This window comes from Callospermophilus lateralis, chromosome 7, assembly GCF_048772815.1.
Source record: "Callospermophilus lateralis isolate mCalLat2 chromosome 7, mCalLat2.hap1, whole genome shotgun sequence".
Classification (NCBI taxonomy): Eukaryota; Metazoa; Chordata; class Mammalia; order Rodentia; family Sciuridae; genus Callospermophilus; species Callospermophilus lateralis.
This window is the reverse complement of record NC_135311.1, coordinates 88,902,614-89,046,792: the sequence shown is the minus strand read 5'-3', so window position 1 is coordinate 89,046,792 and position 144,179 is coordinate 88,902,614.

Below are 144,179 nucleotides of genomic sequence, written 5' to 3'. Positions count from 1 at the left end.
TATGGCCCATATTCTTCCTTAAATGTGTTGCCTATTCCTCATTTTTTTGAATAAATCTTTGTGCCTCTAACTGAAACATCCCTAGTTTCCTTTCTGCCACATTGCTAAGAATCCCACTCATCCTGAGTTGAGGCTCCCTCTCTCAGAAGACTCTTTGGATCTCCTCCAAGGACATATTGATAGGATGGTCAAAGGTGTTGTTCATTCCTGTCACTGCTCTTTACATTTCAAGCATTTCTATTTAACTCTTTCTCATAGTTGTCATAGCTGCTGAAATTTCTCATCTGATCTTCCATGCTGTCTTCCTTTTCATTAGAACTTTTAACATATTAACTTGGGTATTTCCAGCGTCTGTGTCATATCTGAATCAGATATTGATATTTGCTTTGTTCCTTGGGAGTATTTTTCTTCCCTTTCCTTGTGTCTCTTATTTTTTGATTCAAAGCCAAACATATTGTATAGGACAATAGACAATGAGGTAAATACCTATATTTTAAATTTGGAAATGGGCACACCCTTTCCCAGGACTTGTGTGAGGTTTTAATATAGTCAGGAAGTAGCCTGTATTTGATGTCTGTTGTTTCTATGGTTACCTACAGGGCACCACTGGCTTCAAATTTCTCTATTGGCAGTTTTGTGTTTAGAGTGAGATTTATTTATCAAAGTAAAGTGCATTAAACCTTTAGCTGTAGGTTACCTTTTTATTTGTGTCATCAAAGGATTTCTCTGCCTGCTTTTGTTTCTATCTTCTCTCCCAGAAGCATTCTACTGCTGTTAGTCAAAGCTCATTAGCTAGGCTGAGGAGGCAATGGGAGGGAACACTCTAACTAAGCCTCATTTTAAGTGAGGTACTCTGTTCTTAGTTCTTAGGATTATGAACTTCCTAACTCTACTGGCTATTTCCCCCCATTTCTTCCTGCAGCAACAATCAGGTTCAGCATTGTCAGCCCACCACTCACAGATTAGAGACTTTTATTTCATAAAGGATATTAGGAAGAGGAGCCTGTGCAGAGTTTTATCTTTGGCATGGCTTTTGTTCCCCTTTGCCAGGTCTGAGCCAGGATAGCCAGCTTGTAGGGACCTGTTTGATTTATTCCATGAGTATCCCATGAAATTCATTGAGAAAGATTCTGCAAGATGATCCAGACTCCCTCAATTTTGGCAGTCTCTGTGGGCTTTAGACTTTCCACTAGCGTGCAAATCTCCTTTATGTAGACAGCAATGATTCTTGGTAAACCACTCTTATAGTTGTCTGGTTGCATTTACCTAAATGACTACTCACATTTTGCCTCTTATTGCAGGTGCCTGTGTCTCTACAGATTTTTTTCAGTTGGTTGTTTTGAAAACTTATCTCCCTTGGATGGAAAATTTTTTACATTTGAAATTAGATTAATTTTTTAAAAACTGAACAAGGGAGTAACATTCTCTCCAATTCTTTATACCCCACAGCAGAAGTCAGAATTCTTTTTATAACTGATATTTTTTGTATTGCCAGTCCCATGCAAAGTACTTGTTACATATCAGACATTCAATAATTAAAATATTTAATGCATATAACATATACACACATGAATGTACAACTTTTCCCAAGATGGACTAGGATAACAGGAACACCACAGAGCAGCAGAGTGAGTCAGTGTTTAATACAATTCTATATCATCTCCATTATTAACCCATCAAGTCTCAAGTTTTCAATTTTGTTTAGGACTATGGGACATAATGGGTTAAGGCTGTGTTAATAAATTCTGTTTTTCTCTACAATCTACAGAAAGATTCTGGATTAAATTTAAGGATATCATGTACTTTTAAATTTTGGGATAAATCAAAAACATTTATTATCAAAACAGATTATTTAAAGCAAAGCATTTTTTTCTTGTATGTTGTGCATTACTTTGTGATATAAACTAAGAATTTTTTTTCCTACACAAGATATTCTTGAATTCTACAGATCTTTACCCAGACAGTTAAAGGATTCTGCTCTACACTGTAGATAAGAAAGAATTAAGTATTTGTCTAAAACTTTGGCTTTTGGGGGAAGAAAATTATTTGGAAGAGTAGGTTATCATTGAGAATCATTATTTCTCCCACCTGGAGAGTAGAAAACTTTTCTTAGGTTGAGTGGCACAATAAACTTAGATGCTGATGCAAGTTTGTGAAGTGACCTTAGGCCCGCCACTCTTCAAACTTGGACTGAGATCTGGAATTTGGGCTGATTTAACAGGCACCTAGGAGAGGCTTCATTTCCAGAGGCAGCACAAGAGTGAGTGAAATCTCATCACACCCTTTATCTAGCAGGTAGAGGGAACAGTATAGCTGAATGGCTGCTTGGTGGTTGACAGAAGAGTTTTAGACAGCTTCTCTGAATTCCTTATTACTCCAGAAAAGTGAATAAGCAGTTTGGGATTATCTATGGTGGAAAGCTGATGAGATCCATGTGTGTTGCTGACTGAAAATGAGGAAGGCATGTCACACAGATGCCATGTGCATTTTTTGATGACATTCAGAGATCACACATACCTTTTCATTAGTCTCTTCCAAGGCAGCTACACTATAGAAGTGACAAGGAATGTAGGTATAGCTTTGAAAATGGAGGACCCCAAATTATTTGGAAAGAAAAAGATGCTTACGCCTGATAGAATGGGGGCTTACACTATAATTGAAGGCAAGTTATATAACAAATAGCACTGTATAGTTTCCACATTTCAATGTTTGAATGAAAATATGTAGTTACTGTGCATTAAAATAATTAATTTCTTAAAATCATCTTTGCGGGCTGGGGATGTGGCTCAAGCGGTAGTGCGCTCGCCTGGCATGCGCAGGGCACTGTGTTTGATCCTCAGCACCACATAAAATAAAGATGTTGTGTCCACTGAAAACTAAAAAAATAAATATTAAAAAATTCTCTTTCTCTCTCTTTCTTTTAAAAAAATCATCTTTGCATACAATACAAAAAGTGAACAACCACCACAAATAGGCTTTTAAATGTAATACCATGTGAAGAAATTCTCATTTGTAGATAATTATATAAGTATGTTTTAATTTGAAAGCAAAAATGACTTCTCTTATGAAGCATATTTTAATTGACACTCTGGCTCTAGGCACCCCAATTATTCTAAAACCCTTGATCATGACAGTCTTGTATCAACCTGAATTGAAATATAAGCCAGTACAAATATGCAGATGAGTCATATGTGCTATATACTGTACCATGTGATCTCTCTTCCTCTGTTGTCCAACATACCTGGCTTTAAATTTGGCACTGATATTTGTACAGAGATAAGAGTTTGGGGAAGTGACTTGTCTCTGAGCTTCATTTCTTCATCCATGGATAGTAATTATACCAATCTCATGGGGCTCTTACAAGGACCTAGTGTCGTAATGTAAAGTCCCCAGCATACAAATGAGAAATGTTCTATAAATACTAGCCACAACTGTGTTCCCCAAAGGGATCCAACTTATCAAGTGTCCTAAATTATTGTTCATCCAAAATGAGTTTTCCATGATGTATTTCAGATTGTTAGAATATATATATTTTTTTCTTTTACTCTACTTTCTTTTTTTCCATTTCCATTCACTGTTGCTTTCTTTCTTGCTTTTTCATTTTTCCTTCCCATCTTCCCTTCCTCCCTCTTTTCCTCTACCCTTTCCTTCCTTTCTTTACAAATTTTTTATTATATAAAATTTATACACAAAAATAAAAAGTAGATAGAACATTTACAATTTCGATGATACAATGACCCTCATGTATTTGTGACCTGTTTTCCATAATTGCCAGCCTTTTGTGACCTCTAGCCCTCTTCAACCTCCTCCTGTGCTAGGGTTGGCCCTAGCGCATGCTAAGCATACACTTCACTATACCCACTCCAGTCCCTTCTAACTTCTTTCTTCATCTTCAGGTTTACTTCCCTCAGTTAGAACATGTCCTTTTGGTGAGCTTCACTGATAAATAAGTACTTTTGATAAATCTTCTCTATTTCTTTTGCCTCTTTTACCACAATGATTCCCTATAGACAGTTGCTGTAATGGGTTTAGATAAAATTCCAAACATAAATGATCCATAAAAAATCAACATATTCATATTGTTATTGCAAAAAAAGAACTTAGCTTTCTAACTTCTCAATCTACTCACAAACAATGCTGGTTCCATTTAGCCTCATCATGCTTACAAATACCAAAAGGTGAACTTCTGTGATCCTTAAAATTTATGTTAATGATAAGACAAAACAATTTTACTGTATATTTGTTTTTTCCTGAGAACTGATCATTTAAAATTTAACTTCAGCTTTTAATTGCTATTTTAGTTCCATTTCCATGTAACATAAATTTTAAAACTCCTGCAAATTAGTACTTCATGTACAATTAAGACTATGACAGCTGTACCTGTAATTTATGCAAACAACTATGATAAGAAGTCAGAAGATGAAATTTAAAAAGACAGTTATAAACATCTCCTTAAAGTAATAAATTATTAATACTTAAAAATTGAAATAACAGTATCAAAAGTACATTTAATTTAAAATTTAAACATCTATCAAAATGTTAAAATGAAATAATTTTAATATCTTAAGGTATTTTATTAGTTGAATATGCATTTATTGAGGAGAACTATGTGCTAGTCATAAAAAATAATAATGAGTAAGATACTCTCTATAGTCAAGGAGCTCACAGGTTAGGGGACAAACAACTGAAGAATAAGGTGGAGTTTGTTAGATGAAAATTAAAGAAGGGCATTACAGGTAGTAGGCATGTTATGTGCAAAGGTTTGAAGATATAAATGCTGTAATTCTTGGAAACTATAAATAAATACTTGAGGACAGGAATCATGTATCTTTACTCACTATCCTTACTCACTATTCTTAGTATAAAACATGGTAGCTATTTAATAAATATTTCCTGAAATTTTTAGTAAATGCCCTTGCAAATAAAATTGAAATTTTCTTATGACTGACTTTACAGGTCATAATGATGAGTTGAAAGTATGAAGTATATTCTGAAGCATTTACTTAAATATGTTCTACAGAAGACTGCCTGTATGGAAAATTAAGAAATACTAAATTATTTTTACTGAGAGACTTCTCAGTGTTTGGTATGTTCGTGTTGATTGTGATTCCTAAGAGAGTTTTTGGTTGTGTTACCAAGCTTCTAAAACTGAGATACTCACACCTACCTGCCCTAATCCTGCCCATAGAAACATGCATTGGGTTGTACACTTGAGAAGAACAGGGACCCATTACTACTTGGAAGAAAAATTACCTTGATGCAGAGATTATTGCATGAAGGCAGGTCTGGAGGTGGGAAGCTCCGTTGGAGTTTGTTGTCATCAAACACATGAGAGGTGCTCAGGTATGAATGTAGACATTACCAGTTAGGGTAGAAGGAGAGAACATGTCAAGGGAGTAGACTGGAGGTGATTTACTAACCAAAGTGATGTGAATACTTGAGAGTAAGAGTAAGTACCTTGAATGATTTCCAAGTTGTTGTCTAGGTTTCTAAGATGGAGATGCAATTCAAAAAGGACAAGGATTATAAGATGAGAAGAAATTTAGAAGGGAAATGTGATGAAATTGTTTGGGGGGCAATTGTGTTTAAAGTTCAAATGGACAGTCTAGATTAACTGTGGAGGTTACAGTTACATATATTGGTTTGGATCTCAGAAGAGATCTTAGACCGATCTCTAGATCAGTGTCTAAGCTGTGGGAATGTCATTTCTAAAGCTGCCCAGAATTCATTGTCTCCTGTCCAAAAGTCATGTAGGTATGTGGATTCAGCTATTGTCCTCCTCAGTTCAGACTGCTGTAACAAAGTACCAAGACCAGTGGCTTATAAACTACAGTAACATATTTCTCACTGTTCTGAAGGCTGGAATTCTGAGATCAGTGCCAGCATGGTTGGGATCTGGTGAGGGCCCTTTTCCCAGTTGCAGACTCTTGTTTTCTTCTTGTATGCTCATACTGCAAAAGGAGGGCAAGAGCAATTCACTAGTGTCTCTTTTATAATAAAGTACCCCATTCACAAATGTTCCCCTCTTATGACTGAATTACTACTAAAGACCTTACTTTCTAAGGCCATCACATTGTTAGAATTTTAACTTATAAATTTTGGGGAGTCACTTTTAGTTCATTGCATCTATCATGTCACTCCTAAGCCTTCTCTTCTCCAGGATAACTATGCTCAGTTGCCTCCAGTATTCTCAGTGTGGACATCTCTGGACTATTCACTCATGCAATTCTTTCCTCCGAATGCACTGTGAATCACCAGAGGTCCTCCTAAGGAATGATACCTCACTGAACCTAGAAACATACATATAAAATTTCACATTATTTTTTTAAATATTCCCCTTCTTCAAACTAATGATACAACATTACTGTTTCCTTCTACCCAACCTTTAAGCTGCCATGCTCCTTGAATTATGACCCCTTTTATCACATGAGATTTCTCCAGGGTTTGCCTCAGGAATTCTGAGTCTTGCTTGCTTGGCTTTAGAATTATACCTAGCTATTCCAACTATTCTTGGTTCTACAACTATCTTCTAGCACATGATGTTTCAGACTATTCCTTGCTTTCAGCAGTCTCAATCAAGACTTTGACATTGCTTTATATAATCCTGGATTTGCAGCTAACATCCCATTCCTTGTGCCCCTACATCTGATCTCAGTCTCTGTGTGTCCTTCCACAATCCTCGGATTCATATAGAAAAAGTGGTTTAGAAATGATTTTATGCCAGTTTCCTTAAGAGCAGGAGCCATACAGTGTTCTTTGTATTTTCAGTGTCTAGCACAATGCCTGATACCTGAAATGATCTTGAGTAAGTGGATGGACAGGTGGGTGGGTGGTTGAAAGATACAGCTCTGCTTATGACTATCTAACATATAATATTTTATTATTCCATAAAATTTTACTCAAAAAAGAGTTCTAAAACCATTGGAACACTAATACCTGTAGGGAATGCCTTCATTAACTGAATCCCAGCCCCCCCCCCAACTTTGGGGAGAAGTAGTAACAGCAGGAACTATTTATTTATTTATTCATTTTTTTTAATTTTGGAAAGGCCTCCTATATGAGAGCATAGGACTTTTCATTTTACATCTAGAAGTTACATATCATCATCCTAATTTTACTGATGAAGAAAAAATGAGTTGCAAGAGCTTAAGTGGCTCAAACTACAGAGTGGTGGAAGTGGGACTGAATCCCAGTCTTTTAACTCTGATTCAGTTTTTCTTCCTTATACTCTGGAGCATGGTCTCAGTATCTTTAATGAGCACTACATCCCATACTAATTATTTCCTTTTGTTTTTAAGTTTTCCTAACTTGAAAGGCAGAAAATGAAGGTCTATAAAACATCTGAGAATTTGTTTTATAGGAACATTGATTATTTCTTGGGAATTAGATGCTCTAATTATTTTTCTGGAGGGAAACTTTCAAGATAAATCATGTCTTTGGTTCAATGATAATATACTAATAAGGTACAATGCCAGAGTGACTCAGGGACAAAATTGGCTTATTGCTATCAGTTGGTAATTTAGACACTGCTGATACTCCTAGGTAGAAGAGGAAGCATTAAAGTACATTATATTAAAGGGAAAGAGAAGAGTTATTGAATAAGTAAATATATTACAGTACAGTGGTCAAATGTTGCCTTAGATAGTTACTGGGACCAGTAGAGGTGGTCCCAGTAAGCTTCTACCTGGCTAAATTTGACTTTTATTCTAGCAGTGAATTTTAAAGTAATTGCTCATGGTTTATTCTAATACTTAAAATCCTCGTCTAGGTCTAGGTGCAAAGAACAGTTACTACTTTCCATTTCTTCAACCCCAGTGTACTTTATAAAGAAATTTCTACCACTTATTATCTATTATTTATTGAGTGACCTATGAAAGCTATTATTATTTTTATCCCAGCAATGTTGGGAGGGAAGTTTACATTTTGTTGGAAAGAAAAATGGAGGCTCAGAGAGATTAATTTGCCTTGGGTTCCCCACTTGAAGTTGGGATTTGAACCAAGATCTGACTGAATGTACACCTTTGATCTCCAATCTGTACTGCCTTGGGACATTAATGTCTCTTTGAACAGGGAACTCTACTTCTTTCAAATTCCTTTCTTCAAGATTTTAATGGTCATGTTATTGACAAAAAGGAAATTTCGAGAAAGACCAGAAAATAATTACAAATTTCCTTTAATTAAATGTTTAAACTTTGTACTTTATGCCTATAGGTCTCTGTACAATAGATTTTGTTAGTATTATATGCTGTGATTTCAATAACTAGTGCCTATAGAGAATGCCTTCATTAACTGACCCCCCAACATTTGGGGAGAAGTAGTAACAGCAAGAACTATTTATTTATTTATTCATTTATTTATTTTGGAAAGGCCTCCTATATTAGAGCATATTTTTGTATGTATGTGTGTAGAAAAACCAAAGTAGTTGAGGAGATTTTCCTCTAGAATTCTCTTTGGATTTTTCTGAAAACAACAACAACAACAACAACAACAACAACAACAACAACAACAAAACCCTTATTTTGCTTCCACATATCAGAGAAAACATTTGACCTTTGGCTTTTGGGGACTGGATTATTTCAGTTGTCATGGTAGTCTCCAGATCCATTTATTTACTGGCAAATGCCATAAAGTCATTCTTCTTTATGGCCAAGAAGCACTCCATTGTGTATATATACCACATTTTTTTTTTTTTATCTACTCATCTGTTGAAAGACACCTAGGTCGGTTCCCTAGCTTAGCTATTGTGAATTGAGTTACTATAAACATTGATGTGGCTGTGTCATTGTAGCATGCTGATTTTAAATCCTTTGGCTATATACTGAAGAGTAGAATAAAAGGGTCATAAAAAATAAAAGTTTTTTGAGGAATCTCCTTACTTTTTTTTCAGAGTGGTTGCACCAATTTTCAGTCCCACCAGCAATGTATGAGTGTACTTTACTAGACTGTGAGTTTAATCATAAGGGATTTGTTGAAATTATCAGAGGTAAAATACAGAGAAATAGGGGTTTATATTATATCAGGCATACATTGTTCTATTGGACTGAGTGGAGAAACAGAATTTGCAGATCTATTGAAAGCATCAAGGATGGAGTTAAAAAAAATTTAAAAAGGTTTGCCAGTAGAATACTTTAAATCTCAAAGCTGTTTGCTTACAGGCAAAAGGAAAACAATAATCAGTATGATAAAAGACTCAGAAGTTGTGATAAGAATTAAAAACTACTGTTTAAGATTTGGAGGGAGAATATAAAACTTCAGCATAGAAAATAGCTTTTTTTTTTCCCCCACAAAATAAGAAATGGGTAGAGGACTTAAAGAGGGAAGGAAGATAGAATACAATAAATAATGCTAATTCTTAGAAAATACCCGTTTCCTGTATTTATTTGTTGCTTTTTGGGAATTACCTCAACCCAAATTATATGATTCTAGCTAGAAGACAGTCTCAGGGGCCTCACCTTCTCTGGGCTGAAGCCTTGGGGTTGGGGCAGGAGGTTGGAGGTGGTTTTAGGAGATATGGGCTTGTTAATAGATGTTCTTCTCTCCCCAGACAGTGATTGACATGTACCTACAGTAGACACCTGCCTTAGGCAAAGGCAACTGGCATCCTTTTCTGTAAACTGATAAGGGTACTAATAAAAAAAAATCCCTCTCTTTCTAAAATCACAGGTGCTAAGGACCACATATGTTTATACATGGAGAGAATTTGTTTAAAGATGAGGTCAATCCAGGGTACAGGTGAGCTGAAAAATTAAAGAAGAAAAGATGAGGGTGAGGGAGAGGAGAAGGGAGGAGACAAGGAAAGAGGGAGGGAGAGAGAGAGAGGAGAGACAGAGACCGAGAGAGAGAGAGAGAGAGAGAGAGAGAGAGAGAGAGAGAGAGAGAGAGAGAAGCTTCCCAATTGCGTGGATTGCTTTTACTTGTGAGAGTTTGAGTTCAACTTTTGTCATTGGCAAAAATTAAAAAAAGCTCAAACAAGATGAAGAAAGAAGCCTCAAAAACATACTGGAGATTTTGAAAGCCAGCTGAACATGCATAAAAGAAATGGTGGCTGGGGGATATGATTTGCAGCAACTCACATAGAGAAAAAAAAACAGTGGTCTACAACAAAGGAATTTGTGTAGCTCAGTCCAATTCTTCAGGGTAGGATAAAGTTCACTGAGCTGGAGCAGTAGCCCTAGCTTTCAGTAATACCCATGGATTTGCAAGGTGTGAAGATCTGCTTCCTGCTGGAGTGTCAGAAATCTCAGCAGGCAGCTGATGTGGATGTGGAGACTGAGACCCTGTCACTCTATTTCTGCTTTTATTGGTGGCTAACAAGGAAGGACCTGCAAAGACCCATTAAAAACATGACTGATCATTTCTCCTTTTGATAGGGCTTCTCTCAGTGATGGTGCACACTGTCTTTTTTCTCAAACCAATATGACCCCCCCCCTCCATAGAGAGATGTTCCAGATGTCTCTTCATCTCACAAGTTTCAGCCTGAGTAACCCCTCTTCTCGGAAGCCTCCCAGGTCTTTTTCTATCACTCCTCAGACTAGTAGCATCTTCTTTCATACTATTGTGCAATTGTTTCTTTGTTTCCTGCCATTAAATTATAAACTCTGTACTGGGAAGAGTCTAAATTATTCATCTCTATTATTTCTGGTTCTTGACATAGAACATATTTTATGATAGCTTTTATAAATGATTTTTATATTTTATAAAACACAAAAATACATTTTTACAAATTAATACATGCCAATGACAAAGGAGATGTGTAAGAAGTTAAGAAAAAGGGAATTGCTAAAATACTTTATAATTTACCCAGTTTTGAGAATTTACTCTCATTTGACATTAATACAGAATCCTAAGGAAATTGAATAGTCTGTTCCTTCAGATTGGTGATAATAGCATCTAATGATTGTGACCTCTATATAGACACAAAAGCCTGAAGTCCTAGCCAAGTCATGGGTTCCCAATTTGTAGACTTTTAAAATTGAAACAAATTGTCAAAATTGCATGCTGGCATCTGTATCTTGTTCATCGGTAGCTGGTATATTTATTTCGAAATGCTTATTACTGAGTTTTGTATTTTTCTGCTTCTTTGTTTATTGCTACTGGTTGTTCTATTTTACTGCACATTCTTGTAGGATAGAAGTTGTCACTTTATGTAGCTCCTTACGGTATCTAGCCCTGGGTGAGAGGCCTTGCTGATTGACAAAGTGGGTTCCCAGCACCATATTTGTGATAGTAAAGTTTATTGAGGCTTTAGTTGCAAGCATCCTAGTACTTGGATCTTTAAATTTTATATTTACATAAAGACTTTCAGGGGTGCATGTGTACATATGCAGGCGTCCACTCCCACGCACACATGTACACCTCCATCTCAACCATCACACCTAGACTTACACATCAGGGCAGTGTAGTTTCCTTTTTATGTATATCTGAGAATAGAACTAACCAAGCAATTCAATGGCCATACTGAGAGCAGTAGAACATTCTGCAATTAGAAGCAGCTCTCCTTAAGTGCTATAACAGCACAGCCATAATTTATGGGAAATAATTAATGCCTAAGTGACATCTGTGACAGTGCTGTTCCTAACTTAGATGGGTGAAGCTTTAGCCAGCATAAGAACGGAGAAATGTTTGAATGCAGCTTGGGGGTGGATACAAAATCAACCTAAATATAATGAATTAGGGTGACTGACCTGTGTCCCATATCTTCAGGGATCTTTTGGATTGGAAGTACAGTCAATTGTGAAATCAAGAAGTGGCCCTTTGCTTATAACACATTAATTTCTCCAACCATTACCAGGTCTATAGAAGTGGCACCTATATACATTTGTTAAAACCACATTCTACATACAGTAAAATAAAAAAGTGATCATTAGAAAAAGAATTAGAAGAGAACAGAGGTAAACATTTATTGATTTGGGGTTAAGAAAATATTTCTATATGTAATGGCTCAGGAAAGAAGCAATAAAAGAAATGCACTTTAACAATGGAAAAATTTAAAATATCTGAATGCTAAAATATAAAACAAGGCAGACAAAAGTGGAAAAATGTTTTCTAAACATGGAAAAATATTGTCTTCAAAAAATAAAGAATACTTAGAAGTAAATATAAAAATATAACAGAGAAACAGACAATAGACTATATAATCAAAACTCCTTTAAGTATTAAGTTTTATTAGAAAAAAAAGTGATTTTCTAAGTCACTTGTCTCAGGAGAACATGTAGAGTTCATAAAGGCAATATGGGTAGCAAGATAGGAGGGTCAGAAAAAGACTGTAATGTATTTGCTTTCTTATGGCCACAAGATTGCACTGAGCTAAGAATATAGTTGGAGTTTGAATAAATGCAGCAGAGAGCTGGGACTGAGAAGTGCCTAGCTCCATCTGAGAACACGAAGGCTGGGTCTCCATGTCCTGAGGGACCCATTAACATGGGTCTGAGCTTAGGATTTCTAAGGATGAGCAGCACTACAGCTCTAGATGACCCTCTGAAAGGCCCCCCTTTCTCAAACGGGCTATGTTAATAAAGTGAATAATAACCAGAGGCAGCTTTTAGACTTAGAGGGGGAAAAATATCTGAAAAGGGTTTTGGAAGAGTTTTGTGCTGTACAAAGGATGCTATGTAAGAAAATTGTTTGGACTGCAAAGAAAAGAGATTGGTCTAAGTCTGTGTTTAGCAACTTCTTGGCTATTTCAGCCCTGTTAAAACTCCTGCTGATTGTTGTATCAAATGCAAATCCCCCCCGCCCCCCAAAAAACCTGTGGCTCTGTGTGGAGTCACTAGTTCTTCCTGAGTCTACTCTTCCAATAAAGAAACCCTCATGGAAAGAAAGTTCTCAGGAATAGATTACACAACAAAAACAACTAACTGTCTCTACCTCCATTATCTCTAATCTGTATTTATATTGTTATAAAAAAATTACTAAGAATTTCTGTGTAGATTTGCTTATGAAGTGTTTGATGAAGGAGTTTCAAGGTTGTGTGCACTTTTTGTTTCTGAATCTCTTGGTTCTTCTTCCCCTTGTGTGGGACTTAGTGGTTTTCAATGCAAATGAACTCCTGGAAAATATGGTCACAAACAGTTTGCACTCCTCAGTTTTACCACTCGTGAACTTTGGGGAAGATGGCCCCTGCCATCTCCCTATATCCAAAACTTAAAATCTCAGGGAGACTCTGATTATTGAAGATCTACTCCTTCAGATTATTATGGTAGTGAGGGAATGGGACCTCACCTAGATTAAGACTAGGTTAGTATAGTTGGGAATAGTTAAAGGCAACTTGGGTGTCAGTCTCTTCAGATCCATATGGGAAAGGAGAGGGCTGGTTTCTCCTTAGAAAGGGAGATAAAGGGAAGACCAATAGGAAGCTGGCCTCCACAGAGGTACAGAAGAATATTATAATGTCACATTTACATGAAAACAAATATGTAGCCTAACTGGTAATCTAAAAGATGTGAAATAAAGAAGGGAGAATGTTTTTCACCTACCAAATTGAAAAATGATAGGCATGATAATACTAAATGACAAAGGGAATTAAGAATTATTATCTCCTTTATAGGGATTTTTATAGAAAATAATCATTTATAAAATAATGTTTAATGTATAGGAAACTTTTAATTATTATGTGAAAGAAAGCAGAATATAGATGGCACGTGCCCAATTTTAATTACTTATGAAAATAATATGTGTACATACATACATGCATGTATATATATTCACAGAGTTAATATATTTTGTTTCTTCATGGTGGGATTATGAGTGGTTTCAATTTTCTTCATGCTTTTATACATACTCCAATTATATTCAGTGAATGTTTATAATTGTTTGCTTTTTATTTTAATTTTGAGATTTTAAAAATATACTGTACCACAGAGAATAATGTAACATATACTCATGTACTCATAACACAAATTAACAATTATTGTTGTTATATTTGCTTCTTTTTTTAATAGAAAGAAATATTACTTTTTATCCACTATCCTCAGCACTATTCCTTTTATTTCTCTACAGCTAACCACTGTGATTAACTGGATGTATAAACTGCCAATCCGTTCCTATACATTTGTATAATTTTTTGTGTGTTCATTTCAAAATTAGAAAAACAGCATATCAATAAGCTGCTGGAACAAGCAAAGCCCCCAAATTTTAGTGGCTTACAAAAATAAAGGTTTATTTCCTGACACTGTTACTGACTTCCATCATTGGTGCAAATATTTTTTTTCCTAATTTTTGTGTTTCTTTGGACCTTTAAAAGAGAATGCAGGTAGGTGAGTGTGAACCACATAGGCTCAAATGATTATACCATCAGCTAATTATTTGAGCACACTGCTTTTTAAAAATAGAGTGATTTATTACCACATTCCAAGCTCCTTCACACAGCACCAATAAATCCATATGCATGTGCCAGGAACAGGTAAAAACCCTTCAATGAGCATTAACAACTGCACACCAAGTTGTTTAGATAGCTTTTGTTCAAGGTCTCTTTGCAACTGCTTCACTTGCATCTCAGTTTCCGATATTGTCTCTTGTTTGACTACTTGTTTTGGATGAGCTTATGGTTTAGCCTTAGAAATCATCGTCATTCACCATATTCCATATCCAGCCTCCAGCCAGCCTCATTCCCTTTGAGAAGGGTCACAGAAAATGCCCTGTTACTATTTGTTGAGAGCAATTGCTGGAAGGCACCCTGCTCTTTCTCCATGCCAACTGTCCAAGACTGACTGGCCAGGCCTAATTCCCCCTTGGCCTCCCAGTCAAGAGAGGAAGGGAATGGCAAAACTCAGTCCTGAGATTGCTTTTAATCTTAAATCATATATTGCTATTTAAAATTATATGTGCAACACCCTATAATTTAACAAAGATCTCATTTTATATGGGAAAATAGCAGGCATGCAGAGAGCACAGTTATTAGTACAGTGAAATTGGTGAACTCTTGCTTATCCTCTGGTTATAGTAAAATCAAAATAACTTCTATTCTTATGAGTCACTTGGTTTGATGTGTTTCAAGAGGTGAGCTCTATGCCCAGGTGTGGGTGGGGCTTGTCCATATTTTCCTCGGAAGAGAATTTGGTTCAGGACATTCTACCCATCCTTCCAGAACACAGAAGCAACCATCTGTGCTGCTGAATCTAAAGTCCTCAGAGGACGATCCCCCCACACACACACCTGCAAGTCCACCTCTAGAAGATGTGGTTCTAAGTCCTGCTGAATTTTGAGTATATTTTTCACTTCTTTCAGATCTGAATCATAAGCACAGTATTTCTGTTTAGCCGGCTACTCTATTTCTCTTTTCCCACCTTACTCTCCTTTTTCTCATTCTGTATTATTGCCAACCAAGACTACTTTCCTGCTCCAGTTCAACAAGTAAAATAATATCGTTCCTGACTTTTCATCAAGGGAAAGGCATGCTGCAATGGAACACTTTGAACTCTAATTAAAAATTATTCAAGAGAGTAGTTTCTAAAATTCGTTTGAGAATATTTTTTAAACGTTATTTTATGCCATTTAGCATTTCAGCCTTAGGTTTGAGAAATGCTTCTCTCCAGCCCACGGTGGATGGATTTTCAGGGGAAAACAAGCTAATGAAGTCTATCTCCACTGAGAAAGTGACAGCGATCATGCATTCAGTTCTGCACAATACCGGGAAGGCACCGCCAAGCCCTGCAGCTGCATGCCCATGCAGTTTGTTTTTCTTAATTAGCAGCTTCTTTTGTATTCTCCACAGAACACATGGGACGCTCATGCACTTTTCTGTTTTCTGATTCTTTGAGTTGTGAGATTTACAGGTACATGCAAAGTTATTTTTTACTGTGGCTCAGCTCTGGATAAATTAACACACATTTAAAAAGAGTGGTAGGAACAAAATGGATGCGTCTTGTAGGATCCATGTTTAGCTTCTGCCTTGCCCCACTTAGAAACCTCAATCAAAACCGTAATAGGCTTTTGAGTATTTTGCACACGAACATATGCCTGAGACAAAAGAAAAAAAAGTGCAAAAGAACCTGTGATTTGTTTGCTGAGCTTGGATGTTGGATCTAGAAAGCAGTTTGTGTGTCATTTCCTTCACTACTCATGGGGGCTGCATGTGGCCATGAAGGCTGGGAGGCTTACCATATGGACTGGCCATGTTCCACGCTGAGACTGCTCAGAGAAGGTTGTGTGAGGTTCTTTCTGTCAGTGGTTCTTCAGCTGCAAATCTCACCCATCAGTTGGAGCTAAAGAATATAAACCTCAGGAGTTACATAACACAAAATTTCTTCTAAAAGGACGTTCAAAACTTAAAAGTACAGTTGTACTTGACAGACTTAATTGTTGCAAATTCAGACTTGGACTCCATTGTTTCAAATGCTGATTCTGTCCCCAGGGTGAATCAGTAGGTCCTACTTTGTAGATCTCTGACATCAATTTGTGGATACGAAGTTAGCATTCCCTTACCGAGGAAGGTGATGATTGTCAAGTTTACTTTGGAGGGATGAATTTTATGAAATCCTAATTTACAAAGTTCACTGAAAAATTCAACTATCTCTCTGCCTTCCAAATACAAATCTCATTATCATATATATAACTGATAGTCTCAAGTCAGAATTAGGTAATTTGATTTGGAGACAAAGAGATATGAATTTCTTGACGTCCTATTGGCTTAGCTCTTTCTTTTCTTTCTTTATTCATTTTTTTTTCCCACAAAGAAAGAGATAAAGAGATAGTATCTCTTTCAGTGGTTCAGAACTAGGCTCTGGTGCCAAATAGAGGGACATGAATTTGAGTCCCGGCCTTGCAATCTATCAGCTATCTGACTTAGGGCAAATAATTAAATATTTTTAGGACTTTTTTTTTTAATTTTACCAAGTGGGGCTACTGATATGATAAAGTAATGGTAAGGATGAGATGATGTAAATAATGTGAACTCTGAGGCAGAGAGCTTGGTCCAAATGTTTATTCTTTTCCTCATCCCTTTGCCTTTTTGCCCTCATTGTGGGGGTGGGGGTAGGTGGGGGTGAGGTTGACAGAACTTGGGGATAAGAGTGATGGGTGGTGACAGGGGGTAAATATCTATATCTATATTTATCTATCTCTCTATATATGTAGTTTTGGTACTGTGGATTGAATTCAGGGGCACTCAATCACTGAGCTACCTCCCTAGTCCTGTTTTGTATTTTATTTACAGACAGGGTCTCACTGAGTTGCTTAGCACCTTGGCTTTGCTGAGGCTGGCTTTGAACTCACGATCTTCCTGCCTCAGCCTTCCAAGCCACTGGGATACAGGCGTGTGCCACCACTCCTAGCTAAATATATTTTGCACAAATTTTTGTTTAACTTTCAGAGACAGATACACCCCACCTTCTTTCTCTACTTGTTCAAGCCAGACTTGTCTACAGAACTAAATCAAGTGTGGATCTGCCATCTCTCTCCATGGTGCAGCCACCTGGGAGGATCCTGGCTCTACTGTCTTGCCCACTGGTTAGATGTAGGAGTAAGTAGACGTCAGCAGAACTGCAACATAAAGCTTTCTCTGAGACTCTGAGTGTGATCATTATGCCTCTCCTCCTCTTCTCTTACTGGTCCAGTACTCTCTACTTGCTTCCCAACTCTTCTTTTCATTTTCATCTCTTAGCAATTTTGGATCAGAGAGGATTCTAAGTAAACTTTAGATCTTGCCCTTTTTTGCTGGAATCAAGGGAAAATAGAATTCCAATCTGGATATTGTTGAAAAAAGTGTGGGTTATCTAATATATTACTTTGACAAAATTGAATTTTTTGGTATGTTTTCAGTTCTAGCATTGTTTGAGTGGAAAATGATATTATTTTATCTTGACCACATTTACATTTTTTTTTTAACTCATGAAAGTTTTCTAATTGGCTCTTCTGGATCACAACATGAGTGAATTTTAATTGCATAAGACTGATAACTCCAGGTTTGAAGTTCTGAATAGGTTTCATATTACTTATTTCTTGAATAATTATGGGATATATTACAGTGTTTGTTTTCTAAACTGATGTTGCAAGATGAAACAATTAGCTGGAACATTTTTTTTTTCACTAACTGAAGAAGGGCAGTAATGGTTAGTAATTAATTACGATGATGAGACACCATTTAAGACTCCTTTAATTGGGGTACTCCAATTTCTTATCTCAGTTTGAAAATGTAAAAATGATGAGACATTTAGTACATTTTTTGTTGGGTCAATATGTTTATAAATGTTGCTGCCGTAACTAAGTACCACAAATGGAGTGGCTTAAAACAACACATTTATTATCTTATATTCTGGAGGTCAGAAGTCTAAAATGAATTCCCAGGGCTGTGTCTTTCTGGAAACTCCATTTCTTGGCCTTTTTGATGTCTCAAGGCTGTCTGCATTCCTTGTCTCTGGCCTTCTTCCTCTGTCTTCAAGTGCGGCCTTGCAGTATATTTTTTCCTGCTCTGATCTCTGCATCAGCTATCTTCTCTCATTGTCTTCTGCCTCTCTTTTGGGGTTACAATTTCAGCTAGGAAATCCAGGAGAATTTCCCGGTCTTAGGATCCTGAACTTGGTCACAATGGCCCATGCCTTTTTACCACATGAAATAGCACATTCACAGGTTTGGGAGTTAGGACATGCACATCTTTGATAAACTATTCTTCAGCTTACCATGGCCATTATCGGAATTCTGAACTCCTTGTGGTAAAGAGGGGAAGAACAAGTTAGTTAAAGTTTCTAGAAATCAAGGTCATAAAAGGCAATCAAACATTGAAAAATGGCCATGATGTGAACTGACAGATGAATAACAGCAATAAATAACATGTCACAATGCAGCAGCAAATGTTTCAGATGTATAACAAGATGGACACCCAGATATATATTTTTCCTATAGCTTACCAACAGCATACAAAAGGAATAGGTAATAGAGCGAGAGATGAATGGGGTCAAGAAAGATCTGTCAAGAAGGTGATGAGTTAGAGAATGAATTGCCATTACTGTGAGAAGAACAGAGTGACACTTTCCCATTCCCAATTTTCACTGGTGATCATATGGTTGACCTCAATGAGACAAAGAGAACTTAGCTATTATTGGAAGCAATATAGCATTGGGATTCATTTATTTTCTTAGGCAAATACTCTTTTTTTGTTTTCTGAACTGGATATGTAAAAAAAAAACTTGTTTGCTATTTAAATATGCTATTTAAATATGCTATGATGTGAACTGACAGATGAATAACAGCAATAAATAACATGTCACAATGTTATTTACAATAAATAACATGTCACAAATAGCTATTTAAATAGCTATTTAAATGTGCTATTTAACTGTACCTAATATCAGAAAGCTATGATTTTTTCCCATAGCTAATAAACCAGAAAGATGAGTTTCTTACTTCTTTTTCTTCTCTGTCCTCACTCCTTCCCTATGTTAGTCAGCTTGTCATTGTTGTGGCCAAAATACCTGACAAGAACCACTTAGAGAAAGAAAAGATTACTTTGGGTTCACTTCCAGGTTCAGAGCTTTAGTCCATTGTCTGTTGACTCTATCACTCTGGGCCTGGGGTGAGGCAGAATATCATAGTAGAGAAGAGCAGTCAGCTCATGGTAGCCTGGAAGAGGAGGGAGGGAGGGAGGGAGGGAGGGAGGGAGGGAGGGAGAGAGAGAGAGAGAGAGAGAGAGAGAGAGAGAGAGATTGAGATTGAATGGGGCAGGGAAGAGGGGGTGAGAAGAAAAGAGGAGGCAGGGATAAAATATAATTCCTAAGAGCACACCCACATGACCTACTTCCTCCAGCCATGCCATATCCCATGTGCCTGCAGTATCACCCAGTAATCCATTCAAATAACTCATTCCATCCAATGGATTAATCCACGGATAAAGTTGCAACTCTCATAATTATTTCACCTCTGAACATTCCAACTAACTCATGACTTTTTGGGGGACACCTTGGATCCAATCCCTAACATTTCCACTTTTTATAAAAGAGTATACTCTCTATATATATGCTACTGACTTTAGTTCAGGTCTTTGTTTCCTGTCCCTTCCACTGTTCTGTTAGCTTAACCTGTCTCTAGACATTTATTCTCCCTTTGTCATCCACTTATTATTATGTGGTTGTATTAGCTGTTTGTGACACTCCAGGCTTAAAAACCTTTAATTTATTTCTGGAGAATACATTTTATACCCTTTGGCTTGACATTCAAACCCCTTTACTTTTGAGTGGTCTGGTCTGAACAAGTAGCGTGGGTGCTGCAGAAAGAGGTGAGGAGTTGTTAGACCTTGGCTCCTGCCCAACACCAATGCTTGCAGAATTGTGAACTTGGGCAAAGCAATTAACTTCCATAAGCTGTAGCTACTTCATCTTTAGATTGGAGAGTATCATAATGCCTGGATTAAAAGGTTAGAGAATTGTATTTTTAAAACAATGAATATGAAACCACTTTAAGCAGAAAGAAAAATGTTATCATTATTCTTATTTGTTATAATCCTTCCTGTGTTTTCCTCCACTGAATTTCCCTATGCACAATCTATTCTGAAGTATTTAATATTCTTCAGAAACAGCACACATTCCCCCATTTGCCTTTGGGGGAATTAATTTCCTATTGCTATTGTAACAAATAACTGCCAATTTAGTGTCTTAAAAGAACACTAATTTGCCCTCTTTTAATTCTAGAGGTCAAATGTCTGAAATGGGTCTGAAATCAAGGTGTTGGTGGAGCTTTTTCCCCTCTGAAGCCTCTAGGGAAGTCTGTTTCCCTGTTTTTCCAGCTTCTCAAAGCTGCCCACATCCCTGCAATTGTGTCACTCTGACCTCTGCTTCTTTGTTTCCATCTCCTCTGACTCACACTCCTGCCTTGCTCCTGTGAGGACTTATGATGAATATTTAGGGCCCACTTTCCCCTTCTCAAACTTCTTATCCTCCTTTGCAAATTCTCTTTTGCCCACTAAATTAACTTAGTAGATAACCATAGGTTCTGGGGATTAGAATGTGGATAGTTTGGGGGACCCTTTTCCTGTCCTAGTCTCTCTTTCTGCCTTGGGCTGTGCCCCCCCTGACAAGCACACATGTGCATGGTCCGTTCTCTTTTCTCTGCCATAAGTCTTTTTCAGTTGCTCCCAAATGGAAATAATCTCTTCCCTCAGTAAATTTCCCTGTAACAAGAGAAATATTTTTAATGGGTTCACATCTTTTTACCACTAGTATTCAACTGAGTATTTTGAGTATTGTCTTCTCAGCTACTCCTGACTTCTCAGCTTTCAGAAGAGAGAAAGAGTAAATTCAGTGTGTTCAGATTCTCAAGAAAACACAGTTGAGTCAGAAGATGAGCTGAGCTTCTTTGGTTTGTGCTCATAGCTGGTCTGGGAGTGACACGTCAGAGCCCACCTGAAGGAGGTTTGGTGTGAGGAGAGACCAACAGAGTGGGGAAACTGGTAGAGGCCAAATGATGGAGTGAAAGGCTTTGTTTTCTTTCTAGTTTGGAGATGGATAAGCCTCCCATTGGATATTATGGTGCTATCATAGGACAAGCATTGTAAAGAGTTGGCTATAAATAGTTCTTCCATGTCTTGAGTGTTTTTGAGAAGGACAAGCAAAAAAAGAATGTAGCTAACAGTTAAGCTCTGCCTAGATATGTGGATTCTTGGCTTCCATTATAAACTTAACTTATAGGGGCCAAACGAATTTTAGGATAATACTTGTGGAGTCCACTGGTCCAGAGGTTTTAAGCTTAGAAAAATGATAAATGCTTTTTGCTGTCCTTTTATTGGGCTAGAAGGGTGGAAGCAAAATATATTTCTCTCAGACCTAAGTGATACACAATACACCTTATTTATGTATATATTTTTAAGATCATGAATAATTTTTTTTCTAGCTAAATGCCAATATCTTTTAGCATAAGAATTTAAGGCTAACATAATCGTGACTAAAATTATAGCTTAGCAAGAGAAAGACGTTAGCAGAATTCTTTCTTCTTCTTTAGAGAAAACTTTTTCTAAAACTGATTTTAATCATAATTCACAGGTTTCTTTTTAAAAAGAGAGAGAGGGGGAGAAAATTTTTAACCTAAAAAAAGCTACATACCTTTTTCTATTTGATGATAATTATATAGAAAACAGAATATTTGTGGACATTGAAGTTTCAAAAAAATGATTATGTACAGGACAGATATTGCAATGCTTAAAAAATAAAACTAAAACCAAAACTGCAACTAATAGAATAAAATAGGTTATAAGCTGATCAGAATTCATCAGCAATGGAATTTAATTCCATGGTACTGTACTGTTATCTGTCAAACATTCTTACAATTAGGAGAAAATATCTCCCAGCGTTTCCATGGTACTAGAGCATTCCAGTAGAACAGCCAGCCCACACAGGGCCAAGGAGCTATAAAATATTAATTCAGTACAAGTATGCATCCAACAATCTTAATGTTTATTACAGGTTATGGCAATTTTGCCCTAACAAGTGACTCAGTTAAAATGAACACTGCCAAATACTGCAGAAAAAAGGCATGCTTCCCACTTTCTTTAAAGGTGCTTTTTAAAGCTTAATAAGGACCATTTGCATGACAGAGAGCTTTCCACAGTCACCACTTCTATATCCTGGGAAGTAAAGAAGGATGCAGGCTGAGCAGCACCCTGTAGGAAGGGTAACTATGGCATACAGCAAGCATGGGGCGGGAGAGAAACAAGTTATTTTCCCTTAGGATCCATCTGTTCAGCAATCAGAGAACTGATAAATTTTGAAGTGGAAGAAAGATAATCTTTGTCCCAGCCAATGTCAGAGGAAGAAAACATTTGAAAGGGAAGAAGGGAGTCTCAATTCTATTTGGCCAGTCCTGGCAATGGCTCATCAGGATGCCAGAAAAAAAAAAAAATGCCATTCAGACAAGAATCACAACTGTCCTCTGAATTAGCTGAACAATGTCATTTCTATTACCAGTTAGAGGAATGGCTACCTATAAGGTTTTTGTAAATTAAACTATTGCTCCTTTATTGGGACAGGTGTATTTATAACTTATGAATGAAAGACTTCTTTATCTCACCCCCAAACATCCCTGTTGTTAAAAATCTTAAAAAGGGGCTGAGATTTACAGTTAGCTATTTGTAGAAATTATTTTTTAAAAGTCTTAACAAAGAACATTTATCACATATGACTCCAGTTGTGCGTGTGAAGTGTCTCATTTTGACATCAGTCATTTCATTAAGTGCTATTGCTGGCATTTTGGCCTGAAATGCTATAATGAGGAAAGCTTTGTTTTCTATAGGTTCCAGGGAGCTCCCATATTAACACTGATGCCTTATATGGAAAGTACCTTGAAGGTGGGGAGAAATTTCTTGTTCAAAAATATTTAAGGTGAAATTTTCTCATCCCTCCTTCTCACTGATCTTTCCATTCTTTCCAAAGACTCTTTTTTTTTCCTTTTTGTTTTTCCAGACCCTTATTGCCCAGTGTCTGTAGGCATTGTCTCTTAACTAATGAGAAATATGGATATCGAAGGACACAAGTCTTGACTAAGAAAACTCATATTTCACACAAAATAAAATTTCCTTTTTACTGTTAAAAATAATTTCTCCCAGTGGAAAAATAAGCACAAGGTATGAATAGGAAATACACAATTTAATTATGAAAATAATAAGTTAAGGCTGTACTATGATTCTTCTTGTTTGAGGGAAATTCCCAAACTTGCCTAAGATTAAACAGCTTCACCCAGTGAAGTTTTTAAAGCCTAAGCTTCCACCACTAGGAAGGAAAGAAGGAAGGAAGGAAGGAAGGAAGGAGAGACGGAGGGAAGGAAGGAAGGAGGGAGAGAGGGAGGGAATGAAGGAGGGAGAGAGGGAGGGGAGGGAGAAGAAGAAGAGAAAGGAAGGGAAAGAAGAAAGGAAGGGAGAAGGGAGGGAAGAAGGAAAGGAGACAAGAAAGAATGAAAGAATATGGGTTACTCTTTTCATCTGTCAAGTTAGTTGCTTTTGGTTTTATTGTGGTTTTTAAAGGCCAGTTCTCAATTTATTGAATACTAGAGGAAATTTGAGCTCACACTGTTTTGGGACCATAGACTGATAATATTATTTACCTCCCTTCCAAAACAGTTGGCTCAGTAATGGGCACATGGCCCAAATTCATCTGAATTAAAACTTAGACTTTTGCTTAAGGGTTGTGTTCCTTTTCCTGATCCTCAGAAATAAAAATGTAATACCAGCAGTTGTTGGCAGTCATTTTGCATCTGCTAGAGAATGAGGTTCATGTCATAGCAGGCAGAGTGGGAGACCAGAAGGAGCAGAATCTTGGTGTTACTGGTGAACTGCTGGAGCAAACCAAATTATATCTGAACTCTACTTATGAAGCCATTAAAAGGCCTTTATTATTTCAGTCATTCTGTTGATTAGGCTTTTCTTTTTCTTTTTTTGCTAATGGCTGAAGGCATCATAACTGATTCACAATATTGAAAGCTTTAGCATTTTGAATTTGATTTGATCAAGCAATTCCAACACAAGGATTTTGTAATGATGATATAATCAGAAATATGTGCATTGATGTAGCTATAAAAATGTAGCACTTGGTTTTATATAACATGAGTATGAAAGAAAAACAAAACCAAATTACTTTGTTATAAATAGGAAGACATTGGAAGAAAAAGTAAACTAAACTTCCAACAATGGATGGATTGATTGGTAAATTATGGTACACCCATAAAATTAAATAGCATGATGTTAAAATGTCATATTGCTGAAGACAGTTTCATAATATGAAAATATTTACAACATACTTAAGTGAAAAAATAAGGCTAAATATATATTCATATATAAGCTTTGGTATATATAAATTAAAACATATATGTCATAATGAGCTGTTAAAATAGCCTAAAATATCAGTATTAAACATATTCAACTTATTTAATTAGATATAGTAAGTACACATCATATTAACCATACATAGACATATGTATGTGCAGGTATTGTATCAAATGGGTTTAAAACTTTCAAAAATGTTATTCCTGAATGATGAAATATTACAGGAGATTCTAAATTCTTTTTTTTTCAACCTGCATTTTTTCAATTTTTAAAACAATGTATTTTTTCTTAAAGAATAATAAAGCCTATCTCTAATGACTGGAATTAATCTCAACTGGAAATGTAGGATATTGGAGCTTTAATAAGAATTTATAACATTTCTGAGCACAAGTGCCCTTTCAGGGCTTTCTGTTTGTAGAGGCAGACTAGGTCTCACAACATCTAGAATCAAGGCGGCTGTCACAGCTCATCTCTACCCTACCCTTAGCTCCTCTGATGTTTGTCATTCCCTCCACCTTCCTTGGTGTATAGCTCAACAATTTTTTTTTAATTATCCATCCACTCCCCTGATTCTGTCACTTTGATTACATCTTTAAGGTGTGATTTCTTTTTATTTCCTTCCCATCTTTATCACTTTTGACTTTACAAACATTCAATGAGCACTTTCGTGTTTTTATCCAGCTTTAACTAATTGTTTTTTTCTTCATTTATATTTTTATTTTGTTACTCGCTTACCTTTTCATTTATTAAGCCATGTTCCCAGACAAATATCTATCTATCCCTCCGTTACTCCATCCCTCCCTTCCTCTCTCCATCCATCCACCCATCCACCCCTCTACTAATGGGTCTTCCATCCTTTCTACCTTAATAGTATCCAGCACAGGTCCGGTGCTGAAGGCACAACAGTACCCATAAAGAGTAAATGTATGACATTCCTCTTCCTTTCTTGCACCATTGACTGGACTTATCTGAAAGAATTGTCATCATGGAGGAGCAGGAAATAGAAGATATAGTAATTAGGTGAGGTTCATGATAGAAAGGTAGAAGGGAGCACCAAAGGAATTTCTGCTTAGACTTGACAACAGATTTGCCCTTTCTCTTTTTCCCTAGGGTCTTCGGCTTTTCTCTTAGCTGAATATACCAGTTTTAGATTTTTTATTGCTGTGACAAAAATATCTGAGAAAATCTACTTATAAAGAGGAAAGATTTAATTTGGCTCATGGTTTTAGAGGTTTCAGTTATGGACCCATTACTTTTGGCCTATAGTGAGACAGAACATTATGGCAGAGAGTACATGGTGGAACAGAACTGCCTACTTCATTGTGGTCCACAAGCCAAGAGAAAGAACAAAGGGCCAGAGTCCCAATAGCCCTTTATAGAGCATACTCCCAATAACCTAACTTCCTTGCACTAGGACCCACCTCCTGAAGTTCCACCACTTTTCAATAGCTCCACAGGCTGAACAACAAGCCTTCACCATATGGACTTCAGGGGACATTTAAGATCCAAATAGTCTTCCTAAATATTAAAACAGAGGGGAAAAGAAGCTTGTTGACTCTTTGTATATATTCCTGTATATATTTCATAATGACTAGGAATTTTATTCATTTAATGCATTCCATATGCTGAACAAACACTAGGTAGATTTTGAATAAATTAATGCATTGAATTTTGTTCTCAGTCCTATCTTACAGAATTTTGTATCTCTGCCCTTGCTATCCTCTCTCCTTTTCTTCACTGGCTGCAGTGATTTTGGCCCATGGTATCTGAAGAAAAGGGTTCATTCTACACAATAGAGCTAGGCTCAGCTATGTGCAGTCTGCACATCCATGTGGAATCTTCACACATCATCCAGGGCCATATATAGTTAAACCTTGCAGTTTTCTTTTAAGTGATGCATATGTATTTTCTGTGTTGCCTATCTAACGTACATCAATAAATGAAACCAACCAATGTGTTAGATTTTAACTGACTTTTAAAATATTAATTTCATTGGGCATCATGGCACATGCCTGTAATCCCAGTGGCTCGGGAGTCTGAGGTAGGAAGATTGCGAGTTCAAAGCCATCTTCAGCAAAGCCGAGATGCTAAGCAACTCAGTGAGACTCTGTCTCTAAATAAAATACAAAATAGGGCTGGAGATGTGGCTTAATCATTGAGTGCCTCTGAGTTCAATCCCTGGTACCCCGCTCCACATACACACAAAACAACACTATCTCAAAATGGAGGTGATTAGTTCTCTTGCTCAGAGTTCACATATTCAAGTAGGCCAGACCAACTTTTGCTCTTTGGATCAACTACATGGAAGTCAAAGCTACACACAGTGCAGCTGGAGCTACACATAGGGCAATTTGCGGCTGTTAGCCATCACTTGCTTAGATATGTAAATATGAGTATTTGTGCTTATTCTCAAAGGGTAGATCCCAGGGATTTGGAAAGTCCTCTTGGGAAATTTGCTATTTCTTTGGTTACCCAAAGTCCTTTCCCAGAGGGTAGAAAACTCATTATGGATAAAGCTGACACCTTGGGACTCAAGGGGGCTAATGCTGCTTGACTAAAGGTTGGTGTGAATGCTGATGCTCCTCCAGGGATGGCAGGAGTTACCTATAGTTCCCATTACTAAAGCTCTGTGTCCGTGAGCTTCCTCTCAACTTGCAATTGATGACTTGTGGAAGTCTTCATCAACACATTCTTTTTTAAAAAATATTTTTTTTTATTGTCAATGGATTTTTTAATTAATTAATTTATGTATTTATATGTGGTGCTGAGGATTGAACTCAGGGCCTCACACATTCCAGACAAGTGCTCTACCACTGAGCCACAACTCTAGCCCAACACATTCTTAAAGTCAGTCTCTACTAAGTTATTTTAAAATTTGGGGTTTTATATTTCTTTGAAATTAAACATGAATTTCTTTATTATTAGAATTTTCATAAGCTTGAAGAAAATTAACAAAATCTGACAAAATACATGTGACTTCCTAGTCATAAAAAGAAATAAAAATTACTCATAATTTCTCTATTTAGAGATAATGTGTATATTTTGATAAATAAGACTTTTAAATGACTTCATGTCTATTTATTATTTTTATGAAAATAGGATAATCTCATATAACCTGGTTTTAATGACTTAACATATCTTGAATACTTTTGTGCCAAGTTTTTCTTCAATATTTTTTCGGGTTAGAGGGTACCAAGAATTTAATTCAGGGGCACTCAACCACTGAGCCACATCCCCAACCCTATTTTGTATTTTATTTAGAGACAAAGTCTTACTGAGTTGCTTATTATCTCACTTTCACTGAGGCTGGCTTTGAACTCACCATCCTCCTGTCTCAGTCTCCTGAACCACTGGAATTACAGGTGTAAGTCATGGCACCCAGCTGTTCTATATATTATTTAAAAACTGCATAATATACTATTAATATGCTCATATGTCTTAATTTATTAAACCAGGATTTCATTGTTGGAGACTGATTTTTGGCTAACCCTAAATTATCTTAATAAAGAGATATCTTTGACATGAGTCATGATTATTCCTTTAGTATAAATTTCAAGATCTGGTATTTTGGGGGAAAAATGTAATGCATATATTTTCAAAGCTTTGATATTTATAGTCCAATTTTTCCATTCATTTCAAACAAATTACAGTTTCAGCCACAATACCTAACAATGCAGCTTTCAATCTCTTTCCAATATACATAATTTCTATAACTTAAAAACAATTTACCTTGGTGTCAAGGATGGGTCCTAAATGCTTTAAGTCACTTATTGAATGGGTTACTTTCCTTACAGAGTGGTTTGTTCTCAAGTATAAGCCTTTAAGACAGGCCTAATCCAAGGAGAAGGTGTCATTCTACAGGCTGTAGTGATTAGTTAAGGACTTGCCATCTGACCTGAATTTATCCAGTAGTAGTAAATGTCAAGAGATGGTGCTGGTTGAGAGGAGACCTCTTTTTTTTCTGAATGTGAGGCAGGAACACTTCACTCAGCATTACTGCAGTCACACTCTTTCACAAGGGCAGCCAGCTTTAGCACAAGGCTGAGAAATAGGAAAAGAGATAATTGATGCTGGATCATTGATTAGGTCATGCCTGAAGACAGACCTACCTCTGAAACTTAAAAATTTGAGAGTACACCAATTTTTCATGAAGTTATATAAAATCAGTTTTGTTATTGGCAAACAAAAGCATTTGAACTAACATCTTTGTTAATATGCAGGCAAAAAAGCTAGTTTATATTTATTTAATTATATATAAGGCTTACATTTTTTTCACATACTTAATGGCCACTTGTATTCTTTCTTATGAATACCCTCATATTCTATGCTCAGGTTTTAATTGTATCTTCCTGTGTTGAATAAAAAGCAAGAGACTTGCAGTCACATCTATCAAAATATTTTCCATGTTGGTTGCTAATTCTTTAAAAAATTTTTTAAATATTCTGTTATAAGATATTCAGAAATTTTGAAATTTTATATGTTCAAATCTGTCACTTTGTCTTTCATAGATTCTGTTTATTCATAAAGAATCTTTTTCTACTCTAAAATCAGAGAGCTATTTTCTTATATTTTCTGCTAGTTCCACATATTTGTGTTTATCTTTCCATTTGAATGTTTCATTGATTTGAAAATTATTTTGGTGTATAGTATATGGTAGAGCTCAATATTATTTTCTTCGAAATAATAGTAACTAAATATTTGAGGCAAATCATCTTCAAATACAAAAGTGCCAATGAAATATTTGTTGTTTTATTTTCTTATATTTATCCCCTGAAAGGTAGGAAATTTTTTTCCCTATTGGTTTGTTATTCAAGGTGTGATTTTTTAAAAATTCAATTTTTATAAGCAACTTTTACTTTAAATTGTATTTTTGGCCTATCTGGGGGTGTTGGTGCTATGACTAAGATTAGATGTTTCTATGGCTGCAGATTCCTTTTTTTTTTTTTTTTTTTTTTTGAGAAAGGAGCTTGCCTTTATCTTTCAAGTCCTATACAAAAGACCTAGCAACTGGCTCACTGGGTCCTATAAATACATTTCACCTACACTTTGTAGTGTATATTCAAACAGGAAGTAGAGAACCAGGAACTGAAAAAAAAATAGTCGCCCTAAATCTGCTGTTCAGAGATTAACACCAACAAAAAGGACCATGACAGTTCTTTACTTTTTCTTTGAATTGCAATCTTTTATGTTCCGGCCACATAGAGAAGGGAAAAGAAGTTTCAGGCCTTATGGAGACTTTTCAGATGAAAAGTTTTTAGAGGACTTTGGTGTAGAGCAGCTTAATGAGGTGAAAAGATTTAGGCCATCTCTGAAGACCTGCAGTGAAAACAGGGAGCATGACAATAATTTAGAGGTTGGGAGAATTTTAGCAGATTTATATAAGGGCCCTCGGGGCTGATACTGTCTCTTTACTGAAGGACTTTTTTCTAAGTGGATCAAATGAGGTATGGGTTCTACTTTGGATCTAGAAGCTTGTGTGGTGAGTAGACTCCACTGTGTTTTCTTCACAGTGTAAGGATCTTCATGGAAATGATAGTTCAGTTTAAGTGTGACGGAGTAGATAGAAGTTGTTAAAGATGCCTTGGAAAACTTTTTTGTACCTATTTAAAATGTTGATCTCCAATGTGTACACGGCAACCACACATAAAAGTAGGGGAAATGGTGTTGTTTCCTAATGTCATTTCCATCCATCTTATCTATTCATTTATATGATTACTTTTCAGTTTGTCCGGGAGTTGGCAGACCTTTCTGTAAAGGTCAGACACTAAATGCTTTAGACTTTGTAGGCCATATGGTCTCTGTTGCACCTTGACTGTGCTGTTATATTATGGTTCTGACCATAGTAAACAAATTGTAGTGGCTGTGTACCAATAACTCTTGATTTGAAAAAGCAGGTAGGGTCCTAGGTGAAGCCTGTGAGCTATTTTTTCTATCTCCCAATTGAGACCTTTAACATCCTTCACAGAATTGTTGTAATGGTTTCTCTTATGATAGGTTCACTTCATTTCATAGCCATTTATTGCTTAGGCATTCACAAAGATCAATAAGGCAAGGTTCTCGTCCTTGAAGAGCTGAGAGTCCAGAGCAAACACAGCTGCAAGAGCTCATAACATTAACACAGCGAGGCAGAATTGCTTCCTGCATTGCTGCCAGACTGGGCTTTCTAAAAGAGACCATCGTGTCCCTCTTCTGCCAAAATACACTTAGTGGTACCTGTGACATCATTGCAACTCTTTAGAGAGGCATGTGGTTTATCTCTGAATCCTGATTGTCTTCCTGGACTCATCATTTTCACTTTCTACTTCCATAACTTAGCTCTAACTACAATAAATCATAGTACAATGTACAATACTAGCTACAGCAACGACACATACCATCATGCTCACTTCCACTCTGACTTTGCATATGCTGCCCAGGAATGAGTTCCTTTCAATCTCTCACATCTAAAAATTGGGAGACTTTTCTATGCAAGCTGTCCAAGGATTGTAATGGGATGCCTTGTTAGGTGGAAGAGGGAGTTTTTTTTTTTTTTTCTTTCTCACTTGGAGATAGTCAAGCAGGGATTGGCTAAATACTTGGCAGATGTGTCAGATGCTGTTGGAGCCCTGCCCAGATCCCCTCTAGCAGACCTTGTATCAGTCTCTGGCTGTCACAGGTGTGGGCTGCTAATGGCATGCACCTGCATCTTTTTTTCTGAAGCTCTCTACGTTTATGAGGAACACTGTGCATGGAGATGTCAGGAAGGTTAAAACTTCACTTACTCCCTTCACCTTTCCTCTAAACCCCAGCTTGCAGACCTAAGATCCCAGTACCCTTGCTGTAGAGACCAACTCTGTGATCTAAGAACTCCCCAGAGCTTTAGGCTGAGACTGGAATACTCTTGAAATCACATCTATACCTTGTTTCTTCATCTGTTCTCTCCTTTATCCTCTGACATTCTTATAGGTTTCTTCTAGCCCATTTCTTCAATAAAGGACTTGTAAAAGACTCCTTGGGTGAGCAGTAGGATTATGACTCTTAAGATTTCTTATTATTCCATATGATTGTAAGAATGAAATCATTAGTCTCATCATAAAGTTCACACCATCATGATCTAATTGCTTTCCAAAAGCCCAATCTCCAAATACCATCACATTTAGGGTTAGGGCTTAAACACGAATTTTGAGGGAATGTAAACATTCATTCTCCAACACATAGTCTAAACAAGGGAGAATTTTGACTCCATCTTTCCCCTATTACATAATAGGTGATATTCTACCACTTTTGGAGTATTTTATTGATTACAAGGAAGTTTCAAATTCTATTCTCAAGGTAGGCATTAACAGAGTGTGTCTCATTGGGATCATCTTGGAGTTTGTCTTCTTGAGTTACGTTGACATAATATCCCATCAAGAGACGTCCCAATTGTGTGTCTTCCCCTTGAGAGAGTCCTCTGTGACTAGCTTTCATTCTGTGGAATATGGGACAAGTGATACTGAGAACTACTGAAGGGAGGTCAAGAAGGTGATCTCTTTTTCTTTTTTCACCTCTCCTGACTATCTCTTTTTATCACTCCTTATCTCTTTCTCAGGACACGTGCCTTTGGAATCAGGAACTGCTGTGAAGGAGGTCTAGGCCTTGTAGCACCATGTTGAAGAAACTTCATGGAATGGCCCATTGGGAGAGAAGAGGCTACTAACCAATGGCAGGATCTATTGCCTTACATGCAAATGCTCTTTTAGAAGATTTCAGTTCCTTATCTTTTTGTCTTCCATCTGAGATCCCAGACATCAGTAAGTAGGAACAAACCACTGATGTTTATCATGTGAGAATTCTAAACCCACAAAACTCAAAAGCAAAATATAGTTTCTTGATACCACTAACTTTTGGGTCAATATGTTATATAGTCATAATAACTGGAGCAACATTGAAGAAAACTAATTTAAAACTACTCCACTATAAATAGTACTTCACAGGCTCAAGTATATATCAAAACTCTCCACAAGAAGTTTCCTACTGCCATCTGGTAGAGACTGACCTACGTCTCAAGTGAAGTGTCTTGAAGTGGTCCTGCCACTTCCTGCTTGAACTACAGGCCCAATTTTTCAGGCTCTTAAGGAAAAAAAGGCATCCTAAAGAAGAAATAAGTTCTGGATATTTGTAATGTCGTGTGTAATGAATACATAACTTCTGACATCCCATAGGGAGCACTTGTCATGTCTCCATGACATTATGGATTCTTTATTTTATCAAACAAAATTATCTGTTTAATTGTCTTATTCTGAAGCAAAGATGCAGGTTTTTCCTTAGAGATGGAAGACTATGTAGAGAAAAACTTCTACAACTTTAAAAATTGGCATTTCTTATTTTCACTTCTCAAAAACATGAAGGTCAAGGCTGAAACAGGACTGATAATTTCTATTCTCTCTAATAGGGTGAGTTTGGAAAAGGTCACTTTAAGGAAAGTTGTCCTTCATTTCTGCTGTCAGTCTGAGGGCCTGGACAGGAAAGGTGAAATATATTCAGAAAAGATTTACCATATTCTCTTTTTAAAAATATTTTATTTGTGAATTATAATCATACACAATAGTGGTATCCATTGTGATATATTCGTATGTGTACATCATAAATTGATCTATTCATTCCCTTATACCTCTACTTTCCCTTCTTCCTTCCCCATTTCCATTCTTTACTGGTCTCAGTTCTATTTTCAGGAGGTCTCCTTTCTTTGCCCTTTTTCCTCTCCATCTTCTGTATATAAGAAAAAGCATAGGACCCTTGATGATCTAAGTCTGATTTATCACCTAGCATAATATTTTCCAGTTCCATCAATTTTCCAACAAATTCCGTGATTTTGTTCTACTTTACGACTAAGTGAAACTCCCCTGTGCATATATACCACATTCTCTTTATCCATTCACTTGTTGACAGACACCTAGGTTAGTTTCATAACTTGGCTATTGTGAATTGTGCTGCTATAAACTTGAGTCTTACCATTTTCTATATTATAGAAAATTAATATCCAAATGGACCACTGTCCCCCAAATTAAGGGTACATTGTGATTTTCATTGTAATAAAAGAAGAATAATGAAATTTAGTAAACAACACCTATTCCTCAACTAAATTATTCCTGAAGGGCATTTTCCATTTAAAGCTTTAAAGTTAAAATATAGTTTCCTGGGAATTTTTCTTCATTTTTTAAAGTAATGGATGTCACCTTGTCATCTGTCTCTCAGACCTCTCTTCTTGAGTAGCTTGTGAAACCACAGAAAGTATTGCTTAAATTGTTTGTCCTTGTTTATCTTATTCTGCTAAGCAGGACTCTGGGGGCAGTTAGGAAGAAAAAGAGAAAAAAAGCAACTATATATCTTATGTGCTATTAAATCACTGGGTCATTTGCTTTTGGCAACAGTAACACCATATGGTCAGTTAGAAATGGGCTTAATAAATATGCTATGTGACATCAACTGCCCAGACAGATTTGCTCCAGGGAGTAATGCTCAGAGTTTGAGAACATTTGTAGGACTCATTAATATATGTTTGATGGAAGAATACCCGATGCATTCATGGTGCCCCCCAGGGGATCTGCACATCATGTAGCTGAGGGGTTAACCGCAGGGAATTGCAGTCTTGTCCTTTCCTCAATATTTGCTGCTTTCTGGGGTCACTTGCCCTCCTCCTTTGCTTTTGAAGAGTTTGAGTCATTTTGATTAAGCATGCAGGTCTCTGCTTCAGAAAGACCTCTGCATTCCCTTGTTAGGAAATCTACAATCCTGAGGGTTGTTGTCCTCATTGATCACAAAAATGAGTTTCTGACTGGCCCAAACACAGTAGTCCTTGCAGTGAGGATAAGGTTGTGACTTGCATCACAATAAAACAGCATTAAACATACTTGTGGCAGAGAATTTCTAGCAAAGATTCAGTACTTTAAAATTGTTAAGTTTTCCAAATATCAACCCATCTGTGGATTTTACCAATAGCATTTTAATCTTTTTCATTTTTTTTTTGCAGACTAGATTTTTGACTAATATGAAGATTCTTGAGAGGTGGATACATGATTTTGCTAATGCAGAGCTGTTTCAACCTATTAGCCAGAATTTATCTGCCCTTACAGGAAACACTTTTCTTCTCAAAGAGAAAAATCTCACCTGTTTTGTTCACTTATCCTGTAATCAAATTCTCTCTTTTTGATGAGAAAAGTCTGATGTGATTCTGGAGTCTAATTTCCTTGCCTTCTTCCTTTTCATACAGTCATTTTCCACTGAAGCATCAATATGGCCTGCTGTCACGTCTTCATTTATGTCTTCCCCAGTTTCTCCAGAGGGTTATTTGCTTCCCACTAATTCCACATGTTTCCATACGAGAAACTGGTCTCTATTATAATGCTTAGAATAAGATATTGCAATTATCTCTTTATGTGTTTATTTTTTCAATGAATGTGAACCTGTCAAGGAATATGTCTTATTTTTTCACATTTCTATGCACCTAGCATAATGGCAGTTGCTTCTTGAACATTTATGACATGGGAAAAAAAAAGTCTTTTGGCACAAAAAACTGGCAGATTATTTGCCTTCCAAGAGAGAAGTTTCTTCTATAAGCTTTCCCCCCTTTATAGTGGGTTTCCATGTCCAGGTGTGATTTTGTTTGTCTCAGTATCATTTGAATTTTTTTCTACATACATTGTTGTTTTATTATACAAATAAATTTATCTGGCAGCACAATTAATACTAACAACAAAATGAGTAATTAATGTAATGCTTGCTAATAGTGTTCAGTGTTCTCCACCCTGCCTTTATTTTTGTTCTTAATAGATCTTGTATTTATCAAGATAAATAAACTCCCAAAGAGAAAGAGAAGGCATATACTTCTATATTCTTTTCCTCAGAGGGAAGGAATAGACTGAGTTTTCATGTTTTTTTGGGGGGGGCATGTAGTATATTATATTTTCGTCACTATTGTAGACATAAAGTACTGATCGTTTCCAGAAATAATGCGATATTTAATAATGTTTTATATAGGAATTATTTAGGAATTAATATTTCATTAAATTCTTTAGTAATCAGATGTTTAAAAGAATTTGTGTCCATGTAAAAGACATTAGACATATTTAACCTCTTATTTTTTCTTTGTTGATCCAAATATTGATATGCAATATAAAGTGACACACTTTCCAAATTAACCAAATTATGCAATGTAAATGTATGAACACATCACAATAAATTCCACCTTTGTGTATAACTATAAAGCACCAATTTAAAAAAAATGGTAAATAGAAGGAAGATCAGTAGAGAATAAGAAGGGGTGCAGAGAAGGGAGGAGGGAAGGGAAAGGGGGAAGTGCTGGGAAATGAAATGTAGCAAATTATATTATATGCATTTATAATACATCAAAATGTACTTATGACTATAATGCACAAATAAAAAAGATTGATGAGAGTCAGGGTAAGTCTATTGCCAAATCATGCTTTTTGCATTTTCCGTGAAGAATGTTATTTTCCCTCAAAACTAACTTTTTCTTCATTTTATTTAAGCTGCACTGGGAGCTAGGTGTTCCATACATACGGTTTGTTTTGTTTGGGTTTTGCATTCACATCTTAGCAGTTTTCTATAGTATGTATGTATTACATTGATGTATTCTATATTCATGTTGTTTGTTTAAATTTTTCTGAAGTTTACTTCTTTGTATGTGTAGATCTATTCTCCTTAGCTGGGCTATGAACTCCTTCTGAGAACAATGGATACAGCCAATATTTGACTATATTCCCAATAGTGCTTGTCATGCCTGCCCAAAGACACGCTAAATAAATATTTACGTACTTATTGAATCACCCTACCTTGTGAATGGTGTTTCAAGCCATAAATTATTTTAAACTTTGTGTTTTCATTTTTTAAAATAATATCATTTGGGGTTGACATTTTCCTGTGAAGCCATATATGTAATGGTAAAGAACATGGCCTCTGGAAGCAATATACTTGAGTTGGAATCCTAGCCCAACCTCATCTACAAATGGAGGTAGTACTACTAACCTACAGAATTGTGAGGATTGAATGAGTTAAAATAGTGTCTGGGGTGTAGCTCAGTGCTAGAGGACTGGCCTAGTATGTAAGAGGACCCAGAGTCAATCTCCAGCATCAGGAGGAAAAAAAAAGCAGTTAAAATATATGTAAAGCACATACAAAAAAGCTTGTTATTGAATTGACTATAGAAGCTATATCTCTAATTATATGTGGAAAAGGTTCTGCAATTTCATAGGATTAGAGAACAATAGAATTAAAAGGAACTGTTGAAACCAGAATGGAAACAATTGAGAACATGGTCAGAAAGCCTGGTTTGAACTCAGATGTACTACTTCCCAAGCGACTTCATTTGTAAAGCAGGCTAATGACTTATACTGGGTTCAAGGATATTTTGAGGCTGAAAACCCATTTTGTGCAATCTTAGATGTGGAATACCTATAAAAACTTAAATCCAGTATATAATACATAGTATAATTACACAACATATAATTTAATTATATAGCTGTGATACAACTGTAATATCATAATTTAGTGTAGTGATATATATATACGCACATATATATGTATGTATGTGCGTATACATACATATATATATATATGTATACGCACACACACACACACTCGCACACTCTGGATTATGATTTCCAACCTATTATTTGTTTTTTCATTTATTAGTACCAGGGATTGAACCCAGGAGCGCTTAACCACTGAGCCACATCCTGAGCAATTTTTTATTTTTAATTTTGAGTTAGGGTCTTGCTAAGTTTCTCAGGCTGGCTTTGAACTTGTGATCCTTCTGCCTGAGCCTCCCAAGTGGCTAGGATACAGGCAGGTGCCACTGTGCCCAGCTGATTTTCAACCCCTATTTTAATGCACCTATGTCAATCAACATATGGAAATCAATAGATGTAATTCACCACATCAATAGACTTAAAGAACCATATGATCATCTCGATAGATGCAGAAAAAGCATTTGAAAAAATACAGCATCCCTTTATGTATAAAACACTAGAAAAACTAGGGATAACAGGAACTTACCTCAACATTGTAAAAGCTATCTACGCTAAGCCTCAGGCTAGCATCATTCTAAACGGAGAAAAATTGAAGACATTCCCTCTAAAATCTGGAACAAAACAGGGATGCCCTCTCTCACAACTTCTATTCAACATAGTTCTTGAAACACTAGCCAGAACAATTAGACAGATGAAAGAAATTAAAAGCATAAATATAGGAAAAGAACTTAAACTAGCACTATTTGCTGATGATATGATCCTATACTTAGCAGACCCAAAAAGTTCTACCAAGAAACTTCTAGAACTAGTAAATGAATTCATCAAAGTGGCAGGATATAAAATCAACACCCACAAATCAAGGCATTCTTGTATATCAATGACAAATCCTCTGAAATGGAAATGAGGAAAACTACCCCATTCACAATATCCTCAAAAAAATAAAATAAAATACTTGGGAATCAATAAAAGAGATGAAAGATCTATACAATGAAAACTATAGAACCCTAAAGAGAGAAATAGAAGAAGACCTGAGAATATGAAAAGATATACCTTGTTTATGGATAGGCAGAATTAATATTATTAAAACGGCCATATTACCAAAAGCACTCTACAGATTCAACGCGATTCCAATCAAAATCCCAATGGCATCCCTCACATAAATAGAAAAAGCAATTATGAAATTCATCTGGAAAAATAAGAGACCCAGAATAGCTAAAGAAATTCTAAGCAGGAAGAGTGAAACAGGTGGTATCGCTATACCAGATCTTAAACTATACTACAGAGCAATAGTGAAAAAAAACAGCATGGTACTGGCACTAAAACAGGCAGGTAGACCAATGGTACAGAATAGAAGACACAGAGACCAACCCATAAAATTACAACTACCTTATATTAGACAAAGGTGCTAAAAGCATGCAATGGAGAAAGAATAGCATCTTCAACAAGTGGTGCTGGGAGAACTGGAAATCCATATGCAACAAAATGAAATTGAATCCCTATCTCTCACCATGCACAAAAGTTAACTCAAAATGGATCAAGGATCTAGGAATCAAACCAGAGACTCGGCATCTAATAGAAGGAAAAGTAGGCCCTAATCTCCATCACGTGGGGTTAGGCCCCAAGTTTCTTAATAAGATGCCTATAGCACAAAGAATTAAAACCAAGAATCAACAAATGGGACTAATTCAAACTAAAAAGTTTTATTTTTTCTCAGCAAGAGAAATAATATGTGAAGTGAATAGGGAGTCTACATCCTGGGAACAAATTTTTACCTCTCACACATCAGATAGAGCTCTAATCTCTAGGGTATACAAAGAACTCAAAACATTAAACAACAAAAAAACAAATAACCCAATCAACAAATGGGCCAAGGACCTGAACAGACATTTCTCAGAAGAGGATATATAATCAGATAACAAATACATGAAAAAATGCTCATCATCTCTAGCAATCTGAGAAATGCAAATAAAACTACTCTAAGATACCATCTCACTCCAGTAAGAATGGCAGCCAAACAACAACAAGTGCTGGTGTGGATTTGGGGAAAAATGTCCACTCATACATTACTGGTGGGACTTCAAATTGTTGCAGCCAATTTGGAAAGCAGTATGGAGATTCCTTGGAAAACTGGGAATGGAACCATCATTTGATCCAGCTATTCCTCTTCTCGGACTAGTCCCAAAAGACCTAAAAATGGCATACTACAGGGACACAGCCACATCAATGTTTATAGCAGTACAATTCACAATAGCTAGACTGTGGAACCAAACTAGATGCCCTTCAATGAATGAATGGATAAAAAAATATGGCATTTATACACAATGGAATATTACTCAGCACTAAAAAATAACAAGATCATGGCATTTTCAGGGAAATGGATGGCATTAGAACAGATTATGCAAAGTGAAGTTAGCCAATCCCCAAAAAACAAATGCCGAATGTCTTCTCTGATATAAGAGAGGTGACTCAAAATGGAGTAGGGAGGAAGAGCAAGAGAAGAAAATTACCTCTAGATAGGGAAGAGAGGTGGAAGGGAAAGGGAGGGAGTAGGGAAATTGCATGGAAGATGGAAGGAGACCCTCATCGTTATACAGTATACAGGTATGACAATGTGAGGAAAAAAAAAGAAGTGTGTCATATTAGATTGGGTAGAGAGAAGTGATGGGAGGGGAGGGCAGGGGAAAGGGGGAATGGAAGGACAGCAGAATAAAATAGACATTATTATTGCTGTGGGTATATACGTGACTGCATGACCAATGTAATTCTGCAACCTGTACACTCAGAAAAATTGAGAAATTATATCCCATCTGATTCAAATGTCATCTTGATATGTCAAGATCATGTACTGTCATGTGTAACTAATTAAAACAAATAAAAAATATTTTCCATAAACATAAAACAAAAAATGCAATACATGTTTCTAATCACATTATTCCCCCCATGATGAATGACTACCTTCTGTATAAATTGACAGCAATATATGTCTATAATAAATATTTCCATAGCAAACATAAAAAAAAAGAAATATACTCAGAATTGAAAACTTGGGAGGTAGTGAGTGAAGACAGAAAAACACACTCAAGACTACATTTGTAAATGTCAAACACCATTAGTATGCTTGTTATCATTATTACCTACAAATGAAGAAATTGAAGTCCAATTTACTGTCTTGGGAACAGTACTTACTCCTTCTATGTCTGTTTCGCACCTGCAAAGTGTGGCTAATAATAGAGCGTGGCTCACAGAACAATGGCAGGAATTAAATAAGCTAATACATACAAAAGGTGGAGCAAAGTGCCTCTAGCTAACATGTGGTATTAAGGTTAGGTATTTATTTTTATGCTCATTTCATAAACACTCATGACACAGTAACAGTCTGTGTCTATTTGTGAGGATACCTGGGGGTATGAAAAAATACTGAAACTTTTGCCAAAGATTTTTCTCAATGGTTTTAGGATAGTCTGATGGGGTGGATAAGCAAAATATATGTCAGAAGATATCTGAGTTCTTTCTGATATTGATATAACATCCCACTTTAATATTTCTTTTTTTAAAGAGAGAGAAAGAGAGAAAGAGAGAGAGAGAGAGAGAGAGAGAGAGAGAGAGAGAGAGAGAGAATTTTAATGTTTTTTTTTCTTAGTTTTTGGTGGACACGACATCTTTGTTTGTATGTGGTGCTGAGGATCGAACCCGGGCCGGCCGCACGCATGCCAGGCAAGCGCGCTACCGCTTGAGCCACATCCCCAGCCCAGTGTTTCTTATATATGTGCTGAGGCCTAGTATAGGTTTGGTTTGTTTTCTTGTGTTTGTCTTGTGTTCTATGTGCCTTTCCAGTGATGTTGTATAAATGAAAACAGAGAACAGAGAACATCCTCCATGCAGAATAAAGACATAAATATAGGTTTAGCATCTCTCACACTTGGGTTTTGTTTTGCTTTCCACTAAGGGAGAATCTTTTAGTTCTTCACATTAACATTTGTTTCTACGGGAAAAACCATGCCGCATGGAGGCACTTAAGGCAATCATATTTTTTACTTCAAGGTGGTTTCCTGTTCTTTGCTCAAATACATCTTCCCAAGGACTAGTCTTGCTTGAACAGTCTAAACTCTAAACCAATAATTTTCCAGGTGCTAGAAGCTACCAGTCGTGAAAGATTTCTTTATGAGTGGCAGGAGAGATTGCTTTATACTTTTAATAAGAACAATGAGACTAATTCTTCTCCTTGAAAAGGTCTAATTTAAGGCTGTTCTTTCACTTGCCCTTTCAACATCAAATCATCCTTATTCTCAACAGTTGAGAAATTTGGCAGAATTCATAATTAGCTTACAAGTCATGAAATCCTGAATGCAGATGTTATTTTTGCTCTAAACATTGTCTTGGAAAAATTATTGGCAGATGATTTAGCAGTCCAATGTTCTTTGATGCATTTATGTATGCTTTAAGCTTAGAGTCAGTGGTGCCTATTAAATCCCCAATAAATATTTGACAAAGAATAATAATAGCTTATATTGTGTTGTGCATTATGTTGTTTTATTTGTATTATCTCATCTAATCTTTACCTGATGAGGTAGACACTGTTATTATCTTCATTTTACATGGGGAGAAACTAAAAAATAGAAAGCTCAAGTAATTTTCTCAAATCCAAGAATTTTTAGAGGTGAAATTATTAGATTATGAGAGGTTTGACTCAGTCACTGGATTAATACACACACACACACACACACACATACACACTGGATTATGATTTCCAACCTATTATTTATTTTTTCATTTATTGGTTCCAGGGATTGAATCCAGGAATGCTTAACCACTGAGCCACATCCTGAGCAATTTTTTATCTTACATAAATAAAATATAAAATAAAAAATTGATATAGATTAACTGGATATAAACTGTTGGCAGGTAAGATGTGGCTGAAGGACTTAGGTCACTGGGGGTGTGACTTGGGGGTATATTTTGTTCCCAGGGAGCAGAGCTCTCTCTCTGCTTTTTTGTTGCCAGTGTCATGAGCCGTTTTCTTCTGCCACATCCTTCTGTCATGATGTTCTGCCTCACCTCAAGCCCAGGGGTCAGTAAAGTTGGCTCTCTATGAATTGAGATCTCTAAAGCTATGAGCCAAAATAAACTTTTCCTACATTAAATTGTTCTTATCAGATCTTTTGGTCTCAGCATCACAAAAGCTGACTCTGACAGTTGCCTCCTCTTGTTTGCAGGTCTTCAGACTTGGACTAGAACTGTACCACTGACTTTTTGGGCATCCCACTTTCAAATAGCTGATTATGGGCCTTCTCAGCCTCCATAATTACATCAGCCAATCAGTCCCTCATAATAAACCTACTTATATACATTAATACATCTCATATTGGTTCTATTTTTCTGGAGAAAAACTGTATTACTCAGGACTCTTTAGTTCTACTTGTTTCACTGCTGTAACGGCCCCAAGTCTGTTTTGGGGGTGAGAGCATGAACTTTGGAGTGAGACTGACCTGGGGTTGTCACATACAAGTTAGGTGCTTTGGGGTAAGTTCCTTGCCAGCTAATATCCACGTAACTTTCTTCTTGCTACTATTTTTTTTACCTGAAAAATGACTTATATTTAGGTCAGTTTGCGCACCAAAATTAACTCCTGTGAAACTATCATGCCTAGTTCTCTGTCCCCAAGTAGGGTTCACTATTCCCTCCTCGGAGCACCATTTATGACACTTCTGTCTCTTGGCTCTTCTACATGATTCATGTAATTCCTTTAGTATGGCATGTTCTCTTATCTCTGGGCCTCTATACATGTTGCTTTTCTGACTTATGATATGATCCTTTGCCCCTTACTATACCATCTCCTCATTTTTAAAAATTTCTTAGTCATGTTTCTTCCTTGGGAAGCAGCCTGCCTTAATCCTATTGTAACACCTGATCCCAATTACTTTTTTATTTTTTGATGTTTTTCTGATGGACTGTAAGTTCCATAAAGGCAAGGATGTATTTTTATTGTTTACTGATATATCTTACATGCCCATCAAAATTTTGGACACACTCTTGTTACCAAAATATTTGCTAGAGGAGTTAATGTATTCTACTTAACTGAGTCTTTTGAACAAATTGTTCTGACTTATGAAATCCATTTCATGCTTGCGGGGCTATAAGAATATGTATGTGTGTATATATAAATATATATGTGAGTAACTGTTTGCCTATCTACCTCTCTATCTGTCTGTCTTTCTGTCTGTCTTGATATGGCAATGTCCCATTACCCAAAAGAGTGAAAGTAAGCAGTAAGGCTCCTGAAATGTGCTGTATAGCATACAGGGAAGGCTCAGGGAATAAGCTTGTTTGGAAATATGCTAATATTATTTGCTAAAAACATGATTTTTTCCAAAATGGATTGAACAATAAGATAAAGGAAAGTTTATGTTTCATGATCAGTTTTATTTTTGTATCAATATAGCTGCAAAAACTGAAAAAAAAAGATGCTGTCCCTTTCTTAAAAAAAGTGGTGAGAAGAGATTAATTGGGGAGTAATCATTGGTTTGCTGGTGACCATCTTACACCCTTAAAATGCTTTGAGAATATCTTCTTCAAAACTCAGCAAGACAGTAACACAGAATAGGGGAAAGATGAACTAGCAGACTTTCCAAACACAGGGTTTCTTTGCAGTATATGCTCTTCTGAAATAGATATTGCAGAATTATATTTCTTTGAAGATGAGAAAACTCCACAGAAGTTACATTAACAGGAAAAAGTTTCGGTCTGAGCATAGATATTTGAGGATACTGAAACGGTGTCCCCAAGTGGTTATGTAAGCGCTAATGTCAGGCATTCTCCTCCCACGAGTCCACCAAATAACAAATTCAAGATTATTGTATTTGCTCACCTACTACCTGATCCTAAAACTCTGATGCTGTAGAAAACTGACATAGGTCACAGCCAAATCCTCTTACAACATTTTTAGTATAAAATTGTGGGGAAAAGTTTAACAGATACAGAACGAAATGGTATATTTTATGTACTTACATAATAAAAAATTGAATCTGGAGATTACCCGTAAGTAGCAAAGATTTCAAAAAATTCCTGTTCTCATATAGTGTTTATCCAATTAACTGAGGAATTGGAAGGAAAAATCTAAGGGAGAGAACCATAGTTTTCAGCCAGAGATCTGAGTCTTTAACATTTGGGTTATCCTATGTGCCTTCTTCATTATTCAGTTCTGATGGATACTTTCATTACTTTTTATTTAATGGTCTGTCTTCTCCCCAATTATGATGGGCTTTCCATTATGATCTCAATTCGTGTTCTTCCCTCTTCTGTGATACGAATTATTGGCCCATGTCCAAAGCCTTATGTACTTTTTCTAGATTTATGAAAAGAAATTCATTTTAAGATGCTGGAGATAAGATAACAAGTGAGTAATTAGTCTTCGACAATATTTGTATTCTTCTCTCCTTCTAGTATCCATCTACTACATTCCCAGCCTCTTACAACTAGGTGATAGTTCTGGCCACTGAAATACAAGCAGAGTGATGAGTACCATCTCCAGGCTGATTCCTAAAATCTTTGATGAAGATCCTTCTCTATCATTTTTACCTCTGTGGTCTGGTGGCTGGCTCCAGAGCAAAGTTTTCCAGTAAGAAAATAAAATGAGCACATTTATACTTTTGAATCATCCCCTAACTACCATTAAAAATAATAAAAAGAAGCAGGTAAAACTAATTCCAATGATGTATTTATCGAACATAATATATTATCATTTCAAAATGTAGTAAATCTTAAATTATTTGTAGTATAGTTTATAATCTTTTCAACAAAATGCTTTACAATCTAATGTTTATTTTATACTTAGTATCTATGAATCAGATTTCTTTCGCTATAACAAATACTCAAGATAATCAACTTATAAAGAAGAAAGATTCATTTTGGCTTAAAAAAAAAAAAGAAGAAGAAGAAGAAGGGACTGTGCCTCCACAGTTCCCTTCAGGGGCACACCGTCAATGACCTACACGTTTCCCACTGGACTCCACCTCTCATTAGCATCACGCTGGGGACTAAGCTTTTTCCACATGGACTTTGGGGGGCCATTTAAAATCAAAACTAGCATAGTGGTTACATATGGTCAATGGCTATTCTACTGGTTAGTGCATTTCTGTAGAATGAAGTTGAGATATTGGATCAATTCTCTACTGGAAAGCCATGGTTCAATGAAGGACTGGGGGGAAAAGACCTAAACCTGAACTGCGATGTGAGTCAGAGTAAGACATTGAGGTTCCTGGGTTTGTTTATTATCAGCTCATGCACTATTGAAGATTAGGTTACTGAGTAGCAAATACTCACAACCTTTCTCCCACCTTCTCTTTACTTCCACAATAGGAGTATATACTTCCCTGCATCACTGAACTTGAGCTTGGTCATTTGATTTGCTTCACAGAAAAAAACAATGTGCTGGTGTTAAGTCTAGGCCTTAAGAGTATTGTATGATTATGATATACATTTTTTGAGCTTTTACTCTCTTTCCAAAAAAAAAAACCTGAATTAGATGATCCACTGGTCCCATAATTATTAAGTATTGTTTGCAACTCCATTTTGGGGTAAATTTTTATGCAGTGTTATATTGAGAGTAGTTGACCGACACAACCATTCAAATAGAGATTCATTTCCCAAAGAATGTCCATCCCACTACCAATCCACAGTCGTCTTTTCCAGTGGAATTTCCCATGTTATAGCTTCTTTTCTAGTCTTTCTTCCCTTTCATAAGCCCCTAACTCAATCTTTCTGTGTTAGCAGTTAGCAGTGGTGTGCTGTTTTATAATTATTTACGTGTGCAATTTCAAAGTTCAGTCGTTGTCTTTTTAAAGCTTAAGATTTCAGTCTACAATTGTTCCTTCAGTAATTCAATACTTCATTTTTTCAGCAATTGATTCCAGTAGCCATTCCAGTAGCTTTAATATGTTCCAGGTACTGTTATGGTCTACACAATGCAATAGTAAATAAGAACTGTTGTCATGGTATATAACACAAAAATATAATAAAAAGAGATGTAGTGTTGCTTTAAAGAAAAATGAAAATGATTGGAGATGGTGATTATTATTTTGAAGTGATTTCACAACCCTATATTCTATACCCTGCAGAAATATAAACCCTTTCTAAAATTTGCACCTATTGCTAGGAGCTTGTATTCTTATACTTCTTTGTGGCTTCCAACTGTTTCCACTGATTTAGTTCAGCTTAGGGTTATTTTTGCTTTCCTACTTGTCTTTTCTTTGTCCCATCCTGCATCAACTAAGTTAATTAAGCTAATATCACAGAAAGTATTCACACAAAGGCATTTATATGTAAGACTTTCCTTAAGGTGTTAAGAATATGGAAGGATTTTCATTATGGTAACACAATTTAAAATTCAGTATTAGTTATTCCTGATTCTAAAAGTCTCAGAGTGAGACCTGAGCCTCTTACCACAAAATTTCATTGTTTACATTTTTCATCTTCATTCTTTTGTTCTAATTTCTAAATTCTGATTCTTATTTTCCTTTAGAAAAGCAATTGTGTTAGCTGTTTCCTTTCCCTGGCTCTGCCCATCCAGGATACTAGTCTAATTTTTCTACTAAATAGCTTCCAAAGTTATTTTTCCATATATGGAAACACAGGGTTAGAAGTACCGCATTAAAGTTACACAGTTAGAACATGTAGAGCTGAAATTTTAATCTCAGATTTCTGACTTTAATATTTGCAAAGTGAAAACAAATTTTATAATCATCTCACTTAAGTTAGAAAACACATAACTTCTGATAAGTTTATTTGCTTTCCAGAATATGTTTAGTGGAAAATAACTTTATGTGATCACTTCCATATAAGATGAGTCATTTCACAATATAAACTCAAATAAGAATTTATACATAGACATAACAATGAGATCTTAATTCTGGGGTGGGTGAGCTAGACATTATTAGGTGTCAAGGGAAGGCGGTTTTACCTGTGGCTCTCCTCTGTCCATTGATGACATCCATTGAACTATAAGTCATTTACACTGGACATCACACAATGGCCTCTTGCTTTGACATATCAATTGCCTATGTCTGTTGTCTTTCCATGGTCTTTGACCATGTACCATATGCACTGAGCTGGCTCTTCATCATTTTCTTGAGCCTCTTCCAGTCACCTTACTTTCTCTCAGTCACTTTAAATCCCCTTTGGGAAGAATTAGTAAATCTCATATGCTTTTGCCCAAACCAGACTAATAAGTGGAAAACTTGGAGACTCTGTTCAGGCCTATTGACACACGTTTCCTTTAAGCCTTGCCCCTCCAAAGACTTGATGCAGCATGTGGTATTAATGACCTGTAAAAGACGCTCACACCCTAATCCCCAGAACCTGTAAATTACCTTACTTCTGTGGCACTAAGAACTTCAACAAAGTGGTGAAGTTAAGGATTTTAGAGATGGGAAGATTCTAAATTACCCAGGTTGACCCAATATAATCACACAGGCTGTTAAAATCTTTTTATATGTCGGAGCTGGAGAGGAAATTCTTCTACACCATTTTAACTTTTACCTTCACAGAGGTGGCTTCTCAGAGGAATAACTCCTGAATTTTTCATCAGTTGAAATTTCTCCTCCTCAGCAATTAATTCCAGTAGCCATTTTAATTCTCTGCCATGGTTGCTGACCTAGTCCCCCACCTAGCTCTTTTCCTACCTCCTTTCCAATTATGGACCATATGTGAAATGCTCTCAGTAACTCTATTCTAACCATCTCTTATTGACATCTATTTCATATTTTTCAGATTGTTCATTCTATATTATTATACCCATCAAATTCTTGCTCTCTTCTGGTAAAACATAACCCAGACTAATTTTGCCTCTCCTTTCTCACCTTCAGTTCTCAAGCTGATTTACATTGATGCATATTTATGCTCACTCAAGCTGAGTCTTTAGCATAACTTTCAACCCCTTGTCTTTGGTTCACTCCATCTCCCACTGCCTCACTGAGTTTTGCAAATATGCATCTCTTTTCTTAATCCCTCTTTTTCTCAATTTTAAAAAGATATCACATCACTCATTTAAAAAAGAATTGAGACTGTCAGTCAAAAGGTTCCTCAACTTTTTTCCCCTCTATCACTGGTTTAGGACTGTCATAGGAATTATACAAAATGGGGGGGGGGCGAAAATAAAGTATTGTTCTTGCATTTGAAGAGCTCAGAGAATTTACATTATCAAGTACAAAACAATTTCTATGACAGTTCTCAGTGTAATTCAAGCTGCAAAGGCATTGTGTTGAACTTTATTCAAATCATTAATAATCTGAAAGTCCTGAATTCCTAATTTCTAGGATTTCTCTCCAAGCAGCAAAGTGAGACTAGCTCAGGTGAAACAACATATAATCAGTAATTATTTGATTTATTATTAATCCTGTCTCTGACCAGTGGTAGGAGAAACAAAATGTCAGCAGTGGCCGGAAGCATTCTCAAGCAGTCAGGCTAAAATTCATTTCTTTTCTTTTTCTTACATGTCATATTATTTCTTTCAATGGCTGCTTTCTTTAACAGGAATACAAACTTTTTGCCATACTTTTTTCACGGTTGGTGTCTACTTGGCCTTGTAAGGTCCTTCCACATTTTATTTCTAATTTTAATTGCATTCATTTAAAAAAAATCAGACTTTGATGGACATTTATATTATTCATTTATTTATATGCGGTGCTGAGAATTGAACCCAGTGCCTCACACATGCAAGGCAAGCGCTGAGCCACAATCCCAGCTCCAACTGTGTACATATTTCAAATGTTGTTCCTATAAAGTGACTGTCTCCTTTCACAGATGTCTGAAAAAGAACTATGCTCAATGCAGCTAACTTGTTGACTTCCTTTCTTTTCCCATAGATTACCTCTTTGATCAATACTTCCCTCTTTGCATTCCTAGCCAAGCATAGTTTGAATATATAAACCGTCCTCTAATTGAAAGTTATATCCTTATGAGAGCTACAACCCTTCTTCTAGAACTGACAGCTTAATATTTCATGTGAAGTTTTTTTTCAACCCAGTCAGTAGCAGAGGCCTGAAAGTTTGTGAGCTGTTTTGGAAGTACTTAACTTTCAACCAGGGACTAGTGTATGTAAAAGGACGAGGTACTGTCGGTTTCAATGTGCTATTCAAATACACATCCACTTCGGCCACCTGAAGGGTAGAGATGTTACTCATTCAATCTCAAATGTATTTCTCTGAGCACATCAGAATTGTCTTTTGAAAAGAGTAGCATGGTTCCCTGAATTATTATAAACATAATCTTAAATTTAGAAAAAAATATGATATGCTTATTGGGCTTGTAAATGTTGTAGTGAAAAAGATCTAGAAAGATATTATTTAAATTCTTAGTGCGTTTCTCTCTCCTGTATGTATGTAATAGTTACCTACAAGCTCTTTGGGGCATATTGTGTCACCTGTGAAACCTCCCAAATCAAACAGCATTTTCAAATATGAAAATTATCCAGTTTGTTGTCTTGTATCTTGCTAAAATAAATTGTCATTCTAAAACTGCAAGACTGTTCTGTCTCTTTGCTTTCCATTTTAACCAAAATGTATTCTGAGCAGCATCTGCCTAAAATAGTATCTATGGAATGAGCACCATAGAAAAATAATTTTGGAGAAATCAAGGAAGCACGACCTTACACAAATCCCTTGAGTCTCCAAAGCAACATTTAAAAATCACAGTTTTTAATCAGAGGAACCCTGTCTGCTCAGAGTTCTTGAATGTGTAGTTGTCAATTGTTGTTAAGATTAGTTTTTTTCCCCTATGCCAAATTATCTCCCATTTGAAATTATATGATTGTTTTGAAACATGTGATATAACAAAGAACATGAGGCAATTCCTCAGGGTGCCCCACATGCAAGTTTTGCTTCAGACTGTCTTGTTAGGAGGTACAGTCCAAACTTTCTCCTGTTTCAATTCTAGCAGCCTCTGAGCAGAGAACAACCACATTTTGCTCTGTCTTGTTTGTACATCGTGTGTGCGAGTGTGCGTACATTCCATTTTTACTCTTCATGATTTGTGAGGCTTGGTGAAACGTGACACAAAAAGACTTAAAACACACAATGATTGTGGTTTCCAAGATCTTATCCTTGCTTAGACCAAAGCAGAAGCTGAATTTGGTACTTCTCTCTTGAAAAGATGGATTCATCCTCAATGTACAATTTTCCTTATGTGGTTGACTGTGTTTTATGGGAATACTTGGCTTGGTGTTTCTTCACGTAACAGTCATCTTTCATGAAAGTTGGGCACAGGAGTAAATAAAGAGGTTCAGCGTGTACGGTGTGGAATTAAATGATTCAAATTAATCAGGGATAAGTTCAAACAGAAAGGAGGGGCTAATATTCTTCAAGGGCATATAGCATTCTTGAGGCTTACCCAAACTAGCCCATAATTTGCCTAATTCACATTCATGAATTAGCAGACAAGATTTGGAAGAACACAGGATTTGGGACCAGAAAAGCCTGAGTGAGAATACAAATTCTTCTATTTATCAGTAAAAAGATTTTGAACTAAGTAAGCAAACTTTCTGAGGATCATCATCCTTATTTGTGGAAAGAGAACTATTGATGAATATTTCCTCAAGTTTTTGTAAGGAATTTTATAGTGCATGCAGAATTCCAAGTACCTTTGTTACAATAGGCATTTAAAAATATTATTTACATTTTTATTATTTTGCCAGAAAAATAGGATTATGTGTGCTATTGATTTGTTTTAGTAGGGCTAAGGGATCTTAAAACTATGCCCGGTTTAGGGAAATTAAATTCTTAAAGTTCAATTTTCTAGGAGTATATCTGAATGATCCATTTAATGGCGTACACCTAAATTTGAATTTTTAACACATCTTTCAAAAACATTGAGACCATTCTTTTTTTCCTGTAAAGAGACAGATTGAATTTTAGGATTGTAAGCCATAGAATCTCGATTACAACTAATTAACATGGTTATAATATTGTTAAATAAGTTCTACAAAATACATAAAACACTAAGCATGACTGTGTTCCAATAAAAACTTTATTCCAAAAACAGGCAATGAGAGCTACAGTAATAAAAATGGCATGGTATTAACACCAAAATAAACATGCAGAACAGTAGTACAGAGTAGAAGACACAGAGACAAACCGACATAAATACTGTTATCTTGTACTAGACAAAGGCTCTGAAAACATACTTTGGAGAAAAATAGCTTCTTCAACAAATGGAGCTAGGAAAACTGGAAATCCATATGCAGCAAAATGAAATTAAATCACTGTCTCTCACCATGCACAAAACTCAACTCAAAGTGCACCAAGGACCTAGGAATTAGATCACAGAACTGAGCCTAGAAGAAAAAGTAGGTTTAAATCTTTGTCATGTTGGCTTAGGATCTTACTTCCTTAACCAGACTCCTATAGTGCAAGAAATAAAATCAAGAATCAATAAATGAGATGGATTCAAACTAAAAAGCTTCTTCTCAGCAAAGGAAATGATCAACATGAAAAGAGGGCCCCCAGAGTGGGAGAACATCTTTACTACATGCATATCAGATAGAGAACTAATTTCCAGGGTATATAAAGAACTCAAAAAACTTAACACCAAAAAAACTAAACAACCCAATCAACAAATGGGCTAAAGAATTGAACAGATACTTCTCAGAAGAATATATATAATCAATCAACAAATATATGAAGCATCTATAGTAATTACAGAAATGCAAATCAAAATTACTCTAAGTTTTCACCTCACTCCAGACAGAATGGCAATTATCAAGAATGCAAATAACAATAAGTGTTGGTGAGGATGTGGAGAAAAAGGTACACTCATGCATTGCTGGTGGCCACTGCAAATTGGTGCAACCCGTCTGGAGAGCAGTATGGAGATTCCTTAGAAAACTTGGAATGGAACCACCATTTGACCTAGTTATCCCACTCCTCAGTTTACATCCAAAGGACTTAAAATCAGTATACTGTAGTAATGCAGCCACATTAATGTTTATAGCAGCTCAATTCACAATACCTAAACTATGGAAGCAACCTAGATACTCTTCAATAGATAAATGGATAAAGAAACTGTGGTATATATACACAATGGAATATTATTCAGCATTAAAAAAGAATAAAATTATGGCATTTGCAGGTAAATGGATGGAGTTAGAGAATATCATGCTAAGTGTAGTAAGCCAATCCCCAAAATCCAAAGGCCGAATGTTCTCTCTGACATGATCCATAATGGGGGGAGGAGGCATGGGAAGAATGGAGAAACTTTGGATTGGGCAAAGGAAAGGGAGGGGAGGGAGTGGGCATGAGGGTAGGCAAGATGGTGGAACAACAACAACCAAAAAAAAAAAAAAAACCCATCATTACCCTAGGTACACATATGATTGCACAAATGGTGCAACACTACATTGTGTACAACCAAAGAAATGAAAAGTTGTGCTCCATTTGTGTACAATTCTGCTGTCATGTATAGCTGATTAGAACCACCACCACAACAAAAAAACAAACAAAAACAAGCAATGAGCCAGGTTTGGCCTGGCAATCATAGTTTGCTGATCCCTAAAGTATGAGAACAAATATAAATACATAGATCTCATTCATTTAGTGCAATGATAAGTTAGAGAATTTACATGCTTCAAAATATTTATTAAGTGGAAAAAAACCCCATCAATTTTCAGAGGACCTAATTTTCAAATATTTAACATAAGCTTTGCAAAGTGGGTCCAGAAAACCTTTGGGAGAGGAAAGGGACATGAAGGACCTACAATGAAATAAAATCAACTGTGGAAAGAGAAAGTCAATTTATGTGAGGAAATACAGAAAAAAAAATGTTCTGATAATTTTGAGCATTGACTACAAGAAAGGCAAAAGTGTGGGGGACCTGTAGGGGGCAGTATTGGGAAGGCAGCTCTGGGAAGAAGAGAGCAAGAGAGAAAGAGGCTCCTTTTGGAAACCACATGCTGAAGAAAAGAAGAGCAAGGGAGAAATTTATGATCCTGTAAGACAAAAGAGAATTTAAAATAACTGAAGGATATAACCCTTCATCTCCCTTCCCTTAAAAGAGCCATCCATTAAGTAGACTGCATGTTTCAACACTGACATAAAAGTGGCATCTTTAACACTGCCCAAACTGCCAATCTGCTCACAGAAATGTGGGAATACAGGCAGCTTTGTATATAAAAGCTAGCATAAGAGAAAAAAAATGGGACATACAAACACATGTATTTTAGATAAAGACAATTCTACATCCTCCATTCTGAATGAACCAGAAGAAACAATATAATTCTAACACATGATTCCACATTGACACAGGCTTTATCAAACACAGAAGGAAACATCAGATAGTTAAAAACTAAGTATAGAAGTTAACACATATAAAAAGAAGTAGTAAATTGAAAATAAAATGAATTCAGGAAAAAGTAGGGGAAAATGACAACATCCTATCAGAAATGAAAACTAAATTACAATATCTGCCCAGAAAGAACTGGTCCATTTAAAAACTAAATAAGGTCCTCTAAATAAATCCAGAAAACAGGGTTTCAAAAAAAAGGATCTGAGAAAAATTTTTAAAATTAATGCATTCAGGGAAGATCCAACATAATTATAATTGGAATCTCTCAAGATGAATATTCAGCATTGAAAAACAACTAATGTTTAAAATACTGAAATAAAATGAGATTCATATCTACATGTTAATAGGACCAACCAGGTAACAGGTAAGATTGTCCTAGAAGTATCAATTCTGATATATATTTGTCTAACTATTAGTTCCAGATATAGAAAAAAATTCTCAGGGCCTTTGGAAAATCACAATGTAGATCAACACGTGAAAGAAGCATCATTTTTAGGGAAAGAAAAATGTGAGGCAAATATTTTATATATATCCAAATTGTTCTTTAAGTATCATGACTTTGTAAAAATAATTTAAAATGAGTAATTATTAAAGGAATATTGTACTCTTGAGTCTTTTCTGGGCAACTTCAAGAGAATGTACATCATCCAGTCAAGAAACAACGAGAAATCTTAACAAAGGCATTGTTTAATTACACACACACACACACACACACACACACACACATATATCTGAAAAATACTATGTAAACATTATATATTCTCAATATAAAAAAGTGACTAATATTTAGAGAAGGAAGTGATTATGAGAGAGTAGAATAAGCTCACTGATTATTTTTTGAGCAATATATAGAAGTCAGAGTACCATTAAAAGCAAACTAATATACTAGGTAGTAAAAGATTAATGAAAGGAGAGTGTAAGGTTATCTAACAATTATATGGGTGTGAAGATAGCCATGGAATCAAAGCAAAGCATAAACCTTTCTAAAGGTCCAAAATAAATAAAACTAAAGCCAAAAAATGACAGATAAAACATGGAAAATAAACAGTACAGATATTATTTATACAGTTAAGATTTTTCAGTCAATAAATGTAAATGTGCTTAAAAAACCACCAAGAGATTTTAAATTTTGCTTAGAAAGCAGACCCAATTATGTGCTTTAAAGAGACAACTTACAGTAAAACGACTCTTTGAGCAGCAAGCAAGTCAGAAGGATTGAGGATGTCCAGAAGCAATGAAAACAACCAGATTGTAATTTTATTGTCAATAAAATTAAATTCAAAGGAAGAAAAGTATTGAAAATAAAAAAGAAGGATAGTTATTAATTCCAAAACCCACACATCATAATAAAGATACAATAGTTGTGGACATATGTGTAGAAAGAACGCAGCAACTACTTTTCTAAAAAGAAGAATAATCAGACATAGATAAACATGCATTAATGGGTCAGATTTTAAGACACCAAATTGTAGCCAGAGACAGAGGAAAAACAAAAATAAATAATATGTAGAAGAGCTAAGTAATCAATTGGTAAACAATTAGTTAGATCTTAGGGAAATGTATGTATTGGTACTGATAACAGAGAAGGCAACTTCTTAAATGCACGTTGGGTATTTACAAATATCAGCTCTGCATTAAATTAATATGACAAATAACACTCACTGGTAATGAAATGAATTAAAAATCAATAACTAAATAAAAATATCCTTTCATCTAAATATTTAAAAAGTTCTTACAAACTTTCTCTTAGGGAAGAAGGGAAATGAAAGCAAATTATAATACTTTAAAAATTGTATAATGAAAATGCTACATATGAAAACTGGGTTAAATAAAAAAGGGCAAGCTAAGAAAAATCTTAAAGTCTTGAATATTTATAAAAATTAATGAATGAAGCCTGTAGTCCCAGCTATTAGGAAAACTGAAGTAGGAGGATCACATTTTGCATGACAGTGTATCAAGACACTCCTTCAAAGTAAATAAATAAATAAATAAAAGCTTTAATTCTCAACACAAAAAACCATATTCAAAATAACATAATAAAACAAATTGAAGTTTAAAAGCTTGAGACAGAAAATAATAATGACAAAAACAAATTAATAATATAGAGATTTGAAAGTCAGTCTATTTAATTAACAAATTGAATACTGACATTTTAGGCAAAGCCAACAGAGCAAACTGCTAGCTAACTTCATGAATAGGCAAAATAAGAAATGACAAGGAAATTTTGGAAAAATAAGAAATGACAAGGAAATCAAAATTTTTGAGCTGGGTGTTGGCACGTGCCTGTAATCTCAGTGGCTCTGAGAGGCTGAGACAAGGAGGATTTCAAGTTCAAAGCCAGCCTCAGCAACTTAGGGGGCTACTTAGCAACGTAGCAAGACCCTGTCTCTAAATAAATTATATTAAAAAAAGGGCTCGGGATGTGGCTCAGTAGTTAAGTATCTCTGGGTTCCAACAAAACAAAACAAAACAAGCAAACAAACAAAAAACTTTAGAAACAAAAGAGACTGTACTGTTAACCTCTATGAAAATGTCTATGAAGACCTAGTTGAAATGTGTGATTTTCTGAAGGAATACAGTTTACTTTTTGATGAACCCATTAAAGATAGAAAGTTTAAACAAACTAATTTTTACATAAAACACCAGAAGTTACGAAGAAACAATCTCACAAAGCAAGTCTAGCAAATGTTTCAAGTCTACAGGGTCCCAATGTTCCATAAATTGTTTTCGAGCATAGAGAAATGTTCAAATCTCTTTATGAAGCAAATATACCATTACTACCTAAATCTGGTGAAAATAGTAAAAAAATAAAATTGCTGATCAATGTAATATGTAAACATTAATGCAGAAATGATAAATAAAATATTAATAATAAGAATAGAACACTGTAAAACAAAAATAAAATTTCATGACCTGTAGGATTTATTTCAGGAATGCATGGTTCGTTTAATAGTTAAAGGGTTAGGGTTAGAGTTAGGGTTAGGGTTAGGGTTATACCTCAAATTCCATATTTAATAAAACAATTACTACATTCAACTATATACAAATAAAAAGTTAGTATGACAAATTAAACTGAAATAATGGAATGAAAAATAATGTGTTTGCAACATGTATCTCAGGTAAAAGGGAACAATTCCTAATTTATACAGAACTCTCCCAAATCAAGAAGAAAAAGACCTTATAGAAAGAAGACATGAATAGTCAAGTAACAATATATTGAAATGGTCCTTAAATTTGGCAAATGATGTTTAATCCCACCCACAAGAAAGAAAATAGAAATTATAATCACAATTCTCAGCTATCAAATTGATAAGAATTTATAAACTCCGCTGGGGTTAACCTTCCTGAGTTACAGCCTGGAAATTCCTCCAGTACAGTAATTGTAGATGTTGTCTCATCCATCTCACATCTCTCAGCGATTGTGGTTCTTTGTTGCCCAAAATACAATCTCCTGAAAGCCCTTTTCTTATTTTTTTTTCTGTTTATATCAAAGGGAAGGGCAACAAAATCATGTTACCTTCTCCGTTATGTTACCTTATCTCTAGAAGTAAAAATCTCTGGTTTGAGCCATAGCTTATTTTGACCGGTAGATGTTTACAAATCTGCAAATGTCACTTCAGAAGAAATTGGTTGGAGAGGGTGCCAAGCTCACTTTTATTGAGATTCTTCTTTGCTTCAGGACCTTGGCATAATGTCCTAGATGCGTTGGTTGCTTGCTAATGGTTTTAAACAGCTGTTTTGTTTAACCAGTGCTTTAGCTCTTCTTAGCAGGGGATTGGTATGAGAAAATCTTTTTTATTATAGGCAGAGGAAAAGCCCTCGCCAATACTTTTTCTAATATAATCCCTTCCTCATCCTATCTGATATCTTCTTTCTAGAACTCCAATTATAGATAATCGAACACTCTCAATTTGTCCTCTGTATCTTAACATTGTTATTATACGTATCAAATTGTTAACTCTCTGTGTTGAAGTCTACTGTTTAAAATCATAATTTATTTCATGCATTATGTCTTTAACTGCTTCGTTTATCTATTGAGTATTTACTTTCAATCAAGACATACATTCCAATCAATATAATTGTTAATTTTCAGGGTTTTTAGTCCTTTTTACAATATGTCTGGGTCATGTTTGACAAGTCTTTCTTTTTTTCATACTTTTAGTAGTCTCTTATTTTTTGAAACATATTTTATGTTTTGCGTCTGATGATTCTGTCTTTAGATTTTTTAGATATGATTCTTTAGTTTCTTGTTCTGAATAATTCTTTTCTAAATTAATTCTTGGGGAAGTTTTTATTTTCACTTTTATTTCAAAATTTCCTTGAAATTCCATTTGTGGTAATTCCTTGAGCTTGGTTTTAAAAGTGAATTAAGTCTGGCTGGGCATGGTGGTGCACACCTGTAATCCCAGTGGCTCAGGAGGCAGGAGGATCACAGGTTTGAGGTCAGCCTCAGCAACTTAGCATTGCTCTAAGCATCTTGGCCAGACCCTTTCTCAAAATAAAAAATAAAAAGGATTGGGAATGTGGCTTAGTGGGTAAGTGCCCTTTGGTTCAATCCCTGGTATCCAAAAAAAAAAAAAAGTGCATTATGTCATAGGTGCCTGTGTACATATACACAAATATATCTATTTGGCCTGGTAATGGTTGCATGACAAACAAGGGCCACTGCAGAACTATGCTTTTTGCCTTTTGGAGATAGGAGTACCTCAGGCAATATGAGTTCAAGCAAAAAAACTCTGAATTTTAGGGCAGAATTTTTCCTTCTCTTTATTCAAAGGCTAACAATTTACTTAGTTTTTAATCTCTGTTTTTCAGTTGGCCTGGTCATGCCTCCCTTTGGGGAGGAGGCATGTTTTGTTTCATTGGGGGTTGCTGGTCTATCTCCTGCCCTAATTGGGCAGCAATTCTTTTCTGTTGTGCTGGATAGGTGTGAGGGGCTCCTAAGCACTCAGGATTGGAAAATGCCCCAAGTCTCAGAAAACAATTGCCAAGAAGCTCACTTATATTTTGGCACCTTGCTCTTTTGACTTTTTAGGCCTCATTTTCTCTTATTGCCAATCCACTCATTGTTTAAAACAAGTTTCAATAGTAATTGTTGAAAATGTAACACAATAAGTTTACTTTGGACCAAAAGGATTTATTTGTACTGTACATTTAGTCTACCACACTGCTAGAAACAGAAGTCTCTCCAAATTACCTGTCATACTGAAATCCAAGGTACATATTTAATTCAAGTTATGTTAACAAGTCATCACATGTTCAAAACATTTGGTTATTCTCAAATGTTTTCAAGATAAAAGGCATATTCCTTAAGGGGCCACCTACTCTCCATCTTGATTAGACCTTGGCTTAATGCTGTAGCTTAAACTCATAAAACTCTTTCTTCTATTCTTTGTTCTTTTTAACTCTAGAATTTTTTCCCTATGTAACATGGTGTATGTTGACTTTCTTCTTTTGCCTGGTACACTCTTAGTGAGAGGTTTAGCTATGGCTTTTGTTGATTTGCCTAACCCCCTTATGCTCATTCTCAGGACTGGGGTGAGGTTTTGAATAATGTCCAGTAGGAAGTATTCTTTGACCTGTCACTCCCTTTCTTCATATTCATCATCTTCCAGGAGCCCTCTAACTGCACCCTGTCTTTAAGTTGTAGCATTTACCATATTGAGGTTGAACATTTCCTCATTTATCTCCTCATCTGCCAAGCCTGTGATGATGCTTTCCATATTAAAAGTCTAATAAATGTTGAATGAATAAACATAATTATTATGAATCTCATTACATAATCCAGCACCTTTAACTGTTCATTTTAGCTTTTCAGAAATAACTAAATGATATTATTTTATATGTTAGGTTTTTTTTAAATGGTCATAGAACCCTTTCACATACATGACCTCATATGTTACAGGTAACATAGGCCAAATTTAGCTCTGCCCTAGACCTGCCAGACCACGAGAGTGATGTAATCCTTAGTGGATGTTAAAGCCTAAATGCTAACAGTGGAATAACTCTGCTGTGTTCTATTGTGATAAATACTTCTAAATTTTTCCAATTGTCTTTATTGTACACTTTTATCTTACTTACAGCTGTAAAAAGTTTTGGTCAAATCAAAATTAAGTTTTCTTGGTTTTTCCCGTGGTATAGTTTGGATGCTAACAAAATCAATTTGATATTGATATTTGTCTCCTCGAGATTGGTCATTTTCTCAGTGCTCTGATGAAATCAAAAAAGATTTGATTAGCAAAGCTTTTCTCATGATACTTAGGAAAAATTTTCAAACTTTGGAAACATATGTTAGATTAAAAGGCCGAGAATATAAGGACATTTTATCAGGTAAGAGCGTGTCTTTTGGACATTGCTTAAGCAGACAGGAGCTCAACGAAGTGGTGAGTTTGATCTCCTTGAGTCCTAGCTATTGTGAGCAAAGAGACGCATCCAAGCAAGGAATTCAGACTGGAAATATGACAATAAACCCAGAGATAAGAGCTTTGCCAACTTTTTCTGGGGAATAAAGTAGCAGCGGTGTTTGAGCTCATAACTCATCTTAAAAAAATTGGAATGGAATTTACCTAACATACAATCAGCCTTTCATATACAATTTAGCAGCATTTAGTACTTTCACGGAATTGTGAATCCTTATCTTCCTCTAGTCTCATTTTTTAAAAAATCACCTCAGAATATACCTACTCCATACTCTTTAAGCAATCACTCTTTATTTTTCCCTATACCCATCTCCTGGCAAGAGCTAATTGCTTTCTGACTCCATGGTTTGCCAATTCTTGATAGTTCACATAAAAGAAATCATAAAATGTGACCTTTTGTGTCAGGCTCCTTTCACTTAGCATACATAATGTTTTGAGGTTTATCTAAGTGACTTTTCTATACTTCATTGCTTCTTATGACAGAATAACATTACCTTTTACATATTGTTACTAGTTGCTTATCCACTCAACTATGGATAAACATTTGTGTTATTTCCACCTTTTGTTTATTATAAATCACATTACTATAAAGAAATAGAACAGCATTTATTCATCAGCCTATTTTAAGTCTATGTAGTATATACCTAGGAATGAAATTTCTGATTCTTTTACAGTCTTATGTTTAACATTTTGAGAAATGATCAAACCATGGTCCACAGTGGCCATCTTACATTCCCACTGGGAATATATAAATGTTACAATTTCTCTACATCCTCATTTTATTTTCTTCTCCTTCCTCTTCTTCTCCCAACCTTACTATGCCTTTCTCCTCCTCTTTCTTTTATATAACCATGATAATGGGTATGAAGTGGGATGTCATTTTGATTTTGACTTGCACTTTAATGATTTTAATAATGTTGAATATTTTCTCAAATTCTTTCCAGCCATTTGTATGTATTCTTTAGAGAAATATCTACTCAAGTTATTTTTTCATTACTTAAAGAGTTTAAACATTCTTTATATATTCTGGATGTATATAAATCCTTTTCTAATATATAATTTGCAAATATTTCCTCCCACTTCTAGGTTGTCCTTTCAACTTCTGAATAGTATCTTTTAATATATGCATTTTATGCAGCCTTATTTGTTTGTTTGTTTTTTTTTTTTGTTTCTGTTGCCATGACCAAAACATCTGAGAAGAACAATTTTAGAAGAGGAAATGTTCATTTGAGGCTCCATTGCCTTGCATACAGTATCAGTGGTCTTAGTATATAGACAGCCAACTCCATTGCTCTATGCCTGTAGTGGGGCAGAATATCATGGTGAAAGGGTATAGTGAAGGAAAGCAACTTAGGTCAAGGTTACCAGGAAGAAGAAGTAGGAGAAGGAGAAGAAGGAGAAGGAGAAGGAGAAGGAGAAGGAGAAGGAGAAGGAGAGAGAGACAGACAGACACACTGAACTTGGCTAACCAGGGACAACACGTACACTCCAAAGTCACACCCCCAGTGATCTCCCTCCTCCAGCTATACCCTACCTGCCTATAATTATAACCCAGTTAATTAAGTCAAGTGGATCAACGTGAACATTAGGTCAATACTCTCATAACCCAATTATTTCACCTCTAAACTTTCTTTTGTTGTCTTACACATAAGCTTTTGGGGGATACCTCCTTTCCAAACCATAATAGTAAATAAGTTGTTATTTTTAAGGCCAACATACCTATTTATTGCTCCTGCTTTTGATGTCAATTCTCTGAATCAATTGCCAAAATCCAAAGCCATGAAGACTTACCCCTATGTTTTGTTTTGTTTTGTTGTAATAGTTTTCTTGCTTTGACTTTTACATTTAGATCTTATTTATTTTGGGACAATATTTGTACTTGATGTGAAGTAGAGGTCCAGATCCATTGCCTTGCATACAGTTATATAGTGGTGCCAACATAATTTGTTGATGGTTCCCTATTAGTGGATTTGTTGCCCTGTTCTAAGTTGATTGGCCGTAGGTGTATGGGATTATTGCTAATTTCTCAATTCTGCTTCATGGGTCTGTGAGTTTATTCCTGTGCCATTACCACATTGTGTAGGTGAAGCTTTTCTTATATGTGTTATGTCCTCCTGAGCATTTCCTCCAAGGAGGGGAGCCTTTCTTCTCATTATCCAGTGGCAGAAGTGGGGGTTACAACAGAATCTCTGTCTTTCCTAACTCTAATGCTTGCCACTTACCTGTGATAACAGATAGAAAAGAATTATAATCCCATCCATAAAGTTAAAGTGGGATGCAATGATGTAGTAGAGGAGAGTGAATTTTATAGTCCATTATGCTTGGACTGGCTGAGTCCCAGTTACACTTATAACATCATGGTCATGTAATTTTAGCCTCTTCAAACAAACTTCTATTCAATTACCTTATATTAAATGTGGATAAAAAACTTATCCTGTAGTATTTTTGTTATAAGTAGGCATAAAGTAAGTAAATTTCCCCTAGTTTAGTACCATATGCAAAATGGTGGTAATAGAAAATCATGCTAGAAAAAAGCTATTAATCATTTTGTAATTTTGTATAATATATATATATATATATATATATATATATATATATATATATATATTTAAATCCTTTTATAATATATAATTTGCAAATATATATATATATATATATGCAGAACCTTATGTGGAATACAATCCTAAATTTAAAATCAATTGCAGAACTTGGAAGACCAACACACCATACACTTTTCAAGATACTTCCTAGGAAAACAGCAACTTACCTACTGACCATTGTACTTTGGTTTTAGTGTTAGGACTTTGCTTCTTTTCCTTAATATGCTAGCAGGTAGAAGTTTGTGTGTGTGTGTGTGTGTGTGTGTGTGTGTGTGTGTGTTGTATTTGTGAGTAAATATTCCCTCTGTTTGCTCTTCTTTTACATGCTGAGTTTGTAAGCCTTGGTGTCAGGCATTTTATTTTATTAATATGCTGTGTAAATATGCCTGACATCTATAAAAGTATATGCTGCATATCCATAAAAATCAAAGAAAAGTAATACCAATGCCAGCAACTGAATGAATGGAGGTCTTCTGACTACTATCTCAAGTCTATCCAGTTCTCAAATTTGAAACTAAGCCAGTTTCTAAGGTAATTGGATTGTGGATAAGAGAACTTACTTAGAGCCAATTTTATTTTTCTGAAAGTATTTGATTTTTTGTTGCTCCTCTGATATCAGAAGCATTATTACTAGGCTATAGTCTCTGAAGAGAGAGCCAGAGATGTGTATACACTTGTATTCTATTTGCTACCCCTCACTGACTGTATTACTTTCAGTAGTCACATCACTTTTTGAAATCAATTATAAATCTGAGATTTATATTTGTAAAAATATAAAGATAGTATATTTGTCTCATATACTAAATGAAAGGAATAACTACCTCATAGAGTCATCTGTAAGAATAAATTGTAATCATGGACGTAAAAGTGCCCTGTGAACCATAAAGCACAACACACATGTGAGTTCTCATTATTAAAAACGTTTAATATCATTTACAGAACTGTGGAATCTTAAATTAGGAAGGCTCCTTACAGGTCACTTTCCCAATAGGTCTTGCATAATGTTTTGTTAGGGAGTCTTGTTTATTCCTTGCAATGGATCCTTGGATGTGGTACTATCGTAGTGTGATGTGACATATTCAATTATGAACAACTCAAAGCAAGCCACATACCCTCAAGGGTCTGGGGTAGTGGCTTTTTCACATGCAAAGGCAATTAAAATGCCTTGGATGAGTTCAAGAAAGATCTTCCACTGTAGACTTTCCTACTCAATCGTCTAGCTCGGTCTTTTGGGCGTGTGCAGAGAAGGCCAGTTGATACTAACAGTAACTTGGCAACTTCCTCTTATGCTTTCTTCCTTATACTTAGCAGAATGCAATTTGAAAACAGGGAATACAGAGGCAGGGCATCTTCAAAAAAAGAAACTTAACTGTTGCAATGATAACTACTAAGTAACTTGGTTACTCTCTAACAATGGTTTGACTTCAAATATTTTGTGCAACTCTTTAAAAAAGAGGCCTGTAGGAAGATGCTATTTGTAAATCTATTTATTTATTTTATTTCCTGTCTTCAAGAAATATGCTCTTCTTCACTGTAGTCATGCATTTTTGTCTTGTTTTCAAGTGTGATTAAGAATTGTGTCAGAGTTATTATTTTCAGGATTGTAATTGACAGAAGAAAGCCAAATCATAATCTTTTCCAAATCTTTCATAATTAATGAATAATGTGTGTATGAAACAAGACCTAGTAACTCAAGTACATAAAATTTGATTATGTTCTTCTGTGTCAGGAACTCTGGTTTGCATATAGTATTCATTCTTCCTATTTTACTGCCATCTTAATTTGGGGATAGGGAGAATCATCTTTCCTTAATTCTTAGTGTAAGTCATTTGGAAGTATTGAATTCACTCTGATTACTACTTCAGTAATAACTTATTTTAAAATAAACTTTTATTTTGATATAATTATAGATTTATATAAAGTTATAAGAAATAACCCTGAGAGATCCCATAAGCCCTTTACCCATTTACCCCCAAAGGTAGCATTTTACAAAATCATACAATGTAACAACCAGGCTATTGCATTTTTATGACAATACCTGCTTCCTTCTCACCTTCACCCCTTTCTTAATTTCTGGCAGTACTGGTATGTTCCCTATTTCTATGATGTCTTTGCAAGGGAAGCTATATAAATGGAATCATTCAGAATGTAACTTTTTGAGATCATCCTTTTTTACTCAACATAATTCTCTGGAGATTTATCTGGATTGTTGTTTTTATCAATGGTTTGCTCTTTTATATTTTCTGTATACTATTCCATAACATTGATGAACTACAGTTTTTTAACCACCCACTGACAAAAGGACATCTGGGTTGTTTCTAATTTGGGATTATTACAAATAAAGCCATTACAAATATTATACAGTTTATGTGTGAACATAAATTTTCATTCCTCAGATAAATGCTCAAGAGTACAATTCCCCGTCAGTATAGTACATGCATATTTAGTTTTTAAAGAAACAGTTGAATTGTTTTTGGGAGTAGCTGTACAATTTTATGCTATGAGCAGCAATTGTTAGTTGTCCAATTTGTCCACATCCTCACAGGCATTTGATATGGCCAATATTTTTTGTTTTAGTCTTTCTTATAGGTTTGTAGTGATATCTCACTGTGTTTTTAATTACACTTCTCTAAATGACTAATGATGCTGAGCTTTTTCTCATGCCCTAATTGACATGTGTTCATGTCTTTTGCCAATTTTATAATTAAATATTTACTTATTTATTTTTATTTTGGGATTTTGGGTTATTTCTGGGAACTAGTCTTTTGTTGGGGGGGAGTATATATGCTTTGGAAATATTTTCTCCTAAGCTATAGCTTGCCCTTTTATCCTTTTAACAAAATGTTTATTTCTCAGAGCAAATATTTTATCTTGATAAGGTCCAATGTATTTTTTTTCCTTTTATGACTATGGTATGGATGTCAAGTCTATGAATTCTTTGCTTAGTCATGGATCCTAAATATTTTATTTTAGTTTTTTCCTTTAAGTTTTAGATTTTATATTTAATTCACTGATCTATTTTGAAATAATTTTTATATAATTTGTGAGACTTAGGCCAAGATTGCTTTCATTTGTATGAATGTTCAATTGTTCCAGAACCATTTTATTAAAAAGCTATCTTCCCTTCCTTGAACTATTTCTGCACATTTATCACAAATTAGTTGGACAGGGATTGGAGTGATAAAACACTTGCTCAGCAGTCACCAGGCCTTATGTTCAAATTCTAGCATCACACACACAAGAAAAAAGTTGGGCTGCAACTTTTTTCTATAAAAAAGGTCTATTTCTGGGTTCTGTATTCAGTTCCATTTCTTACTGTATCTATCCTCTTACCAACACCACATGGTCTTGATTACAGTAGCTATATTGTATATTTAAATCAGCTAGATGGGTTCTTTTGCCTTATTTTCCTTTTAAAAATTGCCTTAGCCCCTCTAGTTCTTTTGCTGGCTACCTTAATTTTGGAATAAAGTTGTGTACATCTACAAAAAATCTTGCTGGAATTCTGACAGGAGTTATGTTAACCTGTGTATCAATTTAGAGATAATTGTTATCTTTACTATATTGAATCTTCCAAGGCATGAACATAGGCTGTCTATTCATTTGTATCTTCATTAGTATATAGTTTGGAATTGAAGGTTCCCCCCCCATATGTTTGTTGGTGTATTATAGCTGTATGTTATGATAGGATTTGTTTTTACATATTCACAAATGCATAAAATATAGCAATATAATTTGGCCAGTATCACTCAAAGGTATTTTCCCCCTTTCCTCCCTTGTTCCCTTCTTCTAGGCCTTTTCCTCTATTCTACTGATTTCCCTTCAATTTTTATGAGATCCACTTCTCACCCTGCTGCCTTTCTTTTTAATTTTTCTCTCTAGCTTCAACTATATGAGAGAAAATGTATGGTCCTTGACTTTCTGAGTTTGACTTATTTCTCTTACCATGGTATTCTCAAATTCATTCATTTTCCTGCAAATGACATACTTTAATTCTTCTTTATGGCTGAATAAAACTCCTTTTTGTACATATGTCACATTTTCTTTATTTATTCATCCACTGACAGATACCTGGACTTGTTCTATAGTTTGGCTCTTGTGAATGGGTATGCATATATCAGTATAATATGATGACTTTAATTCTTTAGAATAAATACCAAGGAGCATTTGACACCACTGGGTCATGTGGTAGTTCCATTACAAGTCTTTTGAGAAACCTCCATACTGATTTCCACAGTGGTTGTACTAATTTACAACCCAACCAACAGTGTAAAAACATTCCTTTTTCTCCACATTCTCTCCAGCATTTATTATTATTTGTATTCTTGATGGATGAGAGTCTAACTAGAGTGAGATGAAATTTTAGTGTAGTTTTAATTTTCTTTTCCATAGTTGTTAAAGAAGAACTAATGCCAACATTCCTCAAATTATTCTATGCAATAGAAAAGGATGAAACATTTCCAAATTTATTCTATACAGCCAGTATCACTCTCATATCAAAACTAGATAAGGACATATCAAGGGAAGAAAACTACAGACTAATATATCTGGTGAATGTAGATGCAAAACTCCTTAATAAAATGTTAGCAAGTCATATTCAACAATGTATTAAGGAGACTGTACATCAGGACCAACTTGGTTTTAGACTAGGGTGGAAGGGTGGCTTAACATAAGCATATCAATAAATGTAATTTACCACATACAGAGAATGAAGAATAAAAATCACTTTTATTCATCTCAAACGAGGCAGAGAAGGCCTAAAAAATTTAGCACCCTTTCATGATAAAAATCACTGAAGAAACTAGGAATAAGAAGAACCTACCACAATATCATAAAGACTATATACAGTAAACCTAAAATAAGCATCACAGTGAATGCTTTCAAAACTAAAAGTATTCCTTTCAAAATCTGAAGTAAGACAAGGATGTCCACTCTTAACAGTCCTGTTCAGTATAGTACTGGAAATACTAGCCAGAGTAACTAGGCAAGAGAAGGTAATAAAAGGGATAAAAGGGGATTTCAAGATGACAGAACAGAGAAGGTCACTTTACTGAATGCTCCATGGTGTGAAACAAAGAAAGCAGATAGACAGCTTCTCATCAAGATGGGTGAACAACAACAACAACAAAATAAAGGTGGAAGGACTTTACTGAAATTTAATAGTGGACATTCAAAGCACATTGACATTCAAAGCAGATCAGGGACTCAAGAGATTGGATATAATAAAATAAGGAAGAAATTCCCAGTTCCAGAACTGCTGCCATGACCAGCCAGAGTGGTCTTTCCATGAGCAAAGTGAAAGGATAAGGGAATTAAAGTATCCTGAAATTTTAGGAGGCCTGAGGTGTGTCTGGATATGGAGAGTTAGAAATCGAAGACACTACCTGACTAAACTAAAAGGCATGTTGCACAATATCCTTGTGTGGAAAACAAAAACAAAAACATAACAACAACAACAAAACAAACAAACAAAAATAAACTGCATCTCTCATGGCTGCCTGTGGAGGAAGGAACCATTTTTGCCTGTCAAAACCTGAGTTTGACCCAAAATATAGACCTGGCAAACCCACACTGAATGACATAAAGTGTGCCTAAGTGACCAGGAGAAAATCAAATATAGAGAGAGTTTACACAGGGGACTACTGGTTATGGAAATCTGCCAAAAAATCAAAGAAAAATGTTCAAAATGAAGTAATCAATGAATCAAATCAAAAATTCAATGGAAAGTTCCAGTAACAGACTAGACCACTTGAAAGACAACAGTTTCAGGCAATGAAGACTAAATATATAATCTTGAAAATAAAGCTGACCATGGATAAAAGATGTTAAGAGAACATGAACAGAACTTCCAAAAAATATAGAATAACATGAAAAGACCAAATTTAAGATTTACTGGGATAGGTGAAGGCTTGGAGATACAAACCAATTGAATACTCCATCTTTTCAAAGAAATACTCCAGAAAATTTCCCAAACCTATAGAATTAAATGGAAAAATCAAATACAGGAGGTTTTCATGACCCCAAATATACCATACTACAACAGACCCACACCAAGGCACATTATTATGAAAATGCTTTACGTAGAGAAAAAGTACAGAATTTTAAAAGCTGCCATCAAAATTGACAGATCACTTTTAGAAGCTAATCACTCCAGATCTCATCTGATTTCTCAAACCAATCCACCAATGCTTGGAGGTCTTGAGATAATATACACCAAGCTCTGAATGAAAATGAATGCTAGCCAAGAATACTACACCCAGCAAAACTAAGCTTCAGAAATGACAAAGAAATAAAAATCTTCTATGATAAACAAAAATAAAAAGAATTCTCAACTAGAAAGCCTGCACTACAAAACATTATATAAAATATTTCATGAAGAAGAAATGAAAAATAAAAATGAAAACCAGTAATGGGAGAAACTATGCTAGAAGAATAGTCATTCAAAGGAAAAACTAATTCAAATTAAAAACCAGAAATAAATCAAAATGACAGAAATTAAAAATCATTTCTCAATAACAGCATTAAATATAAATGGCCTAAACTCATAAATCAAAGGTGATAGACTGGTAGATTGCATTTAAAAATAAGACCCAACAATATGCTGTCTCCAAGAGAATCACCTCATGGGCAAAGATATCCACAGACTGAAGGTAAAGGATAAGAAAAACATATCATTCACGTGGGTCTCCTAAACAAGCAGGAGTTTGTAGTCTAGTATCAGATCAAGTGGATTTCAAGCCAAAGTTAATTATAAGGGACAAAGAAGGACATTTCATATAGCTTAAGGGAGTTAAACATCAACAAGTCATAACAACCATCAATATTTATGCTCCAAAAATGGGACATCTATGAATATCAAACAAATTGTTTTTAACTTCAAGAATCAAATAGATCACATCACAATTATACCAGGTGATGTGAACACATCTCTCTCACCACTGAATAGATCCTCCAAACAAAACTAATAAAAAAGCTATAAAATTAAATGATAGAATTAGTAATTTAGACTTTAAAGACATATATTGAATATTTCATCCATCAATGACTAAATATACTTTCTTCTCAGCAGCACAGAGATCCTTCTCTAAAATAAACCATGTCTTTGACCATAAAGCAACTCTCAGCAAAAAATAGAGATAATACTTTGCACTGTATCAGATCATAATGAAATAAGAAATCTATGATAAAATTTTAAAAATAGAAGCTACTTTAACTAGGGACTAAATAATATGTTATTGAATGACCAATGTATTACAGAAGAAATCAAGGATGAAGTAAAAAAAAATTAGAGGTAAGTGAGAATAGTGATACAGCATATCTAAATCTCTGGAACACCATAAAGACAGTTTTAAGAGGCAAGTTCACTGTATTGAGCATATTCATGAAAAGAATAGGAAGTCACCAAAAATGCAACCTAGCATTAAATCTGAAAGCCCTAGAAAAATAAGGAAAAATCAACACCAAAACCAGTAGAAGACAAGAAATAATTAAAATCAGAGCTGAAATCAATTAAAAAAAACAAAATATTCAAAAAAATGATGAAACAAAAATTGGGTTCTTTGAAAAATAAAGTTGGGGCTGGGGATGTGGCTCAAGTGTTAGTGCGCTCGCCTGGCATGCGTGCGGCCTGGGTTCGATCCTCAGCACCACATACAAACAAAGAAATTGTGTCCACCAAAAATTAAAATAAATAAATAAATATTTTAAAAAAGAAAAATAAAGTTGACAAACTCTTAGCCAAGGTAATGAAGAAAAAGAGAAAGAAAACTTAAATTACTAAAATGCATGATGCAAAAGGAAATATTATGATGGACAGTATTGAAATTCAGATGATAATCAGAAACTATTTAAAAAATTTATACTCTAATTGAATCAATAAAAAATATTGAAGACTTTAACAAATTTCTAAAGACATACGACCTACCCAAATTAAATCATGAGGACATAAAAAATTTAAACAGATAAATTTCAAGCAATGATATTGAACATACCAGCAAAAGCCTACCAACAAAGAAAAGCCAAGGACTTGACATACTCTCATCTGAGTTCTAGCAGATCTTCAAAGAAGAACTCACACCAGTACTCCTCAAATAATTCCATGAAATGAAAAGGAGGAAATCCATCCAAAACCCATTCTCTGAGGCTAATATCACCTTGTTACCAAAACTAGAGAAAGACATGTCAAGTAAAGAGAACTTAAGACCAAAATCCCTGATGAACATAGATGCAAAAATTCTTAATAAAATACTGAAAAATCACATACAAAAGCACATTAAAAAGACAGTGCACCATGATCAAGTGGAGTTCATCCCAAGGATGCAAGGTTGGCTCAACATATGGAAATTAATAAACATAATTCATCACATCAATAGACTTAAAGACAAGAATCATAATTATCTCAATAAATGCAGAAAAAGCATTTGACAAAATACAGCATTCATGTTCAAAACACTAGAAAATCATCTAGGGATAGTAGGAAATACCTCAACATTGTAAAAGATATATATATATGTGTATATAATATATATATATAATATATATATATATATTATATATATATATAAATGTGACATTAGCCTTGGGTTTAATATATATATATATATATATATATATATATATATATATATATATGTTATATGTTATACATATGTTATATGTTTTATATATATATGTTAAACCCAAGGCTAATGTCATTCAAAATGGAGAAAAGTTGAAAGTATTCCCTCCAAAAACTTGAACAAGACAGGGATGAACCCTTTCATCACTTCTATTCAAACACTCTAGCCAGAGCAATAGGACAAAAGAAAGAAATTGAAGAGATGCACATAGGAAAAGAATAACTCAAACTATTTCTATTTGCTGAGGACATGATTCTATATTTAGCAGACCCAAAAAACTCCACCAGAAAACTTCTAAAACTCATAAATAAATTCAGCAAAGTAGCAGGGTATAAAATTAACACCCAGAAATCAGTTGCATTCCTAGACACCAGTGTCAAACAACTGAAAGAGAAATCATGGAAAATTTCCCATTCACAATAACCTCAAAAAAAGAAAAAACGCTTGGAAACAAATTTGACAAATGAAAATGAAATCTACAATGAAAACTATAGAAGACTAAAGAAAGAAATTGAAGACTTTAGAAGATGGAAAGATCTCCCATGCTCTTGGATAGGCAGAATTAATATGTCAAAATGGATATACTACAAAAAGCACTATACAGATTTAATGCAGTGACTAATAAGTTACTGATTATGTTTATAGAAAAAGAAATAGCAGTCATGAAATTTATTTGTAAAAATAAGAGGCCCAGAATAGCCAAAGCAATTCTCAGTGAGAAAAGTAGCAGGAGATATCACAATAACAAAATTTAAACTATACTACAGAGCAATAATAAAAACAGTGGCATGGTATTAGCATCAAAACAGATATGAAGACCAATGATACAGAATAACAAACCCACATAAATACAGTTACCTCATTCTAGACAAATGTACCAAAACATACATTGGAGAAAATATAGCCTCTTTAACAAATGGTGCTGAGAAAACTGGTAATCCATATGTAGCAGAATGAAATTAAACCCCTATCTCTCACTCTGCACAAAACTCAAGTCAAAGTGGATTAAGATCCTAGGATCTCTAGGGTATATAAAGAACTCAAAAAGCTAAGCACCAAAAAAACTAATAACCCAATCAACAAATGGGCCAAGGAACTGAATAGATACTTCTCAGAAGAGGATATACAATCAATCAACAAATATATGAAAAAAATGTTCATTATCTCTAGCAATTAGAAAAATGCAAATCAAAACTACTCCAAGATATCATCTCACTCCAGTCAGGATGGAAGCTATTATGAAGACAAACAACAATAAATGTTGGCAAGAATATGGGGGAAAAGGTAAACTCACACATTGTTGGTGGGACTGCAAATTGGTGCAGCCTATGGAAAGCAGTATGGAAATTCCTTGGAAATCTGGGAATGGAACCACCATTTGACCCAGCTATCCCTCTCCTTGGTCCCTACCCAAAGAACTTAAAAACAGCATACTGCAGGGACACAGCCACATCAATGTTTATAGCAGCACAATTCACAATAGCTAAACTGTGGGGCCAACCTAGATGCCCTTCAGTGGATGAATGGATAAAAAAAATGTGGCATATATACACAATGGAACTTTACTCAGCACTAAAAGGGAGCAAAATCATGGCATTTGCAGGTAAGTGAATGGCGCTGGAGAAGGTAATGCTAAGTGAAGTTAGCCAATACGCCCCCCCCAAAAAAAAACACAAAAAAACAAAATAAGGAGGATGACTCATAGTGGGATAGGGAGGGGGAGTATGGCAGGAATAGATGAATTCTAGACAGGGCAGAGGGGTGGGAGGGAAAAGGAGGGAGCAGGAGATTAGCAAGGATAGTGGAATGTGATGGTCATCATTATCCAAAGTACATGTATGAAGACACAAATTGGTGTCAACATCCTTTATATACAATCAGAGATATGAAAAATAGTGCTGTATACATGTAATAAGAATTGTAATTCATTCTGCTGTCATTTATTTTTTTGTCTTTATAAAAAGACAAATAAAGAAAGAAAAAAAAGAACCTAAGCATTAGACCTGAGACCCTGTACTGACTAGAAGGAAAAGTCAGCCCAACTCTCCATATGTCAGCTTAGAAACCAAATTCCTCAACAAGAATCCTACAGCACAAGAAATAAAATTAAGAATCAATAAATGGGATGGTATCAAACTGAAGAGCTTCTTCACAGTAAAGGAAACAATCAGGCATGTGAACAGAGAGCCTACAGAATGTGAGAAAATCTCTACTACATGTACCTCAGATAGAATATTAATCTCCAGGATATATAAAAACTCAAAAAACTTAACACCAAAACAAACAAACAAACAAACAAAAAACAATAAATGGGTTAAGGAAATAAACAGGCAATTCACAGAAGAAAAAATTCAATTGATCAACAAATATATGAAAAAATGTACAACATCTCTAGCAATTAGGGACATGTAAATCAAAACTACACTGAGATTACGTCTCACTTCCATCAAAAAGGCAGTTATCAAGAATATAAGCAACAATAAATGTTGACGAGGATTTAGGAAAAAAGATACACTTATACTTTGCTGGTGTGATTGCAAATTAATGCAACCATTATGGAAAGCAGTATGGAGATTCCTCAGAAAATATGGAATGGAACCACCATTTGGCCCAGTTATCCCACTCTTTGGCATATACCAAAAGCACTTAAAATAAGCATACTATAGTGATATGGTTACATTAGTGTTTATAGCAGCTCAATTCACAAGAGCCAAGCTATGGAACCAATCTAGGTGCCCTTCAACAGATGAATGGATAAAGAAAATGTGGTACAGAAACACAATGGAATATTAGTCATAAAGAAGAATGAAATGGCATTTGCTGGTAAATGAATGGATCTGGAGACTGTCTTGCTAAGTGAAATAAGCCAATATAAAAAATCCAAAGGCCAAATGTTCTCTCTAATTTGAAGTTTCTAACCCACAATAAGATGGGGGAGGGAAAAATAGAAGTTCATTAGACTAGACAAATGGGAATAAAGTAAAAGGATGGGTAATGCAAATAGGAAAGATAGTAGAATGAACTGGACACAATTCTCCTATGTTCATACATGAATTCACAACCAGTGTAAAGACCACATCATGTACAACCACAAGAATGGAAAGTTATATTCCAAGTATGTATGATATGTCAAAATACACTCTATTGCCATGTATATCTAAAAATAACAAATAAAAAAAATTGAGAATAGGAGGGGGAATAAAATGAGGAATGAGGGGGGAAATGGTGACTGAACTGGTATAAATCAGATTTCATACATGTATGATATTGTCATATTGAACTCAACTAGTATGTACAACTGTAATGCAGTAATAAAAATAATATTAAAAACTGCATTACCAAAAAAGGGATAAAAATAGGGAAGGAAAATATCAAATTATCACTGTTTGTAGATAATATGATCCTATACTTAGAAATCCCAAAAGAAGACTACTATGTCCAATAAAATAAATTCAACAAAGTAGCAAGCTAAAAAATGATTATACAAAAATCTATAGCCTCACGAAGGTCATAAACAGTAACCTCAAAAAATTCCTACAAATAAATCTAACCAAGTAGGTGAAAGACCTCTACAATGAAAGGTAGAACATTGAAGAAAGAAATTGAAGAAGACCTAAGAAGTTGAAAAGACCTCCCACATTCGTGGGAGGCAGAATGTTTTTCAGGTTCAGATAGAATTAATATTGTCAAAATGGACATGTACCAAAAACAATACACAGATTCAACGCAATCTCCATCAATGCCAATAACATTCTTCACAGAACTAGGAAAAAAATCCAAAATTTCATTTAGAAAATAAATACGAAGAAAAGCCAAAGCAATTCTAAGTTAAAAAGAAAAGAAAGCAATAAAAAGAGAGAGAGAGAGAAAGAAAAGAAGAAAGGAAGGAAGGAAGGAAGGAAGAAAGAAAAATGCTGGAGGCATCACAATACCTGACTTCAAATTATAGTACAGAACTGTAGTACCAAAAACTGTGTGATGTTGACATAAAAACAGATACATAAACCACACAGAGACAAAACCACACAAATAAAGTCATGGATCTTTAACAAATATGTGAAAAACATACATTGGAGAAAATTCAGCCTTTTAAACAAATGGTGCTGGGAATACTATATGAAGAGTAATGAGACTAGACCCTTATCTCTCACTGCGCCCAAAAATCAACTCAGAATGGGTCAAAGACCTATGAATCAGACCAGAAACTATGCAACTTTAAGAAGAAAATGTAGGGTCAACACTCCAACATATAAAAATAGGCAATGACTTTCTCAATAAGACTTTTAAAGCTAAAGAAATAATACCAAAGGTTAATAATTGGGATAGCATCATATTATCTTTTGTACAACAAAGGAAACAATTAAGAATGTGAAGAGAGAAAATCTTTGCTATCTGCTGTTCTGACAGAGGATTAACATTCAGAATATATAAAGAACTCAAATACTTAACACCCAACAAACAAAAACCAAAAAAAAAAAAAAACCAACCTTATAAATAAATGGGCAAATGAGCTCACAGATACTCAAAGAAGAAATACAAATAGCCAACAAATATATGAAAAAATGTTCAACATCATTAGCAATTAAAGTTAATTAATTTTTAAGAATTTGGAATAATTTTCAAATGAAACTATTTGATTTCTTTCTTTCTTATTTCATTGTAGATTTTAAATTAAAAATTTGTTTTTCTTAATAGTTCAATGGCTATTCAAATTATCCATTTCTCCTTGGGTGGTTTTTTTTTTTGAGAAGTGGATCCATTCATTTCTTGTGTAACTTACAGATATGGAGTTGTTTGTGGTCCTCTCCTATCCGAATTTTGATATCTCTAGGACTGGTAGTGATCTTCACTGTTTAATTCCTGTTATTGGTATTTTGTGTCTTCTTTCTTCTCTTTGTCAGTCTCAAATAAACTTGTCAATTGATCTTTTCAAAAAACTTTTCTTTTGTTTTATTGATTTTTCCATGTTTTCTATTTGTAATTTTATTGCTTTTTGTTATTTGCTTCCTTCTGTTTGCTTTGGGTTTATTTTGCTCTTTTTATAATTTCTCAAGATGGAAGCTTAGATATTGGAATTTTTCCTTTTTTTCTAATACAAGCATTCAGTGCTATAAATTGCCTACATGATTATAGCATTGAACACATTGTGTTATAATTGATGGAATTTAGTGCTTTAGTTGTATTTTGTAATTTTTATGTTGTATTTTCATTTATTTCAATGCATTAATTTTTTTCCTTGATCTTTCCTCTTTGACTCATGGATTATTTACTGTAGAAGTGTGTTGCTTAGTTACCAGGTATTTGGAGGTTTTCTATATCTTTTTATATTTGATTTATCATTTGATTCTTTTGTGAGGAAACACCACTCTCTATATGATTTCAATTCTTTCAAATTTGTTGAGGTTTGTTTTATGGTCTAGGATATAACCTACAATGGCATATGTTTTCTGGATACTTGAAAAGCATATATAATATGAAAACAAAGAAACTGACTAAAATAGGTGTCAAAGTATTTAACAGATACTTCAGCCTCACCCAAGAACTTGAATATAGCAAATAATTCAAAAAGATGTTCAATGTCCTACGTCATCAGAGTAATACAAGTTAAAGCAACAGTGAGAATGCTGGCAACATCACTGGCAACAGAATATTGGTAAGGATGTGGGGTTACAAGAACTCTCCTTCATTTCTGGTGAGAATGCAAATTGGTACAGTCACTTGGGAAGGCAGTTTGGCAGTTTCTTAATAAACTAGACACAATCTTACCATACAATCCAGCTCCTTGGTATTTACCCAAAGGATTTAAGGAATTATGTTACCACCAAACTGGCACATGGATAGTTATAGCAGTTTTATTTCTAATTGCCTAAATTGGAAGCAACCAAAATCAGTAGATGGATTTATAAATTGGGGTTTGTATTCAGACAATGAAAATTATTCAGGAATCAAAATAAGTCAACTATAATACTAAAAAAGGACACAGAGAAAATTTTATTTTATAACACCAAGTGAAATAAATTGGTCTAAAAAAGCTACACACTGTATGATTTTAACTATCTGACATTCTGGAAAAAGCAAAAGTATGGAGATTAGTAGTTGCCAGGATTAAGGAAATGGAGGGATAAATAGGCAGAGTACAGATTATTTGGGAGTAGTGAAATTAGTTTGTATGATTCTTTGATGGTAGATACATATTATTGCAGATTTACCCAAATTGATTGACAGTATGTATCAGCTAGCTTTTGATCACTGTGACCAAAATGCCTGACACAAACCTTCGAGGAAGGAAAAGTTATTTTGGTTTCAGTACATGGTTGGCCATATCATTTGCTTTTGGCTTGAGGTGAGGCAGAGTATCCTGGCAGAATGGTACAGGAGGAAAGTTTCTCAGCTCATGACAGTCAGGAAGTAGTCAGAGTCAAACAGACAGGAAGGGGCCAGGGATAGATATAGGTGCAAAGAACATGGCCCTAGTGATCTGCTTCCTTCTGCATACCCTACCTGCCTACAGTTACCACTTAAATAATGCATTTAAATATATAAACCCACTGATGAGGCTGTAGCACTCACAATCCAATCATGTCACCTGTGAACATTACTGCATTGCCTAACACATGAGCTTTTGGGGGGATATGCTAAACCATAATAAGGTATAACAGCAAGAGTGAGCCCAAATATATACTATGGACATGGAAGGAAAATTATATGTCAATGTATGTTCATCACCTGTAATAACTGTACAATTTCTGGTGGGATACATAAATTGGGGAAGAGGTGTGTGTGTGTGTGTGTGTGTGTGTGTGTGTGTGTGTTGGGGTGGATGATAGCTGGGAGTATATGGGAAATCTCTTTACTTTGACCTCAATTTTGCTATGAATCTAAAACTGCTCAAATAACAAAATATATTTGAAATAAAATCTATTTGGCTAGGGTTGAATAGAATATTTTATAAGTATCAATTAGTTTAAATTAGAGTAGTGACAATTTCTAAACTCTTCACATGACCAAGCTTAAATTGAACAAATTTTTGTTATTTTTTATTATATAATTATTTTACAATGCAGCTTTTTAGGTGCATCAGCTGAAAGTCTGGGTTTTATACTGGATTTCTTTCCCTTATATAATCTGAACTCTAACATTTGTCTTCCTACTCTGTAAATTTCTAAAAGATTACCTAAGTTTCTTAGCCTCTTGACTTCTACTTGTGATTTGGCCAATAAGTAAAGAAAAATAGTGCTAAATATATGTTTTACCTCTTTGCCTGTTTCTCCTATATGGGATCTTAGTCAATGAAATCTATTAGAAACTCTCAGGGGTGTGTGTGTGTGTGTGTGTGTGTAAACAAATATTCAATTCAATTTTCTCTAGTCTTCATACCTTGGTGTTTGAGTTGATCTGATACAAGATAATCTGTACTGAGCACTCATTATCTGCCAGGTATTATGCTAGAATCTCTGCTTAGATGCTCTTCCCTAATGGATCTTAGATTTAAATGGGCCAGTCAGCTCACAGAAAGCATGTAACTATAGTTAGGTCAATCAAATAATGTCTCATTGATAACTGGATGCTTCAGCTTGTGAATAAAACCAAGCCAATACCCAATGATACAAGACTCAATTACAGGGTATTTGAAGAAATTGTTGGTAAAAAGAAATTTTCTTCACAAGGGACTTGGAATTGACAGAATGTAAGCCTGAACATACTTGGATACAAGAGAGGGAAAAGATAATAGTTTTTTAATAGACAAAGATATTAAATTAACATAAAGAAAAACGGAACTAAGAGATGAAAACAGTCACAATGTTGATTATTACCTTTTTAATTTCCAGCACTATTTCCATGTGATTATACCAGCTTGGCTTATATCCATCTACTTTGGGATTTTGTCACCTACAACCTCATCAACACATATTTTTAACTATCAAATTATATGAGTACTTTTTGGTATTTATTTTACTTGGCATTTAAAAAATTTGCACTGATTTAAACTTTCTTTTTTCTTGAATATTTATTTTTCTTTTCTTTATTTTCCCTCTTTTTCAAGTGCTGGGGATCAAACACAGGGCCTCATACAAACCAGACTGAGTCACATACCCAGCCCAGAAAATTTCTTTTCTTTTGTCTTTTGCTTGTAATATTCATATTAATTCAGATTCTTTTCAGTTTTTTCTCTCTTCTTTCTTAATATTGACATCCCTCATGATTATATCTTTAGGTCTTTGTCCTACATTATCTAAAAGAATGCTTTTGCATGTCTTAAGCTAAATAAATATCAACCAGAATTTATTCAAGGACCTGAGAGTCATTCTTGACTCATTGATTCAATCTCTCAACTACCTTTTCTTTCTATACCTCGATTACAGTTAACTCTGCTTCTCTGTTCATTGAGGCCTTCATAAATTCTCACTTGTCCTATTAGCAATAGACTCTTATCTCTCTGTGTTTCCAGCCATATTCTCTAAATGGTAATCATAGTGGTAGAATCTCATTGCAAAAATGACCATGTATATTCCTTACACTGCTCACTGATTCAAATAGTGCCCAGGACGTGGTTCTAAATTGCTGATCTCCATTTATTGATCCTGATTTTGACCCTTTACTCCTGTCAGAGAAGGCTGTTTGGTGTCACTTAAAAAAAAAAAAAAAAAAAAAAAAAGCTTTCTTAGGCTTTAATTCCATTGCACCTTCTCTCTCTCTCTCTCTCTCTCTCTCTCTCTCTCTCTCTCAACGTATATTTCTGAGTGCTAGTCTGCTGAACTCATAGCTATGCTTCAAATCACAGCTAAAAAAATTTCCTGTTTGAAACATTCTCCAAACTCTCTTAGGCAGTTTTAGGAGTTGTCAGTATTCACATTGTCCACCCAATATTACTCCATTACTGCATTTATCACATTACATTATAATTGACTATGGCTCTGTCTCTTTCATAAATTCATAATAATGTAAGAAAGGAGAAATTTTAATTAGTTGTTGAATTTCCAGAATTTGGAACTGACAGTAGACGCTTAATAATCTAATTGAATACAATAATAAGGCAGGCTTTTCTTTTACTCTATTTAAGTGGCTGTCAATATAGTTTCACTTACTTTTTTCACCTGTAAATTTACTTATGGACTATGATCATGTTTGCCATTCTTAATCATCTTTAGGAAAAATGAAATACCTTCAGGAAAAATATGTGCATTATATATCTACTTAATATCACATAAAGCTAATTAACAATCCCAATAATATTCAAAGGGATTTATGATACTCTGTGTTAGTCAGTTTTGTGTTGTGACAAAATACCTAAGAAAAACAACTTAGAGGAGGAAGGACATCTTTGGGCTTATGGTTTCAGTAGTTTCAGTCCATGGTTGATTGGCTCCAAGGCAGAAACATCATAGCAGAAGGACATGGCAGAGGAAAGCTACTCACCTTTTGGAAGCTGTGGGTAGAAGGGAGGAGAAAGACTAAACATAAGGAGGCAGGGGGAAAAGATAGAGTTCCCAAGGGCAGGCCTCCAAGGTCCCACTCCCTTTGACTAGGTCTGGTTCCAACTTCTACAGTTTCTACCACCTCCTAATAGTCCATTCAGCGATGAATGCATCAGTGGAATAATCCACAGAGGAGATTAGAGCACTCATGATCCATCACTTTCCCAACATTGTTGCCTTGAGGATCAAGTCTTCAACACATGAGCCTTTGAAGAACATTCCAAATACAAACCATAATACACTCTTTTTTTTTTTTTAACAGATGTGTAAATGAAATGGGTAAGAGTTAAGAAACTGTCCTAGGGATAAAGGACTAGTAAATTTTGGAAATGAGAATTAAAGTATTCATAACTTTAAAGGACTTACTTAATCACTGAAACACAATTTATTTTTTGGGACCAAGTGGACAAATGGTTGAAATTTTGATAAACCTTAATAATGAGACTAAAAAAACTTGTCATGTGACCGATTTTTGCCATCACTGCCAAATGACAAGGACAAACACTATGCCTTTCCATACCCAAGGTGACCTTCATAGGCTTAACTGATGCCCAGTTCCCCAACCCTTTTCAAACTCTCCTTTTGCCAACAGCATTTATCATCATCTAACATATTATAAAATCAACTTATTTATAATTTATATTTTTCTTTGTCCACCCACTTGAATCAAAAGACAAAAATTAAAGAAAACACAGAATCCATAAGCCTACCTGACACATATTATGTGACCATACAGAGCTACAAAAAGACATGTAGAATGAATTGAAAACAAATGAGCAAATTAATGAATAAAAATACAAGCAGAGCCAAGAATGAATGCAGGTTGACAGGATATATACCTGCAACTTCTCTTAGAGAAAGTCAAACACTTAATGTAGTCTGAGAAGTTTGGATATTTAGAGTTATTTGACAATAATGCTTACCAAATACAAATAGGTTCTTACTAATTTATAATCTGTAAACAAACAAAACATAAACAGAACATTTACCAAATGAGAAATGCAAAAATACCAAAATACATTCCTGTATTGAACTGATAGTGGATTATGAGATTGATAGTATTTTTATATGTAGTCTTGATCCTTTTCCTCAATTTCTTTCCAAGAAATCAGAGAAAACAAGAAAGACAGGACCATAGATCAATGTTTATTTTTGACACAATAATTTAGGTCAGTTAACATATGTGGCATTTGATTTGTTTGAATGAAATACAGTTCAGGTGAGGACTCAAGGTAGTTTGCCTTAGGATAATTGCCTGCTAGACAGAGTATGAAAAGTAGCAGTAAGAGAAGACTAAACTGATTATACTCCCATTAAGGTTTTTTTTTATACATTTGAGGGAAGCAAAGAATGTTTATGAATAGGGGCAAACCACAGTATCTTTTCTAGAAATTTAATTTATTTGGAATTGATTTTTGTGTGTATGGTATTAGGCTCTAATTTAAATTTCTCCTTGCATGATTAACCCATATATATTCACAATATATTTGATATGTATTTACACATTTGCATATGAATGCGTGTATATTTACAGACAAATGGAATGCATTTTTAACTTCCCTATGTGTATATGTATGTATATATAATGTGTTTTTTAAAAAATCTACTAATTCATTGATGGACTCTTAGGTTGATTATATATCAGGGCCTAATTAAATGGAAGTGCAGCTATCTCTTCAATAAACTGGTTTCATTTCCTTTAGATATAGTCCCAGTTATGGGATTTGTGGATTATATGGTAGTTCTATTTTTAACTTTTGAGGCACCTCCATACTGTTTTCATAACGGGTAAACTAATTTACATTCCTACTGATAATGTGTAATGATTCCCCTTTATCCCCCACATCCTATCCAATGCTTCTTATATTTCCTCTTTTTATAATAGCCATTTTATAGCTGTGAAGTTTTATTTATTGTGGTTTCATTTTGCATTTCTCTGATAATTAGTGATTTTGAGCATTTTTTCCATATAACTATTGATCATTGTATATCTTCTTTTGAGAAATATCTGTTTGTATACTTTGCCATTTTTTAATTTGAAATTTATTTAAATTTCTTGAATGTTTTTGTTTCTTGAATGTTTTAGTTTTATATATATATATATTTTGAATGTTAATCCCATATAAAATTCATGTCTGCATGTATTTTCTCCTACTCTATTTGTTGTCTCTTCGTTCTGGTTGTTGTTTTGTTTTGTTTGTTTTTTTTTTTTTTTGCTTGATTATACAGAAGTTTTTCAGTTTACTGTAGTTTTGTTTATTTTGCTTCTGTTTCCTGTGTTTTCAGGTTCATATTAAAAAAGTCATTTCCCAGACCAATGTCACAGATTTTCCCACCTATACTTCCTTCCTGTAGTTCTGTAGCTTAAAGTCTTACATTTAAATCTTTACTCCATCTGCAGTTAATTTTTGAGTATGGTTTGAAGTAGTGTCTTATTTCATTCTTCTACATGTGGATAGTCAATTTTCCCTAAACAGTTTACTGAATAGACTTTTCTTTCTACTGTGTGTTCTTGGGGCATTTGTCAGAAATCAATTAAGCATAGATTGTGTGGGCATATTTCTGAACTCTCTGTTTTCCTTCACTGGTCTGTGTATCTGTTTGTATGCCAATACCATGCTATTTTGATTACTATAGGTTTGTAGTATATGTTGAAGTTACTTAGTGTGGTGCTTCTAATTTTGTTTTCTTTGCTCAAATTTATTTTGGCTATTGATGTTTTTTTTTTTTTTTTTTGGTGTGATTCTAAATGGGATTCAGGATTATTTTTTTTTAATTTTTATGAAAAATGTCATTTTACTATAAATTGCAATGAATCTGTAGATCACTTTGGATAGTGAGGTTATTTTAACAATATTAATCCTTTCTTCCATGAACCTGGACATACATGTATGTCAATACAATCATTATGACACAAAAAAACATAATGTTTTCCATTGATTCGTGTCTTCTTCAATTTCTTTCAACAATTTTTCATAATTTTCAGTGTACAAATCTTTCATTTCTTTGGTTACATTAATTTCCAAGTATGTTATTATTTTTGTAGGTATTATAAATAAAATTTTTACTTGGTTTCTGTTTTTAATAATTTATTTTTAGTTTATAAAACTGCTTGATTTTTACTAATTTAATTTTTGATTTTATATCCTATAACTATACTAAACTTGTTCATTAGTTCTAACAGTTTTCTTTTTGGTGGGATTCTTAGGATTTTCCCTCCATAAGATCATGTTATCTGAAACAGGAACACTTTAAATTCTTCCTTTCCAATTTTGATGCTTTTGATTTCTTTCCCTTGGCGATTTGATCTGGTTTATACTTCTAGTACTATGTTGAACAGAAGTAGTGAGATTGGGAATCCTTGTCTTATTCCTGATCTTACAGGAAAAGCTGTCAACACCTTAATGTTATTTATGATGTTAGCTGTGAGTTTGTCATATCTTGCTTTTATTGTGTTGAGATACATTATTTCTATGCCAAATTGTTGAGAGTATAAAAACTTTCAAATATAAAAGAGGGTTGAATTCTGTCAAAAGTTTTGTTTACATCTATTTTTCACATATGTTTTAATGTTATTATTTAAAACATTATGTATTTTGTATGTCGATATATTTAAAATTTTTAAGACATTTTACATTTACTTTGTCATTCATTTAAACTTGAAATTTAGACCTGTGCTTTGATAAAACATTTCATGTCTGAATTGTGTTAACCATATTTTCTTCTAGTAAAAATTTGCTGGTACAAAATCTTAAATTTTTAATTCTCCTGAAAAGTCTTTATATGCATTCATTCAAGAAAGTTCTTTTCTATAAGAATCTATGATGAGAATTATTTTTTCTCTTTGCAATGAAAATATTATCTAATATTTTGCATCCATTATTATTGAAGATAAATTAGCTGTCAGTCTCACTGAGGCACCTTAGAAGGCATTCTGTTTTTTTTTTTTTATTCCCTCTTGGGATGATTTTAAGAAATTTTCTTTCATAACATCATATCATTCGGAAGTCTCAACATTCCTCTTTCTTGGGAATTTTGGGGTTCTTAAATTTATAAGTACGTTCGTTTAGTTCTGGAAAGTCACCAAATATTATCTATTTAAATATGGTCTGTGTCACATCTCTCACCTCTTCTATTGGAACTCTATTAATATTAATATACTCATTTTATCATTTATGTATCTTGAAATATATTTAACCCTCTATGTGGATTTCTGATCAATTTCTTTAATACTATCATTCAGTTAAATGATTTTCACTTCACCTGTATATAATCTACTTGGATGTATATCCATTTAGTATTTATTTTTTGTGATATTTTAACATCTGTAAGTTTTTATTATCCCTTTTCAAATTATTTTGCTCTTTAGTCATTGTACCAAATTTCTATTTTGCTTCTTTAGATGCATTAAATATAGGTGGTGAATATATTGTGTCTAATAACTTCAGTATTTAAATTCTGTGTGACTCCAATTCTGTTCAGCTCTGCCTTGCAATACATGTGCCCTGGGGTATTTACCAGCTCTTTATTATCATTACACTCTTTCTCTAGAAAAAGTGGGTTGCTTCTAATGGAATTGGCATTTGTTTCTGCCAGGTGTCTGGAGGTCTTACCAGTCTGAATCTACTTTCCAACAAATTCTTAGCTTGAGGCTTCTCTGATAACCAATGTAGTATGAACTCACTCTGCAAACATTAGGAGGTCTAGCTTATTGGTTAGAATTTCACAAGGAAAACAGTTTTATCTTTAATAACATGAAATTTTGAGATGATCAGTTATTTTCTGTAAAACTCAGGAGTGGAGAAATTAGAGTGTTGCCCTTTGGGGATTGCCTCTTATAAGTGGAGTGACTTTCTATTAGGATCTCTACATAGAATGGACCCTAGACTTTTAATTCCTATGTATCAAGCTTCAGAAAACTAAAAAACATGGCTTAATTTTCTTGGTTTTGTAGATTCTCTCAATAAAAGCTATTTTCAACAATCATCTTATCTCCCTAGATTCCTGCCTTACTTTGGATTTATTGTTCTCCTCTTATGTGCAAGTCAATGTGAATAGAACTTGGAATGGATGTAGAATTTAACAAGTTGCAGGTCCTAACATTAAATTAATCACAGGCTAGTAGGGAGAAGAGGTCACATATGCACAATATATGGAAAAAATGGTGAAAAAACTTTTCATAGAACGTTGCAACATCAGAAAGCATATGTACCCCACCTTGTTTGGGGCTAACACACATGGCTTTAGAGAACAATTTTTGAAATTGTGATGCTTAAGGAATATAAGCAAGACATAAGTCTCATGAGGGTAGGCACCTAATACGACTTGGTCAATATAATATTCTTTCTGCCTAAATATTTCTTAAATTAACAAATGTTCAAATAGGATGTAGTTAAATCTGGCTACTTTATTGCCTTTGCCTGAAAGAGTTATAACTACTGATGAATCAGTTGTTATATTATGTTATGAATCATTTTTCAGAACTTGTGTCCTAAAGTTCCTTATATTTCCTATGTTGGTAAGCAAGTATCTGCCTTCATCATATGTTTCTTAAGTATATAAGAATAGAAGAACAATGGGAGGTGACTCTGAAACTCAGAGAGTCTGAAATCCATGACAGAATAAGCAATTTGTCCAATCCACATTTTTCATTATTTAATATTTTCAGTTCTTTTTGGACTTCCTTTAAAGTACAAAAGATGAATTCTCTCTGACTTTCGAATTTGTATTTAAGTAGTCATGTCATAATGGAAAGAGCTTTGGAGACAAGGAAATCTTGATTGAATTTTAGCTCTAGTACTTGTTTGCAGTATGAACTATCTATGCTTCGTTGTTCTTATCTCTGAGAGTAAAACTTCCTACTTTTAGAAATAATAAGTTGCTACTTTTAGAAATAATAAGTATTCATTACATGTAGTATATACTGTAAATAACATGAATAAATTATAAAAAAAATTATGCCTCTTGTTATGTATTAGGTATATGATCAGTGAAAATTACATGTAGTATGTAAATTGGATGCATATGTAATATTTCAAGTAATTATAATCTGATTAATCATATTAATATATAGAGCATTGTTATTTCTATTATTATTATTTTTGTAATATATCTGAATGTTTTCCTACCTGAGATTTTCTTTTCATTGCTCTAATTATCTCCAACTTTATTAAAATTTTTGTTTTGGACAATACAATTTGGGAGGCTTTTTTTTGGCCAGAAACAGATATAGTTACCAACAGTTTTTAAGTGAGTTGACCATGCAATTTTGGCTTAAAAAGGTTGACTCAAATCCTGCTAACCTCTTAATGTCTCTAGCTCCAATCTATACAAATAGTAAAAGGTTCACCTCATTAGATGCATGGGATGGTTAAAAATGTAAAGGTTGAGAGGAATCTGGGCTCATAAAGATCTGTTATCTTAAATCTACATTATAAATACAAAAAGAATTTGGTTGGAATGTATATTAAATTATTTTCCGTCTGTGCCCATGTCTCCCTCACCTTGTGCTTCCTCTGTTGAACTCTTCTTCTTGGGATTCTTAATGTCATTGCTTTCCTTTTTTAAGTTTCAGCAAGATGTCCTTCCTCATTTCACTGTGCCCAACATATTCCAACACCTCACATTTGATGACAAAGAGTCACAATAAAGAAGTAGCCCAGCTTTTCCTAACTTTCATAAATGAGATTTCATGGTATAGAGCAGAGTTAAAACTATTTCAGTGGGCAAGATTGCCAAGGGACAGAATGCAAACAGAGGAGAAAACAAAGTCAAGGACAGAGCCTTGGGGAACACTTATTTTTAGATGATGAGAGAACAAAGCCTGAGAAGGAGAAAAGAAGGACAGATCAGAAAAGTAGGAGTGTAATGGAAGAGAGGGGCTAAGAGAGTTGTCAAAGGAGGGTGGTGAATGGAATTGACATAGGACAGCCTGGGTTTTTCTCTCTAAAATTATGGAAAGAACATCATGGAACAAAGAGGGTAGAGAGGTAGAACCAAAGAGTGAGTACCTATTTATATGTTAACCATGTGCACTCAAGTAAGGGCCCAATGGAACCAGAGCATCACTGAGATAGATGATGAGAATAGGAATGGTGGTGGGAAGGGACGGAGGTCACACAGGGAAAACCAAGCCTTAAACCTTCTACGATTATATGTGTGAAAAATATTAAAATGGGAAGCAAATCACTTGAAGAGCAATTTATGGGTATTTACAAGTCACATAGGCACAATAATGCCATTCTGTGATTTACAGGTGATCCAGGAGAAATTTCTAAGATAGCCAGGTCTAAGAAATATTACATGGCCAAAGATGTAACATAGCATTAGAACCCACTCTCCCTCATGGATTACATGGTCCAACAGCCAGAGACTGGTATCTCAGAGGTACTCATAAAAGAACACCTATCATGGTTAGTATTGCTGTTTAACAAGTGGTGTCACCTATAATGGTCATAAAATCAGTTTGTGCACTGGATAAATTCTAATCATTTTTATGTAATCAGCATGGAGATGTACTTATAAACCTTTTATACATCTTATGGAACCACTAAATTGAAAATATAATATGTTTCATTTAAAATGGAGATTGTTAAAAAGTGAAATTAATGTATCATCAGGCTTCTTGTTGATCTTTGTGTTAAGAATTTAAATCCATGGGACAGATCACATTGCAGTTAACATTGGTATGCAGAAGGAAAAGGTGATCCCATATTTATGACAGCCTATTTAAAATGGGCAAGAAAGAGTCTCTTATAACAAGGTTATATTGTATTGATTTGCCTTTCAAGTATTTATTTATTTATTATATGTGCCATTTTTGAAAAATGAAAGACACAACAAAAATTCATGGCTATTTCCAGCTTCCGGGGAGCTGGATAGATGTAAGAGTGTATTTATGGCATATTTATTTCCTAATATATGCAATGGAGTTGATTCCAAATGATTTGACTTTAGAAGCAGAATATAAATCTCTACAGGCACAAGTGGAGTTAAGGTTTGTACTAAATCTTTGTCTAAAATACCTCAAAGCAAGTTATAAAAAATTCCTTTCCGTGCATCATATTAAATCTGAACTTACTGGGGTCCAGTGACGGAATAGGTCTCCTGGACCACTGTGTACTATCACAGCATTCAGCACCAACTTGCATTTAATTTATTGAGGAAATAACATATTTTCCCTACTATGATGTATATTTTAAAAATAAGTTTGGTCTCTATGCCTGCATACAAGTGAAACTCTGGGGAGGAAACCATTGTTTATCTAGCTCCTCCTACTTGCCAGGCAGTGTTCTGGGCATTTTGATAATGAGTAGAATTTATATAGTCTTTACTATGTTCTAGCTATTGCATTCTTCAGTGCTTTACATACATTATGCATTCAATCCTCACAATAGTCATATCACAATGACCATCTTCCACATTTTTCAGATGAGGAAACTCAGAATCTGAGAGATCCTATAACTTGCCCAGAGTTACCCAATTCATAATTGATGAATCCTGGCCAAGAGCTCATGTTTTATTGACCAAAAAAATCCTTCTTTTTTAAAAATTATTTTCCAAATTATTTCCTAATACCGTTTCATCTAGAATGAATGCAAAAGTGAGAATTTGGAGAATATTTCCTGAATCTAAGACCATTACTAAAACATGATCCTTAATTACCTTCCAAAGAGAAAACAAAGAATATAATATTCATTCATTCATTCATTCATCTAATAATTTTTTATAACCAGTTTAGGCCAAGCCATACACTAGGAGCAGAAGATAGAGATACAAAGATTATTCTTGATCTTCCCTGGCTCAAAGTCTTTATGGGAGATGGACCAATAAAACAATCTTATGATGCAGTACCATAGAAATGTTCACAGATAGGGAATGCAGTGAGGTTACCAAAGATAGCTCCTGAGTGACCGACAGTCACATTGGGCCTTACAGACCAGCAGCATTGAAACAAGAGACATGGTGGGGACAAAGAAAAACAAATGAAACATGTTTCAACTTCCCCTTTCAGTCAGAAGCTACTTTTTTCATTCTCATTCACTTGCAACCCAGGGCAGCAGCTTAATGAGAGAAGACTCTTGGCAGAGAAGAGTGAGAGAGGAGAGAAGAGAAAGTGAGGAAGGAGAGAGAGGGAGAGAGAGCAGAGAGAGGAACTCTCCTGAGACTTCACTGCAGCTCTCAGTTTGGCATTGTCTTTTTATCCGGTTTGAGAAATTATACCCTTTCTCGGGAATTGATTGTCATTTTTGATTTTCTGTGAAGGAGGTTGACAGTTGAAAGACTGCTGAACTTTTCTGAAATTCCGCACTGTCACTTGCTTCCCTCCTCCTGCAGTCCTTTGCTTTCCTAGATTAACATCATGATGGCAATTTCCTTAGTAGCCAGAGAGGGGTTTGAACCCAGAGGTTGCTCTGGACTGGGGAGGATGGGAAGAAATGAGCAGCAAGTTAAACAGCCACCATAATTGCATTTATGCCTGGGCTCCAGGTCAAATCAGAGAAGCTGGGCTGTGAAATACGGGGGTTGCTGAGAGTGCTGTGAGAGTGAATTACAAGTGCAGAGCTATAAACCTTCTGCAGACTTCAGAGCTTGCACTAGCCAATCATCTCAATTGCAGTGCAGTCTACTTTGCTAATGATGGTGCATCTAGTGAAGGGAATATTTCTTTGTAACTGTCCCTCAATCCTCCCATTGTCCCCTCCCCTCACAGTCACAGGCAAAGAGTTCAACAAATAATATGAACTAAAAAAAAATGTTTGTTCCAATAAAGTTATACCTTAATGGAAGCATGATACTACTTCTGGGACAATGGGAAGCTTTTCTCTACCTCACTCCCTCGGATTCTTTCCCATCTTAGTCCAGCACTGTCATGGATATTCTTGTTTTTCACTTTTTCCATGCCTGGGCTTTTTTTAGCACTCTCATGACAGAATAAGTATTGTTTTCTCTTAGTTCTATTCTTGTTGACTTGCATATTGTCTAATGCAAACCTTATCCTCCTAGGATACTGCAGTCCCCCTTCTTTCTCGCCCCCTCAGCAGTCTTCCTTTTCTATATATACACCTTTGATTTTGTGCAGTTTTCCTACCTTGTCACAATCCCTGTAAATACATATCAACTGTGGCATCTGTGTGGATGCTTTTCTCTATTGTGAGGTTTGGAACTACTTGAAGTTCTCACTTTCTGATGCTTAATACCTTCCCGGTTTAAGATTTTAAAATCTACAACATTTGTCTTCTTTACTGTAATTTTATTTATTCCCACTCCCTTGCCATGAATTGGTCCTAATGGGCATTTACTGATCGTTCGATACAACTATAAAATAGAGAAAGTCGGTTAAGACATGTTCCCTTTAGGCAATCATTTTGGTACCCAATACTTTCTCCCCAGGAAAATATTTGGTTAAAGAATGAAAAATAATATCACTGGAGGAATATCTTAGATTTGGAATACTTTTAATTCTGCAGATATCTAATTTCAGGCAAATGGGAGGTTTTATATAATTTTTGGTATCTTAATCACACTTTGTACTAGACTATACGTCAATGAGCAGTGTCAGTTTCTATCTTTCTGCACTACATTGTAAGTCCTTCAAGGATGGAGTCTTGCTCTTATTCATTTTTGTGTCCCTAGCACCTGGCATATAGCAGACCCTACATAAAGATTCTTAAATGTATCTTTTTCCAATGTCCTCTCCCAAGATTATCAGAGCTTTAAATTTCCCAGTAAATATTATATAAAATGAATACTATTCTGGTTCAAGCTATACTTTGTTGATTTGCATTGTTGTGTCCGAATATAAGCAGCTGTTTTGCACATCCAATGCCCTTTTAAATTGTGAATATGTTTTACACAAACACGTATTAGAACATTCAATTATGCAACCAACTTGAGAGGATGCATTTGAAAATATGAACATATGTGATTTAAAAACAGAAAGGTAAAAATTAGCATCTCAAAACTTCTAAGGAAACAAAAGGATTTCAGATGAGCTGGGTCTGTATAACATATAAATGTTAAGAAGAAGAGTTCAGTCAAATCTTTAGATGCTGTACTGTTCATACACAGATTTCTATTATTTAATGGATGCCAAAATCTTCAAAGCCAATGCAGATGGACTGACTGGCTATTCTGATTGTAATCAACCACAAAAAGAAACAAGATGCCCACATATATTTTTGTTCATTGATTCATATGGGGCGGAGTGGGAGATATAAAATGTACAAAGTCTGCACAGTGAACCAAAGTACAAAGGTGCAAACCTTGCACCAGGGAAGTAGGAGATCTGAATAAGAACCCAGATAACATTTTCATGAAGACAACAGAAATGCTGCAGTAGAGGGGAGGAGCTCACGCTGAAATGAGCAAGTACAGGAGCTGTGCTGTGCAGACTCCTCAGCTGCTGCTTGGAAGGATCTTCAGAAGCCCTAAAAAGGAAGAAAAAGTACCTTCCGTGTGAATAGTGAAAAAGGAGAAAGAGATGGAGAAAAATTAGAAGCAGTCTGTAGGCTGGCATGCTTTGAGCAAGCTTACCTCCATGAGGGAAAGGAGGGGAGTTAAAGGCATGAACTCTGGAGGAAGTACCGAGGGAGAGACTGAAGGGTTTAGATGCTGGGGTATTGCTTTGTCTCAACTAGGGTCATGTGGTCAGCTTCTTGGTACATATTGTCTGAAGTAGTGCTCTACAGGTCTTCTACAGTTCTGCATCTTGTTATGAAAAGTTAGACACTATATTGCTCTGCATATTGCCATGGAGATTTGTTTACGCAATACAGAAAAATCAAGTGAAAATTGGAAAGCAAATATGAATATTTTTCTAGGTCTTGTGGGTCATAAAATTGCACTCATATTGATACTGGATGGGTAATTTGGAGTTCATATGGTAGAAATAGTTTGAAAGAGAATGGAATATCAGGGGGCATGGTTGACTTTTGAATTCATGAAGTATATGTTTATTGGGAACATACTATAGTATAGATACTGTGATGGGTTCCAGGTAAATAATGGAGAATAAAAAGGACAAGATTCCTGTTTCTATGACACCCATGGATTAGTAAAGGAAGAAAATCATTGAATAAGCAGTCACAATGAAACTATGATCACATTTTGCCAACAGACACAGAAGAAAAAAAAATCCATCATGAAAGATTAAGATGTTTGAGCAACTGAAACAAATGTTGTAACTCCATATCTGCATGTTATGTGTACTGTGTTTTGACTATGGGAAAATTAATACTGGCTAAGCCTCAATTTTTTAAATCTGTAAAACAGAGATAAAAACAGCTATTTCATAATGCTATGTGACTAAAGTGAGATGGGTAAAGTGTCCAACAGACTTACTTTGGCTATTATGGGTAATTAACAGTTCACTAGAAAACCCTTTGTTCTAATTATGTTGCCAACAATGTGATCTATGTTCCCTTCACTTCCCTAAGTAAGTGTTGTAGGACCTGACCTCAGACCTACAGGGGTATAGATTACTTACAGGTGACCTTCAAGGTCAAATTCATTACCTTTCCCTGTGCTCTTAGTTCAGGATCCTATGTTGTCATGGCCAATTAGCCACAGAAACAACTTCCATATCAAAATATATACAGAATCTCCCTTGTAATTACCCTATTTTATTACCAATGAACCACACATCCTTTATTTTTTGAGGTGGTAGAGAGGACTTCAGTTGTTTGTATGGACTGATGTTTTGATTAATCTGTCACTGGTCTATGCATTTCATCTTTTAAACATTCTTTAGGGAACTGGGTAAAGAAGATTCATTCCTGGTGTTGGGTATTATAGAAGATCTGAAGAGTATTAACATTTCAAATCTAACAATTAGCTCAGTGGGGTGAATGTAACTGAACACTGGTTTGAAAATTTGGGCTCCTATAATGCCCTAAGGCCAACATGCTAATGAATTAATAATCCCACTTGCTAGGAGCTGAAAGTGAATGGCATGACTCCTGGACTCCAACTCAGAAGTTAATTTCTTTATAATGGAATTTTTACATGTTTGTATTTTTAATGTTCTGCATCTTTTTCTTAAAGAAATGAATTCTGGTTCATCAAGTAATGCAGAAAATTTAGTTCTGGATATTGCAAATTCTAAGCATTGACTTTGAGAGGATCTTAGCATTTAAAGTGAAAACTGTTGATGTGTGGATACATCATTTCCTCCATCATGCTTCAGCTACATATTTTAATGGTAGACACTGTAGATTCAGAGCAAATTTTTCCTAACCTGGAAGTCATTCCTAGTTCAGGCAGTGCAATACATAACCTGATTAAGAAAGCAGTAACTGCCGAATATTATTGTACATCATGCAAGAGAGGCTTTTAACAAATACTGCATCTTAGTTTCTGTCTCTGGTACAGAGAAAAAGGAATTCCAGAGGTAAAACACTCAAATCTATAATTTTAAAAATTTCCAGGTGATTCTGGTGCATGAGGTCCAGGGATATGCTTTCGAATACTAGCAGAAAGCAAGTGGAAAGTGTTTTGGGTGTGTTTGTGCAAATATGAATCCTTTTAGCCCACAGGTACATTTCTGACAGTCATTCCAGGTGTAATCAGTAATTTTGCTGATTGCAGTTGTTCTCTGTCGAGTGATGCCCCAGATGTGCTGTAGTTCAAAATGAAGCTCCATTTCAAGTATCGGGAGGGAAGGTAACATCACTTTTTTTATAAATATTTTCCTTTTTTTTTTTTTTTTTGGAGTATTCCACTGAGAAACTACTGAAAACAAGGTGTGTATGAGTGTGTATTTGTGTGTATATATGAGTGTGTGTTTTTTCCTGGAAAAATAACAGCCTTGATAAGAAGCCCTTTCATTAGGATTATAGCGTAAGGGGCTATAAAAAACATCCTTAGGTAAATTGCCATTTTCTAAGCTTCTCAGTTTGAATTATTTAGCTTTGGTTACTATGGAACCGAAAGCCTTGTTCACTCTGCAGAGGAAAATTCTAATGGTCCCCCAGTGTCCTCAGACTGTGGAAGAGCTCATTAAAGGAGAAGTACTGCTCTCTTAAAGACGCACAGGCCAACTGCAGAATGTCCACATCAGGGTTTTAGGTGTACCTTCCATTCGGCAGAGCTTGCACTTTGGATCAGGGTTGTTCTTTGAAGTGTTAAGATGCTTCCTTGCTGGAAATAGTCACTATGCTTAGGTCAACACTCTCTGAGGAATCTGACATTTTGGAACAAGGAGTTTAGTGTAGTCTCTTATTATTATTATTATTATTATTATTATTATTATTATTATCATCATCATCATCATCATGAGTGAAATTATATATATTTACTACTTATATAACATTATTTTCTCCTTATACTGCTAGTGATTTGAGTATAGGCTTTCATGTAATTCTCTTGATGATTCCAAAAGAGAATCACTCCATTTTATAAATGAAGAAACAGAGATTCAGGGTTGTCAGATACACGACCAAGTGAGTAAAAGAGATTGAATTTGAACCAAGTTCTAACTCTAAACCTTGGGCCTCACCACTGAGTTAAGATATAGGGTGTGGACATGGTAATATCAAAGCATTTGATTGCTATTGCCCAACTATTCTCTAAGAACCAAGTCTATAGTAACTGCCATTTCAGCTGAGGGAAGATTCTGTATGTCCTAGTCCAGAACCTGTGCTCCCTTCCATCATCCCAATACTGGTACCAGGAATTTTCACCTGCACTAAGTGACCACAACTCTGCTTTATTTCAGTTGCGTTTATGTGGTCTTGGTGTTAGAGAGCTAGTCAGCCCTGAATGGGTGAGCTTGGGGTGGGGGGAGTCTGGAGTGGGGGGATTGAGGATGAAATGCAACTAAAAATCACAGGTCACCTTATCTAATAAGCAAGCACCTGAAAGAATCTCCCCCAGCCATAATTCCACCCCCTTGACAAAAACTATTGTTTTAAGATTATGTCACACCCTACCAAGTGGCCTGGACTAACTCTTATCACCAAAACTATGTCAGGGACCACAATTACCCTGGCAACCCAAACATCAAGACCCTCACAAAGAAAGTGTGCTGAGGGATATTCAAAAGGTAACAACCCAGTAAGGGGGCAGGAAATTGAGGCAAAAATAGGGGATTCGATTTCCTTAAAAACTCCCTGCTCTGTTCCAGGTGGTCCATGAAGTTCCTATGCTGTCAGTCAAAAGTCAAGAGGTGGACCTGGGAAGGACTCTGTAAACATCCCTGAGACCCCCAGTAAAACTGGAGGGCAGGAGAGGTCTGCCATCCTTCTCTCTGAGAGGATCTACTCTCTCCTTTGAGTGTCCCCCTTTCTACTTTCCTGTCCCTTCTAATAAACTCATGCCTGATACTCTGAGTAAATTGTCTGAAAAATTTCTGGCATTTTCACAACAGCTGGTGAAGAGTGGGTCCTCTGCAGTTGCCTCGGCTTTGTGACCGGCCTCTGCCCTTTAACACAGGGATATTACAAAGGAAATGGATTTGTGGTCCCTTATTTTTCCACATCACAAGGTAAAATGTGTGGAGAGCATGCAGTCTTCAGGCATGAATGGGCTAATGTTGAACTTGGAAGCAAACCATGGTCAGGACGTGGTAGGATAGATAGGGCAGTTTGCCAGCAAATGGCTAGCCCAATATGACTGATAAAACATCGAGGCAAAGAGGGTTGAATTTTTCAGTCTTACATGGGAAACAAGTGAAAAATTATTTTGGCAACAGACTCAAAGGTTCTTTTTTGATTCATTTGTAAAACCAAACTATTTTATTGACTGAGGGTTCTTCACACAGGAGAACATTGAGGGCCATAGAGATGAACAGACTCACAGGAGAAGTCCCAGAGTCTAAAGAAAAGGAGGGCCAGGAGTTGTCTCAGAACAGCGAGACCAGCCTTCCTATACTATCTCAGATCCCTCCCTAGTCAAGAGGTTGTGCTAGGAGCAGTAAATTCTGGGTAGGGAAGGGATACTTGGGCATAGGGAGGTGAACTTTGGAAAAGAGCAAGAGATATGTAGGAGTGTTAAAAGATATGTAATGACTGTTAAAAGAGCAACGCAAAGGGAATCCAGTTGACAGGCAAACTGTACCAGCTTACTATGTGTCCAGAGTTGTCTGGGTCTGGGGGTGATACCCTTAATTTTAAGTTTCTAGGGGTGTGTGTGCAGATTCAGTTAATGAAGCCAATTGCATTCCTCAGAAGAAGCCTCAAAGTATCATTTCTTTTTCTTTTTTTTTTTTTTTTTCTTTCTAGATTTTATTGCCTCAACTTTCACCTTTCATATGCAAAAGCAGCTGCTTAAAAGCCTGGGAGGTTCTTTCCAAATTACTTTTGCATATGTGAGCTGCTTTTAACTGTGATCCCCAGTGTCAGTTCCTGACAGGGTTTCCTCTAGAAAATTAAAGGCAGTATTTCTCCACAAGAAGGTGCTGGCTGGGTTGGTGTTGCTGAAGTGGCCAATGTCCTCAAAGCACATTACAACTGTCAAGGGAAAAATGACAAAGATCCTTTGGAGAAGTAATTTTCAAATTTTGATGTACGTAAAATTGCCTCATGAGCTTGAGACTCACCTTCTGAGCTAGAGTTTTTGATTTAGAAAGACCCAACTCCAGAATCTGTCTGCTTAGAAGGGACTAAGATATTTTGGCTACAAGATGTCCCTAGAATGCATTCGGAGAGATATTCGTTTATAGTTTTGCTACTCAAAGTGTGGTCCTGACCATCAACATGGTCAATGCTGGGTGTTGATTTAAATGCAGAATCTCAGGCCTCATCCTCAACCTTCCAAATCAGACTTTTCATTCCAACAAGATTGTAATGTGATACTTATGCACACTAGAATTTGAAAAGCAATGGTTCAGAGGATACATTCATTCATTAGGGCTTTGACAACGAAATACCACAGACTGTGGCTTAAACGTCTTAAGTGTATTTTCTAACAATTTTGGAGGCTAGAGGCCCAAGATAAGATACCAGCAAATTTAGTTTCTTCTGAGACTCCCTCCTTAAGCTAATAGATGGCTGCCCTCTTGCTGAATCTTCATGTGGTCTTTGCACACATCTGTTGGTATTGGTATATCCAATCTTCCACTTTAAGGACACCAAATGGATTAGAGGGAATCCTTTTAACTTTAGCCATTTTAACTTGGTCACCTCTTTAAAGGTTCTCTCTCCAAATACAGTTACATTCTGAGGTACTAGGGGTTAGGGATTCATTGTAAGGTTTTTTTTTTTTTTTTTTTTTTTTTGAGGGACATCATTTGGGACTTAAAGGGTGATTGTGAATACGGTAAAGTGGTGAATGTGAATATGGAATTGCTTATATGCAAGGCTATCACTGGGAAGAACCCTGAGAAGTTCAAAAACTCTAATGGGGGCCTAAACCCTCCCCTTATCCTTTGTTCTCCATCTTGGTAAATGCTGTTATTTTTGGCTTCATTTGCCAAAGATTGACGCATGGTAACCTCATGCTCCCTCTGCCTTGCCATCCACTTTAGTCACCACATCCTACCATTTTGCCCCCTCTGTCTTTCTAATACAAGGATTCTGATTCCTACTGCTTTTATCCCTGCCTCCTCATCACACATCACACCAGGTGCACCCCTTGCCCACGCTGAAAATGTTAGATCACTTTTCTTATGAATATCTTAAGCTTCTTTTTTCAGAATTGAGTACTTTATTTATATTAGGAGAATGTTTGTTATAAAATAAAAATTATGTCATCTCCTGCTTTAAATCTTTCTGGGCTTGCATTTCTCTAAGGAAAAAATGCAATCTTAGGGCTGGGGATGTAGCTCAGTGGTAGAGCATTTGCCTGGAAAGTGCAAGGCCTTCAGTTTCATCCCCAGAACTTCATGAAGAAGAGGAAGTGGAGGAAGAAGAGGAGGGCAACCAAATTATATTTCTCCCCTTAACTTCTTTTGTGTCACATCTGAGCCTTTGTATAAACCATTCTTCTGCCTGAAAAACCATATTTCATTTCTTTTTTTTTCCCTTCTGCCTCCTCCCTTATTACCATTCTAATCTCAGCCCACAGGTCACTTCCTCCCGTAACCCTCATTTACCTCAATTGCCAGGTGACTCTTTTCAAGGCTGTGTTGCTCATTACATGTTTTGCTTATTTTTTTCCTCTTTATTTACTATCATGGGATTAAAAATCCCATGGTGACAGAAATTGTGTTTCACTTACAACTGAATTTCTGATGTCCATCTACGCTGACACATACAAAGCACTTGTACGTACTTGACCAATGTGCTAGTGGAGCCGTTGCTTATGTGAAGGCCAAGGGTCTGGGGAATGGAGCACCAAAATTCAAGGGCAGATAATTATCACCAATCTGATATTTTCAGGAAGAAACTTCTAATTGGAAATAGTGCTCCATTTTGCCTGAAGATCTTAAAAAATTTAGCCCCATAAGCGTGTGGTTTTATAACCAACGGTGTACTTGTGGGGACTAAGGAACAGACTATTTGAAACAATGTTAGACACTGTGCCAACTTAGCCTTATGCCATCTCTGGGCCATTTCAGTCTTCTGTGAGGGTCTGAGTGTACCTTCCTGGAAGAATCCCTGTGAACTCAGGACTGGTCCTGCCTCCTGAGGAAGTGGCTCAGTGAAAACATTATCAGGCTTTGCTTTGTCAGCCCTCCATAGACACACGGGGAGTGCTGTGGTCTTGTAGGTATCCTTGTGTTTTTCTAGATCCTTTTTCTAGTACCATTGGTGTAACTGGGTCTCAGAGAGTAGTTGCCCATGCCTAGGTACAGTGGGGGACTTTAGCTGAATATGGAGGTTTAAAATGTAGTTTAATAGCTCTTTTTCATTAAACTAGATTTTAAACCAATAACTCATACAATCCTTATGAACAGCCACATGGGAAAAGCATTGTTATCTCTGTTTAGGTCAGTTGACCAAGATTGCATAGCTAGGAAGTATAGAAGTTCAAGCTCACATCTCTTCCTCTCACTCAAGTGTATATTATTCCTCCTGTTGGGAACACTCTTCTTCAGATCATCTACACCACACTGCCATCTCCCACCAATTTTCCTGTCCCCCATCTAAATACTTCTCACCCTCAAGGCAATAGTTTGAATGGCTCTTCATATTGCAAAGTTTAAATGTCTAAGAGAGATTTCCCTTAACATGTAGAAAAACAAAGTTGTGTTTCCTGCCCTACCTCCGTCTTCCCTATCACATATTTGTCTAGATACCAAAATAACCCAGAGATAAGGTTCATGGTGAAATCCTTCTTATTATCTTCTTCCTGTGCCAACACCAAAACCTTTGAAGTCATCCTCATCATTTCTCTTCTGTCTTTACCAATTTATTGATTAAATCCAATAAGTCCTGCTCTTAAGATATATTGAAAATCTACTCATTCCTCGCATCTCTACTGCTACCCTTGTCTACACCTGGAGATCATTGCATTAGCTCTCCAAGCTCCACTTTGCTTCATCCTTCCTGCCCCTCAATTAATGCCCAAATCTTCACAGAGCAATCTTTAAAAATGTAAGTTAGATGATTCCACCCATGGAAGCTCCCTGTTTTACTCAGAAGTCAGCCCCAACCTCTGTGCTTCCTGGCTGCCTCTCTTCCTCTCTATCCATTTAGTCCTACCTTTACCAGATCTACTGCATCTTCCTAATCCTCAAAATATCAAGCATCCTTCTGACTCTGGGCCTTTGCACTTGTTTCACCTTCTAGAAGGTTCTTACTTCTCATATCTGCATTACTTTCTTCAGTTCTCTGACCAAATGTGACCCTATCAGAGTGATAATTTCTTTGAGAGATATATATATCTCACATCCGACTCCTGTATTTAACTCTGTAGTTTCTTCCTAGCATTTACTGCTGTCCAACCTATTATGTATTTATTTCTTTACAGCTTATCTCCCTATACCACAGGCTTTCCAAGGGCAAAAAGTTTTGTTGCTCTTTCCTGTATCCTTAACACCTGGAAGAGTGCCTGAAAAATATCTTTTAAGTAAATAAGTTTATTTAAACTCAAAATTCAGGGGCAGATAATTAGTTTAGGAATTTCCATTTTATGTTCCCATTGCACACCTTCATCTCATTCTTCAAATCGTTAGTCATAGTTGTTATTTGATAATGGTACCATATCCATTTTCCCTACAGAACTGCAAATTCCATAATGTCAGATAAAATCTGTGTTGCTTTCCACTGATTAGCCTGATCTCAACAGAGTGAGTTAAGTATGTAGGAAGTGTAATAAATATTACTGATTATAAAGAATTTTGCCTGGATGATTGGTGATGACAACATTAGCCAGAACCAGAAACAGAAGGAAGTGGACACTTGTCAGAGAAGATCAAGGATGGAGACAGACAAATCATAAGCAGATCCAGAGCCCAAGAAATATAAAGGCACTGAAGGTCTAGAGGTTTGTTCTTGTGAATATTGCTGATATTTTAAGCCTTAGGAAAGTATGAGAGTATGTAAGTATATATTTAGCCTGTGTGAATAATATTAGTAGTATCAACTAATGCATATTAAATACTTACTATATGCTCCACAGTTTTAAGTGTCTTACAAATATCAACCTATTTTGTTCTCACAGAAGCTCAATGCATGGGTACTATAACTGTACCCTTTAATACATGAGAAACAGAGACAAAAAGATGTTAAGGAACTTGTCCACATTCTCGCATCAGTCAAGTGGCAGAGACAGGCTCTAGATGCATCTTGCTCTAGAACCAAGATGGCTAAAGAAAACAGGGAGGAAGATGGTTCCTGCTAATTCCTTCCACCATATTTTAGTAAGCATTGATCAAAAAAAGTCATTTACAACTTAAATAGAAAAATGACTTTAAGGATTTGATACTCTGTCCTGAGAGTGTTCGGCCTTATTTTTATTAAGTGCAAATCTGTGAACTGGTTATGGCTTTGCTTAAGTTGCTCTCAGTACAGAAATGGTCTACAGATAATGTGAGAGCAAAGGCTTTCTATTAAAGCACCTTGAATTGTTCTTGGCAGCTCACCCTCCAAAAGGAAGGAGCAACAGAAAACTGAGCTGAAACATGCTTTGCATGCTTGCTATGCCAGCTGCCTGTCATGGTCCAAAATAGCTGAGATTCTCCAGAAAGTGTAAAACTGTCTTAAAGGTTCAATTACACTTTCGGCTTTTTGGTTTTCTTAAAAAGAAGTAGTTTAATTTATTCAATGTTGCTTTAAAAAAAACTGGTACTATATATTCTATTTTGAGTTGAGTTGGCACCAATGCAGGCTAAGGGGACTGCCTCCCACCAGACCAGATCGTGGAATTGCTTTAATGCACCCATTATCTATGTAAGTCAGAATTGATGTGGACTTTTATTTTGCCCACGTCTATATTTTTATGTTATGTATTGATACATTCTTGATACCATGCTAGATGTTTCTTTTTCCCAGAAGAACTGTAGATATACTGAATGGAACATATTCCTGTATGTGTAGTTGAAAATACATATATTGATGGCAAATCTGTTTATCAAATTTTTAAAGAAACATGATATTGCTGAATTGTAGCATCATCAGATAAATATTTGTGTTTGTCAGTAACTGCTTTATGGAGGACAAAAACCTTGCCAAATCTACAAAGACTGTAGACATTTTAAAATAAGACTCACAGAATTTGATTTCTAAAATTCCTGTGAAACAGGTCTGCAAGACCAACTGCTTTGCACCTCATTAGCAGATTTTAGACAGAGATCTTGCACCAGGGAGCCCCAACCAGCTGACCTTCCAGTGAAGACATGAATATTAAAGTATCCTTACATATAGGTTCTAGTAAAATCGAGTTTGCTTTTTAGTTTGGCTTTTTAGTTAGTAGTTCCATCAAGCAGTCAATTTTATCGGCATCACTGGGTGATTATTTAAAGAAGGGTCACTGTCATCTGCATGCGTGTGTGTGTGTGTGTGTGTGTGTGTGTGTGACAGAGAGAGAGAGAGAGAGAGAGAGAGAGAAATTACTAGCAGTCTTAACAATAAACTGTTAACATTGGAAGCAAAATTCCATCTCCACAATTTTTTTTTCATTCCTGCTTCATTTTGTAGTTTTCTGTTAATATTTAGAAGGGCACAAGAATGACTACTCAAAGATCTCCCTCTCTTAAAACATGATATGGATGTCCCTGCAATAGATAGGGCAAATACTGCAAGACTCCTGCTGTGTTTTTACTAAGCTCAGTTTGCTCTTTCCTGGGGCCTTGGAGAGAAGCCCATTTATTCGCTTGAGCATTCTGGATATCATTGACATTTTCTTTGACTCTGCCTCAGGCTGTTGTAGTGGTGAGGGCTTTTAACAGGAGGGTTAACTGCCTGAATGTCAGCAAGCTTCAACATCCACATGCTTTAGCAGCAAATAGATTCATGTGTTTTTCTACTTTCAGGTAGGTCTGAGAGCAAGTCACATATTAATGTGTTTTATGTGGGGATGGGAGCGTGGGGTGGACTTTGAAGGAAGTTTATGACTTGCTGATGTCCCTACATTTGAGTATTGGCAATTATACGCTGCCTGGAGTTTATGGTGATGGAAGATGGACTGGAGGCTCACACAGCATCCTCAATAATGATATGCTACCTTATATTCTGTGTTTCAAAGCCCAACTTGAATCCATCAAGCATACTTGTCAGGATGGAAATTGCTAGATCCATCTGAACTTAACTATTCTGTTCTCCAGACTCCTCCTGGCCATTAGAAATGAAGCCTGGCTGCCAGGTTTGTCTTGTTGATTGCTTCATTGTCTTCAGTTGAAAAACAAAGATGACAATGGGACCTTGCTTGGAGTGTTGTCATGGGGACACAGGGAGCCTCTGCTCGCAGAGAACTTAGACCAGCAGAGTTTGTCTGTTCAGTGCTCTCACCATCTTCCTCATCTTTCACAATTCCATCTTGTTCCTGGATGCATGCATATCAGCCGGCTGGCCCGATTTCTACAGGTGAAGCCGAGTTACCCATACCTCTCAACCCTTGGGTAGCAGAGTGGTGCTGACTTCCTTTTTCTTGTCATGACCTCAAATGCTGAGCCTGGTACACTGTAGGCTACAGATAGGTATAAGGCAGAGCCGTGAACAGTGGAAAAAATTAAGTTTCAGGAGCATGACATCCAGTTTACGCTTCTAGAACTCATGTGTGACCTTGAAAAGAAGAGAGAGGAAGGAAAGTATGAAGTATGAATATTCTTTCTAGCTCTTCAGGAAGGACTGCCCTGACTTGGAACAAAAAAATTGACATGTCTACACTCCCACCCACTTTCTAATTTTGTAATTTCCTTCCTTGCTTTATTTAAGGATGTACCTGACACTATAATCTATATCCACTTGTTTATTTCCCATTTCTCTAAGTAAATGAGTGCTTCAGGAAGAGGTACATTAGAGTGATTAAGAACATAGAATTCTTCAAATATTGCATGTTTTCTCTCATGTGGAATTAAAATAAAAATTTTAAAAAGATAACATGAAAATTGAAAGGGGCCTATTTGCTGGAGTATTACTCTGCATTAAAAAATGACAAAATCATAGAATTTGGAGGGAAATGGATGGCATTAGAGCATATTATGCTAAGTGAAGCTAGCCAATCCCTAAAAAAACAATACCAAATGTCTTCTTTGATATAAGGAGAGTAATTAAGAACAGAGTAGGGACGAAGAACATGAGAAGAAGATTAACATTAAACAGGGATGAGAGGTGGGAGGGAAAGGGAGAGAGAAGGGAAATTGCATGGAAATGGAAGGAGACCCTCAGGGGTATACAAAATTACATACAAGAGGAAGTGAGGGGAAAGGGGGAAAAATATAAGGGGGAGAAATGAATTACAGTAGAGGGGGTAGAGAGAGAAGAGGGGAGGGGTGGGGGGGAGGGGGGATAGTAGAGGATAGGAAAGGCAGCAGAATACAACAGACACTAGTATGGCAATATGTAAATCAATGGATGTGCAACTGATGTGATTCTGCAATCTGTATATGGGGTAAAAATGGGAGTTCATATCCCACTTGAATCAAAGTATGAAATATGATATATCAAGAACTATGTAATATTTTGAACAACCAACAATAAAAATTAATTAAAAAAAATAAAGTTAAAAAAAAAATAAAATAAAGGCAATATGAGAAATCAAAAAAAAAAAAAAAGAAAAAAGAAAAGGGCCTATTTGGAAAAAGAAAGATGGAGGTTTGGACAGGGAAATAGGAACATGTTATATTCATGTGTAGCAATATCAAAACTGAAACCTGTTAATTTGTTCAAGTAATATGTACTAATAATTATAAATGTAAAGTTATATATAAAAAAGAGTACTAAAATATAGGGCATTTTCTTTTTTTCCTGAGGTCTCTTTCTAGACTTGCAATGATGTTTTATTTACTATTTAACATATTCTCAAAAAAGAATAACTTGAAACAATGGAATGCCTTGATATTTCATCTCTTAATTGGATTTAACAAAAATCTCAGTGGATTGTTATGACTCTTAAAATTGTAGTAAAATGTGTAAAAAAAGCATAACACAAAATCTAAAGCAGACTGCCTGAGTGTGAGTTTTGATCTTGCACTTTGCCACTTACCAACCATATGAATTTGGGCAAGTTACTAACTTCTGTGCATCAATTTCCACATTTATAAAATGGAGATAAAATGAAGGGTCTCCTTCAGCATTACCTAAAACGTTCTTCCCCTGTCTGGGCTTAGTTCTAGGTGCTGGGGATGCAGAAGATGAAAGATAGAAATCCCTATGCATGGGGAGCTTAGAGTCTGATAAGGAGAGGTAGTCAACAAGCCAGATAAATAAGCAAACTGTATAGCTTATTAACTGGTAACAAATGTGAAGAAAAATAAATAGGAAAGGAGATAAGAAACATAGACAATGTCCAGTTTAAATCAGGCATCTGTGCTGCCCAAGAAAAGCTGTGAACAGAGGCTTGAAGCAGGCAGAGACAGAGACTCTGCTCAGGTGGATGCCTGGGAGCGAGAGACTCTGGGAGACTGGACTCTGCTCAGGAGAGGAACTGGAGCTGGTGGGTGGGGTGGACAGGGAGCCTCTCTCCTCACAGGTCCTCTGTGCTTTGCCCTTGCTCCTCACATGTTCACCTCCCCACATTGGGATTATATTTCGGTCATTCTTGTTGACCATTTTGACCTCTGTATCTTTGCTAATTGTTCTCCTCCAGTCTGTAATCTCCATCTCCATTTATTTATGCATGGCTTTGTAACGAAAGGTGCTAATAATTTTACCAACGTCAAGGGTTGTTGTGATGGTTATATTAATTTATATGCCTTTGATGATTAATTTCATCTGTCAACATGACCTAGACCAAAAGATGCCTGGATAGTTCCTCAAACATTATTTTGGGTGTTTCTGTGAGGGTAGTTTTGAATGACATTAACATTTAAATTGGTAGGCTTTAACATTAGATTAGATTAGCATTTTAATCAATAGAGCAGATCATCCTTCATAAAGTGAGTGGGCCTCATCCAAACAGTTGAAGGTCTTAATAAAACTAAAGACTGATGTTCCCTTGAATAATACAAATTTCTCCAGGAGATGGTCTTCAGACTTCGTGTGTAGCATTGACTTTCCTGGATCTACTCCTGCTGGTCTTCAGTCTGGAATTGCACCTTGGCTCTCTTCAATCTTGAACTTGCCAGTACACGCTGCAGATTTGGACTTGCCAGCCTCCACAACCGCGTGAGCCAATTCCTTATAATATATCTCTTTACATACACTCAGACTAATGCAACATTAAAGTCACAAGGACAATGGTTGGTGAATAGTAAAAGATGTGCCTGCTCTTATTATTATAAAAATATGAATATCGATCTTGTCATTTTCATTATAGGACTCTGAAGCCAAACACAATCTGCCTGCCTAATTCACAGTCATCCTTTAGCTGCCTTCAGCCCCTCGTTTTGGGACACAGCTCTCCTTCTGCATTCCCTGTTTTTTCCCTATCACTGCACCCCTCACAGTGAATTGTGCTTTCTTGACTATGGACCTGTATTCCAATACAGAATTTAAGCTCCTTGTGGGTAGATATTCTATCTGGCTTAGTTATATATTCCTGGCACTAGGTTTTTGACTTGCACATAGAGGCAACTCAATAAATATTTATGGAGTGAATGAATTAATTTGCTCATTAAATTATAGCCTATTCAAATAATTTATTTTCTAAAAAATCTCCAATAAGGAAAATTTATCTGAAATGATTTGACTCATCATGTATTTTACCCTAGATATAAACAAAGCTATGTGAAATTTAAGTCTTGTATTATCAACTTCCAATTTAGATCCTAAGGCTGAGATTTAGAATGGTTGTGTCAATGGAAATGCTAAAAATCAAGGACCACACATCACAGATGCTACTTATTCTGATCTAATGTTTAGAGCAAGACCAAGAGCTGGGGCATAAGTTTTCTGCTTACAGCTCTGCAGCTGACCAGATTAGACAGTCAACTTGCTATGGGTGTCTTCTCTTGGGCTTGATGATGATCATTTCAGATAATCAAAAGTACTGGCCCGTCTCTAAGTAGAAAATCCTATTTATGTGCCATGTATCGTATCATTTTGCCAGTGAAGTCCTCTTCTATATTTTGTGACAACTAGCTTGAAATAGTTGACAATCCCTAAAATGTGAATGCTTCGAAGGTGGAAATTAAATTCTGGTCACCTTTGCATTTCAACACACAACAATACTTAAATTTTAAAAAATTACACGCACACAAACAAGTTTTGGAATGAGTAATTAACTGAATAAATGCCTATCTAAAAATAGTTTCTTATCATCTTAACCACTCTTCTTTGCTGATCTGTGTCACTCACTCCATTTTAGAAGGAAATACTGGGTAGTGTGTGTGCCATGGTGGCAGGAGTAAGGACTCAGAGGCTAGGTGCTGTGGAGTTGGTGCCCCAGACTGGCAAGTTAGTAAAGCTCTCTAAGACATGCTTACAAAATTCAACCCACAGCATTCCTGTGAGGCTATTTCAAAGATTTACTGAGATAATCTTTATAAATTGCTGAGCATAGCATGTGGCATCCAAGCGGCTTCAATAAACATTGGCCATTATTGTTATTATTCTCTACCTGAACTGTTGCCAGTTTTTCCACAGGATTTAGGCAGCACAGTAAATATAAATGGATAATATGTTGTGAATATTTATGTGCCAAGCAATGTGCTAAACATTACATATTTTGCTCCTACCTAATCCTTACAATAACTTCATTTTGCTTTTATTATTTGTATTTACAGAAATTGAGTAAATAGAAGAGTGGGTCAAAAAATTAGTTGATGCCATGCAGCTGGTATGTGGCAGAACTGAGAACTGGACCTGGAAGCAGTGGACCCCTTTGTCTCGATCTCTCCTTTAAAGTCACAAAAATGATCTTTCAGTTGCCATTCTGTGGAGTCATTTGACCTCTTTATTAAAGTTCTTCTGTTTACTGGGCTACCAGAAATAATGAAAACAGTTACTAAAATGAGCTATTAAGTAAGCTCTTCTGTTATTTATTTTTAGCTCATGAGGTTTTTACTGTGACTTGCAAGCCCGATTGTATACAACAGTAAATAATCAGCTTTATTGTCCTTCTCTAAATATCTGAAATCTAACCACAACAAGGACAGAATTGTTAGTAGACATACTGGACAGTCAACTTCTGTTTTCCATTTTTATTGGCTGGGAGCATTCTTAGTCCCATTTAACAATATGGGACATGGTTGCATAGAAGGCTCAGCTTCTGCTATCCCCCAACTCCCTCAAAGAGGTTGCAAAAGGAAGTACAACTCCAAAGCTTCAAGCCATGTAAATCACTTTACCATCCACCTCAGACAATCTGCAACCTGGTAAATGAGACGTTCTTATTTTAAAAAAAATTTCCCTTTGCAGAAATTGTATCCTGAAATAAGAAATATTTTTTCAAGTTCACATGGCTGGTAAGTAATAGAAATGAGAATCAGCCTGGGAACCAGTGGTCCAAAGAAGCAGTGGAATAATACTGTAACATGTCAGGGGGTGCTTTAAGGCTCATGCCCTGAATTCTTGGACTGAAAAAATTTATTTTGTTCTACTCCTTTTACTTCAACCTATTTCTCTCAATCCTGCCCACCCCCACCTCTCCTTCTGTTAATAGGATTCTCTTTTCTTTCCTTAATTAAAATATAAGTTTCATGAGAGTAGAGAGTGGGTCTGTATCATTCCATAGAGTATGTCCAGAACCTGGAGCTGTACGTGGCTGTACAGTAAGTGCTAAATATGCTCATAAACTTGTTGAGTAGATGAGGGGCACCACCAATGGCAGAAAGCCTTAGATCCTCACCAAGACCTGAAGCAGATGTGGCTGCATCATGGGCCACTCTCTTCTATGCATCTGTACTTTTTGGCATGTGACTGTGCAGTTGTCCCTAGGAGTGGAGATTATTTCCCCACCCTTTCACTTTGAGTTTGGCCTCATGACTTGTTTCTGTCAATAGGTGGAGAAAGAAACAACATGGAGTCAGGTTGGAGATGAAATCTAAGAAGCCTTCTATTTTTCCTTCTTCCCCTTTGGTGCTTTTGCCATGGGTGGTACAAGCCCTGACCAGCCTGGTGTTCCAGAAAAGATTATGGACAAATGGAGGAGACAAGAACTGGCTGCTGTCATTGTGGGTACTTGGAACTCTGCTTCTACTAGCCAACCAGACAATTTACAGACATATTAGTGAGCCCCAAATACCAGCAGAGCCACTCCCCAAAGCCCAGCTCCTCAGCTGATCTCCAACTAGCACAGAGACATTTGAACAATAAGGAATTTTTTCTCCTTCTTCTCCCTCACTTCCTCCTCCTCCTTTTCCCCTGACCCCTCACCTCCTGCCTTCTTTTTGCAGTGCTGGGGATGGAATTTAGAGCCTTACACGTGCTAGGCAAGTGATTTACCTCTGAGCTACATTCCTAGTCCTTTTATTGTTTATTATAATCCACTGATTTGGGGGCTACTTTGTTATGAATTATTTTCACAGTAATTGTTAGCCAACACACTCAATTTATGGTTGAGAGTGCACCTATGAATGTATATAAAATATAATATTCTATGATATTGTATGATTAAAATATTGTCTGCATTTAGTGATATACTATTGGAGTCTACAAATTCTGACATAGGTAAAGACATAAAAATTAAACATACATATAATTAAATATATTTGATACATGCTAATACATTTGAAACTACTAAATTAAATTCTGCTGGAGAGTACAGTTGTATGGAAACAAACTTAATTTGTTCTGCTATTGCTTGAAATGATGCCCTGCATTATGGTTATTACAGCACAGCATTCCCTTGAATATTTAACATAAATGCCAGGATGCAATTATATATTTTTATTTTAGAAAATTCAATTGTGAACATTTTGTATTCTTATAAGCTGTATGGTGAAATTTTATTATCAACTTAAAGAAAGATTATTTCAAAGGGTTTTTGCATAAGAAAAGACTGTATAGATAAATTTCAGAGATTTTCTATATTACCTTGTAACCACTAGGAGTGAACTTCATCATTTCTTAGAGCAGAGGGAGCAAAAAATAAGCAAAAACCTGCTAAAAATGGCTGTAATATCCTGATAATTTATTCAGGTCTATATCCTGCAATGGTGAGCACCTTCCACATAGCTACACCAGCCATTTGGGAAAGTGATGAAACATGATTCTGCAGATCATCAAACTTGTTTTTAGTAATTTAAAATAAACAAGAAAAATGACCAGCATGTACAGGGCTTAGGAAGTTTTCAAGTGTGTAGGCTGACAGAATTGCTTTCATTTCGAGCTACATTGATCTTGTGATCTTATTCTTTCTTAAACTACTCCAAAACTTTTCTTAGCTAAAGTGGAGTTAAGCCAGATCATGGGTTGTTCTTCACTTGGTTACTCTTTATTTACATGCAACTTTGTAATGGTAATACTTACACAGACATCTACCAGCTGAACCCAAGAATTAACGCATTTCTGTAGATGCATATGTGCAGTATACTCGAGCCTTTCCATACTAGCTTACTTTTGTCACCCTACTGAGCAAGCTCTTCTGAGTTAACATAGCAGTTAGGGATCCAAACTAGGATAAAGACACTATGTCTCCAAAGACATGGCATTTTTTACAAGACATTTTAAGTAAATATGATCATGATTTATGATTATCCATATGCATTTTATTACCTATTACCATTTTTCTACAATTAATTATACTTTTTACTTTATAAAATCCAATAAAAAATTTCAAGCTCTATTGTGCTTGACAAGATCATGATTTGACAAGTAATCTCTTGCCTACAAATTCAAATTAAATATAATTCTCATATAGTGTTTTATTCCTTCCCTTTCTGCCCCCAGCCTCTTAAGCTAACTGATAATGGCAAGTGGTACTTTTAGCACATTGGAAAAAGAGCCAGGATGGTATGATTGGAGTGAATTCAGGTTCAGCATTCATACACACTTGTCCCAGATCTTTCATATGATTTTGGACTTGTAATTCCTCTCTTAATTTTTGCAAATGTAAAATGGTATGAATATTAAATTATCATATATACACATACATTTAGTTATTTTTTACATAAATATATAATGCTTACCTAACATTAAGTATGCAAGTATGGTGCTTGCTGAGCATTGAGACCATTTGTATGCAATAAGTACTCAGTTAATATTAGTTCTCTTTCCATCAGCACTGGATTCCTAAGGAAGCCAACTCATTATACATACATACCTCAGAGATATTGTAAGTTCAGTTACAGACCACTGCAATAAAGGAAATATCTTTTTGATTTCCCAGTACATGTAAAAGTCATATTAATATGATTCTGTATATTATTAAATGCAAGAGTGTTATATCTAAAAATGCATATACCTTAAATAAAAAATACTTTATTGTTAAAAAAATCCTAATGATCATATGAACCTTCATCAAATTGTTATCTTTTTGCTGGTGGGGGGTCTTGCCTCCTAGTTGATGGCTGCTTACTGACTAGGGGGATAGTTGCTGAAGGTTAGGGTGGATATGTCAATTTCTTAAAAAATAAAAAAAAAGGACAATGAAATTTGCAGTAATATTCATAGGATTTTATGGTAACCTACATAATTGCAGGGTAAAGATAACTTTAATCCTGTCCTTCAGAAATCAAGCCTCCCCAACCTCAGCAACCATTTCACTTGGCAGAGATAAGGATAGGTATGTCTTAAGGACAGGTTAAGTCCAAAAAGAGTCAATAAAGAGGCTGAGCTATGCACACTTGTGAAGCTGCAGTTTCTGTTTCTGCTGGAGGGTGAAATCTGCATGAACTGCAGGCCTCTGCAGCTGAGAAAGCCAGTTTTTTTCTCCACTAGTGTTGAATTACGTATTGCAACTCTTTATGGTGGGCTGTGTTTCCAGTATTGCAATTAATCCAGCAGCTCATTGCTAATTTCTTCTTTCTGGGTTCTTATTTTGCAGATTTAAAGAATGAAATCCACAGATGAGGATGAGTGAGTGTAACAGGAGCATTCATGCAAATGAGCATTCATGCAAATGTGAATAGAAACAGAACTCCCACTGGGCAAGAGGGAACCTAGTAGCCCTTGCAGCTTCAGTCAAGGTGTTTATTCAACACTTGGATCAAGGTTATTGGTCCAAATTTATGCTAATCATGGTTCGACAAAATACCAATGCTATTGGTTAGTTCTGAAATCCATTTGTATCTGCCCCCACCTTCTGTTTTCTTACTGCTATTCTGGAAGTGGGAGGTTGAGGTTATGGGATTGTGAGGGTTTCTGGACTGTGGTGTAATGGGAAGGGGCTCTCTGCACCAGGTCTGGGATGAATCATCACTGGTGGGACAGATCAGCCCACCCTAACTTGCCTTGGTCCTGGTCACTGTGCACAGTTTTGTGCCAGCATGGTGGGCTCTGCGTGACTGGGGCCTATGCTCATTACCATGTTCTAGCTTCCCTGGGCCAGCATTCTGCCCTGCTGGAGCAAAGGCTTTACTTCACTTGCATCCTTTCCCAGTGTCTCTGTGTGATATCTTCCTATGGAAAAATTAAGTGAAGTGGCTATGGATAATAGCAGGTACTTCTCAATTGTTGAGGGCCACAGGCCAGTGGGGGATGACACATGGCATTTTGCCAGAAGGGAGTGTTTGAGAGGTGATGCCAGCGAGCCATTGAGATGATGATGGTTATGTTAAGCTGTGCATTCAATTGTAGATAGTCCTTTACTGTCCGGCCATAGGGCGACTCTTGCTGCTACCTTGGCTTCCCCTACTTTGGAGTTCCTTTGAGTTCTCCGGGGTTCTGAGAGAGTGCACTGGGAGCCCCTTGGAGCCGGGGAGCGTGTGTGGAGTGCTGGTGGAGTTCAGGCAATAAAGAGTTGCTGTTTGAACCTACAAGTGCTTCGTGACTACTCGTTTATTTGTGCCCAGCCAGACTGCGGCACTCAATATTTCCTATTTTGTAGGGTAGCGAGAATTTTGATAGAGGAGGAAATTGTTCCCTTTTATAATCTATAACTCCAGATAAAAATGCATTCATGAGTGTCTAAAACTATGTACAGAGCCCATAGGCATAGGTGACACAGTGTCCTTCTTCTTTCAAGTGTCCATTGAAACATTGGGTTATGACTCAGGCCTGGTATATAAGAAGGGGTAGTTGAAAAGAAATGATTTTCAAGCTGATGATTAGCTATCAGATTTTTCTCAGTAAACTTTTATATTATCATGGTAATTACTTTCAGTAATATTAAATGCATATGAGTTTCCTGTTGAGGGGCAAAGAAAATGGAGCAGATATCTAAAATTCTTGAAAGCTGGGATGTGAGGCAAGGTAAGGGGATCCTGGTCTCGGGTAAAAAAGCCAGGTCAATCCAGCGGGCTAAGTGACATTCTGAAGGAATAGTGGTAGTGAATAGTTTAGTGCTACTGCTCTAATGCACTGTCATAGCCTCTTACCCTTCCTCATTTATTAAGTCACTCACTTGTTCACCTAGGATATACAGACATTATTCTAGGTTTCAGGAATGTATAAACAAACTAACTAAATAATAAAAAATCCTGGCACTTATGGTGCCACCTCTCTCTTTGTCTTATAACCTTCCATCATCAATTAAGGTTATTTAGGGGAGACATTGTGTTACATTCTCTGGCCAATATCTGTTGCTAACACCTTCATAGGACTATATCTGGCCTACATGCAGTCAACAAATATTTGTTGAATGAGGGTCAAATTTACCAGCACTATTTGCTCTGGTATAGGAATAAAGCAAATGAAAGAAATTCAAGCATTGTCCTGTTTATATCTGTAACACAATATCTGTGGCTTTCTATCATATATATTTGTTTCACGTTGTTAACATGTGGATAATATTCAGCCAAGGAGGGAGATAGGCAACTGACATTAAGAAAGTTGGTTACTCTATGAAGGGCACAGATTGGGAGGCATGAAATATCTGATTCTAGCAGAAAGCTTCGGGATGCCTTAATAAAGGAGTGGGGCTTGAGTTGTCTTTCAAGCTAAGAAGATATTTCCAAACTAAATATTAAAAAGGACAATGTAAAAACTAGGCAGCAAGGGAACACAAGACCCATCACCACAAGACTTCTTTAAGTGGAGAGCTTTGGGTTACTTAGAGATGCACAGACTACACGTCTGCTCGTTTCCTTCCATTTGGCTTAATCTTCAGGAAAGGCAATCACAGTTTCTCTGGATGATTCATATTTGTTATCCCTGAATAGCATCCCTGAAAGTTAAGAAATACCTATGTTAAAGGGAAGGCACTTGACATAGGAGGAGATCAGCCTTGCTAACCAGATCTCCTCTTTCCTCTGCCACCTAAGAATCATTGCTTTCTGGTAATGGAGAAACTAGGCATCATGCCAACATGAAGGTGCCTGGACTGTGTTTAACAGGCAGTTTCATTAGATTACCCTCCACCTCCCCTGAGGTAATCCCATTAGATAGTGTGTGTTTTGCTTGTAATTACACTCCTCTTCAGCAGTAGTCCTGTTCCCAGAATAATAGGTATGTGTGTAAAAATGTAACTGATTGGGATGCCTTATAGAAGAGATACCTTCCCAATGGAATAGGAATAAAAAAGAGATGGAATGGTCAGAAATGAAAATATATACCCACCCTACACCATCCCACACAACAGTATCATAGACTTTTAAATTCAGAGATCATATCTGCAGTAATATGATTGACACAGGTGTCAATGATTTGGCTGTTTGGTTGACCTTAGTTACATACTTTGTTAGCCTCCTGAAAGAGATTTTTCCCCTCTATTGGATTAGTTTCTGAGGAATAATTTACTTCCTAGCACACTGGAATATTTCTCTCCTGCTTTCTTTCCTCTTTTCCAAGACTTACTTTTAATAGATGTAAAGCGTATGTTAAATAATCCTATCATTCATTCTCAGATATTTGCACTCAGGAGTAAACGGACAGTATTTTTCTTTTGTCTGATGTTTCTGGTAAACATTCTGGAAGAGGTGTGTGCCCTCTAGTTCATACCTCCTATTTATTATCTTTCTTTCATTTTCCTCTTTATTTATAGAGCTCTTTTATCCTAATCTCACTCATCACTAGACTGCACATTTTGTATGGTCTCAATCTAAGGACTCACACTCTCTTTTATATCCTTATTTAAATCATTGCTACTTTATTACCTTTTCTAGTTAGAGAGTCAGAGTTCCTTGAAAATGTTATTAATTAAAGATTCTCCTCTAGCTATTAATTTTTTAAATATGCTAGGTTTTCAAGAATAGGAATTTGGTAACAGTAGGCAGGTAGTGTGTGGCTGGAAAAAGCGGAACATTGAGGGTGTGCCTTGGGGTATATATTTTATCATTGGTGAATTTAGTCTTTCTATCTTCTCCTGTTTCTTGATGGCATATCCTGGGTTTTCAAGAACAGGACATCTTGTTTTTGTTGACATCTATAAGCTGTTTGTGATGTGGTCTCAGATCACCATTTAAGACAATTTCCTGCTGCTGACATCCACTAACCCTCTCCTCCAGCTAATCTACCCTACTATGCACTGTTATTAATCTCCCAATTGCTTTCTGTCTTTTCACTTTTTTCTATACTGGTCCTTCTTTCCACAAGGCCCTTCCCTCTCCTTTTCTCTGCAAAATTCCAAACTTCTCTTTCTTAAGACCTACCTCAAATGTTTTTCTGTCCAACTCTTGCTTGATCCCATTGATTGGCAGCTCATAGAATTTTATCTGTGTCTTATGGCTAGGACTGGTTAGTTGTCTGCTAAATATCTAGCCATAAGCTATTTGAGGGCAGGCACAGTATAACATTTAATTTACTATTTTTCCACAATACTAATGCGTGGTGGTCTTTGATATTAATTCCTGAATCAATTCTATTTTGTATATTTTTCCATCTGCATAATAGCCTTTAAAAATGTCTAATAAATTTTGCAGATTTGAGTACTCTCTGTGTACTGAACTGTAGACATCACATTCTTGGTTCATTGTGTAAGACTATTTTGTTATTTTTTTTTTTAACATCTCCATTTAAGCTGATGGAACCAAATACTTCTGGGTAGCTGGCTTCGTTGTAATATATTTTGCCCAGAATTTATTATTGTTATTGGCAGGAAATTTGGTTTGTTAGGGTCTATTCAACTATTTCCAAAAGCTGAAATCTGTAGCATTATTTCTTAAAGCAATCACTGTATTTCATTATTCTTTATATTAGGTATGAGTATTTTGTAGCAAACAATATTTATTCAAGCCCATAAGTCCTCATACTTTATGAAATTGATTTTGTTATGTGTGGCTGCCGTTATAATTTAAATATTAGGTGTCCCCCAAAAGCTCATGTGTGAGACAATGCACAAAGGTTTAGAGGTGAAATTATTGGATTATGAGGGCCTTAACCTAATCAGTGCATTAATTCCCTGATAGTAGTTTGGTGAGGGTAGGTAAGTAGGGTATGGCTGGAAAAGGTGGGTCATGGCGGGTGTACCTTTGGGGTATATATTTTATCCATGGTGAATAAAGATATCTTTTTCTGTTTCTTAATGGCCATGTACTGAACCGCTATCCTTGGCCACATACTTCTGCTATAATGTTCTGCCTCATCTGAAGCCTCAAGGAATGGAGCCAGCTGTCTATGGATTGAGACCTCTAAAACCATGAGCCTCCAAATAAACTTTTCATCTTAAAATAGTTCATGTCAAGTCCTTTGGTTATAGCATGAAAAAGCTGACTAAAACAGCTGCTTACCTTTAACATTATCATCATGCATAGATTGGTTGTTAACTAAGATTAACCTGATTTTTGACTAATTAAAGAATGTGTCTATGCCAAATGTGTTAAATGCCTTTGGCTCAATTCTTCTGCATAATAGATAAAAATTATAAATTATGTAATATCATCTTTCATTATTTATTTACTTTTGGTCTAATATCCTTTATCAATAACCCAAACACCCAGACTTGTTTTATCTTCCTGTTCTTTCATCCCTTCTATTTTCTTATGTTAAGTATCTAAGTCTACACATTTCTCAGTAATACATTATTTGCCTTTAATTTCAGTGTCATGTTTTCATTTTTGCTCAGTTTTTAATGCATTTAAATTTTCTTAATCATGACTTCTCTAATTCATAAACTATTTGAAAGTATGATTTTAAATTTCAACATAGAAGAATTATAGAATTTTAAAGTTAATATACACTTTTGCTCTCCAAGAAATTTGTGTCATACTACTCTTTGATACTTGCTTATGCCTCCTGGTAAGTGATCAGCTTTTTAAAATATTCAAATCTACTCAGAAATTTCTGTAAAGGATTTTACAAAAAAAATGAATTACTAGTTGTGTTCAAATACTTTACATCTTTACTAATATTTTTTTTAAAGAGAGAGTGAGAGAGGGAGAGAGAGAGAGAGAGAGAGAGAGAGAGAGAGAGAGAGAAAATTTTTTTTAATATTTATTTTTTAGTTTTTCAGCGGACACAACATCTTTGTTTGTATGTGGTGTTGAGGATCAAACACATGCCAGGCGAGCGCGCTACCGCTTGAGCCACTTCCCCAGCCCCACTAATATTTTTGCTGTTTTTTCAATTGAACTATTGGGTTTGCTATATTGAAGTTTCTGTTTTGATGATGTATTTGTACATTTTTCTTTCAGTTCATTAATATTTCTTAATTTGAGGCTTATTTATTATATGAATTAATATACTCATCATTGTATCTTCTTGGTAAGTTGAATCATTAACTTTTATGCAAGTAAAAGTAAGTGATTTGTTCAAATATTTTTCTTCAAATCTATTTTTTTTCTGATAAGATTGTATTATTATGCCTTTCTTAGGTCCTTGGTATTCTCTTAAAAAGCATAGAATGGTTTTCTAAAAATTTAAATCCCACAGACTCTTCCTTTTGAATGACAGATGTAATCTATCTGGATTTATTGTAAGCATTTATTTGAGCTAATTCTTGTGTCCTCCTTTTGTTTTTCATATGCCCAGCTTTTCCTGTGCTTTTCCCTCCCCTCTTCCTGGTCCCTGTTTCCATCATTGATGGAGTTTTGTCATCACCATTATCTTGTTTTCCCAGTCCATTCCTCCCCATCCTACTAGTGTGAAATCATATACCCCATCATCACTGTTCAGTGGTTATCCTTGAAACTTCTCTGTGCATGCTTTATCTCACAGACTCATAAATTAGTATCTTAGCTCTCCCCTCCCCCAATAATCCAAGGGTCCCTTTCCCAACTATTTATTATGTTAGAGATTTATATACAAGTTTCTAAATGTTTTTGGTTGCCATTCCTTCTTGAATCTCGTATTTTCTTTTAAGCAAAATTTTGTTTTCTTGTGAAATGCATCCTTTAGAATTCTTATAGCCTATGAGTGCTGCTTAAAAATGAATTGCTTTTTAACCATCTGTTGGATTTATTTTGTCCTCATTTTTAAAATTATAATGATTTTAGGTACACAGGTAAGCTTTAACAGCTGTTTTTATTTTTGCTATTTTTTTTTGCAATTTTATTTTGCTATTTTTGATTACCATGTTGGTATTGGGAAACATGGTCAATCTAATTTTCTTCCATTCCAGGTAAACTGCATTTTCTTTACTTACTCCTTTTAATATCTTTTCTTTGGATTTGGATTTTCTGCAGTTTCAGAATAATGTGTCTGGGTATGGATTTGTCTTTATTCTTCATAGTATAAATCATGCTTCATGTATCATGAATTCAATCCTTTTGTAAGTTCTAGAAAGTTCTTTCTTAATTTTTACTTTTGGTACTGGAGATTGGACCAAGGGATGCTTAATTGCTGTTACCATATCTCCTCGTGCCTCAGCCTCTTGAGTCTCGGTGCCACCTCCCTGAAATTTCTGGAAGTTTCTAAGTTATTAACTCTCAATATATCCTTTTCTCTAGTCTTTCTTTTAAGGACTATAGTTAGCTTCTTATTAGACCTTTTCTTTTATCTTCTATGTGTCTTATTCTCTCTTTAATGCTTTCTATCCCCTATTCATGTTGCATTCTTTAAGTTGTACTGCTTCTGATTTTTAATTCAGTTGTAGATAATGTGCTCTTCCATACCATCCATTATACTTAAGAAATTATTAACTATGTATTTTTCTTTTCTGTAAGTTCTGGTTGTTGCCTTTTAAATCGATCTAGTTATTTGGGATAGTCTCTTATTGTCTATGCATTGTTTTTATTCTACCCTTTCTTTCTTTAAATATCTCAAATATATTTATTAAATATGTGTGCCTAAAATCTAAATTTGATGATTGTTACTTTTTCAGCTATCACCTTTTTATGTCATTTTTATATTTGTTTTGATTTTGAGTTTATTCTTAGGTAATGTCAATCTAATGAATGTAAAAGCTGTAATTAATTATTACTCATTTTCAGAGGTTTAACGTTTGCTTCATTCAATAACAGGGACCTTCTGTCTTAAACTTCTTTGCTTCCCTCCATTGCCCATAGTTCTTATGATTCAGGGTCAGCTCCATCAACCTGCTTCTATCTCAAAGATTACTGTTTAATCATTGGCAGTCACCCTCGTGGTTACTCTGTATTCTCTGTGTGTTTATCACTCATTACTCTTGTTGTAACTTGTTTTGGGGGACAGCGTTTTTACTTGGGAATTTTCCTTAATTTCTGCATATCTGGAGTGCATAGAAGTTGTATTTTATGCACATAGTGTTGTTTTGTATTTGTAGAACTCTTTAGAGTATTTAGTTTGCTACATTGTCCTACTCTTATTCTTTTTTGCCATTTGGTGTTCCTTATATCATTTTAAAGATACATCTTATGGTCTATGTTTAATAGCACCAATTTAGATTTTTTTCAGGTCTGATTTTGTTGTTTTTGTATTTGTTGGCTCCTCCTCATCTGTCTTATTTCATGTCTGGTGATTTTAGACAATAAGCACAGTTCTTGGAACCTTTTTCTTCATGTTTCTGTCTGTGACAGAAAAGTGCTCTTCTTAAGAAGATTTGTATTTGATTATTTCAGGTACCTGAAGATGCCCCAAAATGTGAGACTTCATTTACAAATAACTTTTCAGCTTAAAATTTTTTAGATCATTCATAGTGTGATCTCTGTCCATGAAGTGAAGGGAAGACTAGTTTGATAGTCTTCACTAGTTTCACACTACCAAAGGAGGTATTTGTACCTCATCCATTCAGTGCCAAAATTCAAGAAAAACATTTTCTTTATAAGATCCGGAGCTGGAGAGGAGGTAATATCCAGTTTTCCTTTTCTGTGTTCACATGAGGATCTCTGGTCTATCTAGGGTGTTCTTCTGCAGATTTGTCAGTATAGATTAGTCCCAAGTTTTGTCTTTCAATTTGCACGTCCATGAAAAGCAAAACTCAAGTTCACTAGCTCAGCTTGACTGTTTTTACTTTTCAGTTATTTCTGAATATTTCTTATTTGCTAGCTCATTCATACATTAAAAGATTTAAAATATGTTTCATCCAGCATTTTTAGTTCCTTACAGTGAGAGGGCCAGTCACAGTATCCAGTTGCCAAACTTCCAGAAACATAAGTTAATTTATTCACTTGGAAAATTAGATTTTTCCCCAAATAGATTGTCAGTATGTTTATTAAACATACTGAATTTAATTTACTTACTTCGTTGGTCAAGGAATTAAAAAAGAAAAAACTATCCAATCAATTTTCAACTGACAGGAGACAATGCAATGTTAAATAAATAAGTATTTAGAATTTGAACTCAGTTTTGGTCACTTTAAAACAACATAGAGGTAATAATATGTATGGCAGGATACTGAGTTTATTTAGCAAAGCCCATTTCATAAATAAAGATGACTTGGTGTAAGATGTAAGCTTAAAGTCTCAAGTAGGTAATTAAAATATGAGGATTTAGGAAGAAGACTGTGCAACTTAAGAGTTTTATGTACTTGAGCTTGATGTTTAGCATTCACAGGGCGTTTAGAATATTGGTCTTCACTGAAGCTGTGGGAAGATGATGAAAACTGTAGAGAAAAAGAGAGAGTGAGATAAAAATCATACTACTTATTCTTACAGAACAATTAGTTAAGGTGCTATTATGTGGAATGTTTGGTAGAATGAAGATGAACTCATACTGATCCTGTTCTTGGGAAATAGACACATTGTCCTGAAAACACAGGATAAGCTCTTCTCCTCTAGTTCCCACCTGTACAATTGCAGTATCCTCACCCGCATGCTGCAACTCGTTTTTCTATAGATGAACATCCTGGGATTCAACCTCTACTGGCTACCCAAACCTTGTATTTAAGGACTTTACTCTATCAATTCTTAGCTATTTCTCTAGCTAATCAGTTTCTTTTCTTTGGCTGGTTCATCACAAAGTGTTGTTTTTGTCTCCGTTTTTCTCCCTAACTACAGATCCATATTCATAAGACTACTTCTTGAAAGAGATCTTTAAACTTTCGGTCTGTAATTCTCCTTCCATTATTTATGATGTTTGCCTCATTTCCTCATTCATATTTTTGCTTCCACCATTAACAAAATTATTCTTCTGTGGTAAAGCATCATCTCCATGTTGCTGAATACGATTGGCTCTCAATCTTCATCTTACTTGACTAGTTTGAAACAACTGAAAAGGTCTTTACTACCTCTCTGTCCACTTTGCTTCTAGTGCAACACATTTCCCATTTCTTCTCTTACCAACTGGTTTGCCTTACTTTTCCTTTTTGGGCTCTCTTGAAATGTCCTTAGGATCAAGCCCTCCTCTGGGTATACCTCCACTTCCTTAGAGATCTGAGTGTCAGTTCTTCAGTACTTTATTAACTGCCATCCCATCATCCTCATTGAGTGCTTACTTGTCTTATTAAACTTGAAAATACCTAATACTGATCTTCCTTCTTGAACCACTTCCAACTAAGTAACCTCCAACTCAGTGGATTGCAGTTCTATTCAAGTGGCAACCTCCATTTGTTTAGGGAGAACAAAGCCATCATGAGATAATTATCAACTTTCTCTTTCCTTCATAATACACATTCACTTTATTGGAAAGACATATTTTAAAATATGTCTTTTTTTTTTAATCAACCCTTTTTACTACTACGTATCCAAGTCGCCATCAATTTCTCACCTGAATTATTGCAATCGTCTTTTAACTGGTCTCTCTGTTTGTAACTACAACTCATTTTCTCAACTCAGAGCCCAAACTACATTTTTTTAAAAAAAAACATAAGTCACATCATTTCATTTCTATGTTCAGAGGCCTTCAGTGACTTTCCACTTCACTAAAAAGCAACAACATTCTTACAGTGGTCTACAGGGCTTTGTATCATCTGTCTCCCATTCCTTCCTTAACTTCAGCTCCTCTCTGTCTTGTGCACCTTCTCTCTAGCTTTTTTGCTTCCTAGGACACCAATGAGCCCCTCCTTCTTTGCAGTCTAAGCATTAGTTGTTTCTCCTTCCTGGATAACTTTCTTCACATTTCCCTCATTAACTCCGACATCTTCTTTAGGTCTTTGTCAAAGTGCTCTTTCGCAACAAGGCTGCCTCTAGCCATGCTATTTAATACTATGTCCCATACTCCTTGAGTTTCTCCCCTAATCCATTTCTCTCCTTAGCATTATATTCCATATAATCTGCTAATTTACATTGTGTATTGGCTGTCTCTCACCACTAAAGCATGGACTCAACCAGAGGATGGATTTTTATGTTTATCCAGTGCTGAATCTTCAGTACATAGGACAGTACATGGCATACAGAATTCACTTAATATTTGTTGAGTAAATGCATACATGGTTTCAAACTCCCACTGACATCTTAAATAACACATCCCTCTCAATTCTTGTGTCAATTCTGCTTATGCCTTAGGCCACTGCAGATTTTTTTTTTCTTAGAATGATTTATAAAATTTTCTTGGTGTCTTTTCCATCTCAGGTCACTTTCTCTAAGAAGCTTACTGACCCCTCAATCTAGATTAGAGGTCTATTATTCTGGAGATGCCTGTTCTTTCCTTTCACAGTGTATATGCTTAAGATGCCCTCTTCTCCTTATTGTCTTCAAGTTAGAGCTCTTGTCTGGGGCATGTGCTTTATGCTGAAATGTCCTATCTTGACTAGGATATGGCTTTTCATATTTAAAGAAAGCTTTTAGAATTAAATAACATTTTTCTTTCCCAAAAGCCTGGCCAGAAAAGCTGACACTTTTACAGCTTTCTTTACTTTTATAAATTTATAAAAATCATTTTAGACATTTCAGTTGACTTCTTCATTTAGCCTATATTTGTTTTCTTTGTAGAAACTATTTAAAAAGCCATAAGTAGTATAGAAAAAAAGGGGGAATGAAGAAGGTAATTTTCCTGCTACAAAGAATGTGGGAGAGTACGTCAGGGGAGGCATTAGGGGAGAGTGATCAAGAGGAGTTAAGGTGTTCTACTGGAACAACATCAACTCCAAAGGAGAAGGGAGTTTTGACGGGGTGAGATTAGCACCAAGGAGGGAAGGAATGTCTATGCTACTGATGAATTGTGTGGTGTGAGGCGAAAAGGCAGGTAAGGAATTGAGCAAGGGAGAGACCTCTTATGAAGAAAAAAAAACATAGAAAAAGATTTCTTACTATTTTGAAGAGTATAATATGGAAAAATTTGGTTATGTGGCTAGCAGAGGGAAGACAGGCCAATGGGGAAAAGGCACAAACATCCTGGAGTAGAGTCCTGGGAGGATGAAGCCTAGTAGACTGTGCTGTGATCACAAATGGCTTGGGTGTGAGGCAGGGTGAGATTGTCTTAAGACTCCATAAAGAATGCAAAAGTCCTCCAGTTTGAATGGGCTGAATCAAAGTAATTCCCTCAAACATCATGGTTTCTGAATAATAAGATTGACATGTATTCAGGGCATTAGTAAACATGGACATATATGTCAAAGTAGGAATGATTGAATGGGTTTCACTATGAAACATAGAGTTCTACTGTTTTCAATACCACCAGGCCCATTGCAGCCTCTTTATAATAAGTATATTTACTGTTCTCTTTTATCCTTAAATGAAATTTAGATGATTTAACTTAATTTCATACATTATTATAAAATCAATATATTATCCTAACAAATATAATAAACATAAAGGATAAATATAGAAAAAGGTAATTATAAAGAAATGTGTTTCAGCATATATGCTTTCTGAAAAGGTCACATGAGAACACCACAAGAGTTGCCTCAAATATCGACATCATGTCTCTTGCTGGGACAACTACTGGTAAGTATATTCTATTGGTCTAACAATGACCTATAGACAACTTTTGAAATTACTGGGCTGGGTAGACCCTGAAGACATCTGCTTTGTAATTGTTTGAAGTGAGAAAGATGGAAGGAGGCAGGATGGAGTTCAGAAAAGAAATGGAATGTTTATACAAGTGTGAGTCTTTTTTTTTTTTCTTTTCTTTTTTTGACCAAGTGACATCTGCATACTAGGTATTTTGTAACTGTATTTATATATCTTGGCTTTGAAAATGTAATATAGACCTGATGAATGGGTAACATTATAATCCTCATTTAATAGCTGAAGAAACTTAAGCCTAGAGCTATAAACTAACTTTTGTATTTCTTCTCAAATAAGAGGAGAGAAGGAAATCAGATCCAGGTCTTTGCTTTGAGCATCAACATTGTATTAATGACACTGTATTTCCATCATGGCAGAGGTCCCTGGAACAGGGAGAAGACTTGTTAAACACTTGTTGAGTGTGAATGATGACATAAGTCAGTATGTAGAGGTTTGGGAGAAGGACATAGTTGCTTATTCAGTAAATTTATAATCCTTTTCCTAAATGAAACTACAAAGATAAGAGACAAGAATGAAAGTCTTAAGGTCATGTAAAACATTGTGGGCAATTATTCTGTAACACCTCTATCAAATTCCTGCCCTGGCACATCATAAGAACCTCCAGACTAGAGTCTCACAGGAAAATGGTCATAGATTCTGGTTTCCATGGCTTGTGCCCACAAGACAACTATATTGTTGCAGACTCTAATGTAAGCACAGCTAACCCTTTGGGGCAAGAGGCTGAAGAAAAGCAACGGCACCTGCAATTTTGAGGGAAAGTCCTGAGGATCATTAATTTGCAGGGTTGGTGTATGGATACCTCCCTCCCTGTTCACCATGAAGAATGTGATCCACTGAAGAACTGGAACAAAATGAAGAAGCCCGCCCTCCCTAGAAATGGTAAAATTAACCACACATTTTGGCTTGCTCAATCAACCATTCAGAGTTTGTACAGACTGAATTTCTCTTTTGAAATATTTCTTTACTTTTTCAAGCTAATGAATATTATACTTTGAGGGAACTTAACCCTGAGGTACCAATGATACAGCTATGAAAGCTAAGCCTTCGTGAAGTCAGCCAGTAAGATCTCATCTCCTTAGGGAGACTGCCAAGAAAGGAGAGTTCTGAATGCCAACATTGGACTTGGGAAATAAACAAAACCAACCAAACCAAAACAAAGTGTAACATCTCTTTGTTCTGCACTGTTGTGCCCCTTTTAAAGCTTAGCCTTATTTTGAAAAAGGAGATTTCTGACACCAGATACACGATGAGCAAGCAACCCTCTCTCTTTCTTCAGCTTTGGAAACCTTACTAACCTGCTATTCTGACCAACCCATTGCCCCAGTCTTCTTTCTGTTCCCTCTGCAGCCACAGAAAAGGTTGATATTTGTGGAAGAGCAGAATACTAGACAAGTAGCAGGGTGATTTAATTCTTTATGGTTTTCCATACCCTGGGGAGAAGGACAATTCCTGCTGTGAATCTGGCAGGCAGCCTTGAATTTTTTTTTTTTTTTAACCAAACCATCTGGCACACTCAGAGCCCAGTTCTTTGGTAATAATTGTGCTACTTACTCCATCTGTACTTATAACTAGTTGTCTTCGCAAATTAAGCCAGCCCATCTGTTTCCTTACCTCATAAATGAGTACAAGGGCTTCATACTCCTCCTGGAATGTGGACAGCCTGTAGCTTGGAGAACATGGGACAGGCAGGGGGAGGGGCTTCTCTTCCTCCAGCAAGGTTGAAAAGAGAAGTGCTGTGTTCCAAGAGTTCAGCGTTTTCTATCCTGGGTTTGCAAGGGAGCAGCCCGTTCGTGGAGGGGGCTCTATTTTGTTGGCATCAGGCTGCTAGTCTTCGGAGAAGATGATTCTGAGTGATGGCTGTGAGCAGGCTCTGTGGGAGAAGAGCACGGTTCTTCATTAAGCATCATGGCACAGAAGAATGCTGACACAGTGACTGTTCTGTTTTATGTAAATGTTGTCGGAATTGAAAGAAGGAGAGGAAGAGAGTGGACCCGTGGACCTCATCAAGTTGGTCTGATCCCCTTGTTGCTATATCTCTGAACCTGTGGAATAAAAGGCAGTTTAGTTTCATAACATCCTAGGACCTATAAGAGTTAATATAGTTTCCTGAAAGTGACTAACAGAGAGCAGCTTACACATTTTGAAAATCAGCCTCAATATTTAATATAGCACTTCATTTTTCTGCCACCAAAATTTTCAGGCTGAGGACTCCCCAGGGAGATTTCCCTTGTGTTCCTAGGGGGATATGAGAGCTGGTCTAAATCTCCCGTGTTAAGGGTAATTAAAAACAAACAAACAATAAAATCATGACTTTTTCTCTTTCACAAATGTAAAATGAACACATTTCAGTGATTTTATTTAATGCATTAATTAGTGTGGAAACCAGTACGATGTTACAACTACTTCAAAGGAGAATCCAAAGAACAGACATGTTAATAGGCAATTAGGAAACTTGCATGAATTTGCTTAATGCTTGCAAAACTCTCCTTTTTGATAGTGAGGGAAGAAAAATCAGTGTTCTTATACTAATCAAAATCAGTCTACATATGTATGGATAAGAACAATCTGGGCTGGTATGGGGGTACGTTCCTGTAATCCAAGTGACTCAGGAGACTGAAGCAGGGGAATGGCAAGTGTAAGGTCAGCCATAGCAACTTAGTGAGGTCCTAAGCAACAAAGTCTATTGCTTAGTGGTAGAGCAACCCTGGGTTCAATTCCTAGTACCAAAAAAAAAAAAAAAAAAAAAAAAATCATCTCTATTATTATTCACTATCACAATTTTCAGAGCTGTAAATTGCTCAGACAATCAAAGACAAAAATTGTATATCTGAGAAGGGTTTTCTATGCAATTAATTTATCAAATTTAAGGTTACTTATACCTTCTTTGAAACTAAGAATTGTGAAGTATGGGCTGGATTTTGATACTGACTCTGTCACCTGTTAGCCTGTTAGCTTTTTAAAATTTTAAATTAATTTTTAAAAATTTAGATAACCTCTGAGTATTTAATTCCTTATTTGTGAAATGAGATTTGACTACAAAATGTCTTTCATGAAGATGTTGCAGGCGTTGTTAACAGCTATAGGTTTTTTTTTTTTTTTTTGTAAAATAGGACGTAGGATTTCCATACAAATGTTAATCATGCAATAGTAACCAATATTCTACAGAGGTTTCATGTAGCAGAAAATATGTAAAGTACTTGGAGCACTTCTTTTGGTTTTGCCCCCTCTCTGTGCAATTCTTCCCGTTTGTCAAAGTCAAGCTTAAAGAGGGAAGTTATAACAAATGTGTCAAAGCTGGAATTCGGAGGCTAGAAGTCTGACTTGAAGTCAGTTTTCTTACTTCTATTAAGCATAACAAGACTATGTATGCAGGAAAGAACTCTGGGGAGCTAGCTGTTCAATTTTTGTGTGCAAAAATTGCTTAGGGTTTGGAGATAACTCTCCATTATGGAGATTTGTGTCAGGGAGTGTCTTTTTCCCCATATGAGCCAGGGGAAAGAGCAGAGCTTTGGAAACTGCCCCTCAGATATATTAACTCATGCCTATGGTGAAGGTTTTCATATAGTGGTGTCTACAACTCAGTCTCACGGGCCTTTTTCTCTTCCCATTTTATACAATGGACTCCAAACAAAAAAGAGGGAAGGATGACAGATTTTTCTCAAGGTGTGCTATAAATGAAATAACTGGTATGAATATTCTCATTCTTGTCACTTTTTATCCTAGAGTTTTCTGAGAGTTGGAGTTGCTTCTGCCTTCACTCAGGAAACTCAAGAAGAGTATACCATTTTAACAGGACTGCTTTATGAAACGGATGATGTCATTGGCGTTTACATCGCAGGCATTGATTGGATTGTCTTAATATTAACAATCTGTATGTACTTTGATAAACATGGTTTTCTTTTTAAACTGATTTCTTTGTTTTTTGTATTCACAGATGGAATCATATAAAAGTGCCAAGGAAAAATTAATCCCAACTGTGAAAATTTGTTTCTAAAAACAAAATTATATATCTTACTTAGCAAAATACAATGAATTTAATTTTCATTGGCATGTTTTTTGGTTGAGTTGAATATTAATAAAAAATACTGTGGAAACCAAGTTTTATGAAAAAAAATATGAATGATATTTTGATTTGACTAAAGTTTCAATAAATGGTTTATAATGTTTCTTTCTAGGTTTTATTTTGTGTGTTCTTTCAGGTACCAGTTAATTGTATAGAGGTTCTTTTTTGTCTTATGGTTGGAATTGAATGAGAGATTATAGAATTGAAGGGCCACCTTCTTCTTATCATCCATCATTTATATTACACACAGGTAACTGAAGCCTAGGTTATTTTATGACCAGCATTACTGAAATGATAAAAATATGGTTTAATTGCTTAGGATCTATAACTATTCTATTATCATCATAAAATCAAAAGATGATTTATGCATTTTTATAGCTAAGAATTTCTCTTTCCTTGCTACTCTGGAAAATGAAACCAAAGATATTTGTTAATTCTAATTTATTTGATTTCAACTGTCAGATTCCTTTTAAATATTGGTCGGCCAGTTTAGGCATTTTAATTGTAATTGTCAGTCTTTTCTTCCCTTTTTCTATGAATGTTTTCCTGGAAATGTATAAAATAGTCCCACAGTTGAATTCTTCAGGGACCTTCCAAGTTCCCCAGAGATTTTTCAAAGTATAGTGCATTGCCACGTACATATTTCTAGCCTAAAGAAACACATGCCACAGTAACAGTTCTACATTCTAGTGAATTCTTAGCTTACTGAACTAGGACAGCAAGCTGACAATTTAGAGATGTGTGGCTCAGGGGAAACAGCTGCCTTTCCAGCTGAATTAAAAAGTATTTTTTAAAATTTGTTCTTTTTAGTTACAAATGACAGTGGAGTACATTCTGACATATTTATACAAACATGGAGTATATCTTATTCTAATTAGGAGCCTAGTCTTTTGTTTGTACATGATGTGGATGTTCCTTTACATAGGAAAGTTATGTCAGATTCAAAAGGATTTCTTTTTAAATTAACACTTTCTGTGGCACGTGGAAAAATCCTCAGCTACTTTTGAAACCCTGGGTCAATTGAAAAAGTCTCTGAATCTTCCTTACACTGTAACAATGTTGTTGAAACTGAGTAATGAATTCCTGAGAAGAGAATCATTTGACTACTTCTAGTCTATTGCTACATAAAGTTTTATTCTAAAGTCCATGAAGTGAACTACAATAATTTTACATAAAAAATGGCTCTGAATCTGAGCATCAATGTGTATGTACATCTGTAAAAACACACCCACATCAGGAGCAGGAGCAGAGAAACCATACTTCACATCAGAATTCTCCCTGAACCCTAACAAGGCTTTTTTGGGGGACTCCTGCAAATCTTCACCATCACCATGAAATCTCTATCAGTTCTAGATTCTTCTCTTTTGCCTAAGAACCACTGTTTCTTCACCTCTCGCTCCCTTTCTATTTCCCTCTCTCTCTCTCTCTCTCTCTCTCTCTCTCTCTCTCTGAATGTCCATGTCTCCTTAGTATATTTTTTTCTTCAGTTTTTTCTTTACTATGATACTATATTTCAGGTTATAGCAGCAAGTGGACCACAAACTTCAGTATCATTTTGTTTTGTTGTTCAGAAAGCTAATGGTATTTCATTTGAAGTTTGGTAAGCAGGACATGATATGTTTTCTTCTACTCACCTTGTATGACCTTGGTCAAGTTATGTGACATGTATGAGTTCACACTTTCCTCATCTTTAAAATGGAGGCAAGAATGCTCATCCCACAGGGTTGACTAATGGCAGCCATGCTCCAATGAGTATTTCGTTTTTCAAGACAAAAATTAAATAAATAAAGTGCTTCATACCTTTTTCCAACCTTGAAATAATTCTCCAAAATACACTCTTTTATCACCATCTTATATAAGAAGTGACTGAGGCTCATTCAAGCTCCTCTTAGCTACTGAATGTCAGAACAGTATTTCAACCCCAGTATCTGCTGCCATAAAGGGTTTAATCTTCCAAAACGTGCTAATGCTAGCTACATGATGTCAAATCCTGCCTATGACCCATCTCTTTAGTTGATGGCAACATGAACTGTACATGAACTTCCTTTACCTGCTTGACGTTGTCCTTTGGTTCTCTTGTGGTCTTCACAGCTCGGATCTTTAAAGCCAACTTATTCTGTCATTTGGTCCAGAATTTTTCTTTAAAAATCTTCTAGTATAGTAATTAAGAACATATTCTTTGGAATAATTGAGATAAATAGCAGCTTCCCAGATCATGGCCGTGTGACCTTGAGTGGTTTTATTGTTTGAGGTACTAGTTACCATGATAGTCAGGCAGATACATAAAATCTTGGTAACTTTCTTCTTTGATGTGAGTATAACTTAGTTCAATGTTCATTTATCGGAATGTGTTCCACAAAGGTGTGAACAGAGTTTGTGAGGGGGAAAAAATGATTCTTTTAGTGTCATACACATTTGTGTCATTGTGAGATGTATAAATATGAGAACTGGGGTAAATTGTAACCTCTGTTTGAGGACTTATGCATATTAGTATATTTAATTCTTTGAGAATTACTGCAGAAAAGGAGTCTACTTAATTTTGTTTAAAATTTTGCTTCCCAAATTGTTTTCCAAACTTCCCTTCACACTTTTTTTTTTTTTTTTTTAAGGAAATACCCACAGAGAGTTGGCAATGCTAGTTTAGTGAAAGCTAACTTCTATTATTAAGAGATCTGAAGAAAATACTTAGGAAAACTTGTATTTAAATATAAGCTATAGGGATTCTATCCTTGTAGCAAACTGAATTACCAGAAGGTTACTTGGTTAGCTTATCTTGATTCAGACTACTATAGAACCACCAACATCAAATTGCATTTTAATATTATGAGCTCCGTTTATGCTCAGCATAGAGATAAGAAACAATCATTTGCAATTCATTGGTGTTTCACCATGGTGTGAACATTGCCCTTTATATGGATTAGGGTCTTCTAGATACAGTCTCATACAAGGAATTTTATTTTCCTGCTAAGAATAATTTTTTCCCCTTGAAGAACAAGTAAAATAATATTTTCCTTTTTTTTTTTCTGGTGAGAATCTATTTAGGGCAGATTCCAAGAAGCTCAAAGAAATATTTGAAGCCTCAGTAGGGAAACTTTGTTTTTCTTTATGTTTGACATTTCTATATTCTTCTTTTCCTTGGTACTGGTTTTCTATTTCCATTTAAACATTTGATTTTAGTGACTTTTGTTATATGCTAACTCAAGATCTTTGTAGGAAGATGTAGGCATGCACTCCAGAGAAATACATAAAATAAGAATCACTTTAAAAGGGAAACACTTGTTACTAAAGCAAGGAATTGCAATACAGGTTTCCACAAGAGTTCAGTGCAAAGTGCCAAGCAAGAGTTGAGTGGTGGGAGTGGGAGAAAGATGGCATCTTCAGAGAGGATCCAACACATGAGCTGAATCCTCATGGGTCAGGCAAAGGAGAAGTGCTTTTGAGGAAGAGAATAGTAGCTGTGATAGCAAAGGAGCATGAAAGCCTATCTGCAATATATTTAGGGACAGGTTGGTGATGTGGCAGATCTGAAACAGGTCATGGAGAGCAATGAGTAGTGGGCTTGAGTAGTGCTGCGTGGGGCCTGTATTGTGTGTGGTTCTTTCTCAGATCCTTGGTGACTGGAAGTATGTCCTCAGAGTCACAGTGACTCCCAAGCCCTTGCAGAGCCTCCTCCTCTAATCTTTGATGGTACTTCTGTGTCTGGCAACTTCTTGGTAAACAGTAGTGACAATGGCTTGTAATCCTCAAGAAACAGCAGAGGGATTATAGGCTGTCCTGGTGAGGATGTACTTGTTATAGAACCCTGAGAGCCCTAAATGACCTGTGGCTGTACAAAATGTTCAGGGCAGAAATTACATTGCAGAGACTTTTTTGTTTGTTTGTTTTTCATCTGGGTTCTGTTTTATCTGACATTGTCTTCCGGTTAAGAGAAGTTAATTGGCTATGCTGTTCTGTGCATGTTTTATCTACTTAATAACAAAGGAAGATACAGTCTCTATTTTTTTAGTCAAATGTGTTCTTTATTTTTTTTATTTTTCCTGCAAGCTTCTGCTTCAATGTGTTTGATTATATCAGTGTCACCACGGTGATTCACAGACAACTCTTAACTTTTCTGCTACACACTGCAGTGAAAAGACATCTTTGCAACGTTGCCAAAAGATGACAGCTTCAGGATGGAGCCAGTCAGAGTTGATTCCCTCCAGCATGTTTCTCTCTCTCTCTCCCTTTCTCTGTCATTGTAACAACATAATATCTACCTTGCCATTCCAGTCTCCTGGCACCAATTCTGTTTTCCTGTAAGGAAATTTTCTAAATTATTATATATGATGATTTCTCTGAATTACCATTATTACTTTTTAAAAATCATAGGATGTATGTATTTGTGTCTATTCAAGGTAAAAAAAAAATCATGGGTTTTAGCCATAAAATCATGGGTTTTATAAGATTTTTACTTATACTGAATGAATTCACTGGCAAAAGTAACCAATCCTTCCTGTGGTGTGATATCATAGAATTTAATAAATCTTTGATGCTTTGTCTGGAATTTAATTTTTTTAATCCATATTGTTGCTGTGCAGATAGAGGATATTTCAAGACTCACTGTGAATCCTGATTGGTTTTATCCTTTCAAAATTTCTACTACCTTAGGGCAAAATCTCAATGTCTTAAAAATACTCTTTTCCTGTTTATATTTTAAATGTGTCCTTTTATTGGAAACTTAATCTCCAGTGCAACAATGTTGAGAGGTGGGGGTCTAACTGGAGGTGTTTAGGTCAGGAAGTTTCTACCATCATGAGTTGGTTGAACCTGAAGACAAAAGATTCCATGTTTGAGCTCTTGCTCTCAGGGACTCTTGCCATGTGTTGGCTTCTGTCAGTTATGATATAGCAAGACCCTGACAAGATTTATTCCCTTGATCATGGACACCCCATCTCTAGAACTGTAAAAAATAAGATAGACCCTTTACCACTACTGGTAGCTCCCAGTGATTGAGTTATTCCTTTCTTTAACAATAACAGAACCCCTCATCTATTTGTAACATTTGCAAAAAATATTATTTTGTTGCTGCCTTTAGAAAAAATAGCATCATAGGGCTATTCTAAGCATATGTCTAGTTATTTTTACCTTATTGAGTTTTATTTATCTGTGGTCATAATCTCCCTATTTCCACTCTTCCTTTCTACCACAAGCACACATTTTATGTATGGTGTGTGAGTGAGTGTGTGTGTGTGTGTGTGTGTGTGTGTGTGTATGTTTATATAAGAAAGTTTGAACAAAGAATAGGGAATCAGATTCAAAGATTTTGTAGTATTATGGGAAAATTCTAAGACAAGATACAGATTCTGTTTCATAATATGCTACATGGATGAAATTTAAGGTATTCTCAAAACAGGTATTTGTGGAAAAATGATTAATTAATTTCTGGTAATTTTCTGAGGTATAATTTGACTTCTTCTTATTTTTATTCCCATTCTGGAATAAATAAGGTATTCTTGGATTGTCAAACACACACTGTATTCCAAGTTTATTGAAGATTGGGATCACTGTCTCTGACTCTTTGGAATAGCTGACCTTTAATATAAAACTTTGCTATGTTATTATATCCTCATACACATACATATTAGGCATTTTGCTGAGAGTTAGAAAGGCAGAAGGATCCTGATATAAATTACAAAGGTTAACATGGCTGTATTAATATCCAAATAGATTTGAAAGCAGAGTACATTACCAGGGAGAAAGAAGGCAATTCGTAATAATAAAGGAATCAATTCATCACATAATAGTTCTAAAGTTCATAATAGTTCTCAAACTTTATAGAATAATCTTAGACTCTTAAGTATATGGACCAAAACTAGTATAACTTAAAGATAAATAGACAAATCTGCAGTGATATGTGAATATTTCAATATCCACTCTTCAATAATTGATAGAATAAACAAAAATCAATAACAATATATAAAATTTGAATAATGTTATTTACTAATTTGAACCAATTAAAATTTATATCACTCCATTCAAAAAAGCAGTAGAATACATGTTCTCATTGGGTATGTTTGCCAATATAGATCATGTTCTCGATCATAAATAAGTCTCTATAAATTTAAAAAATGATTCAATTTATGCAAAATATGTTCTATGACTATAGTGAAATTAAACCAGGAGTCCATAATGTAAACATATCTACAAACTCCCCAAAGAGTTGGAAATTAAATAATATACTTCTAAATATTGCATGAACATAAAATTAGAAAATATCTTGATCTACATAAACATGAAAGAAAAAATATATATCAAAATTTGTGGATGCTAGAATAGCAGAATTTAGAGAAAAATTTATACTAGTAAATGTCTATGGCATAATGGAAGAAAGTTCTCAAATCAAAGATATTGGGTTCTACTTTAAGAAACTAAATAGAAAAGCAACTGAAACCCAAACCAAATGGGTGAAAGAAACCACAAAGTATCAGAGCAGATTTCAGTGAAATAAAAATGAACAAAAATCAGTAGAAAAAAATTAATAAAACTAAAAGTTAGTTATTTGAGATCAATAAAATTGATAAAATCGTAGACAGATTATCAAGAATAGAAGAGAAGACAAGCAGGGTGTGGTGGTGCATGCCTATAATCCCAGTGGCTCAGGAAGTTGAGGCAGAAGGATTGTGAGTTCCAAGCTAACCTCAGTAATAGTGAGGTGCTAAGCAACTCAATGAGACTCTGTCTCTAAATAAATGCAAAATAGGGCTGGGGATGTGGCTCAGTGGTTGAGTGTCCCTGAGTTCATTCTCTGGTACCCCCACATAGATGACGAAGAAGAAGGAGAAGAAGGAGAAGAAGGAGAAGAAGGAGAAGAAGGAGAAGAAGGAGAAGAAGGAGAAGAAGAAGAAGAAGAAGAAGAAGAAGAAGAAGAAGAGGAGGAGGAGGAAGAGGAGGAGGAAGAAGAGGAGGAAGAGGAGGAGGAAGAAGAGGAGGAAGAGGAGGAGGAAGAAGAGGAGGAAGAAGAGGAGGAAGAGGAGGAGGAAGAGGAGGAGGAAGAAGAGGAGGAAGACGACGACGACGACAAAAATCACCAATGTGATGAATAGGAAAGATGATCCCATTAGATATTTTAGAATTATCAAAAGGATAATAAAGAATGTTCTAAAAAATTAACGTCAATAAGTAAGAAAATAGACAAATTCCGTGAAATTATACAATCTATCAAATCTTGCTAAGGAAGAAAATAAGCAGCTGAACAGCCTGGATATGTATTAAAAAATTAAATTTTTAAATTCAATTTACCAACAAAGAAAAGTATATGATCACAGTGAAATTAAGCCAGAAATTAACAATGTAAGAATGCATAGATTTTTATATTAATGTAAATGTGTTACTTTAAATTTTAGTAGATTTTTTCCAGTGGTAATTTCTATCAGACATTTAGAAAAACATAATATAGATTATAGAAAGACTCTTACAGAAAATTCATGAAAGAATAGATACCACCTCATCTTTGAAGCCAATGTTACACTGATTAGAACTAAAAACGTTGCAACAGCAGATAACAGTAGTGAATAAAGATTCAATACTTGAACAAAATATTAGCAAATATAATTTACACATTTACTGAAGGACAATACTTAATGACCAAGTAGAAAAATATGAGGTTGGTTCAATCCTCAAAAATCAACCATTTTTCTGGGTATGATGGTGCAAAAACTCAGGAGGCCAAGGAAGGGAGGATCACAAGTTCAAGGCCTATCTCAGCAACTTATCAAGGCCTGATCTCAAAAAAAAAAACCAAACAACAACAACAACAACAAAACCAAACACATTAATCATTACTTTGGTCATATTCACTCTCTCTAATATGTTGTATTCATGTATATTTGTGTACGAAATCATAACAATGAAGCCCATTATTTTGTACAATTAATATGTACTAATAATATAATAAAAATAAATAACATTAACCACGGTAACTCACTGAACTGACAGAAAAGGAAAATCTATAGGATCATCTCAATAGATGCAAGAAAACAAAAGATTCAGCACAACTCATGATGACAGCCTTCAGAAAACTAGGTTTAGAAAGGTACCTCTTCAAATTTTTGAAGATGAGAATCTAAAAATCATGTAGCCAATATAATAATGAAAGATGAACTTCTTTCCCCTGTCAGACAATGATATCCTGTTTTCTCATTTGTATGTAATATTGTATTGGTGCTTCTAACTAGTGTATTAAGGAAATACAAGAAATAAGTGTCATCCAGATTGCAAAAGAAATGAGACAATCTTTTCTTTGTTTTGTTTTTTGGTACCATGGATTCAACCCAAGGGCCCTTAACCACTGACCACATCCTGAGCCCTTTTTTATATTTTATTTAGAGATAGGGCCTCACTAATTTGCTTGGGTCTCACTAAATCACTGAAGCTGACTTTGAAATTCAATTCTCCTTCCACAGCCTCCAGAGCTGCTGGGATTACAGACATGTGTCACCACACCTGGCAAGACAATCTTTATTTGCAAATGATATAATGGTCTTTCCCCAAAATGTGAAAGAATCTACGAAAATGCTACTAGAACTAATAATTATGCTTTGCGCATCTGTAGGCGATAAGATGAATATTCAAAGATCAATTTTGTTTTTATACAATAACCACAAACAATTGGTAATTAAAGTGAAAAGACGATTTTCTATGACACTAAACAATATAATATATGTTGGGATAAATTTAATGACATACATATATGTCATTTATGACGCATATATGTATATATACATACATATATACAAACACACATATATGGGTATATGTGTGTGTCTCTCTCTCTCTCTCTCTCTCTATATATATATATATATATATATATATATATATATATATATATATATGACATATATATATGTCATCTCCATTAGAAACCATGGAGAATTCCTGTGAGAAATTCAAGATGAACTAGACACATCGTGTTCATGTATCAGAGTACATAATATGGTTAAGATATCAATTTTACCTTAAGTAATCTATAAATCCTATTTAGTATCAATCAAAATCTTGACAGGCTTTCTTTGTGAAACTTTACAAACTGAGTTTAAAATTAATGTGGAAATTCAAAAGAATTAGAATTGCAGAAAAAAAAATCACTTTGTAAAAGAAAACTGAAAGTTGGAGGACCTGTGCTAATTGATTTCTTAATTAACTATAAAGCTATGGCAAATGGGGGCAGTGTGATATTGGGAAAGGTGGACATATAGGTCAGTAGAATAAACTACAAAGTCTGTAAACAGATAATACACTTAAAGTCGACAGAATTTGTACAAAAGTGACAAGGTTATTCGTAGGCTTATTGAGAAGACTCAACAAATCGTACCAGAACAATTGGAATTTCATGTGCAAACGTATGAACTTCATCTCTGTATTCATAGTAATAAAAATTAACTTGAAATGGATTTATACACATAAATGTAAGGGAAAATACTTTAAAAACGATAGAAGAAGCTACAGGAGAAAATAGATTGTGTCCTTGGATTAAGCAAAGATTTCTTAAGCAGGATACTAAACTACACAGTGTAAAAGGAAATAATCGTATAATGATTTCCTTTAAAATTAAAATTTTACTCTCCAAACATACTGATAAAATATGCAAAGACAAACATATACTGATGGAAACATTTTGAAATGTTTATGTGATAAAGTTTTTATAATCATAATATGTAAACACTTTTATGACTGTAAATAGGACCTGCATATTTGGACCTTTCACAACTAGAGATACAGGAAGGGCAAGTAAGCTCTGGAAAAATGTTCAGCACATTAGTTATTAAGGGAATGTTAATTAAAACTACCATGAGCCAGTCATGGTGGCTCACACCTGTTTGTAATCTCAGTGGCTCAGGAAGCTGAGGCAGGAGGATTATAAATTAAAATATAGCTTCAGAAATTAAGCAAGGCTCTAAGCAGCTTAGTGAGACCTTATCTCAAAATGAAAAAGATGGAGATGTGGCTCAGTGGTTAAGCATCTCTGATACCAAAAAACAAAACCAAAACAACAAAAAAAAAAAACCAAAACCACAAAACCTCAGGAACAACCAAAACCCACCATGAGTGATATCACCATTTCGACATAGAACGTCCAAAATAAAAAAAAGATTGACAGTAGTGGCAAGGATATGGAGCAAGGGAAGCTCATACACTTTTGTTGGAATGCAAAATGGTCCATAAACGTTGGAAAATAGTTTGGCTATTTTTATACATATGTGTATCAGAGGGCCCGTGGGTTCTACCCCAAAGTATTTATCCAGCAGAGACTTATACTTTGTCTGCACACAAACTTGTTCATCCTTTTCATCCTTGTTTTATTCATAAAAACGTGACCTGGAAAACACCCATCAAATGGTGAATGGATCACAAGCAAATTGTGCTAAAGTTCATAAGGAATAGCTGTATCCATTTGTTTAAAACATAGAATTTTGCGATAAGAAATCCCAGAGTAGTTTTAGCAACTCAGTTATATTAGGATGAATAGTTAACTTTCGTGTTTCTCTTGGTATTTTCTTATGAAAGTTCAAGACATCATACAATAAAGTCTGCAGCCAGGGAGATGGTAGAGCTGGGGTGAATGATGAAAAAATCTTTTTCCTGATGTGAGTCTTTCTTTTATTTTTATCACTCTCTGGAGCAAGCTGCAAGTAAAGAAAATAGTACTTCTCCGATTGGCTTATATTAATCATGATACTTTAACTCATAGCTTTTATTCTGACTGATCTAACTTCTTATTACTAAATACTTCATAAATAAGTTCAAAAGGAAAATGATGGATAACTCATGTTACATTTTTATTCCATAAATAATGCAAGCTATCCTGCCATCCCTGACAACAAAATGGACCTGGTTTTTGTAAATCCTGAAGGTTCTTCAAGTAAAAGAATAAAGAACTCCAAATGCTAACTTGTTAGGGCCCTCTGAAGGCCTAGGAAGCAGCCCTGCAAGAAGGACCTGAACATGAAGCTTCATCAGTGTCACTGCGTTTGACACTCAACCTTTGAACGAAATCAGGACTTTCTTTGTTGGTAAGGGTTGGATGGACCTTCCACAGCCAACCAATAGGAGCTGTCCTTTAACAGGAAGATGGGACTCTGGGGAAATTCTTTAAGTGAACTGGTTGAATTCATGGGAACTATGTATTGATAGGTAGGGTTTTTCATCCTTAAAATTCCCTTTCCCGGTTAGGATAGAAGTGGTGCTAAATGCCAGTTTCTTCATAAGCCTGATAAAAGCAGCAGCATGCAATAGAAAGAGTGCAGCTGGAGTTTTGTTTAGAATTCCGTCTTCACCATTTTTAGTTGTGTGACCTGAAGTAAGGTATTTGATATTTCTTGGCCTTAATTACCTTCTATGTAATGAGGCTGGCAACAAAATGATAAAATTCTACAATGATTGCCGAATCGGAAATGAATCGGCTCATGTTTCTATGGCATGTAGTGTTTTGTCCTGAGGAGGTTACAGACGTAGGAAGAAGCATCCTCTCTGGGTTTTGATCCCTGCTTTCAGTTCATTACATGAGGCTTTTCCAGTAAAAGAATAGGTCTTCCTTAGGCCTTTGTCTCAAGTTGAATTTTTTTTTCCTCTAAGTGGCCATTTTATTCCAAAATTCTAAGCTACAGATTGTTGGGTGGGTGGTGAGAAGCAGTATATTTTTCTTTCAAGAGTTTATTTAGAGTTATTGTTAACACGTATCCTTAGTGATTAAATCATTAAGCAAGAACACAATTTGTGAAATAATGTTTTCTCAAGCTACTCCATTTTTTTTAAGCATTGCACAACAAACAACTCATAGCTTTTATTCTGACTGATCTGAATTGCTATTGCCAAACACTTCATAAATAATTCAAGAGGGAAACAATGGATAACTCACGTTATATTTCTCTTTCATAAATAATACTTTCAAACTATTAAGTTGTGTCTTAAGAGTGGCTTGTGAAATGGAGACTTGCACACTTTTTAGTTAAATCTGATCCATGTAGTCAGAGGAGATCAGGAATATGCAATAAATAGGAAATACCTATTGGGTATTCAGTACTATTCTGGACATTTTTACCTCTTCCATTTTATTGAATTTTTACACATCTCTGAAAAGTATTATTTCTCTTCTAAATGAAGAAACTGAAACTGAATAAAAAGTTAAATAACCAGCCCCTGATCGTGAATTCACAAAAAAAGCAAGAACTCAAAGCCAGTTCTGTCTAATTCCAGAGCAGTGTCCTTAACCACCATGCCCTATGTGCCCTTCACCACTGCATTATACTGCCACTTGACAAATGAGCCCCTCCTGGGAGGCAGAAGTTGGGTCTTCTTGGTCCATTTCCCTGACACCAATTTTTATGGATTTAGAGTGGGACATTCATACCTTAATCTGCTCACTCTTTTTTTGCTTTTGAAGATTCTTACTGAAAAGTCTTCCTGGAGTGCAGTCATTACCTTGTAGGCTTGCGTGCCTTTGCTCATTGTTTACTCTGTCTGGAATGTTCTCCCAGCCTTCTATGCACCTTCCACCTCCTTTCAGACTCAGTCTCCTTGATAAAGACCTCATTAAGCGTTATCCCCCATGTGGAAGCTTTTCTGACTCCTATGTGCAGGAATAATGATTTTCTCCTATGTTTCTAGATCTGGCATTTTCTAAACAGGTGTCTATTTTGTGTGAGGGTCTCTTGCTAGAATGAACCCCTCAAGAGGGAAATCATTGACTTATTTCACTCTGTAGCCTCAGTAACCACCAGTGCCTGACTGTATGGGCCCAGTGATTTTGGCTGATTGGACAAATGTAATGTACTGATTGACCTCCGCCCAGCTCAGTGTTGATGAGAGGTGTGAATCCATGAGAGGCTGTGTTGTAGAGACAGACCTCATATGGGAATCCAAAGTACCCTTTCATCCAGCCTTACATGAATTTTGTTTCCACAAGTGGCTAGTTGTGACATGGAAGCATTATACACACACACACACACACACACATACACACACATACATATTGTGTCCAACTACAACTAATATATATTAGTTGTAGTTGGAACAATATCTTAATTTTATTTATTTTTATGTGGTGCTGAGGATTAGACCCAGGGTCTCGTACATGCTATGCGAGCGCTGTACTGCTGGGCCACAACCCCGGCACCCCCCCGCCTTCCACCCACCAAAGCAGTATTTTAACAACACTTTTGACAAGCAATTAGCTTTGGAATAACATGTCTTTGTTTGCTCAGTTGTTTAATCTTAACGGTTCTCCATAGGGCTCCCGTACTGCTGGAAATATAGTAAAGCAAATTCAAATGAAGGAAAACGTGCACACTCTCCTGACATTTACGTGCACACTCTCCTGACATTTGTCTACTTTTCAGCAAGCCATTTGACAGATACTTATGATGGGCCGATGGACCAGATGGGGAAACATTGGCTGCAGAAAAGTAGCATTCAGTGGGTTGAAGAGTAGCAAGATGAAAAACACCTACCCAGGGGAGCTGCTGCTCCCAGAGCACATTCATTCTTCTCAGTCTTTCTGGGTCTACTGAGACATAACTCAAATTATATTTCCTCCCAAGAGCCAAAATTGCTATTTTAATCTGTAATCATAAAAGAATTAAAACATAACCTTAGGCCTTTTGTTTGTTTCATATGCGTTAGTTTTATGACCCCCCCCAAACTTTTTAGAATAGAACGTGCACGTTATTTTCTCTTCTAGAGCCTACTTCTAGTCCTGGCATAATGGAGAGAGCAGAGGACCAAGAGTCAGGCATAGGTCAAATGATTGCTCTATCGTGAACTAGCCATGCACTACATTTTTTTTTTTCCCTTGTGTATAAAGCAAGGACAACAACATCTCTGCCCCCATAAATGTAATCATTCTTATATCTAAGCTTATGATCAACTACTCAGGAAAGCCTTTCTTAAAACTTCAGACTTTTGTCAATCAAACATGAGAATGCACTCAAATCACCATGTCCTAATCTGTGGACAATAAGATAAATTACACGATTTAATTTTATAGGTAATTATTGGTTAAGTCCTAAACCAAAATCTCCATAAAGAACATGAAGTCCTCTCCTTGGGGACCATGGTTGTGTTTTACACTTCTGTGTTTCTAGCATTTAACTGGAAACATAAACAAGTGAATGTTTCTGAATGTCCATCAACGGTGGTGTCTTGCCTGCCTTTTCCTGCTGTTTACAGTCTTTTTCATCAGTCCAGCTGTGAGCCATCCTCCTCATCACCCTCACTCTTACAGTCACATTGACATTTTCTTTGTCCCTCAAAAGTCTCATGTTTTTTTGTCTCTTTGGGACTTTCTTACATGCTATTCCCCACTCTTTTCTTTTTTTTTTTTTTTTAAGAGAGAGAGAGAGAGAGAGAGAGAGAGAATTTTTTAATATTTATTTTTTAGTTTTCGGTGGACACAACATCTTTGTTTTATTTGTATGTGGTGCTGAGGATCGAACCCAGCGCCCCACGCATGCCTGGCGAGCGCACTACCACTTGAGCCACATCCCCAGCCCTATTTCCCATTTTTGGAGCAGAATATTTCCATGGCCTCCTCCCACTCCGATCTTCATCTTACAAGAGCCTCTTCTTCCCTCATCATCTCGCTGAATGACTCTTTCTCGGGGACACCTTCTCTGTACCAAACCTGCCCTGACTCTGGGCCCTGATGATGTTAGGGCCCCAATTTCAATCTTCATTATTTCCTCTTTGCTCTTATAATGATTCTTTATTTAACGTAAGCTTTCAAAAATCAGGTTGCATTTACCAATGTAGGAATTCCTAGGGCATGGCGCAGTGCCTGGCAACATGTATACGAATAAATATTTGTTGTTCAATAAAATCTAGGCTATTTAACTGCAAATAAGAAGACTGGAGAAAAGCAGCAGGGAAATAAACAAGAGTTGTGGTGACAAAGACTAAAAGATCCACTCCCCAATCCTCACATTCTTCCTTTGGTGCACAAGCCTAGGGTACATGTAGCTAGATGTGTTTAGTCCAAGGACTGTGTGCTGTGTGCCCTTCCCGGACTCACTTGTATGAAGATCCTGCTCATGCTTCTCTGTTGTTACTTCTGTCTGGCTAGCTGAAATGGAGATGGCCAAAGTAACCTTGGAAGACACATGTTGAAGTTTTGGAGGCTCCTTTGGCCTAGGTCTTTGAGAGTTCATCTGGAGAAGAGCTGAGTTTCTGGTTTTGCAAACTTGCTGTTTTGGACTGCCACATGAGTGAGAAATTGTGTTTGAGTCTTCTGTGTTTGTGGGTATATTTAGGATACCTGTTATTGTTATGCTCAGCAACAAAATAGCTATAGAAGTATGTTTGAAGGATGACTGTATGGCAGAAGGAGCCAACTTACTCTGTGAAACAAGTCAAATATACACTACGGCAGAAGTTCTCAGAGTGCAAGAAGTAACCATGCTATTGCCTGGGTGCTTGCAAAATATTGCAAATTCTCAGACCCCGGCCCAAACTTATAGAATCAGAAATGGGGGGCGGGTGTTGTGTGTATCCTGTGTGTGTGTGTTTTGTCAAGCCCTCCAGGTGATGTTGAATATCTGACAAGTTTGAGAAACACTGGACTAGGAGTTCAGAGGAGCCAAATCCTTGGAAACTTTTGGACTCTATACAAGTCATTTAATTTCTCTAACTTATAATTTTTTAAGTGAAATGTATGAGAGAGATTCGCTTCATGGTGTTG